The 143,507-nt window shown below is 46.1% G+C and overlaps 2 protein-coding genes across 4 annotated transcripts; both read left to right on the forward strand.

Moving 5' to 3' along the window:
- The first annotated feature begins 11,406 nt into the window (after positions 1–11,406).
- KRT18 (keratin 18) lies at positions 11,407–26,242 on the forward strand. The gene is made up of 7 exons (XM_060253381.1): positions 11,407–12,041; positions 19,185–19,267; positions 20,555–20,711; positions 21,114–21,278; positions 22,451–22,576; positions 24,346–24,569; positions 26,002–26,242. Exons 1-7 carry the CDS (start codon positions 11,604–11,606, stop codon positions 26,117–26,119), a joined length of 1,311 nt encoding a protein of 436 aa, XP_060109364.1. The 5' UTR covers positions 11,407–11,603; the 3' UTR covers positions 26,120–26,242.
- Positions 26,243–46,203: 19,961 nt separating this feature from the next.
- EIF4B (eukaryotic translation initiation factor 4B) lies at positions 46,204–112,048 on the forward strand. 3 transcript variants are annotated; one of them, XM_060253135.1, is made up of 15 exons: positions 46,204–46,315; positions 63,094–63,225; positions 67,700–67,908; positions 81,506–81,622; positions 86,697–86,751; positions 89,406–89,546; positions 90,691–90,807; positions 94,848–95,027; positions 95,976–96,213; positions 101,421–101,530; positions 103,099–103,318; positions 107,359–107,426; positions 109,267–109,381; positions 109,772–109,844; positions 111,864–112,048. In XM_060253135.1, the coding sequence occupies exons 1-15, from the start codon at positions 46,303–46,305 to the stop codon at positions 111,942–111,944; spliced, it is 1,869 nt and encodes a 622-aa protein (XP_060109118.1). In that variant the 5' UTR covers positions 46,204–46,302; the 3' UTR covers positions 111,945–112,048. The 3 variants fall into 3 exon arrangements, with proteins under 3 accessions (XP_060109118.1, XP_060109116.1, XP_060109117.1); XM_060253133.1 differs by having other exon boundaries at positions 46,210–46,315; positions 109,757–109,844; XM_060253134.1 differs by lacking the exon at positions 46,204–46,315 and adding an exon at positions 58,230–58,263.
- Positions 112,049–143,507: the final 31,459 nt, after the last annotated feature.

The following is a 143,507-nucleotide window of genomic DNA, read 5'->3' on the forward strand; positions in this document are numbered from 1 at the left end:
CATCATTGCATCAACTTTATGGTGTCATTCCTGGGGCAAATCCAGAAGTGGCTCTAGGATTCATTAGAAATCATGCCGCTCTAGGATTCATTAGAAATTTATGGTAAAACCACAGAGTTTTCAGCTGACTCCTAGAGTGGTGTGGTGTCACTTCCAAGTTCACCTCAGAAACGATGTCACACTGTTGATGTGACAGCACTTCTCATGTCCCTCCCCTTAGGCTTTCACCAGGTACCAGTTACTAGCTGGCAACGCTAGACTAAAGGATTGCAAACTCTAGCAATGCTATAGGAAAATATAAGACATTTAATAAACAATGTTGTAAGACTGGATTTTAGAGAACAATTCAGTAGAAACAGTATAAGATAAGATGTAAGAAATGCAATAACTGGATTATAGAAAATAACGCAGTAAAATCAAGAAATTAATACAATGAACAGTGCCACGATAAACCAAACATAATAAACAGTGCCACTGAACTTGGGACTTTCTGCATACAAAGAGTGGAAAGCATTGCATTATGCGCATCATACTGCAAAAGTCTACAGGTGCAAATATTTACTTTCCCCCAAATGCCCTGGTACTTTGTGGGTGGCCCTATAAGATAACAGGGTTTTTTCCTGTTGGATTACGGATCAGCAACTGCATGGCCCTGGGCCAAATCTAGCCCAATGATTTGTCATCTGCCCCGCCCAATCACTACCGGTAGGCAAAAGAGGAAATTATACAATGGCAGTCAACCATTTCTGGGATGAAGCTTTGGTTGGGCACACCACAGTACCTTCTCAAACAGCATTGCCAATGGACCGTGCCCTTCACTATGGCTGGATCTGCAGAAATCAGCCAGAAGTTTATTTCACAGCATTCACTGTCATTTATCGCAGATTAAATGGCCATTAAAGGCTCAGAGCTAGGGGTAGGGTAGCCAGGTACCCCCTGGCCGCTGGTGGGGGAAAGGGGGTTATAGGGTTGCCAGATCCAGGTTGAGAAACCCCTGGAGATTTGGGGATGGAGCCTAGGGAGGACAGGGACCTCAATGAGGTACAGGACCACAGAGTCCACCCTCCAAAGCATCCATTTTCTCCAGGGAAACTGATCTCTGTAGTCTGGAGATTAGTTGTAATTCCCAGGGGGATCCCCAGGTCCCACCTGAAGCCTGGCATTCTCCCTAACTTCCAGCAGAATATTTCAAGCAAGTCCAGTTGCAGAAAAAAGAGCACCATGCATGAGCAACTATATACTACTTTGCCATGTCTCCTACCAACACCAATACCCTGTGTCTACCACCATCCCTAAAAATGAAAGGCACATTGTTAAATTGGTGTCTGTCAATGAACACATGAAGGGAGCTTTGAGACTTGAAAGCTGATATCCTGGATATCTTGTGGATCTCAAAGGTGCAAAGGGACTCAGTTCTTGCTCCAGAATATTTAAGGAGTCCACTGTACAGGTGCAAAAGGAGCTACAAGCTGCAATAGGTATGTGACAAACTCAGCACATTTCCCAAGACAGGACTTGGCTGTGGCCTTTCTGAACAAGAAGCTTCTGAGCAGACACAAAGCTGTCCATCACAGCATTCCAGGCAACCATCCAACAATAGAAGTGAGAAGATCTGGTGAGAAGATCTGGTGAGAGGTGCCAGTCATGTTTTTTTAAAGAAGTTTGAGCAAGGGAACTATGTTTTTGCAGAAGCTTGCAGCATACTTATCTGGGGTGGGGATTTCCAATTGGCCTGGAGCAGGAATAGCCAAAGTTCTTAAAGTAAGAGCCACATAGAATAAACATCAGATGTTTGAGAACCACAAGGCAGGGAGAGAGAGAGAGGGAGGGCAGAAGAAAGAAAGGAAGGAAGGTGGAGAGAAATGGAAAGACAGCAACTTTAACTTTAAATGCAATCTCCAAGCCGCCAGCTGACTTGGCTTGGAGAAGTGATTTAAAGAGAGAAATGCCTTCTCCAAGCTGGCCAATGGGGCAGTGGGAGCTTCCAGAGCCACACAATATGTGTGAAAGAGCCACATGTGGCTCCCGAGCCACAGTTTGGCCACACTGCCCCCTTGGCCAAACTGGAGGGAAATGTCGTGTCCCTTTCAGGGAGATTTAAGATGCAGAAATAGAAAGCTGAAGTTTTTTGACACATGGAGGTAAATAATCTCACCTGATAAACAATATCCCAATAAGCCTGGGTGTTGTTGGCAACCTTATCATCAAGCTAACAACTGGCAAATTGTATGCCTGGCCAGATCACTGTGTGCACCAACAGATTAGCATTGCAAGAAGAACTTTGGGGGCAAGGAAGAGTGGTTTAAAATGCATAGCAGTGAAGCTCTCTCTATTCTGGAACACCAAGCATGCAACATTATACATTGGGTGATGTGGCTCAGTGGTAGAGCATCTGCTTTGCATGTGGGCACTCCCAAGTTCACTCTGGCATGTCTAGCTAAAAGGACCAGGGAAAAGGTGACATGAAAGACTTCTGCCTGAGACCCTGGAGAGCTGCTGGCAGTCAGAGTAGGCAACACTGTCATTGATAGGCCAATGACTCAGTCAGTATATAGGAGTTTCATGTATTCATAAGGCTGCCAGAGACCTCCCACCAGTAACTTGCACTTCCTGCCATTGCTCCTTTGGGCTGCAAGAAAAAAGAAGAAGACATTGTTGATGTTCTCAGTGTATCTTTACCATAAAGTTCCCAGCAATTCCTAGAGAAGAAGAAGAGGAGGAGGAGGGGATTGGATTTATACCCCACCCTTCACTAGTCAAAGGAGTCTCAAAGCGGCTTACAATCTCCTTTCCCTTCTGCTCCCCACAACAGACACCCTGTGAGGGAGGTGGGGCTGAGAGAGCTCTCCCAGAACTACTCTTGAGCAGAACAGCCTTGAGAGAACTTGTGGCTGACCCCAAGGTCACATCAGCAGGTGCATGTGAAGGAGTGGGGAATCAAACCTGGTTCTCCCAGATAAGAGTTTGTGCACTTAACCACTACACCAGACTGGCTCTCAACATGTCACTTCTGTTTCCCCCCAGAATGGATATCACATTGTATACAACAATCGCTCCCCCAAATCTCACTGTTGTGTATAACATGGCACTGCTTCTGGAGAAAATCTGGCTCTGGGGAACCCAATGTCACATTACTCTTGGAATGGTTCTACCATGGAGTTTCTGAAAATGTCTAGCATGGTGTGACCTCATTTTTGATTTCCCCCAGAACTGATGCCACATTGTGTGCAATGGTAGGTAGCTCTCTCATGTCCCCCCATCTCCTTCTGGGTGCCAACCATGACCCGACAATCTTGCTTATTCATGGCTGTATCAGGACTATAACATTCCAACAGGTTGTCTGTGCAAGGAAAGATTGGGCTATAGCAGGGTGGCCAACGGTAGCTCTCCAGATGTTTTTTGCCTACAACTCCCATCAGCCCCAGCCAGCATGGCCAATGGCTGGGACTGATGGGAGTTGTAGGCAAAAAACATCTGGAGAGCTACCGTTGGCCACCCCTGGGCTATAGGGTTGCCAGGTCCAATTCAAGAAATATCTGGAGACTTTGGGGGTATAACCAGGAGACATTAGGGATGGAGCCAGGAGCAAGGGTGTGACAAGCATAACAACTTCAAAGGGAGTCCTGCCATCACATTTAAAGGGACCGCACACCTTTTAAATGCCTTCCCTCCACTCGTAATAATGAAGGATAAGGGTACCTTCTTTTGGGGTTCATAGAATTGGCACCCCTGGTCCAATCTTTTTTAAACTTGGAGGGTGTTTTGAGCACTGGATGCTATGCTACAAATTTGGTGCCTCTACTTCAAAAACAACCCCTCCCCCAGAGCCCCAGATAGCCGCAGATCAGTTCTCCATTACACCCTGTCCCTAAGGGAATTGGCCTCCATAAGGAATAATGCTCAGCAGACATTTTCCAATTCCTCCTCCCCATCCTGGTTTTTTATTACCCTGAAGTGAGGCGAGGGCCTCCAAACCGGGGGATCCCTGTCCCCAACTGGGAACTGGCAACCCTACTGGGCTAGTTTGCAAGCAGAGAATCAAGGAAGTATACATAGTTAGCAAAGACAACTACTCTGTTAACGTCGATACCGTCAAATGTGGTATTTGTGGTCCCCCATTTAACTCTTATATGTGGAGCAGGGATGGCCAAACTATGGCTCGGGAGCCACATGTGGCTCTTTCACACATGCTGTGTGGCTCTCGAAGCCCTCACTGCCCTGTCGGCCAGCTTGGAGAAGGCATTTGTCACTTTAAATCACTTCTCTTTAAATCACATATAATACTTGCTTTCTTTGGTTTGGTTCTATGAAAATCATAAAACAGGAATGCATTTAAAGTTGCTTTCCGTCTACCTCTCCCTCCTTCCTTCCTCCCCCATCTATTTGCCTGCCTCCCTCCCTCCCTGTCTTGTGGCTGTCAGTCATCGGACATTTATTCTATGTGGCTCTTACGTTAAGCAAGTTTGGCCAGCCCGGATCTGGAGTGACTCTCAGTCCTCTCCCCGCTGCCTGCAAGCTCCACCCCTTTTTAGAATCTGCAGCCAGCGGGCAGGTGGAGTTTCTACGCAGGGAAGCTGCCTGTTCAGTTTTGAGCTGACGTGTCGCTTTGGAAGAGCCAATGAGTCACTTCCACAAGGACAGAAGGATTCAAAGGATTTTTTTTTAAAGTGAGGCAAAAAAAAAAAAAGCTAAGCCCTGTTTAAAGAGAATGCCAAATTATTGTCCTTTGTAAAGAATTTTTTTTTCAAAAGAAAAGCTTTTTGCTTCTCACCACTCAAAAGGAATGAATAAAAACCCTTGGGGGGCAGGCACTTCAGGAACATTCTTAAAATCTTTACAGTCAATTAGCATTCCCCAGAAGAATAGCTAGAGGTCACAACCATCCTGTCTGTCTCTTTAACCAGTTTTGCAGAAAGGGGACAGACTCGGGAACAGGCCCCAGGGAAAGAAGAATCCATCGCCTTTATTGCTTCGTGTATTTGCTTTTATGGCTGCTGTTTAGGGACTAAACAGAGAGCCAGCATATCTGGATTGGCAACCCTTAACTGTTTGACAATATAGTCACCACTCAGGGTGGTTGAAACATGGAGGACAGGGCTTCCCCCTCCACACGCACGCCTCTTCTTTAAATTGTGCTTGTGGATAAAGAGAGGCTCCTGTTCTATAACAAAGTTTGAAAGTCCAGTGGCACCTTTAAGACCAATGAAGTTTTAGTCTGGGCAGTGCTTTTTTTGGTAGGAAAAGCCCAGCAGGAACTCATTTGCATATTGGGCCACACTCCCTGACATCACCATTGTTTCACACGGGGTTTTTTTGTGGGAAAAGCCCAACAGGAAATCATTTGCATATTAGGCCACATCCCCTGCCACCAAGCCAGCCGGAACTGCGTTCCTGTGTGTTCCTGTTCAAAAAAACACCCTGGGTATAAGCTTTTGTGTGCCCACGAACTTCCATGCACACGAGGAGCTTCCATGCACCCAGCTTGAATCGAAGTCATGAGATCTGCATGAACAGAAATTATGTAGGGCTGCAATCACACATACTCAGAGCTTTTCTTGTAGGAAAAAGCCCAGCAGGAACTCATTTGCATATTAGGCCACACCCCCTGACATCACCATTGTTTCACACAGGGCTTTTGGTAGAAAAAGCCCAGCAATGACTTGTTATATTAGGCCAAACCCCTGACACCAAGACAGCCGGAACTGCGTTCCTGTGCATTCCTGCTCAAAAAAAGCCCTGCACACACTAAATAATGCACTTTCAATGCACTTTCCGTCTGGATTTTGCCAGTTCACACAGTAAAATCCAGTTGGAAAGTGCATTGAAAGTGAATTGAAAGTTGATTCTTTAGTGTGTGTGATCACAGCCATTGTCTAGCAGTGTCCTCAGAGTGGTGCCCAGGCAAGTACTTTTAGAAAGTGGGCAGGGCTACGTAGGACTTTTCATCAGCAGGGCTTCTGATTGGCTGTGCAGATTAGAAAGCTTCCTGTTAAACAGCTTCTGCCTGAAATGCTGAAGAGTTTATATTAAAGTTATCTATAACCTTCCTCCCTGTTTTTTTCTGGTTGGCTGCACCTTCTGCAACTGCAATTGTGTGATTGGCTCCACCTTCTGCAACTGCAATTGTGTGATTGGCTCCACCTTCTGCAGCAGCTATTTTGTGACTGGTTGCACCTTCTACAGCAGCCATTTTATGACTGGTTGCACCTTCTACAGCAGCCATTTTGTGCTTGGGCCCACCACCCTGTGTCAGAATTCCAGAGGTGACCACAGGCTCAAAATATTGGGGGCCCTAGACTCTATGGGCTGCAGTGAGGAGTGGGAGTCTGGTAAAATGGCCTCTCTCCTCCCTGTTCTGCTCAGTGCACTTGGCTAGTAGAAGAAGGGGGGATTTCACACATGGTCATACAGTCCCCCCACCCTCCGAATATTATGACTCCAGTCATTAGCTTTATAGGGGCCCAAACTGACTCTTGTGGGATGAGGAATGCGGGGGAAACACTACATCTACCAAGAGTTTTTGTTGGGCAGTTGGCAGGATGCTATAAACCTATAGTCTTGTTCACACAGTTTCCTGATAGTCTTTTCTTATCTCTGTGGAAACAAGATTGCTTTGCTGTCTGTGTCTCAGCATTGCCCCACCCTGGGCAGAAACCTCCTTTGCAAGGAGGTAGTTAATACCTGACTTTTCTAATCTATGTCTCACCATTGCTGGGAATTCTTGGAAAGCTGAAATGGCAGCAAACCGTGGCCACGTTGTACAATTCCTTATTCCCATTTTTTTAATCCAATGATTTACAGAGAAAGCTTCACAATGGTGCTGCTGTGTAAGCCCAACACATTACAGACCAAGAGGCAAATGTGTGTGTTTGGGGGATGTATCTGCTTTGCAAATTTCCAAAGAGGGGCGGGGTGTCTCATGTTTGCCATGAGCCCTATATGCTATATGACCTCTGTGGTGTTTTATCTCCTGTACTTCACTGAAGGCCATAAAGTAGACTGCGAATGTTACAATATTATGGCTTCCATCCAGGACACATGTGTATATGGGTAGATCCCATTAAGATAAATGCAGGAGCTGTAGACAAAAGAGCAAGCCATCTCACATGCTAAATAAAAGTGTACCATTTTGCTTGGTACATGGGTTTGGATCTCTGTCTGAAGGATCAAAGTGAGCTGAGGTTTCATATGCCCCCAGGGTACCTGGCCAAAAACTCCGTCACTTGCTTTCTAGAATTGCCAACCTCCAGGTGGGATACAGCCAAGAGAGAATTACGGAAAAGGTTGAGACTCCGAAATAAAGCCGTGGGAAATAACTACAGAAGTATAATATTAATCAATCGCAAAAATTTATACTAATCCTAATCCTATGCTGCAATATACAATTCCTATGAATACCTAATAGTCATTCACATTATTCAAAATATGCATTGGGAGCCAAACCAAAATACTACAGCTCTGTTCTCAACTGTGAACTGTACAGATGTTTCTGCGTGGAAGATCTAAAGGTGTGTGTGTGCTGGCTGTGCATCCATATGTGAGCCAAGATCACTCATAAACACGTTTTCTGTGATTACAGCCAAAAGACCTCCTGTTCCCCTCCCCCCAGGTATAGTTCTGGGATTCTGAGTTGTTTGCTGAAGCAGGGTCCTGTCAAGCAGACAGACACATTACAAAGTCCGAAAAGAGCTCTTAGGTTAGAAAACGAAGGCTGACCACTGGTATTGTGGTAACACTAGGAAGGGGACAAGGATTCCCTCCTCCAAGGCTTTTGTTGAGATTGTGGATTAAAAATATCCATGATGGGTTTGCCAACTCCACCGTGGGAAATTCCTGGAGATTCAGGGGAGGAGCCTAGGAGGGCGGAGTTTGGGGAGGGGAGGAAACTCAGATGGACTGTTATGCTATAGAGCACTGTTTCTCATTTGCAGGGTCGAGACCCGGTACCAGGCCACGGAAGCCTCACTACAGGGACACAAGAAAAGCCAAAGCTAGTCCCACCCCCAGCAAAGCATGACCTCTGCTCTGCTTCCTTCCTTCCACCATCTCTCTGTTGTGCAGAGAAAAGCTAGCCTTGAAGAATGACACAGGCTGTAAAGCCTGAGCTCCATTTGGCTTCCTTCCTTCCCCCATCTGTGTTGTGCAGAGAAAAGCTAGCCTTGAAAACTGACACAGGCTACAAAACCTGAGCTCCATTTGGCTTCCTTCCTTCCCCTGTCTCTGTGTTGTGCAGGAGAAAAGCTAGCCTTGAAGACTGACACAGGCTGCAAAGCCTGAGCTCTGTTTGGCTTCCTTCCTTCCCCCATCTCTGTGTTGTGCAGAGAGGAGCTGGGCTGCCTCTCCTTCGTTCTCCCCCTCTCCCAGTGTTTGAGAGAAAAGCTGGCATCGAATGGCACTTTAGATCCATGAAGTGTTCTTCAAGGTATGAGCTTTCATGTGCCTTGCAGTATGTTCTTTTGGGGAGATTTCCCGGGAGGCCTGGGCGGCAAAGAAGGGGTGTGTGGTTTTTTTCAGCTGGCTAGGGCAGGGAGTGGGCATTCCAGTAGCCTTTTTTTTTTTTTTTAACCAAACGACTCCTGGGCAGAATTGTTGCTGGCTGGGGTAATCTGATGGGGAGTAAGGCTTTTTTCCCCTTTGTCCCCCCCTTCTTCTTTTTTCCCATCTACAAGGGATGCTGACTGTATTCTTGGTGCTGGGGGTGGGGGGAAGTAACAGTGGGAGAGCTTCTAGTGCCCTGGCCCCACTGGTGGACATACTGGTGCTTTTTGGGCATTGTATGAGAGAATTTTGGACTGGATGGTCCACTGGTCTGATCAACATGGCTTCTCTTATGTTCTTTCTTTCCATGTCTTTCTTTTCCTTTCCTTCCATTTCATTCTTTCCCTTTCTTTCTTTCCTTCCATTTTTACTGGATGAAACTTTTCTGTTTATCATACTGTTGTTGCAGACATAGGAGCTCTATCAATGAAAAACTGGCACCCCCAGTTGTAGCCAGCTAGCCTTTCTATGAGATTTCTGTGCGTGTGAGTGAGAGTTAGAGGTGTGGGGCAGAAAGAGATTATTGAAGATTACTGCTGTATATCTCAACAGCACTGGAAGTGATGGTACTATGAACTTGGCACCATTTTACTGGTCCTGCTTTTAACAGCTGTCTGACACCAAAATTAAACTCCTCCTGTAGATATTAAAAAGGATGAAAGAAGTTCATTGGCTAAATATCTGCACAACAGGTTGCTTTTAAAGGCATGGGAAACACAGCCAGTGAAAAGCTGCAAGCCCCTCATAAATATCCTTTTTGGGATAACTGCAGAAAAGCTTGTATGAACTTTATATCACTTGACATTAATTCATTAATTGCAGTACAATTCTCTGCTACCTTTCACAGCAATTTTTCAGTGTTTCAGTCAAGGAAAAGAATGAAAAATAGCTGTCAGAAAAGATTATCTTGAAACCAAGCAAGCTTGGTTGTAGCTTGAGCAACAGCACTTCCAACTGCAGTGCTGTTGAGGAAGGGGTGTGTAGGTGGTGCAGGCAATTGAACATGGGCATTAGGAGTGCTTGCAAGCTGGAGAAGAACACACAAACAGATAGGTGTTTGCAGGTGTGAGGGTGGAAACAGAGGACCCTGGGAATGTATGAAAAAGTTGCAAACCAACCACTTTCCACCCCCACTTCGTTCTGAAAACGAAGTTATTTCAGAAGAAGAGACGGGTTTGGGGGAGTGCCCTGGAAGTGACATCACAGGAAAAGATGGAGTTTTGGTTTTGGTGGAGTTTTGGTTCAGTGTGCCCTGAACGTGACATCACTTGGCCCTTGACCTGGAAGTGCCACCACAGGAAATGACATAATTCCTGTCTCCCGGCTCCACCCCCAAAGTCTTCTGACTCCACCCCCGAATTTTAGTGGGCCACGAAGGAGAAGTGTAAAAATAACTGGACCACAGGAAAGAAAAATTTGGGAAACCCTGCTATAGAGCCATCCTCCAAAGCTGCCATTTGCTCCAAGGGAACTGATGCCTAGAGATCAGTTGTAAATCCAGAACTGCAACCCCCTAACTAAGGATGCCAGTCTCCTGCTAGGACCTGGGGACCTCCCAGAATTCCAAGTCATCTCCAGACTACAGAAATCAATTCCCCTGGAGAAAATGAATGCTTTGAAGGGTGATCTCTACGGCATTGCACCCTACTGAGGTCCCTGTCCTCCCCAGGTTCCATCCCTAAATCTCCAGGAATTTCCTAATCTGGAGCTGGCAACCCTGCTAGTGGCTGGGGGAGGGTCTGGCAACCCCTACCCTCACCTAGAGATTGGCAGCCCTATGAAATGAGCATCTGCTACCATGATTCCAACACTTGCACCCAAAAGGCCACCTTGAGTTGTTTGATCTCCCCACCACCACCTTCCCGCCCCCCCCCCATCTTATTGAATTGGGAGGAGACAGGATTTCTGAGTCAGCAGTGGGGGGGGGGGTGTTAAAATTTCATTGCATTCTGAATTTCCCTTCTTTTCCCTTCTTTGCAAAGTGAAACCATCTTGAACAAAGAGGAAAGGGGGAGGGCGGGAAATAAATGTTTGAATGAATAAATAAAGTAATGAGAGCATCAAATCAGGAGCTGGCTTAATGGTGGATGGTGATGCAGTCTGAGAATCCATGAAATGTCATCCAGGAGCTGCAAAACCAAGATGTTCCAATGCTTGTGTTACTTTCTTCCCCCCCGCCCCTCCCCCAAGAAGGAGCAAAGAACACATCATTTAGGACTGCCAACATAACTATCCCCACCATTACCTTTTATTAATATTTTTAGAGCCCAAGGAAAAGTTCTGAAGAACCCCAGATTTGCCCTCTGTTCTGTGTCATTTTGGTTGATCTTAATTTCAAAAGGCATTACAAGTTTTTGGCTTTTGGATTATCCGACGGGTTGCCAGCTGCACGTTGGGAAACCCCTGGAGATTTGGGGCTGGAGGCTGGAGAGGACAGGGACCTCCGTGGGATACAAGGCCACAGAGTTCACCCTCCAAAGCAGCCATTTGCTCCAGGGGATCTGAACTCTGCAGTCTGGAGATGAGTTGTAATTCTAGGAGATCCCCTGGCCCCACCTGGAGACTGACATCCCTAATTTATGTGTCCCTGCCTTCTATGTTTTTGGATAAACCTCCCCCTTTCCACCAGCCACAACAGCTAACTGGAATTTCTACCCTTCAAAGAAGTCCTTCTTCTGAACCTTATGCAAAACCTTCCCGGCTTGCAAACGCTGAAGCGGTTTTCGGTTGGCAAAACAAGCAGGGATTTGGCATCAGACGCTGGCACACCAAGGATCTGGGCTCCTGCCTTTCCTTGCCGGGCCAAGAGGCTCAAGCGACCGGCCTCCAGTCTGTGAAAAACACAAGGAGCCAGCCCAGGATTATCACCAGCCCCACCTTCCCCCGAGCACACAGCGTGGAGGAGGTGGGGCAGGGGAGAAGGCCGGGCTCTTCCCTCCTCCCTACTGCCTCTGCTCTGCTCCTGGCTATAAATTCTACACTCAGCCAGGCTGAGCGGTCCCACACCTTTCAGCTTTAAGCAGACTCCAGCCTTTCTGCTCCTCCGCCCTACCTGTGCTGGCAACATGAGCTACTCCCGCTCCACCATCCACTCCAGCACTTTCAGGCCTGTGAGTACCACCACCCAGAGTGTCATCTCCTCCAAGAGGTATGCCCCTATAGCCAGCGCTGCCAGCGTCTATGCCGGAGCTGGAGGCTCTGGCTCTAGAATCTCTGTCTCCAGGTCTTCCAACCTGGGCTCAAGCTATGGAGGTGGCATGGGAGGCTATGGAGGAGGCTTCAGTAGCAGCTTCTCCTTCTCGGGCTCCGGGGTGGTCCAGAATGAGAAAGAGACCATGCAGGACCTGAACGACCGCCTGGCCAGCTACCTGGAGAAGGTGCGCAGCTTGGAGGCCGGTAACCGGAAACTGGAGATCCAGATCCGAGAGTACATGGAGAAGAAAGGGCCCAGCACCCGGGACTATAGCCGCTACTTTGATATGATCGACGACCTCAAGAATCAGGTGAGAAGGACCCTCAGCTGGCTTCCCTGGTGCTTCCCATCTCTGCCATATGTGCACTGAAAATCTGCGTGGGTGCCAAATTAACTCAGCACATCCCTGTATATTTAAAACACTCTTGCCTGCTAGCCACATTTCTGATTTGTAAACCCTTTTAATCTTAAGTGTTTATGTGCTGCTGGTGGCTATTCACCAGAAGAGGAAAGTCTGTTTGCGCATACTCAATGGCATTTCTCCATGATTGCATTGCATGTTTAACAGCAGAGGTCTGGAGCTGGAAAACTGGGGTTGAAAGAAGAGTTTAACCTATAATGATGTCCCCAGAAAAATCTGATCCCTCTTAGAATTAGCACTCTGCACATACTTGGGAATCTCTGCCTCTCTTTTTTTCTTTGCCACCTAGTTGCAGCAGGTCGACTCATGGCAACCCCTTTGGGTTTTCAAGAGACTTTCAGAGGTGGTTTTCTTTCCATGGTCTGCCTCGACGTGGCAACGCTGGCCTTCTTTGGTGGTTTCCCATCCAAATACTAATCAGGGCTAACCCTGCTTAGCTTCTGAGGTCTGATGAGATCAGGCAAGCCTGGGCTAACTGAGTCATGGTGGGAATCTCTCTAGTGTGTGCAAGCTGGCATTTAAAAAGAATAATTAAGTATGTATTATATACTTTTAAGGGGGTATTCAGCAAACCTCCTTAGTTTAGTTTCAGCCTGCTGTGTGAAGTGCAGGGGTGCTGGTCTGCATTACAGGGCTGTTGTAACAATTACCTAGAATGAATGAGAGGCACTTTGGCTATAGTAATGCTGAGTATTGTACCTCAAGAGAACAAAGGAGGAATGTATGACGTGTGCTTGCAAAAATCTTAGAAGATAACGGCACAATCTTACCAAAGTCCGGCCATGTGGTAGGACTGTAAATGCTGAGCAAAGAAAGGCTGTGTGGCTCAAGGTTAAAACTGCCAGCACTTTGATTTGCAGTGATTAGCAGGGATAATAGTGCAGTCCCAAAAACACTTCACCTAATGGTTTCTGCAAAGCAAATCTCTGTGAAAGCAAGGAGGGAGGGAGGACAACCTAACATACAGGAGTCCAGTAGCACCTCTAAGACCAACAGAGTTTTATTCAGAATGTAAACATTTGCATGTACGCATACTTCATCAGACAATGGAACGGGGTACAGTGAGCAGAGCTATGTATACAGCTGGTGGGCAGTGGTTAAGAATGCAGCTTACATTCTGAATAAAACTTGGTTGGTCTTAAAGGTGCTACTGGACTCCTACTTTGTTCTATTGCTTCAGACCAACACAGCTGCCCACCTAGATCTAAGATACAGAGAAGAGCAAAAGGGCAGTGGAGCAGATAACTTTCTCCTTAAAGGGGGGGGAAGGTTCAGCAATAGAGGAGATTATAAATGGTGCCTTCCCCTCTTGGCAACTACAGAAGTCAGCCCTGGCTAGTATTTGGATGGGAGACCACCGAGGAATATCAGGGTCGTGACATGGAGCCAAGCAATGGCAGACCACACTTCTTGCCTTGAAAATCCATGTCAGCTGTGACTTGAGGGCACTTTTCACCACCACCACCTTTTCTTTAAAGATCCACTCCTGTAGCCAAGTAAGTGGCCTTAGCAGGCCAAGCAGTGGACCGGTTTTTCAGAGTGCCCCTTTCACAGTGGCTTCCAGTGCAGGAATCAGAAAGTGAAACTGTTCTCAGTGGGGTGGGAAGGAACTATATTACTAGACCACCCCCATTTTGCAAACCTCTAAAAGGCACGAGGACAGGGGCTGCTTTAAGCTTGAAAAGACAGCAGCCTGAACTGCTAAGGAATCAGAGGCACAGCTGACTGCAGGGGTGACCAAACTACAGCTCGGGAGCCACATGTGGCTTTTTCACACATATTGTGCAGCTCTCAAAGCCCCCATTGCCCTGTCAGCCAGCTTGGAGAAGGCATGTCTCCCTTTAAATCACCTCAAGCCAAGCCAGCCAGCAACTTGGAGAATGCATTTAAAGTTAAAGTTACTTACTTTCCAGCTCTCCCTCCCTCCCTTCCTGCTCTCAAACATCTGACATCCATGTCTTGTGGCTCTCAAATGTCTGGCATTTATTCTTTGTATCTCTTATGTTTAAGCATGTTTGGCTACCTCTGGCCTCCTGGCACAGAGGCACAGCCTACTGATTCTTCAAGTAGATGTACAGCTTTGCATCACTCCAGCAATCTCAGAAGATGACCCCTTTTTCTTCTTCCATACTAGCCTGATTTGGAGTCTCATGCCACACCTGAGAATTCACTGAAAGATTTCCTCTGTTAATCCAGAGAGGGACTTCTATGCACCCAGCTTGAATCAAACAGCACCACCTTCTTGGTCGTGGGTCAAGCATAGTGGGTGCCCCCCCCCCCGCCCAAAGTAAAGAAAGTAAAATTGTACAGGCTGACAAGGAGGTCTGCAATCTGTGGTCAGTGCCTGAACAACCTTGAAAATTGGTCATAACAGATCAGAAAAGAGAACCTTTGAGAAAATGCAGAGCGTCTTTCTCTCACTGTTGAGAAAGCACAGCTAGGCTTTAGGCTAAGGAAAAACAAAGAGTGTGTTATCTTGGAAGCTCAAGTACCAGTGCTTCACTTCTTAGCAATTCAGACAGTGCTGAATAGGAATCTACTGAGGAAGAATAGCTTAATTGCCCTTTAGAGTTGCCATCCCCTTTCCCCTCTTCCAACTAATGACTTGAATCATAGCCGGACATTCACAGTTCAACAGGTGAAACCAGCTGGAAACCATGGGTAGTGTCTTGCTTAAAAGTCCTTTGGTGGGCTTCTTCCCTCTCAAAATGTGCCCCACAATAAGCAGGAGAAAGAGAGAGTTGTGTGCATGCAGTGGGGTACAGTGGTTAGAGCATCTGAGCAGAACTGGGGAGTCCCAACTTCACAGTTTTATTCTGTGCCATGAATGCTCACTGGGTGATCTTGAGCCAGTCACACTTTCTTGGCCTAACCTACCTCACAGGGTTGTTGTGAAAATTAGAGGCGGGGCAAACCAACTCATCTGTGCTGCTCTTTCTTTGAGGAAAGGTGGGATGAAAATGAAGGAGATACACATCTTCTCTCTCTCTCTCTAGCTGGTTTCTTTGATCCAAGGTTCAACAAACTGTACTTGCAAGTTAATTATCAACCAAGTTGCAATTGTGGGAATGCTCCACTGCTTGGTTTCTAAAACAAGAATTTCCAGAGCTTTATACTACTCTAGAATTTATGTCTGGAAAACTCTAATCCTAGATTCATCAAGCTAGGATCACCAACTTTTCTACCTGGCTGGGCAATACAATACAGCAGGCAGAGATATGGTGACTCAAACATTACCTAAGATGGAAATTCAGTGGTGGGGTGGACTTTCACCTGAAGAAATTTAGCCAGTTGCACAACTGTTAAGCTGCAGGAGCCTTATGGGGGGGAAGTGGGCAGCCTTACTAATACACTCTGGGCACATGCACAGAGACATTTCAGGAACTCCTGAGCCTGCAGGCACATTTGGAATTCTGAAACAGGATGGTGGGCACAGCAATGAAATGGATGGCACAAAATGGCTGCTGCAGGAGGTGGAGCCAGTCACAAAATGTTTGCCACAGCTTGACTTCATTAACACAGTGTGTAGATCTTTGTGTTGTGTGGGCAGCTGCTGCTAAAGCAGATGATTAAAAATATCTGCCCAGCCAATCCAATCTCCAATAGTAAATCAGAAGCCTTGCTGGGTAAAGCCCTACGTGGCCCCACCCACTTCCTAAAAACCCTTGGTGGGTGCCAGAAAAAGTGTTGGTGGGCACCATGGTGCCCTTGATCACCAAGTTGGAGACCCTTGGGTTAGGGGTTATGATCTGACGAACTATGCTTGAAATTAAATCCAAATTAGGAGATTCTCTAACTAACTTGGGTTTGAGAAACCTGCCAAGCAGAAGGGATTTCACCCTCTTAATAGCTCCTGTGCTTTTGACAGTTACTGAGGAGGCAGAAGCTCAACAGGTAAAGCTCTACCTAGCACGCAAATACCACTGCTGAATTTCTACTCAGTCATGCAGTCACTGGAAAAATGGGAAGCCTGCAAGGAAAATTCCCGAACCCTGGCTAGTAAGGGTTCAGAGGACAGCTCTTCCCACAAAGGGGGAGGGGTGCAGGTTTGTTCTGAGTCATATATAATGAATTAGCAAACAGAACAAGAAAAAAAGAATAGGGACACGATTTGCACCTGGCAAGGACAGGTGTCCATGACAAAAGGCAAAGGAACTGAGCTGGAGGGTGTGGTTAGAGCAGCTAAAGAGAAAAGAATGATTAAAGATCTCATGGGAAAAGGAGATGGGGAAAGTGGAATTTTTCCTGAAAATTTAACAGTCCTGTCTACTAAAACAGCATATTCTAATTTTGTGAATGCCAGGCTGGGTACTGGAACATTCCAAGCTCCCTGTGTGTAACCAGGATCAGTAATAAAGCCGGATTTACCTAGGAGGTTGGGCTTTACAGGTTGTCTCATCTGGTATTTTTTGGGAGGAAGAAGCAATATTTCTGTGAGAAATTTGATTTCAGAGAAGGGGCAAATTGCCCTGGAGGCCCTGTAAGGCTAGGAATCCCCAACATACTAGTTCATGTTGCCTAAAGTTAGTGGACAAACAAGGTTTCACCCATCTGACCTTTAACTTTGAGGGCCGTGGCTTCCAGAGTTGAATCAGAAGCTTCTTTTCTTGTCTAGGGATTTGGCATTCCTGGTTCTTAATGAATTTGTCAGCATTAAATATTACGCTGTATAACACATATAGTAATTTATTTATATTCCATACACTTATATGACATGTTTTCTACTGTCTGCGTTGCAAGGGCTGCAACGTGATGAGGGTGTTTTTGTGTTTTTTTTACCTCCGATTATGTCTCGGAGCTCAGATCCATTGGATTTCACAGAACCTGTGTGAGTAAATGTGGGGGATTAGGCCCAAAAACTCCCTAGGAAAATATTTGCAGAAGGATCCCAAAGAAGACAGAGAGAGAACAACATGTGGGTGTTGCAGGAGAGAGTTCCAGGCCTAGTCCTGGGTGATCTCCTGGCCAGCTACGCAGACAACATCCCCCCTTTAAGGACTTGATTCATTGACACTTCATCTTGATATGCTTGCCTGGCACACACCCAATGCTCTAGAGAGCCTCTCACACATTTCCTGTTCTTGTTCCTGTGAGAAACAAAGGGCCTCTTTAGACATTACAAGGTTCCCTGTATTAAAAATGCATCCCCCACCGCACCCTTCACTGGGCCACTGAGCCTTTCAACACTGACATGAGTGACAAATGTTTAAAAGAGGAAGCTTTTCCCAGCACTGAATGCTGAGGAAAGTTGTACATTTTGAATCGAGGGGGGAGCATTGTTCAAGAGCAAAGAACATGCTTTGTATTCAAAGGTTCTGTGGATCTTGTCTTCACGCTCAGCACCTCCGGAGTAGGTTTGCCAGGTTTAAAAGTGGCTCTTCTTACCCCTTTAATAGTGGCTCATCCGTAGCAATCATCAGGTGACGCTCTTCGTGACACTGAGAATCCCTACACTTTCACACACACTAGATAACACACTTTTAATCTACTTTCAATGCACTTTGAAAGTGGACTTTACTGTGTGAAATGGCAAAATCCACTTGCAGTCACTGAAGTGGGTTCAAATTGCATTATTCAGCATGTGGGAAAGCAAGTTAGATTCAGGCAGGTTGCTGTGCTGGTCTGAAACAGCAGAACAAAGTCTGAGCCCAGCGGCACCTTTAAGACGAACACAGTTTAATTCTGGGTATTAAACTTTGTTGGTCTTAACATGGCCACTGGACTCAAACTGAGATCAAGATGATCCTCTGCTACTGTCCACAACTCAAACTGCTGTTCCAGACACAGGCATGCCCCAGTGGAGTGTTTATGGTCAGTTGGCAATCCTATTATCTGTCTTATTCGATAGGCTAAATGAGAGTAGGGAGACCCTACACATGTGTAAGGTTTGACTGCTGAGGTACCCTTGCAAATATTTCATGGGCCAGAATTTTATATAATTCTGGCCCATGGAATAGACGCTACTGTTAGCATGGGTGTTTATTACTACCAACTTATTTTGTAACTTTTATCTCTATAGAAAAATCTATGCCACCTAAGGCAAACTCTCGGTAATAATAATAACATACAATCAAAACCAGCAACTTGAACACCAGATTTAAAAACGCAGCATAAAAATGCAATGCCCTCTTCGTCTTCTTTGTGATCCCACCCTCACCTGGGGCAAAAGCATACACGTATCCCCCCTTGCCCCTGATCCTTGGCATCAGCCCTACGAGGTAAGACAGGCTGAGAAACACGGACTAGCCCGAAGTTACCCATTGATCCCTGAGGTGGAAAGGGACTGAAAATTCAAGCCTCCTGGATCCAAAACTCAGCACTGTCCGAGACACCTGGCACTTTACTTGCCGCATCATATAAATTAAGGGATTAGTGGCAGAGCTGCCAGCGAGCAGAACCTGCAATTTCTGGATCCAGCCCCACCTTGGACAGCCATTGCTGATGCAATACTTTTTGTTAGCAAGCCAAGGGAGGAAGCATGTTTTGGTATTATAGAGGGAAACAGCAGTGGCATCCCCTCTTGACTAAAGAGGAGATGTCTGTGCCTTTAAGAATCTTGGTCTCCCAAGCCACACCGTTGCCTTGGGAACCCGGGAAGGTGAATTGCACCTGTATTGGCATAGACAAACAATGGAGACTGTGTAAGTTGGCAGGGAATCAGAAATTTCAGGTTGCACCACCCTCCACTGAGGAAAAAGAGAAAACTAGGCAGTCTTGGTTGCGGACTTGGAGTTCCTTCTCAAACGTTGTCTTTGAGTTAAGGACTGCTGGCCGAAGCTCAATCTGTGATTGCACACGTTTAGCTTTCTTACAGTCCCCTGCTCTTGTGCCTTTAGCAACAAAAAGGTTTCTGCATGGTCTGAAAATGTCATCTACTGATGCTGGCAGATCAAGCAGATCAAGATTAAAGGCATAGGACCCGGCTAAATCATTCCTGTCAGGTCAGTTGGCAACCTTACTGAGGACTAGTGTACTTTTTTGGTCTTTCATTATGCTCAACCCTATACTTTGCGTTTCTCTCCCTCCCTGCAGATCTTTGACAACACAGTGGAGAACGCTCGCGTCGTCCTGCAGATCGACAACGCTCGCTTGGCTGCCGATGACTTCCGTGTCAAGTGAGTGCGCTTTCCCCAGCCCCACAACCAATATTCCTTCTCATTCTTTCACCTTACTGAGCAGAGCAGGTCACATCCTGAGCAGAATAGAACTGCTGTAATCTTAAAATGGGCAGCGCAAGACCATGCGTGGCTCCAGATTGCTGCTTCCTGTGTTAATGAGTGGCTGCTCACGCCCACAGCTTTGAGGGAATGCTGCCCCCCCCCACACCCCATTTAACTTGGCCAGCTCTGGTCAGGAACCCATCCTCTGAGACTTTAGAGCAGGGGTGGCCGAACTGTGGCTCTTTCACACATATTGTGTGGCTTTCAAAAGCTCCACCAGCCTACTGGCCAGCTTGGAGAAGGCATTTGTCTCTTTAAACCAATTTTATTTATCTTCCTTCCTTCCTTGTTTCTGTCTTGTGGCTCTCAAACATCTGACATTCATGTCTTTGCAGCTCTCGGACATCTGACATTTACTCTATGTGGCTCTTACATTAAGCAAGTTTGGCCACCCCTGCTCTAGAGATAAAGCTGCCAGTGGCTGCAATCTGAGCAAAATGCTCAGTCTCTCTTGGAAGGTTCTCTCACACATATTCTAAGATTTGAGCACATATTGGTAAACAAGGAACCAGACCAGGGGCATCCGCTCTAGAAATGCAAGCACTTCCAGGCACCTCATCTTCCATCTCCATGGATCCCATTTCCAATTATTGGCATTTCCCCTTTCCAGAAGATCAAAAGCCATTTGGATTATAACCAGTGCCAAGCTCTCCCTATACAGATGTAGAAGTGGAGCATATCTGTCTTCCTGCCACCCAAAGGGAAGATGTATAACTCTCTAGTCTTTTCTTGGCTCTGTGTTCAGATCATCCTGGAGCTCTTCTAGGATTACAGTTGATCTCAAGACTACAGAAAACACCCCCCCTGTAGGATATGGCTCCTTCAGAGGGCAGACTCTTATGTTATACAATAGAGTCTAGGTGAAACAGAAGTCCTAGAGTGACATCAAATTTCTACTGAGCTTCCTCCTCAAACTCTGCCCTCCCCAGGCACCACCCCCTAATCCCCAGGAATTTCCCAGGCCAGAGTTCTCAACTCTAGCTAGAAACATGGTGGTGGTGGTAGGGGGGGTTCTTTATTTGAAAAAGTTCAAGAAGCATCAGGTCTTTCTGCACTTCCATAAAAATCATGCCGTACACATAGCCCTAATCACCTATCAATGGCAACACACAGAGAACTGATACATTCCATATTAGAAGCTGGTGTCCGCAAAGGCTTCACCTGTTCTCTCTTCTCACCTAGGTATGAGGCTGAACTGGCTATCCGTCAATCAGTGGAAAATGACATCCATGGCCTCCGTAAGGTCATTGATGATACCAACATGAGCCGTCTGCAGCTGGAGAGTGAGATTGAATCCCTCAAGGAGGAGCTGGTCTTTATGAAGAAGAACCACCAGGATGTGAGTCTTGAGCTATCTGCATGGGGCATTCGGGAGCTGGGAGGTCAGAAATAATTTGTTGGGAAAGAAGCCCTTTTCTCTAGTTGATGTGACACAAGCAATGTCCTCTCTAAGCTGGGGATTCTTGTGGGAAAAAATTCTATTGTGTGGACTACTACCATTAAAGTTTTGAACAAGCCTACATTTGAGTATCATGTAAACCTAGCCTAGAGGAAGCATCTGTGTGTTTAGACTGAAAAGCTGTGAGCAGACCAGTAAAAAAATCTGTATGTATTTGCTCACACTAAAGGAAACCTTGGACACAAGCCACTTATGGACAGTGCTGTGGACTTGGCCAGATAGGGAGTTTGTTTGACCTTCCCAAGCCACCTTGGTTCATTCCTTGCCTTTCTCCTCACCTAGGAGGTCAACAACTTGCAGGCTCAGATCGCCAACTCTGGGCTGACGGTGGAAGTGGACGCTCCCAAATCGCAGGATCTGGCCAAGATAATGGCAGAGATCCGGGCACAGTACGATGTCCTGGCTCAGAAGAACCTGGAGGATCTGGACAAGTACTGGGGCCAGCAGGTAAGAGGAGAAGTTTCTGGAACTCACTAGGGATGAAACTTGTCGACACAAAGCATAGGGTGTGTTCCCACAGGCGTTTTGGCCTGACATAGCCGCCACCCCCCACCTCCAGATTAAAAAAGCGTGATCACACACGCACATCTGGCCCTAATACCTCACTTGTCCTTACCTCGTGCTGTGATGGCTCGGGAGCAAATTAAAGTTGTTGTGGTGCTTCCGTGGTATGTTTCCGGCCATCATGCACAGGAGCGATGTGATCACTCCACTCTGCGTGCATGCACCCCATGACTGTATTGCCAGCGGGGCAGGCACCTTCTGATTGCCACGGAGCATCTCTAACTGTATTGGCTTTTTAAAAGCTGCCGCGGCTAACTCTTTGCGTGATCTCATCCACAGTGTAGCCATTAACTTGGGGGTAGTGGGAAGTGCCATCGAGCCGTGGCTGACTTATCGTGAGCCCATAGGGTTTTTAAGGCAAGAGAAGAGTACAGGTGGCTTGCCATTGCCTGCCTTTGTGTAGTGACCCTGGACTTCTTTGGTGATCTTCCATCCGAATACTAGCTAGGGCTGACCCTGCTTAGTTTCATAGATCTGACAAGATCAGGCTAGCCTGGGCTATTTCGGTCAGGGCGACCATTAATTTACCTGACTTTTAAAAGGAATTAAGCACATTCATGGAGGAGAGTTCCATTGATGACTATTAGCCATGATCCACAAGTGGAATCTCAGGCAATGTGCCTGAGCCCCAGGGCCAATCCTGCCACTAGGCAAACTAGGCGATTGCCTAGGGCGAGTTGGGCACCCCCCTCCCATGTGACTCGGTGATGTCTTCAGTGCGGGGAGTGGGCGCCAGAAATTAGCCTAGCCTTCTTGCCTAGGGTGCCAGAGTCTAGGGCTGGCCCTAGGGTGTGTTGGTGGGAAGGCTTGAACCTCTGGGGCCTGCTTGTAGGTCTACCAAAGACATCTAGCTGGCCACAGAACGTGGGACTTCATGGAATATTGGTCTAATCCAGCAGGGCTCTTGCATTCTTGAGGGTTTGTTTTCCTTGCTGCTGGAATGGAGATTGTCCTCTTTCAACCCAGATATTTCCCAGGGTACTTCACAGTTATCCTGGGGACAGGAAGTCTTGAGATCCCCTGGAAGAGATTCTAACATTGTGACTCTTTCTTAGATCTCCGAGAGCACCGTCATCATCACCCAGAATACCAAAGAAATCGAAAGCGCCCGTAGCACGATCACTGACTTGCGTCGCACTGTCCAGACGTTGGAGATCGAACTGGATTCGCTGCGCAACCTGGTATGGATTCTTAAATACGGGTAGCTTCTTCAGGTTCTAATGGGAACAAATCTTGAAATCCAGTAGCAGTAACAGGGCTTACTCAATAATATTGCTTCACATTCTAGCAGTCATCAGTATTTAAGATCTATAAGGAAAAAGCTCTGTAGCCGGAAGGAAATGCATCCTGAAGATGTTAAAGGCATTCCCTTTAAAAACCCAAGCAAATTATTATGTTACACATCTTAGGCTTTGAAAACGGATTTCAGTGGTGAGTCTTTAAAAAGATAGGTGAACTGCCAGCCATGCGGACCAGAGAACAAGCTCTACCCTCAAAGGAAAGGGAGGTTATGCTGAAGTGGTATTTTGAATGCATGGAAATCTGGGAGGTCCCCAGTTCAAATCCTGACTCTGCTAGGAGCTCCCCGGCTTCCCTTGGACAAAGTGCTCTCTCTCAAGTTCTCATGTGCGAAATGGGAACAATATTACAGACTTATTGAATCAGCAAGGCTGCATCCCTGTGTCATTGTGAGTTGCACAGTCATTGTGCTGTAGCGATCATTGGTAGCTAAATTATCTTGCCTACATGGGGTAATCCAATTGTTAATTATTGCCAGGGCTTTTTTTGTAGGAGGAACTTCTTTGCATATTAGGCCACACCCCTCATGTATAGCCAATCCTCCAAGAGCTTACAGGGCTCTTAGTACAGGGCCTACTGTAAGGTCTTGGAGAATTGGCTGCATCAGGAGAGTGTGGCCTAATATGCAAATGAGTTCCTCCTACAAAAAACGCCCTGTTTACTGCCATAGTGCAATGTCCTACAATGGAGGAGGGGCTATGGCTCAGTGGTAGAAACATCTGCCTTTCATACAGAAGGTCCCAGGTTCGATCCCCGAAATCTCCAATTAAAGGATACGGCAATAGGTTCTCCCTGAGAACCTGGAAAGCAGCTACCAGTCAGAGAATATAATAATAATAATAATAATAATAATAATAATAATAATAATAATAATAATAATAATAATAATAATAAATTTTATTTGTATCCCGCCCTCCCCACCTCGGCAGGCTCAGGGCGGCTAACAACATTTCATAAAAACATACAATAATAGATAAAACCTTTAAATTTAACAATATAAAACATTAAACTTAACAACATTAAATCCAATATATACAATTAAATAACTTCGTCTGACAGTGCTGATGGTGTTTGACGCTAGTTCTGCCAGTATATACACAGCGGTATAGGTCTTTAAACCGCATTGGCTTAAGACTGACTTTGATGGACCTGGGGTCTGTCAGTAGAAGGCAGCTTCATGTGCTCAAGATGTAGGTTGCCCAAGATGACCTTACATAAAGCACTTTGAACACTGAAAACATTATTGAAATGCTAAACACAAGGACATGGGTGGCCAGGTGTCTCTCCTTGAGTCTGCAAAAAGCCTGGGTGATATTTAGATGCAGGATTTATAGCATCTTTCAGAATGGTGTGTGTCTTGCACCAGCTTTTTCTTGCAGCTCTGAGACTCTGTTGTGGGCAGATCACATCTGTGAAATAGGTTTGGTTTTTCCAAAGCAGGGATGCCTCTGCCACTCTGTAGAAACACGTCCAGCTGTTTTCAAGCGAAGTGGCTCAAAGCGGGGTGATATTCAACTGTGAAAGCAAAAGGATGCTATGATCCCAATTGGAGGCAGGAGAAGATACAGGAATGCCACTTGTGAACAATGCAAAGTTTAGATCACCCCCTTGTTATAAAAAATAATAATACCGTGGAATCCCCCTTTGACAGAGAGCTGGCCTGGAGGCTAACCTACACGAAGTGGAAGCCCGCTACGGCATGCAGATGGAGCATCTCAACGGGATGTTGCTGCGGGTCGAAGCAGAGCTGGCGCAGGTGCGGAACGACGTGCAGCGCCAGGCCGAGGAGTATCAGGCTCTGTTGAATATCAAGGACAAACTGGAGGCTGAGATTGCTACCTACAGGCACCTGCTGGAGGGCGGAGAGGAGCTGAGGTGGGCATCTTTTCTTTTTATAGCCACCGTATATCTTTTCCAGAGTGGAGCTGGAGGAATAGTAGAGCATGGTCATGACTCCATACATTTCAGAGCAGTGGTACCCTACCTTTGGAGTCTGCAAGTTCTTTAGCATTTTGACACAGAGTGGTGTGCACAAGAACAAAATGGCTGCTATATGAGGTGGAGCCAGCCACAAAATGGCTACCACTGGAAGCAGAGCCAACCACAAAACTCCAGAAAGCAAGGTCATATATATTCTAATAGTCAGTCATCAACATTTCAGACAGAAGCTCTGTTTAATCTGTAGCCAATCAGATTTCCAGTGGCCAATCAGAAGCCGTGCTCTGCAGAAACTCCACCAGGCTCCACCCATTTTCTAAAAAACACTTGGTGGATGCCAGGAAAGATGTCAGCAGGACTTTTTTTGTAGCAGGAACTCCTTTGCATATTAGGCCTCACCCCTTGATGTAGCCAATCCTTCTGGAGCTTACAGTAGGTCCTGTACTAAGAGCCCTGTAAACTCTTGGAGGATTGGCTACATCAGGGAGGTGTGGCCTAATATGCAAAAGAGTCCTTGCTACAAAAAAAGCTCTGGATGCACAATGGAGCACATGGGCACCACGTTGGGGTCCTCGGGTCTTGAGGACACTTCCACTGTTCTGTTATACGCAGCTTGTTTCCCTTTCTCTGATACCTGACAACTGCTTGATTCTAAATTTAAAAAGAGGGCTGTATCCTATTATGAAATTTTAACCTGCTTCCAGTGTCAGGGTAAGAGCAGCCTGTTTGGTGGAGCCTTCAATGTGTTATCTGTGGAAGTCACTGTTCTGGTGAGCCTCCTCTGAGCACAAGTATTTCTGCTGTGTCTGCGCTGGGAGTAATGAGGATCATTCAGTCACATCCCATGGAGATGCATGGCAGAATTACCCGTCCCAGCAATTATAGAATTACCCCCAATTATAGAACAGGGACTCACACACAGAGACAGAGTGGGCACCCTCCCCTGTGGCATTACTGAAGTGAATTTATTTCTGCCGGATCCTTGAAACTGCTCTAGGGTTAAGTACAATACAAATGGAAGACACTCGGCAGCCTTTGCAGTTTCATACCAACTGGGGATGTTGTTGTGTCTTGTAGTTTTTAGGTGCCTCTTCTTCATAATGGATTTCAGATTCTGGAATTTATAAAGTTGGGCTGGCCCTATAGGACTGAGGGTGCTACTAGAACTGTCCCTGGTGTACAGCCTATAAAATGTGGTTGTTGGCAGACTCTCTGACTGGGGTTGTTGAAATGTATCATGCTATGCGTTTTTGGCCACTGTGTGACACAGAGTGTTGGACGGGATGGGCCATTGGCCTGACCCAACCTGGCTTCTCTTTTGTCTCTTGTTCACTGCCTGTATTTTCCTTCTGCTCTGCCCCACTCCCAGCCTGAAAGATGCCTTGTTGGAAAGCACCATGCAGACCACCCAGAAAATTCGTACCACCACACTCGTCGATGGCAAATTGGTATCCGAAACATCTGAAAGCAAAGTGATGAAGCGCTAACAGCCCTCACTCCCCCACCCCCAGCCGTACATGGCAGGAAAGACTCCCCGTGCAACCTTTGTCATTTCTGGGGCGGCTCTCTGATCTTTATGAATGCCGTTCAATAAAACAAAATTGCTGAAATGAACTGACTCCTTATTTGAGTAACTCATCCACCAGTTTTATCCAGCTCCTCAGGGTTCGCATATCTATGGGAATGGCCTTATTACAACATCAAGTAAGGTAGGGTTGCTGGCTCTGGGCTTTTCTAACTTCTAGCCAGCTGCCATTAGGGCAGTGGTCTTACACCTTCCCAGACACTGATCGTGGGATGCATGGAAATGCAAATGTGACAGGAAGCCACATGATATCACATTACATCTGAGCAGGGGTCCTTTCGTAGAAAAAGAGGTGCCGGAGCGCATTAGCACAACTCATTTACATAACTCATTTGCATATGCTACACACCCCTGACATCACTGGAAGGTGCACTAAATTATATCATCTCAGCATCTACCTTAAAATGCTTCTTGAATTAGACTTGTCATTAAAAAACTTACTCCCATCATACTTTTAAAATTACTTTTTCCTATGTGGCCACAGTGGCATGATGAAGATTTCCATCTTTCTGCTTTCTATATTTTGGTTATTTTTCCCATTTTTTGTAGGGGGAAATATTCGAAAGTTTGTCAAATCTGAGAGTTCAGGAAAATTTTCACAGTGTGTGTGTGGGTTTGAACAACGGAGCCCAGAAGCAAGTATTGCGGGGGAGAGGTAAAGAAAAAAAGAGCACAATAAAATTTAGAGGTTCTGGAGCTCTGCTCCTGTGAGCTCCTGCCCAAAATGAGGCCTGCATTGGGAGTCACATGACAGGAAGAAGGGGGAAAAAAACAGGATTAGCACCTGGTTGCAGCTAATACTATAAGCAAACAGACCAAGAGGCCCAGGTCCAAGAAACACAAGCTAGATATCAGGAGGGATACCGTAATGAGGAAGTTGCCAAGAATTAGAGCCATGAATGAGTCCTATACCAGTGAGTGGCTTTGCCTAGCTGTGAAGCTCACTGGTTGCACTGAAGGGCAGGACACCTGGCACCTTGATGCTCTGTGCATGTGCATTAATAGCCGCTCTTTCCAAAAAGCAGGAAAAATATATAATGGGGCCGGATATAGATTAAAATGGCAGTTCTTGTCATTTCCTCCCTCCCACTGTGTATTGTTCCTCAGGGTCCTCTTATCACCCTGGAGCATCATTTTGTAGGGATCAGGAACATTCTCTTCTGCCTTTGGGAAGTTTATTCTGGATCCAACCCAGTGGTTCTAGAAAGGCTTATGAACCAGCAGGAGCAGGTGGAAGATCTCTGCAGCAGTAGGGTTGCCAACATCCAGGCTGGGGCCTTGAGATCTCCCACAATTAGAACTCCTTTCCAAGTCATAGAGATCATTTCCCTTGGACAGAATAGCTGCTTTGGAGGGTGGACTCTATGGCATTGTATCCAGCTGAGGTTCCTGCCTTTTCTCAAACCTTGTCCTTTCAAGGCTCCACCCCCAAAATACCCAGGTACTTCCCAACCACAAGGTGGCAACTTTATACAGTAGGAAATTTTCCTTTCTGGAGACGTTTAAAACAAACTTGGACAACGGCTGACTATCCATTCAATTGCTCTTGAGACTGTAGAACAGATGGACCCTTCTAAGCCATCCTGGTTCATAAAAAGGGAGGACAGTTTTCTGTTTGCTTGGCCAAAAAAAGGCTTTAATTAGGATTCTTGCTGACGGCAAGAAGTGATGACCCAGGAGAACTTTTGGTTTCTCAAAAGGCCACTCCCCCACCCAATATGAGAAAAGAATGCAGGGAATGGGCCGGAGACTGGAACTCCCCAGGGCCAATTATGCAGTTGAAACCAAGTCTGCTTTAGGAACGTGACTTGGGGGAGAGGCCTGAATAGCGCACAGGGGGCCAAAATAAGTCTCATATCCAGAGCCTTTGTTGCAGAGCTATAGAGAAGGGTTCAGTTGTTCAGGGTCAGATGCTGTTCATTCATCAAAAGAACCAAATATCGAAGTGGATGATGTTGGGTCTGGTTCAGGATGGTTGGACTGGTCAAGCAGCAGTTCTTACCTTCACTTAGCAGAGTTCTCCTTCCGAGCGTCAGAGCAGCAGCGGGGCCTAGTCTGACGGTTACCACGTTATCTCACAAACTGCACAGAGAACCTTGCTTTAAGTTAAGAAACCAATACTGGTGGATTTATTTAATGAAAACATAACAGAACTGTAGTGGAGACAAAGAGTATCTAAACTATTCTAACTAACTGGATGGCTTTGGATTGTAGTAGACCACCTGCATAGGAAGGAGGAGGGATGTTAAGGTTGCCAGGTCCAATTCAAGAAATATCTGGGAATTTTGGGGGTGAAGCCATAAGACTTTGGGGGTGGGGCCAGGAGACACTGGGGTAGAGCCAGGAGCAAGGGTGTGACAAGCATGACTGAACTCCAAAGGAAGTTCTGGCCATCACATTTAAAGGGAGCACACACTTTTTAAATGCCTTCCCTCCATTGGAAATAAAGAAGGATGGGGCACCTTCTTTTGGGGCTCCCTGGTCCAATCTTTTTTAAACTTGGAGGGTGTTTTGAGGAGAGGCATTGGATGCTATGCTGAAAGTTTGGTGCCTCTACCTCAAAAAACAACCCCCCAGACCCTCACAGATCAATTCTCTACTATACCCTATGGGAATCAGTCTCCTCAGGGAGTAATAGAGTGCCCCCTGTGCAAGGAAAGATTGGGCTATAGGGTTGCCAGGTCCAATTCAAGAAATATCTGGGGACTTTGGGGGTGCAGCCATGAGACATTGGAGGTGGAGACAGGAGCGTGACAAGCATCATTGAACTCCAAAGTGAGTTCTGCCATCACATTTAAAGGGACTGCACACCTTTTTAAATGCCTTCCTTCCATAGGAAATAATGAAGGATGGGGTACCTTCTTTTGGGGCTCACAGAAGTGAACTCCCTGGTCCAATCTTTTTGAAACTTGGAGGGTGTTTTGAGGAGAGGTTCTGGATGCTGCACTGAAAATTTGGTGTCCTATCGCAAAAAACAGCCCCTCCAGAACCCCAGATACCCTCGGATCAATTTTCCATTATACCCTATGAGAATCGGTCTCCATAGGGAGTGCCCAGCAGACATTTCCCTCTCTCCCCCCCCCCCCATTTCTGATGATCCTGAAGCAGAGGGAGGCCCCCCAAACCGGGGGATCCCCAGCCCCCACCTGGGGATCGGCAGCCCTAAGTGATGTAGTTTTAGATGCGGTTGAAAGATCCATTTTCCATAAGGCACATTCCTCCAGGAAAGGAGCTTTCAAATAATTCACATCGATACCAGGAATATTACAGCTGCTAACTGTAATACCATACAGTCCACCCTCCATAGTTAAGGTTGCCATCCTCCAGGTAGCACCTTGAGATCCCCTGGCTATTACAATTGATCTCTGAATCACCAGGAACGATTCCCCTGGGGATAATGGCTGCTCTGGAGGGTAGACTCTATATGGCAGGGGTGGCCAATGGTAGCTCTCCAGATGTTTTTTGCCTACAACTCCCATCAGCCCCAGCCATTGGCTATGCTGGCTGGGGCTGATGGGAGTTGTAGGCAAAAAACATCTGGAGAGCTACCGTTGGCCACCCCTGCTATATGCCATTATACCCTGCTCTCCTCCCCAAAGTCCAGAGGGCCCGACTGCTACCACCCAGAGAAAGGGCTGGCTACAATGATACATTATTTTATATAATTATTTACTTTATTTATATCCCACCTTTTACCCTTGATGGGGTTCCAAAGTGGTTTACATCATTCTCTTCTGTTCCTTTTTATCCTCACAAAAACCCTGTGAGGTAAGTTAGGCTGAGAGTTTGTGATTGGCCCAAGGTCACCCAGCGAGCTTCTATGGCATGAACTTGGATTTCTTAGATCCTTGTCCAACATGGCACCATGCTGGCTTTCTTATCTGTCGGCAACTGAAGAATTTTATCCTGGAGTTTACTGTAGACCCTGTACTAAGAGCCCTGTCAGCTTTTGAAGGACTGGCTACATAAGAGGGGTGTGGCCTAATAGGCAAAGGAGTTCCTGCTGCAAAAATGCCCTTCTTACCCATAATCCTCCTTTCTGTTTTGTTGGGAGATTTTTGTAGGGAGATGCTACTAGAAAATAAATGGTTGCCAACATTGTAGTAAGTGATATTCTCAGGAACAATTAGTCAGCATTATCAACGATAGAATCATCTATTAGGGAATAAGGATCAGAGTTTAGTTCTTCAGAAGTCCCCCTTCAGCCTTCCCTGTGTGTTTAGTTCAAGGACAGCCACTACCCCAGTCTGAACCACCTATCTGGAATTTGGTTTTGTTTAACTGGACGGCCTTTGATCAGCTGCCTTTTAGGGCTGAGGTCACAGTCATGCAAGTCATAGGGAGCGGAGGGGCTGTGCCACAAAAATGTTGGCTGAGTGCCCCATTACAGAAGAATTTGCAAAGCTAAGGCAGACTCTTGCCAAACAGGAGGCAAGGTGCCTCATCGTCCATCTGAAAATGTGAAATGAGCCTGCAGCCGGTACAATACCTCACTCTGTATGATGTGGCTGACAACAGGAGTGAATCATTCCGGAGATAACCTTGAGGACAGAAGATCAGTAACTCGGTTACCTTGGCAAACACAAACAAACAAAAGCCCCTTGTTGCGTCCTTATCTTCAGACACAAGCCCAGGCTGTTTGCAGGAGGGTCACCTCATCCAAAGGGAGATAAGGGGAAGCCGGTGTTGAGAAATGGCTTTTGACCCCAGTCGGATGCCCTTTGAGGCACCTTTACAATACCTCCTACTTCAAGCAACAGAAGAATTGCTCACCTTTTATGCGCCTTCTGCACCGCACGTAATCAAATTCCAGAAGAGCGGCTGTGTTGGTCTGCAACCAAAGGGAACTCTTTTGAGATCCCATGCGTGTTTACTCAGAGGAGCCGTGAGGACCTAACTAAGGGCCACATTGGTGACGGTTTCCTTGTGGCTGCCACAAGGACACCACTGCTGTCTTAAAGTCATTTTAAAATGCCACAAGTCACACCTACAGTGCAATGCTTTTGTCCCTCCCCAACTCTTTCTCAAGGGCCAAAATAGCTGGGGAGGGTGGGGGGGGGGGTCAGCACTTGAAAAGTACGGTTGCCAATATCCAGGTAGTTTATACAGAAAACAATATGACTATATAGAAAAGTGGTGTTGCAGCACAAGAAAAAACTTTATAGAGCAGGGGTGGCCAAACTGTGGCTCCAGAGTCACATGTGGCTCTTTCACACACATTGTGTGGCTCTCGAAGCCCCCACCACCCCGTTGGCCAGCTTGGAGAAGGCATTTCTCTCTTTAAATGCATTCTCCAAGCCAAGCCAGCTGGTAGCTTGGAGAACAGATTTAAAGTTAAAGTTGCTTTTTTTTACCTCTCCTTCCCTCATCCATCCCCCATCTATTTCCTTCCTTCCTTCCTTTCTTCCTGCCTGCCTGCTCTCAAACATCTGATGTTCATGTCTCACAACTCTCAAACATCTGGCGTTTATTCTATGTGGCTCTTACATTAAGCAGGATTGGCCACCCCTAGTATAGAGGTAACAGTGGTTAATACAAGTCTCAGCTTGCTAGTCTATGCTTTGCAACAAACAATTTGATCTCAGTATTATCAACAAAAAACACTTGATGCCAGAATTTAACAATTGGCAGAATTACAATGGATGGTTGATATAACAGAACAGCAGCACTGGATTGCCTTGGTGACAATTCATTTAATTTGCCTTCGTCAGGCTGCAGGACACTAGGTAAAGCCTTGAGTTCAATGATTGAATACCCAGTATTTCCTTCAAATTTGCGCTTAGGACACTCTCCAGCTTTTACAATCACTGTGCAGATCGTTGCAGTTGGGGTCTCAGAGATCAACAGTCTTCTATTAGGGGTTACCCTTTGTCAGATTCAAAATGTCTTAATTGATCTCTGAGGCTCCAATTGTAACTACCTGCACAGCACCTTGCCTGGGGAATGGCCTTATAGGTGCCAGGCCAATTTTCATGCAGGCCATTTTTTTTTTTTTTAATTTTTACCCAGGCTTGAAAGAGGTTTGATATTTTAAAACGATTCTTACTGTCTGCTTCTGGCCTGAGACTCATTTTATGACATTCTTTTAAAGCTGCTAGCGGCCCCATGGCGCAGAGTGGTAAAGCAGCAGTACTGCAGTACTGTGGTCTGAACTCTCTGCTCATGACCTGAGTTCGATTCCAGTGGAAGCTGGATTTCAGGTAGCCGGCCAAGGTTGACTCAGCCTTCCACCCTTCCGAGGTCGGTAAAATGAGTACCTAGCTTGCTGGGGTGAAAGTGTAAAAGACTGGGGAAGGCAATGGCAAACCACCCCGTAAAAAGTCTGCCGTGAAAACGCTGTGAAAGCAATGTCACCCCAAAGTCAGAAACGACTGGTGCTTGCACAAGGGACCTTTCCTTTCCTTTAAAGATGCTAATTGTATCGATACTCTGCCTGGGTTTTTTAATGCTAGATTTTTAACCACTGGAAATCTTGAATGGAGCTTTTCGCTGTTGAACATTCTCATGCAGAAGCCGTCTCAAAGAGGTACTCTGGAGAGGCGGCACAGCCATTTCCAAAATGAAGAAATAAAATTAAAATATTTGGACGAGGAGGACTGCTGTGGGAAATTCGAGGTGTGAGTACGTGCCAAGCATCGAGCAAAAGCTTAAACAGAGCTATCTTAGTGGTGATCCACATAATTCCCCTTGGCCAGAGCTTCCCTCCCCCTCACAAGATCTAGGATCACTCAGAGGGTCTGCAGGGACCACCTGGGGCACTGTTGAGAGATTAGAAGCTTCCCTGAGGTCAAAGTCCAAAGTGCAACAAAATAAGAGTGGGGTAGTAGACAACCCAGATTATAGACTGTGGCCTGGGAGATTTATGGCAAGTCCCAATGGGAGAAGGGGAAAACAGCTTTTTCCCAGGAAGGTCTTGGTGGTCCAGTTATTTCTAGGGTTGCCAACTCCGGGTGGGAAAATACCTGGAGATTTTGGGATGGAGCCTTGGGAAGGGGGGCTGAGGAGAGGAGGGACCTCAGCGCAGCACAATACCACAGCAGCCATTTTCTCCAAGGGAACAACCTTCAGGACCACTTTTCCCCATGTGTGCCCCAGAGAGCACTGTGTTCATGGACCCAAAATCTCCTTCAGATTCCTGGACTGAAAGAAGCTCAATTGTCCACCACTAGAGCCAGAGCATTCTCAACAATAGCCCCCGCTCTGTGGAATGCCCTCCCAGAAAACCTCAGGGCCCTGTGGGACCTGCCACAGTTCCGCCGGGCCTGTAAGACCAAACTATTTAAATTTGCCTTCAATAGTTAAGGGGAGGTAGCACTGACAGTCCCACTGGACAAATATAGATATTGAGAAACACCAACGTGCATCTCGGATTTTATGGTTAAAATGTGTAGAATTGATTTTATTGTATATTGTTTTTCGTATTCTATGTAGTTTTTAACGGTTGTCAGCTGCCCTGAGCCCGTTAGGGGAGGGCGGGATATAAATCTGATAAAATAAATAAACAAACTGATCTTGGTTACCTGAAGATTAATTGTAACCAGGGCTTTTTTTGAACATGAACGCAGTTCAGCCTGGCTCGGCAGCAGGGGGTGTGGCCTAACATGTAAATGAGTCCCTGCCGGGCTTTTTCTATAAAAAGCCCTGTGTGAAGCAATGGTGACATCAGGAGGTGTGGCCTAATATACAAATGGGCTCCTGCTGGGCTTTTCCTACAAAAAAACCCCTGACTGTAACAGTGGGAGATCTCCAGGCCCCACCTGGCAGTTGACAACCGTGCCATATCTCCCACTGGCAGATGTCATTCACTGCTGAGTTACGCCTCTGGCAAAATCTCCTGATTTTGAGCATATCCTTTGGAATTGGGTCACCAGCTTTGTCCTATTGCTTTAGACCCACCTGAATCGAATGTCCAATTAGTTTTGGGAGAATAAATAGATTTTTCCTAGGGTTGCCAACCTCTAGGCAGCACCTGGAGATCTCCCACTATTGCAATTGAAGTTCAGCTGATCAAGATCAGTTCCCCTAGAGAAAATGGCTGCTTTGGAGGGTGGGCTTTATGGCACTCTATCTTGCTGAGATCCCTCCCTTCCCCAAACCCCACCCTTCCCAGGCTCCCCCCCCCCAAAAAAAAACAACCCCCCACCCCAAAGTATTTCCCAATCTGGTGCTGGCAGCCCTAGTTTGGAAGTATGTTTCCCCTTGTCCCAGAAACGGAGACTTTATAGCAATGCTGACCCTGTGAACTTAAGGGGAGGTATTTGTGAATTTCCTGCATTGTGCAGGGGTTTGGACTAGATGGCCCTGGGGGTTCCCTTCCAACTCTATGATTCTGTGTGCTCCTTGTATTCTCAAACACTGAGAAATCCCAGGAATGGAGCTTCAGGCTGTAGTTTCCTTTGGATGTGCACTTTAGGGTGTCTTCGTAATAGCTGCATTATTTGCAAAAGTGCAAGTAGTACACAGGTGAAGGCAAAGAAGCACTCCTGCAAGGCAACGGATCTGTTATCCACATCAGATCCCCAAAGAAATAAGACTCCGCACCCCCGATATGCTTTACCTTCAATCAACTCACACTGTGACAAAAAGCATGCTCATTCTTGGGAGTTCCACATTTTGGATTCTCAGAGATGATTTCGCAGTCAGTTTTCTAATGAATGGGGTCACAATTCAGAATGGACCACAGCAAAAAGCACAGAGGAGAGCAACCAAAATAATGAGGGGGTTGGAGCACCTTCCCTTTGAGGAAAAAAGGCTAGAGAGTCCGGGACTTTTCAATTGAGAAAGGAGAAAATTAAGGGGGGATGTGATAGAGCAGGGGTGGCCAAACTGTGGCCCAGGAGCCAGATGTGGCTCTTTCACATATATTGTGTGGCTCTCCCCCGCCCCATCTCTCTTACAAGCCGGCAGCTTGGAAAATGCATTTAAAAGTTGCTTTATTTCCACCTCTCCCTCCCTATTTTCCTTCCTTCCTTCCTGTCTTGTGGCTCTCAAACATCTGATGTTTATTCTGTGTGGCTCTTACATTAAGGAAGTTTGGCCACCCCTGTGATAGAGGTTTACAAAATTATGCAATAATTGAAAAGAGCTGACAAAGAGAACTTTTTCTCCCTCTCCCAAAATATTAGAACTCAGGGAAGCTGATGGACAGAAGATTTCAGAAGGACTACATAGAGAATGATTAAAATGTGGGATTTGCTGCCAGAGGGTGTCCTAATGGCCACAGTCATAAACAGCTTTAAAAGGGGATTAGACAGATTCATGGAGGGTAAGTCTGTCAAAGGCTACTAGCCAGGGTGGGAACCTTCACATTCCGAAGCCCAAAGTCTCTGAAACCAAGAGCCAGGAGGCAACATCAGGGGAAGGCCTCAGCCTCTATGCCCTGTTGTTGGCGGACCAGAGGAACTGGTTGGCCACTGTGCGAGAAAGGTTGCTGGACCACTGATCTGATTCAGCAAGGCTCTTCTTATGTTTTTACAAGACAGTTAGCAATTTCATGGGCAACTGGAGATCAGGAAAATGGCATGGAGGAAAGGTTTATTTTCTTCACATATACTGCTCCTTTCTCCCCAACGGAGATTCAAAACAGCTTACCTCATTTTCCTCTCCTCCATTTTATCCACACAACAACCCTACAGGTAGGCTAGGCTGAGTGTGTATGTGACTGGTCCAAGGTCACCCAGCAAGCTTCCATGGCAGGGTAGGGATTCAAACCTAGATATCTGAGATTGCTCTACCATTATACCACACTGGCTTTTGGATTAGCTGTCCTCCTCTTGCACTGTGGTCAGAACAGGGTTGGCTGAATATCAAGAAATTGGGTTTTAAAAAGTCATGGGGAAGGTAACTCTGAACACAGAACATGCAACAAACACATGTCCAGTTTGGCCTACAGCTGCTTTTTTGGTTTGAATGTAAGAGCGTAAGAGGAGCCATGTTGGTTCAGGCCAATGGCCCATCCAGTCCAACATTCTGTGTCACACAGTGGCTATAAAAACCAGGTCCCATGCTTCCTTCACTTGCAAACTGTAAAACTTCTGCCTTTCCACACATACTCACACATTCTTGTCTTTCACCTAAGCTGCAGAACTGACAATTACCTGTCATAAACATGTATGGCAGTAAGGAAAATTAACTTTCTCTTTTCAAAGGTCCAGATTTCTGACCCCGTGCCATTTTCTGCAACACCTAAGTATCAGACCCATGCACAGTCCTTGGACAGCGGCCTCCTAACAATACAAATTATGCAGCATGGTCACAAAAATGGAAGAAAATTGCAGGGTCATATCATGTGTTTGTAGGGCCAATACAAATATTACAAAATTATTGTGACTGCAATGAGGATTTTGAATCCTGTGTGCACTGGGTACCCTATGCTCCTCAGGCATGTGTGGGTCTAATTTTTATGTATTATGATTTTGCGTATTTAGACATAAAGGTTGATTATGAAGATATGGGGCTGTGGGAAGGAGGGAAGAGGTACAAAGTAGTTTGGCAAACTGGACAAAGATCACATTCAGAAAAGCAGCTTATTGCTGCCCTCTAGTGTCTGGTGAAGAGTACTGATTAGTTCAAAATTTGTCTTTGTGTGTCCTCCGTGGGTCCTAATAAAAGGACAGATCCATGCAAGGCTTTTTTTGAGGAGAAACGCAGTTCCAGCTCCCTTGGCTTCAGGGGGTGTGGCCTAATATGCAAATGAGTTCCTGCTGGGCTTTTTCTACACCTATGGTTTCTGCTCCTGGTTTTGTATTTAAGACTCAGGCATGTTACACTGTTATGCAAGCACTTTTCTTATAATTTAGGGATGTTCAGAGTATGTAATGTATGTGGGGTGGGAGATTTGAGTTTCGTTTAGTAACAACATGCGGGCCCAGATCCAAAACTATCTACCCAGCACACTTTATATTTACAACCCAGTGAGATGGGAGCGACTGGCCAAGGGTCATCCATTGAGCTTCACAGCACAGTGAGAATTTGAATTCAGGTTTCCTAGCTCATAATCTGGTGTCCTAACCCTCCCTTGGGGGAGATGCTGCAGCTCAGTGGCAGAGCATTTGCCTGGCATGCAGAAGGCCTCAGGTGTTCAATCCCCAGCATTTCCAGTCAGAAGGATCAGGTAGCAGATTGTGTGAAAGACTCCTTCCTGAAATCCTGGAGAGTTGCTGCTGGGGCTTTTTTTGTTGCAGGAACTCCTTTGCATATTAGGTCACACCCACCTGATGTAGCCAATCCTCCAAGAGCTTACAGTAGGTCCTGTAAGAAGAACTCTGTAAGCTCTTGAAGGATTGGCTACATCAGGAGGTGTGGCCTAATACACAAAGGAGTTCCTGCTAGGAAAAAAGCCCTGCAGTGCCAGTTACTGAGCTCGACGGACCAATGGTGGCTAACCATCATCATAAAACCAACATCTCAATTTCAGATATAAAACAATAGGAGAGACAATTATAATTTAAAACAAAGTATTGGTGCTATACAGAGTATGTAGAGCCAGTTTGATGTAGTGGTTAAGTGTGCGGACTCTTATCTGGGAGAACCGGGTTTGATCCCCCGCTCCTCCACTTGCAGCTGCTGGAATGGCCTTGGGTCAGTCATAGCTCTCGCAGGCGTTGTCCTTGAAAGGGCAGCTTCTGGGAGAGCTCTCTCAGCCCCATCCACCTCAAAGGGTGTCTGTTATAGGGGGAGAAGAAAAAGAGATTGTAAGTCGCTCTGAGTGTCTGATTCAGAGAGAAGGGCAGGGTATAAATCTGCAGTCTTCTTCTTCTCCTCCTCCCTTGCCAAACTGTAAAGGTCTGGCATAAGTTTCACTGCCAAGCAAAAACCCATAAGCAATGCCAGCATAAGGAACTTGAAACCAGAATGCTGAATCGAAGAGGAAGCTCTGACTTCAGCCGCTCTCCCCATACATTCCTGTTTGCCACCATCAGAAACAAAGCCAAAGATCATCTTTGACTGAGCGACCGAAGTCCTGTCCTCCTAGAACTCACAACATCTGACCACTTTTATGGCTATCCAGACCAAATGGTCTTCTAATTTGTCACACTGTTCCACCATGTGATTCCAGCTTTGTATCAATTTGCCCTCTTAACCCACCAAGTACATCTATTTCAGCCCAATGTACCTTATTCCCTCTTCTGAAGGAGTGTGCTTTTAGCACACGAAAGCTTACATTCTGAATAAAACTCTGTTCGCCTGGAGAAAATGGCTGCTTGGAAGGGTGGACTTGATGCCATTATAAACTACTGAGGCCCTTCCCCTCCCCAAACCCTCCCGGACCCACCCCCAAAGTCTCCAAGTATTTTCCAGCACAGACCTGGCAACCCTAGTGAGGGAAGGCCAGACGGCTGTCTTCTTGGTAAAGCAGAAGATGTCCTGTTGGGAGACATCAAGGTGGAATATCCCTACAGAATACAGTTTTGGGGAAGCCTCTTTGCTTCAGGGAGTATGGCAACAGAGATCAGAAGGGAATGGGAAGCCGTTGAATAATAAGGGGGCCAATGGTGGTAACAGCTGGAAGGCCAGTTGGTGGGAAATGGCCTTGTAAGACAGATTCTATCTCCCACATTTAGTTGCTCTGTCAATGAACCTTTTAGGCTTGGAGTACAGTTGCTTAATAGAAGGGTATCTATCCTCCACTACTTGTTCCTGAATGAGGGCATTGTAGGGTTGCCAACCTCCAGGTGGGGCCTTGAGATCTCCCATAATTACAATGGATCTCCGAACTGCTAAAGAGACCAGTTTCCTTGGAGAAAGCGGTAACCTTGGAGGGTGGACTCTGTGGCATTATACCCAGCAGAAGTTCCATCCCTTCTCAAACCCCGCCATCCCCAGACTCCACCCCCAAATCTCCAGGAATTTCCCAACCCACCGTTGGCAACCCTAGGGTAGACCATCACTTTGCTTTTAGCTTCTTGCTTATTCTGGAGAAGGATGGGCCGTTTCTCAGCAAAGTGGAGCGCTCTGGCACCTGACTTGAAATGGAGAGTGTTCCTATGTTTTGCCCAATCTTGTTCCTCAGTCAAAATGACATTTTGACTGCAGCTTAGAAACATATGTTGGAGCTCCAAGCAGCCTCTGGATCTCCAGGTAGCTGCATTATGGAGCACATGCTTTTGGAACATGTCCAACTTGCACGCAGCCATCTGGCTGGGAAATTTAGTAGGCCGGCTCAAGGAAACACATCTGCAAGGGGAAACTTCTCTTGCCAAGAGGCGCCAAGGACACAGAAAAGGTAGAAGCCGAAACAAAGCATGAGCTTTAAACAATACTTTAAATTGGGGTCACCAAATTTGTGCCCATCAGCACCGTGGTGCTTGCCAACATCTTTCCTGGCAGACGCCAAGTGCTCTTAGAAACTGAGTGGGGCTTTTGCCCAGCAGGTCTTTTGATTGGTCAGTGGAGATTTGATCAGCTGTGCAGATTTATTTTAAATTTTGCTTTGGCAGCAGCTGCAAGCAAACAAAAAAAGGGAGAAAAACACAAGCAACCAAAAAGATTGAGACAAAGAAAAAGAAACTAAAATATAGCTATGCATATAATGCTAATATAAAGCAGTCCCATGACATAGAATGGTAAAGCTGCAGTACTGCAGTCTGAGCTTTCTGCTCATGACCTGAATTCGATTCCAGTGGAAGTTGGGTTCAGGTAGCCGACTCAAGGTTGACTCAGCCTTCCATCCTTCTGAGGTTGGTAAAATGAGTACCCACCCTGTTTTTTGAGGTAGAGGAACCAAATTTTCAGCATAGCATCCGATGCCTTTCTTCAAAAGACCCTCCAAGTTTCAAAAAGATTGGACCAGGGAGTCCAATTCTATGAGCCCCAAAAGAAGGTATCCCCATCCTTCAATATTTCCAATGAAGGGAAGGCATTTAAAAGGTGTGCAGTCCCTATAAATGTGGTGGCCAGAACTCCCTTTGGAGTTCAATTATGCTTGTCATAACCTAGTTTCTGGCTTCACCCCCAATGTCTCCTGGCTCCACCCCCCAAAGTCCCCAGATATTTCTTGATTTGGACTTGGCAACCCTACAGTGTATTCCCTTCAATTCACACAGCTTCCCTTCAGGCACCCAGAGCAGATTCTTGTGCTGTGGCGGAAGCCACTGCCAAAGCAACTTTTAAAAAGATCTGCTCAGCCAATTGGATTTCCAGTGGTCAGTAAGAAGTCCTGGATATGCCAGACTAGCTTGATCTTGTCAGATCCCAGAAACTATGCATGGCCTGCTTGGAGTAGTATTTGCATGGGAGACCTCCAAGGAATACCAGGGTTGTGATGTGGAGGCAGGCAGTGGCAAGCCATCTGTGAACGTCTCTTGCCTTGAAAACTGCATGGGTTTGCCATAAGTCAGCTGCGACTTGATGGCACTTTCCACCACCACCAGGTGCCAATAAAGGTATCAGTGGGCACCACATTGTAGACTCCTGTTCCAGTCCATTTGAGGTGAATGCTGCCCAGCTTGTATGTGGGTACCTCTGTGCAGTTTTGGTTTTTGGTAGAAAAAGCCAGCAGGAACTCATTTACATATTAGGTCACACTCACTGCCACCAATCAAGAGCCCCGTGGCGCAGAGTGTTAAAGCTGCAGTACTGCAGTCCTAAGCTCTGCTCACGACCTGAGTTCAATCCCTGGCAGAAGCTAGGTTTTCAGGTAGCCAGCTCAAAGTTGACTCAGCCTTCCAACGTCTGTAAAATGAGTACCCAGCTTGCTGGGGGGAAAGTGTAGATGACTGGGGAAGGCAATGGCAAACCACCCTGTAAAAAGTTTGCCGTGAAAATGTTGTGAAAGCAACGTCACCCCAGAGTTGGAAACAACTGGTGCTTGCACAGGGGAACTTTCCTTTCCGCTGGCACCAAGCCAGCCAGAACTGCACTACTGTGCGTTCCTGCTCCAAAAAAGGGTGTGAAATACATATAATTTTTACATAGACTCAGATCAATCATGAGTTCAATGTTCTACTCCTAAATAGGTGCAGAGAATTGCAGCCATAATTTAGGCTTATGTCTAGCTTCATTTTTCTTGTACAGACCTGTCAGATTATCTAGATGTCAGAGGCCCCTTCCAACTTCAGAATTCTGAGAGCCCTACTGGGCTGGTTGAATCAGAATCTTTCTCAGTACTGTTCGATGACGTTTACTCCCAGGAAAGTGCTGTTACAATTGCACTAAACAGGGCCTAACTATATTATAAGTTTGTGTAACCTGACACATTTAAGTTCCACACTGGGAACAGTTCCCTAATGCACAGGGCCCAATTCACACTGTACATACCATGCAGGGAGAAAAACTTAAGCCTCACCCCCTCTATAAGGTGGCCACATTGTCCGCTTCGGTAGGCAATCTGTCCGCCATCGATCTTTGTCCCTTGCGACTGCTCAATCGGTTGGCAGGGGACAAGTGGGAAGGACAAAACAGCAGCCTGTGATGTCACTTCTGGCTGAGTGTCCCACAATGCAGTGATGTAATTTCCAGTTAGGCAGCCGTGGTACTGACACAAATACTAAGGCACCATGTATAGCTAATAACACCTTCAAAAATACAAATATTATAAACAATATAGTATGTCAATCTTTCAAATTCCATACATTCAACAACTGACATACTATAAATACTGTTTATAATACATGTGTTTATTTAAAGATATTATTCATTATACATGGTGCTTTAGTATTTGTGTAAGTTTTCTACATTGAGGTCCTGTTGTGATTTTCATATCTAGCAGTTTGTACATGGCACAAGTAAATGATGTTGAGGCAGCAAAGTCTGGGGAAGTCCCACCATTCAATCTCCCAGAGCTTGCCAGCTTCTCCCCTGGCATTATTTTCCAAATTTCAGCACAACCGATCCCCACCCCATGCTATTAGCTTCACTGAGGAAACTGATATGTAGGCATGTAGCTTCTTCCCAGGGTCATTTGAGATCAAGCAAATGGTGCAGGGGGAAAGCTGTTACCGCTGTGCTGGCTCCTATTTTTAAAGGGGGGGGGAATGCCCTCGCCATTGAAAACAACACTTATTCCAAGTTGTGGGAAATTTCCCATCAATCTTCTATGCAGGGCCTTTTTTGTAGCAAGAACTCCTTTGCATATTAGGCCACACACCCCTGATGTAGCCAATCCTCCTGGAGCTTACAGTAGGCTCTGTAAGCTCCTGGAGGATTGGCTACATCAGGGGTGTGTGGCCTAATATGCAAAGGAGCTCCTGCTTCCAAAAAAAGCCTCGCTTCTATGAATACTACCCTATCTGCACTAGTTTTCTTGACCATATTATCGCTACATGCCTAAGAATGTCCCTGTTTTTAACCACTGAACACTGTAGATTTTCTGGGAAATTAAAAATTGGAAAATTTCCAGAAAACCTTTATTTGTTCATTCATTTCACTGATTCACAAAACCTTTCCTGGAAAACAGTCCCATGCTCTGTACAAACTGTGAACTGATTTCATGCGTTTGATTTGATTTATATTCAGTGAATAAATTTTAAAATCACCTCGAGTTCATCTTATATCACAATAGCAAGAAATAACTGAACTGAAATATTTGATGAGGGTGATCAAACATAGTTTAAAATGTTATGATCAAATAAACTTACACCTTTCACAAGAATATAAAAAGCGCTTGAGTTAAGTAGGAAACATAGGGCTTTCCCACATTGTTATCTGGCATGCAAGTTCCTGATTCTTGAGGGGGGCTGTTTTTCACATTCCTCCTCTAGTGGTTCACTTGATATTACACTGGTTTCTGTCCAACATATCTCCCAGCCAGGGCCTTTTTTTTTAAAAAGCAAGAACTCATTTGCATATTAGGCCACACCCCTTGATGTAGCTTATCCTCCAACAGCTTACAGTAGGCCCTGTAAGAAGAGCCTTGTAAGCTCTTAGATTGGCTAAACCAGGGGGGTGTAGCTTAATATGCAAAGGAGTTCCTGCTACAAAAAAAGCCCTGCTCCCAGCAGATTTAAACTGCAAGTTTTATGCCAGATATAAACTAGTGTAATAGTGAATCAACAACAAAACACATATGGAGCAGATAAACTCCCCCAAAGGAATGAAACTTACAAGTGAGGAAACTGCAAATATGAAAAAGCCCATAGCCTGCTCCCTCACTTCCGGCCACTCATCCCAACATATAACTCCCCCACCTGGAAACTCTGGGGAGGAGGACAAAGTCCTGACCCTTCAGTTCAGAGGTAGATATGGAGACCACCTGACAATCCTATGCTTCAAAGCATAAATGTCACTGAACATGCTTGCGTTGCAAAAACCTGGTAAGTACAATCAGTGTACTGGCTTGCAGGCTCCAACTATCAGGTGTACGGTCCTACCTGCAATCTGGTGGTGGGCTCCCGGGTCCTTCCTGGAATCTTCTGCTGCATGCAAGAAGCACGCAAGGTGCGATGATGTCACTCAGAAACGATGTCATCACGTAGTGTGGTAATGCTGTAGGTTTTTTGGCAAAACTACAGTTTTGAGCCCAAATTTACCATTGAGTTTTGCCCCAAGCTTGGAGTGTTGCCGCATGATATCAGCAGTGTGATGATGTCACTTCCAGGTAATGTAATTACACTGCACTTTGGGGCATTTTCAGGCAGGGTTTTCCCCCACTGGCCAGCAGTGGGGAGGAAACCAAAAAAGCAGGGAACCCCCCTGCTTGAATGTGTGTGTGTGGAAGGGGGGGGAATGGGAACCTTAATCAGGTGCCAGGGGTCAGGCAAAGCAGGGGTTGTTCAGTTCAAGATCAGGCTTCAAGAATCAGCCAAGGCAGAACCAGTGGCTTAGAGTCTATTGTACACGTTGCACCCATGTCCAAAAGCCTCTCTTAGCTGGTTTTATAGACACACAGCTAAGGGTCAGGCCCACAAACAGCTGCTGAGAAGCAATCCTGCAACTACTAATTTTCATCAACAGCAAGCAGCTAGCATCAGACCAGGAGATGTACATTTTGTCATCTTATCTGTAGATCTGTTCTCAGCCTTTGGCTGCAGTTGCCATACTCTGGACTCTGTCTATGATGGTCTTCCCTAGCTAAGAACATAAGAAGACCTCTTCTGGATCAGACGACCAATAGCCCATCTAGTCAAGCATCCTGTTTCACACAGCAGCTAAGCAGTTGCCCTGGAAGGTCAAACAAAACATTGAAGCTAAAGCCTTCATTTACTGAGAGCACTTACAAGAGCCAGTATTATGTTGGATTAGTATCTGCAAGACCCGAGTTCAAATCCCCACTCATGCCTCAAGAGCATGCTGGGTGACCTTGAGCCAGACACAGTCTCTCAGCCTAATTTACTTCACAAGGTTGTGGGGAGGATAAAACAGTGAAGAGGAGAAGGATGTAAGCTGCTTTGGGGGCCCATTGGGGAGAAAGGCAGTATATAAAACAAGTAAATAAACTGCTCTCACCCAGCAATGATTTCACAAGTTTGCTCATAAGGATGCTGCTCCCCTGTTGAGGCCAGGGGATCCCCCAGTTTTTGGGGTTTGAGAGCAATTTAACCATACAATTTTCCACCCAAAGCAGAGTGTTGCCATGATGTTACTGCCATGATGATGTCACTTTTGCATGATGTCGACACGTCACAGTGCTGCACCCTGACTCCTGGAAAGTCCCTGTTCCGCCAGCACAATCATTGAACCTACAAACCCTAGTTTGCTGCCTCTGTAGATGGAGGCTCCCTTTAGTTACCATAGCTACTAGCCAGTGATGGACCTCTCCTCCATGAATCTGTCAAACTGGATTCTAAAGTGATCTATGCTTGAGTCCATCACTACTTCCACCGGCAGTGAATTCCACAGTTCAGTTATTGGTACAATAAAGAAATCTTTCTTTTTCACCGTGCTGAGTCTATTGCCCATCGACTTCATCTAACATTGCTGGAAATGGAGAAAAAAGTCCTGTCCCCTTTCACAAGAATGAGGTGGTACAGTCCTACTAGGGTTGCCATTGCCAGCCTCCAGGTGGCAGCTGGATGTCTCTAGCTATTACAACTAGTCTCCAAGTGAAAGAGAGCAATTCACGTGAAAATGGCAACTTTGGAAGTTGGGATTATATAGTATTATGTCCCAAACCCTACCCTCCTGAGGCTCTGCCCCCAAAATCTTCAGGTATTTCCAAAACTGGAGTTGGCAACCTGCATTGCTAGCCTCTGGGGGGGGGGGAGGCTGAAGATTTCCCGGAAATCTACAGACCATATAGATCACTTCCCCTGGAGAACACATTGGCAGTTGTGACTTTATGGTATTCTACCCTGCTGAGGTCCACCCCTTCCCAAACCCCACCCTCCACATGCTCAAATCTCCAGGTATTTCCCAGGCAGGAGTTGTCCTGTACTGGTGGAAAAGTCTACCACTTTTCCAGCCTGGAATAGAGCTGCGCAGCCATTCTGCGCGGGCAAACAAGTTCTGAGCCAGACCATGATGATCCAGCTCAGCGCTGTCTGCTGCTGCTCTCCAGGGTCTCAGACACTGCAGGAGCTTCTCCCAACACACCTGAGATCTGTTTTCATTGGAGATGCCAGGAGATAGATAGATATAGATATAGATATATAAAGAGAGAGATTTTTTGTATCAAGAACTCCTTTGCATATTAAACTACACCCCCCTGATGTAGCCAATCGTCCTGGAGCTTACAGAAGACCATGTAAGAAGAGCCCTGTAAGCTCTTAGAGGATTGGCTACATCAGGGGGTGGGGTGAACCCTAATATGCAAAAGAGTTCCTGCTAAAAAAAAAAAGCATGTACTTTAACAGCGGGGATAAAGTTCTTGGAACAAAACCAGGTCGCCCCAGCTTGTCATCTGCGGATACAAGCGACACTTTTAAAAAGAAACACACACACCCCTTCCTTCTCCACACATTTTCTTCTTCTCCGTCCTGCGCCACGACCTGCCCGCGCGCTCCTATTGCACGGCCTCCCGCGGCCTGTGAAGCGCAGAGCCAATCCCGCCCGCTTGACTCCTCCCTTTCCCTCCCTCTCCTCTTTTTTTTTTGTCTTCTCCCCGCCCTCTTTTTCGGCCTCCTCCCCTCTCCGAGGAGGCGCTACTCTTTCGCTATAATCACGTGACGGCCACATCCGGGCCTTTTGCCTTCTCTCCCTCTTCCCAACATGGCAGCCTCAGGTGAGTGCTGCTTGGCGGGGCATGGGCCTTCAAGCTCCAGGCAGGCCCGGCGTGACCTTTTTTTTCAATGCCGGGATATAGCGAGGCGGACGGACCGACCGACACGGGGAGAAGAGGGTGCTTGAGGGGAAGGCCTCTGTTTCTTCCTTTTAGACTGCCGCCCTCCAGCCTGCCTTTCCCCTTAGGCGGCCCGTCCCCCATCTCGGGCTAGGGCAGGGGCACGCGCGGGCGGGCGCGCGCCGGGGCTTCGAACGCGGCGGCTTTGGCGCGTGCCTGCCCGCCCTGGCCAGCGCCATTGGGGTGGGTGTGGGGGAAGGGAATCTCTCTTATGACTTATGTGTGTGAGATGATTGACCGACCCAGGAGGAGGGGGGGGGGCGGCGGCAGCAGATGGAACCTTCCACTGCGTCCCAGTGCGCAAGCGCGGTGGCGCGCGGGTGAGGTGGCGAAGGGGGAAAAAAACCGAACCTGGGGCGCGGCGCCCACGTGGGTGCAGCCTGGAACGCCGGCCCGCCGCGCGGCAGTCTCCCCACGCTCTGGAGCACAGGAGGAGCGTGGCGAAGTCTGGGGTTGGGTGGGGCACGTCGCGTGAGCTTCCCATGCCCCGCCAGCCTGCCCCCCCTTACCACCCCTCGCCGCTACCAGCTTCTCCTGCATTATGTAGCAATGAGGAAAAAGGAGGGGAATCGGGTTTTGTTGTGTGTCTTTCATGGCTCCCACCCAGAGAAGGGTTTGGTTGCAGTGTGCTTCATCGGCCGAGGAAGGCCCAGAATGAATCTTTCTTAGGCACAAGGAGGCCTTAGGGCTGAGGTTTTGGCTGTCGCTTTCAGCCTGCCTTGCAAGGGCTCTCCTTCCTTGGAGATTTTTAAACAGAGGCTGGTCGTCTGACAGGGATGAAGATCCTGTAAATTTAGGGGGAAGTATTTGTGGGTTTCCTGCATTGTGCAGGGGGTTGGACTAGATGACCCTGGAGGTCCCTTCCAACTCTATGATTCTAAGGATTGCTGAGCCATTCCAGGAGATGTGTTTAGAACATGTCACTGCTTTAAAAATGCCATCTTTCTCTTTTGGGAAATGAAGGAGCAGCCTTTCTCTTGGTGTCCTTTGTGTGTGTGTTTTTTGATTTAGGTATCTGAAACTTGCTTTTCTCCTCGTTGGGGGCCCTGGTTGGGTTATCCCATCATCCCTTCCCTTTCAACTTTATCATTACACTAATAGTACTCTGAGGTAGGTTGGGGGAGGGACAGTCACTTGCTCAAGGTCACCCAGCGAGCTGCTGTGGCAGAGGGGATTGGAACCTCGATGTCCCAGATCCTTGTCTGGGCCTCTGACTATAATACTAAACTGGCTCATGTATCATTCGATAATAACTGGTTCCAATTTGTATAGTCTGTTTCCTGCTCTTGTCTTCCTGACAGTGGCCTTGCTGTGTCACAAGACAGCCTTTACGTTCATATCTGTTTTCCTGGGTAACAGAGATAAGTTAGTCTGGCTGCTCTTTCTTTTTCATGTGTGTATGTATGTGTGGAGATGTCATTTTGCTCTTTGTTTTTCTATTCTTCGAACTCTGTCCATTTCACACACGTGCACACATTCCTAACCATCTCTGACATGGTCTGTTTTCTCCTGTACCATGATTTGTGCCCTGTGCATCAGAGAATGCTCTCTCACATTACATGAAAAGCACTGAAACACATGGTAGACTAACTCTTTATGTAAGTTTAACTTGCTGGAAAGCATGTAGGCCATTGAGCCACAGCTGTCATGAGCTGAGTACATGCAAGGGTTTATTCTGCTTGCTATGTAGCATTGCCAATGTTCCCCCTAAGCTGCATAGTCTTGTGAACAAAAATTCTACTTTGTGAGCTATTGGCATTAAAGTTGTGAGCTGCATATTATTGTGCTCTGGGGCTCTTTTTCCTAAGACAAAAATGTGTGAGCTGGAGGCTAAAAATGTGAGCTAGCTCACAGTAACTCAGCTTAGAGGGAACACTGATCATTGCTGCAGAAAATGAGTATTTTTTTTCTGCTATGTATGCTGACTTCCCCATTTCAATTGGCAAATAGGACAGTGACAGCAGCTGACAAGCTTCCTTGAAAGACAGCTTGCCTGTCACCACCCCTTCTGTGATGTGCACCCTTGGTAATGTTGGATGTATTTCAGAGTGCGTACTCCATTTGTATGACAAAGAGGCTGAACCGATCTAGCCGGAACCTTGTGTACATGGATTGTTTGCTCTAGAATGACCAGCCAGGCTCCATTCTGGACCATTAATAGTCCTACCAAGATTTTATGTATAGTGCACAATTTCATTTGTAGGGCAAAGAAGCAACAAAACTAGGTTCTTTTGGTAAAAAAGTTATCACTCTGGGATGTGTTCTGTTGCATGTGATTTCTGCTGTGTATTTATCTTATACATATTTTGGAAAGGCAAGGGACTACACTAACAGTCTGTCTTTTACTGAGATTGGGTGTGTGCAGGTATCATCAGCTTCTTCTGGCCCCTAAACTAGTGTTGATGTGCAGTGGCCCCTGATAATACAGAAATTGGCATTGATGACCTAAAACAAGGGCGGTTAAACTTGCTTAACATAAGAGCCACATAGAATAAATGTCAGATATTTGAGAGCCGCAAGACATGAATGTTAGATGTTTGAGAATGGCAAGGGAGGAAGACAGGCAGGCAAATAGATGGGTTGGGAGAGATGGAAAGAAAGCCACTTTAAATGTGTTCTCCAAGTCCCCGGCTGGCTTGGCTTGGAGAAGTGATTTAAAGAGACAAATGCCTTCTCCAAGCTGGCTGATGGGGCAGTGGGTCCTTCAAGAGCTACACAATATGTGCGAAAGAGCCATATGTGGCCAGCCCTGGTGTAGAACAAGACCCCAGATCCTGTGCAGCTTGCAAGGGTTTGTCAGTGGACATACTGATGAGGAAAGGGTTCACCAGAGCTAGAAAGTTTGAAAACTGCCCTCTGTTGTCCCCACTCATGTACCGATGATCACCTGAAGCTGTTAGTTTCCTCTTCTTGCAAACATGGGTTTGGCCATTATTCCATTCTGCCTAGTAGCTATTCCGCCCAAGTTGGCCTGCCCTTGTAATGTATTTACCTGGTGCTCTTAAGACATCTTCTGTCCCACTTTGCTTGTAACATAGTTTATTTATATTCTTCTCACATATTTACTTACATTCTTCTCTATGATGCTGAATCAGACTATCGGTCCATTAAGGACATTATTGTCTACTCAGATTGGTAGTGGCTCTCCAGGGTCCCAGGTAGAGAGCCTTTGCACATCATCTGCTGCTGCTCTTTTTAACTGGAGATGCCGGTGACTGAGGCTGAGATCTTCAACGTACAAAAAGTAGACGGTCTTCAACTGAGCCACAGCCCCTTCCCAATGAAGACCCAGAGTGGCTTACAACAGCAGGCTGCCCCACCTCTATTTTATCTTAACGACAGCTGCTGTGGGACAGAGGTTAGGAGAAGGAATGACTGGCTGAAGGCAGACTAGGGGTTCAAACATGGGTGTCCCAGATCCTAGTTCAGGGGTGGCCAAACTTTCTTAATGAAAGAGCCACATAGAATAAATGTCAGATGTTTGAGAGCCATAAGACATGAACATAAGATGCTCAAGAGCAGGCAGGCAAATAGAGGGGACAGGGAGGGAGAGGTGGAAAGAAAGCAACTAACTTTAAATGCATTCTCCAAGTCACTGGCTGGCTTGGCTTTGGGAGGTGATTTAAGAAGAGAAGTGCCTTCTGCATGCCAATTTGTAGGGCAGTGGGGGCTTCAAGAGCTACATAATATGTGTGAAAGAGCCAGTTTGACCACGCCTGTCCTAAGTCCAATATTATGACTGTTTTACCATGCTGGGAAATCACTTAAGTTTCGAAGGCAGTAAAGGTATTCCAGCTTGACACGTGTTGGCCTCCCTGTCTGGGCTCTGTTGCTTGCGGTCCAATTTCTTGACTTTGCCTAGGAGAAAAGCATATAATAGTCCTTGTTCTGTTGTCTTTCATACATACAGCTTTCCTGCTTCTTGGGGTCATCTGCACTTCTGGATGTGGATGCTTGAACAATGCAAAGTGAGAAGTAGTCTAGGTGTGTGTCTTTTTCTTCATTCACTTCCCCTTTCTATAGGCAGAGGAAAGGTTTTGGTAGGCTTCTAATCTGTATTACGGTGACAGACTGAGGAACCCTTAAGAGGTGAAAAGGAAAATACAAAATGACACGAGTGACTTCTGGAAGGATGTATTCTTTGATCCCTGTTTGTGTGGGTTTTGTGAATCATTCTGTGCTGGAAGTCTGATTCTGTGCACATACATGCGCACACACCCTGCCAGTGGCTTCATCTGAAGGGTGACTTTTGTATGCCTTTGAAATGCAGTATACTGCACCAAAACAGCAGTTGCACAAGGAAAGCTAGTGTCCAAAGTGAGGAGTGTAGAGCAGAGTGTCACTTTAGCCTTGCAGTCAATCAGATTTTCTGAGACATCTTCTGCCAGAAAGACTGCATGTAAATGCCTCCATCATAAGGACTAGCCTTGTGCATGGGTCTTTTGGGCAGGGAAGGACATTCCCATTATTCCTTCCCCCTATGTTGGGGCAAGCTATAACAAATGAGAGCCAGTATGGTGTAGGGACTAAGGTACCTGAGTTCGAATGCCTGTTCTGCTTGTTGGGTGACCTTGGGCCAGGTAACGTAACCTTCAACTTTGCAGTGTTGCTTTTGAGGATAAAATGGAGGAGAGAACAGTGTTAGCTACTGTAGGTCCCCACTGGAGAGGAGGACATGATATAAATCAGAGGTAGCGGAACTTGCTTAATGTAAGAGCCACATAGAATAAATGTCAGATGTTTGAGGGCCACAAGACATAATGAACATCAGATGTTTGAGATTTGAGAGCTGGAAGGAAGGAAATAGATGGGAAGGAGAAGTGGAAAGAAAGCAACTTTAACTTCACATGCATCCTCCACGCTGTGGGATGGCTTGGCTTGGAGAAATGATTGAGAGAAATGCCTTATCCAGGCTTGCCAGCAGGGCCGTGGGGGCTTCAAGAGCCACACAATATGTATGAAAGAGCCACACATGGCTCCTGAGCTACAGTTTGACCACCCCTGGTACAAATGAAGTAAATAAAAGAAATAGGAAATAGATACGTGATGTTGCATTTCTCTGTGTTTTATTGTCAACTGCTCCGAGACTATACAGGGTTGGATACGGTATAAAAATGTAATAAATTAGTCTTGAGTTTACTGTGAAACTGACTGGCTTTTCTAGCATCCACAATTCTGAAAGAAAATATTGACGCGTACATGGGTTTCATAGTTAACCAGGCTGATAAATGTACTTATTTATTTTTGGCTTCTGTGACGGAGTTCTGAAACTCCTGTTTACAAAACTGCGCCTCTTGCAAAAGAGTCCTCTAGTGTAAATCAGTGGGTTGTACCTTCTGTGTCTTCTCATAACTGTTACATGATCTAGATTACTTTTCCACACCTCCTTGAATGCTGAAAAGACGGCCTAGGATGAATTCAGTGGAGGAGAAGCAGCAGATCTGAAGTCAGAGGTTGCTTTTATTTAAGTAGCCTTGTCTAGTGGCATGTCCCATTGTACCCATATTTTAGTTCCAGAAGGAGTCTCTGAATTAGGTAGTGATGAGGTGTGTCACTTGTAGTGTCTGGCTATAACCAGGAAGATCTGGGTTCAGATCCCTGCTCTGTTGTGAAGCTCACTCAGTAATCTTGCATCAGTTGTGTTCTCTCAATCTAACCTACCTTGCAGGGTTATTTGCGGTAAAAATTATGGAGTGAAGAGGATTTGTATTACAGGGCTTATTTTGTAGCAGGAACTCCTTTGCATATTAGGCCACAACTCCCCCAATGTAGCCAATCCTCCTGGAGCTTACAGTAGGCCCTGTACAAAGAGCCCTGTAAGGACTTGGAGGATTGGCTACATCAGGGGTGTGTAGCCTAATATGCAAAGGAGTTCCTGCTACAAAAAAAAAACCCCTGCCTGTATATGCCACTTTGAGCTCTTTGGAGGAAGGTCAGAATAATCTGCTAAATCCAGGATGTTACTCACAGCCAAACAGAATTTGGCTTTCCATGCTTCTTAAGTAAAGCGCAGTTTATCTGTTCCCAAGAAAAAGCAAATTGTGGCCTCAGGTGGCAAAACTTGATAAACAGTTCTGCAAAGCTGCGTTACGATAGGGACGTATGTCGTACTGCAGTTGCTATGTGACTGAGGATACTGTCTCAGTTAAGTTACGGGGTGGCGTCTGTTGCTTAAACGTTAGCGTTTATGCTGGATTTCTGATGACCCAGTTCTTGGAAGGGTGGAAAACAACTTTGCTAGCTTGGCTGTGGCAGGCAGAATGAAGTTTGGCAAAAAAAAATCTGATGTGAGCATGAACTGGTCTTGGTGTGGGCATGGGGTATCCCATGCTGCCAAGAGAAGCCACTTTCATTCATGCTTCCCCTCCTGCATTCTTCTAGAGCTTTGACAACGCTGGTGATGTATAAGCTGCGCTGTGTGTGACTGCAGCAGGGACCGGCTTTGTACTGTTTGCCTGTGAGTTGTCAGCCATTTGATGCAAACGGCGCGTGTTGTTTTTAAGTCTCATGCCTGCTAGTTAGTGCTGCATTTTCACCGACACCAGCTATGAAGGCAGTAGGGGGAAAAAGAGAAGCTGAAATGGCCAGATTGGAAACATTTAGTTTATTTCTGTCTTTTTAAATGCAGCAAGGTTCATCTTACACTAACACTGCAGTCAGAGGGTTGCACTGCTGATCAGTAACCTTTTTTTAACCCTCACCTGATGTCGTATTACTGTGCGTCTGTTGGTGTGCTGCGTGCACGCCATTGGCTCGTTGAACTTCAGTCCTTCCTAAAGGTCTCACCTTACTATTTTAATCATCCGCAGTGCTTGCAAGAGGACGGTAGTTCAGGCAGTTAACTGAATAACCCTGGTGGCTTTTGTTTTTTGAATACCATATACAGCTTTCAGCACTAATTGTATTTCTGTAATGCTTGGTGTCTTGAGTTCGAATATCAGTTAATGTTGCCAACTTTGGATCTTCTAAAAGCACCAGCTCCTTGTAGCACAAGTCGCTGATGAGTGCAAACCCAGAGGTCAACCAAACAATCTCACAGAATAGGGTCAGTAGACCCGGGGCAGAGTCCAGCAGGTTCAGGATAGAATGTGGCAAAATACAGAATTTGGGCACTTGTGCTGGGTTTCTCTACAGATTTTTTTTTTCAATTCTCAGCATTAGTTCTGTAAAATATGAAGAGTAATTTAAGTCAGCATGCAACAAATAATGATGTACTGTTAACAAGTCATATCATTAGAGACAAGACTGCAGCTTCAAAGATATGGAATAAACAGCTTTAAAAGGGGATTAGATAGGTTCATGGAGGGTAAGTCTGTCAATGGCTGCTAGCCATGGTGACGGAGGGGAACCTCCACATTCAGAAGCGCTAAGCCTCTGAATTCCAGCACCAGGAGGCAACATCAAGGGAAGGCCTCAGCCTCTCTGCTCTGTTATTGGCCCTCCAGAGGAACTGGTTAGCCACTGTGTGAGACAGGATGCTGGACTAGATGGACCACTGGTCTGATCTAAGATGGCTCTTCTTATGTTCTTATGGTGGAATAGGCAAGGTGATTGATGTGGGTTTTTTTTGAAGTTACCAATACATATGGTATCATGAACTATGGCTGGGACAAGCGTCTTTGTGTTTTGTATCCCAGAGACTGGTATATTTTCTCATTTGTTCTTTGAAGGCAGCTTTGCTCATGGCATTTTCACCTGGAGAGTTGTTTACTTTATTTATATCCCACTTTTCTTTCCAATTTGGACCCAGAATGGTTTGCAGGATTCTCCCTTCCTCTGTATTTTATCTCCACCTGTAAGTAATGTTCCCTCTAAGCTGTGGAGTCTTGTGAGCAAAAAATCTTATTTTGTGAGCAACTGGCATTGCTACTGCATAAATTAGTTTGTTCCAGGGCCATTTTTCCTGAGCTAAGACAAAAATGTGTCAGCTGGAGGCTAAAAAACTGATCTGTCTTACACTAAGCTTAGAAGGAACGCTGCCTGTAAGGTAGATTAAGGCCAGTGTGTGTGACTGACGCAAGGTCACCCAACAGGTTTTCATGGCAGAGTGGGGATCTGAGGCTGGGTCTCTTATTCTTATACTTCAACCACTGTGCCACACTGGCTCTCCCAGCTGAGATCAGTTAAATTGTGAGCTTTCCCAGCCAAGAATTTGTTGAATTAATTTATTTGTTAATTAATTTATTGACTACTTTTGTATTTTGAAATGCTTTCAAAGTGGCTTACAATAAAATTGACCTGATGCAAGACTACAGACCAGGGGTGGCCAAATCTGCTTAATGTAGGAGCCACATAGAATGACTGTCAGATGTTTGAGAGCTGCAAGACATGAACATCAGATGTTTGAGAGCCTCAGGACAGGAAGGAAGGAAGGCAGGCAGGCAAATAGATGTGGGCGTGGGAGGGAGGGAGAGGTGGAAAGGAAGTACTTCATCCAAAAGGTGATAAGCATGTGGAATTCACTGCCACAGGAGGTAATGGTGGCTACAAGCACAGCCAGCTTCAAGAGGGGATTGAATGAACATATGGAGCAGAGGTCCATTTGTGGCTATTGGCCACATCGTATTGTTGGAACTCTCTGTCTGGCGTAGTGATGCTCTGTATTCTTGGTGCTTGGAAGGGGCAACAGGGCGATGGTTTCTGGTGTCCTGGCCCCACTAATGGACCTCCTGATGGCACCTGGCTTTTTTGGCCACTGTGTGACACAGTGTGTTGGACTGGCTGGGCCATTGGCTTCTCTTACGTTCTTAAAGAAAGCAACTTTAAACTTCAGATGCAATCTCCAGGCCAACTGACAGGGCTGTGGGGGCTTTGAGAGCCACACAATAAGTGTGAAAGAGCCACATGTGGCTCCTGAGTCATAGTTTGGCCACCACTGCCACAGACCAATACAAACAAGATATAGAATAGAGCAAACAACATTCAACTTGAAATATGCTAAAGCTGCAGAAATATCAGTCCATTCTTAAAGCACTTAAAGACATAAAGGACTTCACTGATCAGAATATAAGGTCTACTCCTCTCAAATCTAGGAAGCGTGTGCTACCTCAGCAGAGTGTCTGGGTGAGTCTTTTTAAAAAGTTTCTATACACTAGCGAAGGCCTCCCTTTACTGGGATGGCTTTTGGAGGAATGAATTGCGGCTTCTTTATAATAAATACTTTGCTTGCTGGCTTTGCATAGCATGCCTTTGTAATTGCGATTACGCATTAAACTTGGCTTTACTACACCTTTGCGTTGTGACACTTCAGACTGCGGGAACCTCCAGACTTGCTTGCTACAGGGTAGAAGCAAATTAAGTTCCTAATGCTTTGAAGCCTTTAACTGGTTCCCCATTTTAACCGATAAGTTGAGCTTTGAGGTTTCGAAAGTATGCTAGGAGGACTGGCAAGACAGCACAGTAGAAGCCTCTTTTTCTGCATTGTCACGGAAATAGATCCTGTCTAATTGCACCGCTTGATGATCTTGGAAAGGAGGCCCTAGAATTACATGGAATATTTAGCGCATGCCAGAACAACGATGAACTTTTGTTTTCTGTTAAGCTGGTGTATTTATAACAGAAATGTGACAGTACTGTATGTTATGCAGGGGAGTTGAGAGGGGTGGGGTAAAGGTTTTGTGGCTAATGTCAAAATAACGACTTTGAAAGAAAAATCGTGGCTTACAGAGATATTCACTGCTACAGGAGGTGGTGGTGGCTGCAAGCATAGACAACTTCAAGAAGGGATTGGATAAACATATGGAGCAGAGGTCCATCAGCGGCTATTAGCCACAGCGTATTGTTGGAACTCTCTGTCTGGGGCAATGATGCTCTGTATTCTTGGTGCTTGGGGGAGCCACAGTGGGAGGGCTTCTAGTGTCCTGGTTCCACTGATGAACCTCCTGATGGCATCTGGTTTTTTGGCTATTATGTGACACAGAGTGTTGGACTGGATGGGCCATTGGCCTGATCCAACATGGCTTCTCTTATGTTCATGTTCTCTTATGTTCTTATGTGAATGTTGCCACATGGGTATCATGGCTGTAATTCCTTTATATCACCCTCTAGGTTTCAGTTCTAAAATAGTTTCCAGTATACATTCAACTGCAGGGTCACAGGCCTGTAGCCGTGTTTGAGTATTTTTATGCCAGACTTAGGCAGGCATCTTCTGTGAGGAATAATTTGACAAGAAGTCTTGTTTGCATCTAGTGTTAGAAAGATGTACCCTCAGGTATGCGGCTGAAAGGAAAGACACTACAGCAGTGAATGGAAGACAGAGCTGTGAACCAGGAATGCCCCCCAGCTCTGTCGTTGCCTCTTACATGAACTTGCTAAGTACTTTAAGCAAGCTGTTATTTCGTTTGAGCTGCCCTTCCCCCCCCCCCAGCAGAATTGAAGACAAATGATGTAACTTGAAAGGATGCAGTCAGACCAAAGGTGCTACTTACCAAGCTTGTCCTCTGTGCTGTTGGGATGTTAAAGTACCTTGAATGCTGCAAATGCATTTGTATGTATGCATTAAGTATTAATTAAAGGAGTCCAATATTGTATAGAGCAGGGGTGGCCAGACTTGCTCAACATAAGAGCCACATAGGATAAATGCCAGATGTTTGAGAGCCACAAGATGTGAATGTCAGATGTTTGAGAGCTGCAAGGAAGGAAAAATTGAAAGGAAGGTGGAAAGAAAGCAAATAGATGGGGGGGAGAGATGGAGAGAAAGCAACTTTAAGCATTCTCCAAGCCAGCCGATGGGGCGGTGGGGGCTTCAAGAGCCATGCAATATGCATGAAGAGCCACATGTGGCTCCCGAGCTGTAGTCTGGCCACCCCTGGTATAGAGCTTTGGAAAATCAGTCTTCATTGCAGCACTTGTAGTCTTTCTAGCTCATGTGTTTACCCTGACTGACAATGAGTTTCCAGGGCCACAGGCAAATCGATATCTTTCCTTGACCTGTTTGTGATCACTGAAACGTGTTTGAGTAGGTGAGCAGGAGCAGCATATGTTCTACCACAACCTCTTCTCTTGCCAATGGAGACATTTGTAATGTGGATTCCACTTACCAAGTTGCCAGAATCTGGTTCTGGTCTGGCTGCTGGGGGCAGGGGACGTGTTTGTAGAGCTCCAGAACAAGTCCTCGTCTCAAGAAAGCATAAAGACCAGGGGTGAAATTCTAGCAGGAGCTCTTTTGCATATTAAGCCACCCCCCTGATGTAGCCAATCCTCCCAGAGCTTACAAGAAAGAGCCTTGTAAGCTCTTGGAGGATTGGTTACATGGGGGGGGGGTGACTTTATATGCAAAGGAGCTCCTGCTAGAATTCCACTCCTGATAAAGACGACCAAAAACCCCCCACCAAAAACTGATGGTGGAGGAAAGTTCCATCAAGTTGTAGCTGATTTATGGTGATCCCCATCAGGTTTTCAAGGCTAGAGGCGTTCAGAGGTGGTTTGCTGTTGTCTGTCTCTGCATAACACCCCTGGATGTCCTTAGTGGTCTCCCTTCCAAGTATTAACCAGGGATGACCCTGCTTAGCTTCTGAGGTCTGATGGAATCAGGCTAGCCTGGGCCACCCGATGTTGGGACACCTTTTAAATCCATGTTTAATTCCCCCGTCGTACATTTACCTCTGTTTGAAAATAACTTGCAAATCTTCTGACAAGCCTTGCCCGTGAAGTCACAATGGGATGACATAATGGGAATTATCACAATGTGGAGGGAAATAAAATTGACCCTGTAGCTTTGCTGTAGGGTTTAAGGTCTTCATAAGAGAGGGGGGTGAGCCAATGTTTTTAAAAACCATGCCGTTTATCTTTGGTCAGAGGCCGGCCAGTTACTATGCAGGTTGCAGAAGAAAGTAAGTAGATCGAACCTGAGCTGCTGTTTTTCAGGCATCTGGCTTGGCCATCGTGGGCCGGCACCATGTCCTTGTAGGTCTTTTAGGAAGCTGGATGTGGCCTCAGTTGCATCAACAGACATCTTGAAAAAGTACCAAAGGTGCTACTTACCAAAGCTGTCCTTTCTGCTATTGGAATGTTAATGCTTCCGAGTTGCTTCTGTGCTGACCGGGCTTCGTGGCTGCAGCAGGGACTCCACAGCTTGCTGGTCTGCTGGAGCGATGGCAAGGACATTCCAAGGCTGTGTTAGCCCTTCTGAATTAAGCTTTTCTGGTGGGCGAGGGCAGGGGAGAGAGTTCATGAGAGCGTACTGTACTGCTGGGAGGGAATAGCCTGTTTTGAGCTGCCAGGGTGTTCAGAAGACTTTGCTTTGACATGTGTGTGAGGGTACAGAGGAAGTACCAGCCTCCAAGGGGGCCTGGGGATCCTCTAGAATTACAGCTCATCTACAGAGACCAGTCCCCCTGGAGAAGATGGTTGCTTTTGAAGGTGGATTCTATGGCATTTTACCTCTACACTCCACTGAAGTCCCTGTTCTCCCCAGCTCCACACCCAGAGCTTCAGTTTTACAGCCTGGATCTGGCAATCCTATGCCCCCTGTCCCCTCCTGGGGGGGGGGGGGGGAAGAGGAGATTAGATTCATACGCCACCCTTCGCTAACCAAAGCAGCGACTTACAAATCTCCTTTCCCTTCCCCTCCCCACAACAGACACCCTCTGAGGTAGGTGGGGCTGAGAGAGCTCTGACAGAAACTGCTCTTGAGAGAACTTGTGACTGACCTGAGATTACTCCAGCAGCTGCAAGTGGAGGAGTGGGGAATCAAACCTGGTTCTCCCAGATAAGAGTCTGTGCACTTAACCACTACCTGGCAACCCTAAGAGGAGGATAAAAGATAGGGGAACAGTTACATTGAGTCTAGTGCAAAACCATGCTTTGTGAGTAAGATGGAGTGCAGTAGCAAAACCAAATTGCCGTGTAAAGGTTAAATGCTTCTTTCAATCATCTCTTTTTTCCTGTTGCTGATCTGAAAAGTGTTGATGAGGGACATAATCGAACAAAGCTTGCTGGAGCTTCTGTTTGTATTCATCTTTTAGACCTTTTCAAACAGTTCTACCTGTATCTTGGTTTTCAGAGTGATGACAAAGTCGTGTTAACTAACTTGGAAGATCAGGTCATCCAAAACAGAACTAGAGAAGGAAAAAGGTAGACACGCCACTGGAGTTGCTTTCTTTGGTGTTTCTGGGTCAGTATGATCCATCAGTTGGTAGGAAAAGATTAGATCCTTCTGTCGTCTGTGAAACCTCTTTGCGCTTTAGGCTGTTCGGGTGTACACTTAAAATTGTGGGAATGTGATAACTAGGTGTTAAGAAGCACATATATCATACAAGGTTGTTGTGAGAATGAAATGAAGAAATGGAGAATGTTGTGAGCCACTTTGGGTCCTCACTGTGGAGAAAAACAGGGTACAGATGAAGATAAATGCAGGTGTATTGGGCAAGATTGGTTGTGGTTTCTTGCTGTGCTGTGACAAACCTGTATGAAACAGCTAGCTCTGTGATTCTCTGTCTCAGGTTATGAGGGATAAGAGAAGAAGAAAGTCAGCACTTCTGTGTATTGAGCAAGCTTGAACAGATAGGAAAAGTTGTTAGTACAGAAGCTGTCCTTTGTTTAGTCTTCAACTGTAGTCAAGCAATGGTGCTAAAATCTTACTTTGCAGGGCCATAAAGGAATATATATGACTGAAAGATAGAGCTTTTCTTGCTGAGTCAGCTCGGGCAAATCTTGTATCTATTTGCATGCATGAGATTATCTGTGGTTAATGAGTTAATATTCCATTGGCTGGGGAAAACATGGTTACTGGTAAAACAGGTTTCGTTTATCTCAGGTAAATATGGTGCTCTTTAAAGTTCTCTTGTTGTTCAAAGCAGGGCTCTCAAAATGAGCTCACAATTTTTCAGTAATTTTTTTAAAGTCATGTTGAGGGCCGGCACTCTACCCTGTGCTTCTCTTTGACTCTGCGTCAAATTGGAGAAGTTCAGTAAGCAGTATATTATCTTTTTATTCCAGGGCTCACATAAAGTTAGAGCCCTCCGGCCCTACTGAAGCACAGGATGATATTATAGTCAGTTGTCTCCACAAATACTGGCAGGATATCACACCATGCCAAAATTTGTGGACCCCGCCTTCTAAAGGGTAAAAACTGATTTTCCTAATACCTTCCCCCCCCCCCCGAGTTTCTCTTTTTAGTTGCCTGCATAACCCTGCTGCAGCCCATTTGCTTTGCCATTCTAAACAGACTTGCACTCTTCTAAGCTGTTGATTTTCAGTAGACTTAGAAGGGTGTAACTCTGCTAAGGATGGCGCTGTTACTTACTCTTAGGGAGAGTCTGCTTTTAAAGAGCAGAAAGTACATTGCTCTTTTAAAAGCTGTGCTAACAGGAACAAGGTAACACGAAACTCCTCTTACATCTGAAAAAAGTCTTCTACGGCAGTCTTTGTGGTTTTAATATTATGAAGTTATCCAGAGTCTGTTTCTAGACAACTTACCTCTGCTCATAGCTCTGCTTCCTTGCAAGCTTCTAGCAGGGATAGGAAAGTAGTTGCTGTTGAACAGTTGTGCGTTGAAGCCAAAACTCTTCTGCATTTACCTGTAGTAGCTCTTCACAACAGGTAGGCAAGCTCTTTCCAGTGGCCTCCTCTGACAGCCAGCCCTAGCAACTAGAGAAGCTTTCTATCTGCTTTGGTAACTGAACTCAGCTCATGGTATATAATCTTCCAGTCTGTTTATTCAGGGGTGAGATAAAAAGGGCAGGGTTTCAAGAAGTGCACCGCTTGATAAAAGCACACCTTCTGGTGCACAGGGATTGTCTTGTTCCTTTTGTTGGATAGGTGGAGGTTCTTAAATTGGGCTTGCCACAAAAATCCAGCAGAGTTGAATTATCTTATTCTTTTCTCCCCTTTTTTTGACATGCTCAAGCCAAGAAGCTACCTGCCACATTTTAGATTTTGATTTTCCAGGAAATTGTAAAACTGGATCTTGCCATATAGGAGGTGGTGTTCAGAAGAAAGCCTGTCCTCCAAAACTGGTAGTTAAGTAACTGGAGATGACTTCTACTGTGACAAAAATATGTCCAAGACAATAATTGGATTCTGAAATGTCACTTTTTATTCCATTCAGCTATGCGTACACAGTAAAAACTGCTGCATTGTACTTTCTTACCTTAACGGGAAGACTTGTATCGATCTGGCACTAAAGGTCCATTTTACCTGCTTAGGTTGGATAAGTGGAGTTGTTGTCGCTAAAACCCTTAACACCATCTTGAGCATTAATTGTTGAATATTTAGCGTATTAAGATTACAAGTAGCATTCTTTTACACATGCATGTTCTTATTGGGGAGGCTGCCCCTTAAGCCTTTTTACACATCTCGAGTAATTTTTCATTACCAACAAAATGTGACTAAACAGGAAAGGGTATTTTGAGGGCATGCCTGAAGAGTGAACAACTGTGGGAGCATGGTCAAAAATGCTTGTATGTGATGTTTTTGTGTTTACCAGTTTAATCAGGGCTGTTTTTGAGCAGGAACGCACAGAAACACAGTTCCAGCTGCCTTGGCCAGGGGTCCAGCTCAAAAAAAGGTCTCCAGCATAGGGAATGCACTAGGCTGCCATGTGCTCCCAGACCACGTGCTCCATCCTCTCTGCTGCCGCCAAAGAGCAGCCTTGCAAAGAGAGCAAGAGACATGGAGCCACCCATGAGCACCCCCTCCTGGGACAAGCTGGGCCTCCTGCAGTTCCCTGCTCTGCCACATGTGGCTCTCTCACTCCGGTCTTATTTGGAGGGGGGCGAAACAAGGTCTCTCATTGGGCTGTGTGAGAACACACATCATGAAATGCAGCTGATGGCACTGTACTGTTCTGTGTCAATATGCTGAAAGTAATCCACTGAACAGATGATGTCACTTTCGGTGACATCAGAGGGTATGGCCTAATATGCAAATGAGTTCCTGCTAGGCTTCCCCCCCAAAAAGCTCCGAGTTTAATATCTTCTCATTATTAACTGTCCTTGACCATTCTTTGAATTTCTGTAGCATTCTTCAGTTCTAGAAGTCTGTGTGTTTCTCCTTGGGATTGTAAGAACACTGTTGCAACAATGAAATGTGACAGCATACAGAATTATCATTGTCCAAACATTATTTCCTGCTTCTTTTCAAGTTTAATTATGTTGATTGTGCATGAAGGAATGTGCAGAATGATGCTGCAGTGGGAATGTGGAATGGGAACATCCATTGAGTTTTCCTGGCTTGGAAACGATGCTTATTAGACCCAAGCATTTCCAGTAACAAGAGCCAGTGTGGTGTAGTGGTGAAGAGCAGCAAACCCTAATCTGGGTAATCGGGTTTGATTCCCCATTCCTCCATGTGAAGCCATGTAGGGTCAGTTGCAGTTCTCTGAGTGCTCTCAGCCCCACCTACCTCACAGGGTATCTGTTGTGGGGAGAGAAAGGGAAGGCGATTGTATAAGCCACTTTGAGACTCCTTCAGGTAGCGAAAGGCAGGGTTTATAATCCAAGTCGTATTATTGTTATTGGCTTTAAGGGTTAGCTGGCTCTTTCAAGATGTTACCCACACATTTTTGATTGGTATAATTGGGCTTCATAGTTGAGAAATGTTAAACAGGCCAGTACATCAGCAATCCATTGAATGAACGGTCGGTGAGACCAGCATAGCTTCTATCTCCTTCACTCAATTGTAATGTTGAAGTGACTGAACACATCTTTTTCTCCCCACAGCTAAGAAGAAGAACAAGAAGGGGAAGACCCTGACTCTGACGGACTTTCTGGCAGAGGATGGTGGTGGTGGTACCACCTATATTCCAAAACCAGTCAGTTGGGCAGATGAGACAGACGACCTGGAAGGAGATGGTAAGATGGCAACTTCCTTGTCCTCACATTGCAGGGTTTGTCTTCTGATGACTAGATGCTGCATATTAGCAAGAGGGAGGGGAACCCTGCAACATTTAAATAAGAGGAAAATAGCAACTTTGTACTCCACTGGTTTTTCTGAGTAAACATTTTTATAAGGAAAAACTGAGTGGAGGAAATATTAGGGACAGGGCTCTTTTAGTAGCAGGAACTCCTTTGCATATTAGGCTGCACACCTCTGAAGTAGTCAATCCTCCTGGAGTTTACAGTAGGCCCTGCAATAAGAGCCCTGTAAGCTGCTGGAGGATTGGTTACATCAGGGGTTGTGACCTAATATGCAAAGGAATCCCTGCTACAAAAAACCCTGATTAGGAGTACCAAAAACAAGAGAATCTCCAGGTATCCATTGATTGTTCCTAGCCTAGATCATTAGCCAGAATTTGTATACAGTCTTTGAACTGGGTTCAGGATTTATCTATCATCACAGCTTAGTTTTCAGGATCGGATGAATTCAGGCTCGCCTGGGCTATCTATGTCACGTCCAGTGCTCCCTCTAAACTGAATTAGTGTGAGCTAGCTCACAGTTTTTTAGTCTCCAGCTCACAGTTTTTTGTCTTAGCCCTGGAAAAATAGCCCCAGAGCAAACTAATTTATGCAGTAGTTCACAACGTAGAATTTTTGCTCACAAGACTCCACAGCTTAAGAGGGAGTATTGGTCACATCATCTGTAATCATGCTGAATTCAAAGGTGCTCTGAGCACTTCTGTGGCCAGCAGCACTGCAAGGATGAACCCACATCTTCCTCCCCAGCTTCACACACTTCTACAATTAACATTTCAGTAATAGTCTCCCCTCTCCAGCTCTGATCTGGGAAGGGTGGGGTGTGCGTTTCTCCCCTGCATGCCCATCTTGGCATCAGTGAGAGCCCCTAATAAAAGCACAGGAGCTCCTCTTGAACTCTTTGACTTTGGAGATGCTTGAAAGGCAATGAGATTTTCCACTTCTGAGGGACTCCTAAGTCAGCACAAAGTCAGAGAGAGCCTCTGTTTTTTCCTCAAATTCTAGAGAAAGCTTGCCAGATTTTTTTATTCCAGAAATGCACAGGCCAGTGTTGAGCTGACAAGCACAGTTACATGTGCCCCTGGGAATTAATTTCTTTAATAAGCTTTGTGCTCTTAAAAATGCACTGTAGTCCTGATTTCCATCCATTTTTCTGAGAAGGAGATGGAACTATCAGCTCTTACTGTGGAGCAAAAGGCTTGGCACTGGTTCAAACCTGATGGCAGCCCCCAGGGGGGGAATTCTAGCAGGAGCTCCTTTGCACACACACACCCCCCCCCCCCATGATTTAGCCAATCCTCCAAGAACTTACAAAAAAGAGCCTTGTAAGCTCGTGGAAAGAGCCCCATGGCGCAGAGTGGTAAAGCTGCAGTATTACAGTCGGAGCCCTTTGATCACAACCTGAGTTCGATCCCAACGAAAGCTGGTTCAGGTAGCTGGCTTGAGGTTGACTCAGCCTTCCATCCTTCCGAGGTCGGTAAAATGAGTACCCAGTTTGCTGAGGGGAAAGTGTAGATGTCTGGGGAAGGCAATGGCAAACCACCCCGTAAAAAGTCTGCCATGAAAACATTGTGAAAGCAACGTCACCCCAGAGTCGAAAACGACTGGTGCTTGCACAGGGGACTACCTTTTTTTTTAAAGCTCGTGGAGGATTGGCTGCATCAGGAAGGTGTGGCCTAATATGCAAAGGAGCTCCTGCTAGAATTCCACCCCTGGTGGCCCTTATGTGTGGAGGGGGCTGATGTTGACCAAGGCAAGCTTTAATTTTAATTTTTGTAGTGCATTTCTCAAACCACTGTTTTGTATCATCAGCCATGTTGACTAGCAAATAAAGAGAGTCTTTATTCTGCTAAGAAGTAGAATCCAAAGGCCAATCATACCACTCACTCGCAGCACTCAGTTATATAGCTGTTTAGATACGGTGCAAGAACATTGCTGTTCCAACATTATCAACTCTGTACTTTATGAGATCACTGGATGGTACTGTCGATGGTGTCTCATTGATTGTTGTATTTTTAAATGCTTTTATATATTGTATTTTGTGATATTATATATAGAACTGTTATTGTTTTTATGGTTTTATGTTTATGGCTCTAATGGTTTGTTAGCCACCCTGAGCCTGCCTGCGGGAAGGGTGGGATATAAATCCAATAAAATAAAATAAATAAATGAACAAGATCCCTTAGGTGGTTTGTCATAATAAAATGTATGGTTTACTGAGACTTTTACAATTGAGTTGAATAGATTGCTGTTTTGTAGCCGTAGAAAAGCAAGTGGAATCTACATGGTTATGTATTCATTTCTAATCCATTAATGTAGACTTCCTCATGGGTGTACCAAACTCTGATTCATTTTAAAGCAGGCTGTCAAAAATGGCACTTAACTGAAATTATAGCTCAGATTAATGTACAGGGGTGGAATTCCAGCAGGATCTCCTTTGCATATTAGGCCCCATACCCCTGATGTATCCAATCCTCCAAGAACTTACAAGGCCACAGGGGGTGTGGCTTAATATGCAAAGGAGCTCCTGCTAGAATTCCACCCTTGGTAATATATATCCTTTAAAAGATGACTTCTGTGCATCTTGCTCCATGCAGTCCCATTGAGAGTATGAATGGATACTACTTCGTTTCATTTACTGAAACCATTTATATAAATCAAAGATGTGAAGGCATGAGGAAGTAGGAAAAAGGAAAGGAAAATGGAGTCCCCCATACCACCACCAAGGATTGTCTGGAAAAACGGAGAATTTAAGAGAAAATCCTAGCCATTTCTTTCTCTACAGATTTTCATTCCCTTTATTTAAAATGAGAGGGACATTTTGCACTATAATGTTTCACTCACTCAAAATGAATAGTATGAAGGTTTTTATAGTATGAAGATAGTGTACTACAGTAGAGAATAGTTCCTACATATACTGTAGACATATTCAGGGCTTTTTTTTTGTAACAGGAACTCCTTTGCGTATTAAGCCACACATCCCTGATGTAGCCAGTCCTCCAAGAGAACATAAGAGAAGCCATGTTGGATCAGGCCAATAGCCCATCCAATACTCTGTGTCACACAGTGGCCAAAAAACCCAGGTGCCATCAGGAGGTGCATCAGTGGGGCTAGGACACTAGAAGTCCTCACACTGTTGCCCCTCCCAAGCACCAAGAATACAGAGCATCGCTGCCCCAGACAGAGAGTTTCAACAATACGCTGTGGCTAAAGCCACTGATGGACCTCAGCTCCATATTTTTATCCAATCCCCTCTTGAAGCTGGCTATGCTTGTAGCTGCCACCACCTCCTGTGGCAGTGAATTCCATGTGTTAATCACCCTTTGGGTGAAGAGCTTACAGGGCATACTATAAGCTCCAGGAGGACTGGCTACATCAGAGGCGTGTAGCCTAATATGCAAAGGAGTTCTTGCTACAAAAAAGCCATGCATGGTCAGATCCAAGATGCATTTCTGCAACAAAGTGGGCGCTGCTGTCTTCATGAGAGAGGCGTGCAGGACCATTTTTTTTGCAGGTGGAGTGCTGTTTGCTTTCCTCTGGTGACCATTAAAACCAGGAGACATGTTGAGGTAGCATAGGGTGCAACACTTTGCAACCTGGTCTCTTTAGTAGTCTGTATATTCCCAGTATTTCTGGTAGAAAAGTATGGTGTGAACACTTTTCGTTATATATGCCAAGCAGCACAGTTTTATATGCTGTGATAGGTGATGCCTTTTACATTAAAGCAGCAAAATAAGTTTAAGGTTGATGAGACAGTAAGTTTTATTGCACCTACTTTATTTAAATGTTCCATGTTTCTGTTTATCTGGGGGGAGGTGGTCTCCCGGTGGTGGTGGTGGAGTGTCCCCCTTTTGTATATTGGCTGCAGCAGGCCGAGTTAGTAATAAGTCTGCATGTACCTGGGATGGTGCTGATTTGCAGAAATGGAGCCCCACGTGAGCCTGACTTGGCAACCATGCTGCCTGTAGCACTTTCATTTCCAGTATGTATGCTTCTGGGGCATTGTTACAGACCTTTATGTGTATTTCTCAGTAATAATGGCCACGTGTTAATAGGGGGTTGGCTTTGCGATTAGTTGGCTTCCTTTTATCTGTACGGCAACCTCCATTTCTGCTGCTTTCCCATTAAATGGATGGCCCGGAGCCAATCTCTATTGTACTGTTTTTATGATGTGGTCTCCTTTGTAAGGTGAGATTCTTAGAGGGAAGCTGCTTGTAAATTGGCCTAGTAGATCAGTGGGCTGTATAGAGGAGATTGCATGCAAAGACGATCCTGTTTCTCAGACGGCCCTTGAGTTGCCTGTTCCTGCTGCACTGCTTGCAAGTGAAATGTAGGCTGCCTAACAATTTAGAGTGGACTGCAAATGCCCAGTTTAGCTCAGTAGATAATGTGATGCACAAAACTTCCTTCCTAGTTTCCACCACCTGGCATAGCAACGATGACGACGTGTACCGAGCCCCTCCGATTGACCGTTCCATCCTGCCCACTGCACCTCGGTCAGCTCGGGAGCCCAATATCGACAGAAGCCGTCTCCCAAAGTCACCCCCCTACACCGCCTTTCTGGGAAACTTGCCCTATGATGTAACAGAAGAGTCTATCAAGGAGTTTTTCAGAGGACTTAATGTGAGTATTGAAGGGGCAGTTTGAGTTTTCCCTTGGTGATGTATTCATTTTTAGAACCAGGCAGAAAATGTTTGTTTATCAAATTTATATTCCTCCTTTCCCACAAACGGGATTACAGATTATAGGCAAATAGTTAAGCCATTTGGCTTCACAGCAATACACAGATTAATAAATAGTTAAAACACATTAAAGTGCAAAGAAATTTAAAACTAAATTGCACCGGTTGTTATGTGCATGGTCTCCAAAACTGGTGCAGCTGGGCTCTGAAATTTGTTTGATCTGGGCTGCATAAGAGTGGTGTCTTCAGCAGTGGGGGGGCAGCTTTTTTCATGGACACCCGCTGCCTCCCCTAAAGCCTACCAACAACATATACCCAAAGGTTACTGTGACCAGAATTACTAAAATACATACATTGTTTATTACAATAAGGACAGGGAAACCATAGAAATAATATTCACAAAGAAGAATTCTCAGTCCAATTCACAGTACTCCTGTAGAATTCACAATGTTCCTCAAGATATCAATGTATCCCATACATGTAGTAATGTTCCTTCTCTATAAATCCCATGAAAATATGTGTGCAACAGGATAGCCGGTATTTCAATTCCTGTTTCAATAATGCTTTTCCTCAGGCAAGGGATTATAATATTTCCATAACATCCTTGAAGATACAAACTCAGTACATAAGCTTAGTTGGACAGTATGTCTTTTCCTACATACTTCTCAGAGGCAAATGCTCAGTTGACTCAAGGGTTTATGTTGTTGGTTTCCTGTGTGACCTCTCTCATTGTATATTGTCAGCAGAACAGTTCTGCCTGGCAGAACAGCTCCAATGTACAGGGCAGTGGAATGGTAGAAGAATGTGTTGTTGATGGCTCTCTTGAGAAATGACATTGTTTACTTATTATTGTTTACAGATTATTTACTGTCCATTTTACTCTACAAATAACTTCTGAAACGAATGCAAAACAAACAGAGGGTCTGTGCTCTCTTCCTTTCTCACACTTCACCCGCTCACCAGGAAGAGGCAGGTGACTCTTCCGTCTAGTCCTCCCCACACAGCTTTCCTCTAGCTGTGATTTAAAGGCACACGAACACATTCCAGACACACAAGCACATTCCAAACCCTGAGTGTCTCAAGTCCATGTTGCACATTCCTTTGGGGGTTGAATTAGCATTCATCCTCATGAACAGCAGCCGTGTCTTCAGAGGGATGCAGATTTTGTCTTTGGAGGGGGAGAAGAGACAGGTGCTTCTGGGACAAGCCTCTGGAATGGTTTCCAGATGTACCGAGATCAAGATGAGTAGCCATCTTTGTCTGTAGCAGTAGAAAAGAGCAAGAGTCAAGTTGCACCTTAAAGACTAGCACAATTTATGGCAGGGGTTGAGCTTTGGTGAGTCATTGCTCAGCAGTGTATTTGAAGAAGTAAGCAGTGACTCAAGAAAGCTCCTCCCCTGCCACAAATTTTGTTTGCATTTAAGGTGCTCCTGGACTCTGGCTCTTTCCTACTGCTGCAGTTGCATGTAGAGCTTCTAGGTTTTTTCCTGCAAAGTACTTTGCACAGTCATGTACCTTGAGATATTGGTGTGACTCCAAAGAACCCATTAGGAGAGAGGTGACCTCAGACTCTTGACATTGTTTCTTGATTAAAAAACAAAAACCCTCAACCCAGCTCAAAAACCAGAGGGCAAACACACTCTGCAGCGCACTGTTTGCAAATAGTGCTGTGCTAAGTAAAGGGTAACCTGCCTTAGAGGCAAAAGGCTGTAAAACAGGAGGTGCCATTTACAATTATATTTCAGGAAGTTGGCTCTGTCATCTTGGTCATAATTCTTGTTCAGTGTTCCCTGACCTCCTTTTTCTGATTTACAATTGAAGTCGTTCCTCTGTTATAGATGCGAATGCCCAGAAAAACAATTGGGAAAATTCGAAGGAACATTTTTTCTCTGTTTTTCCCAAGGCCTTTTTCTGATGGGAAACATGGAGGGATGCTGAAAAAAAATTCCTCCATTGAAGTTAAAAAGAAAGTGATGCTTTTAAAGGCAAGGTGGACAAGCTGTAGACATATGGCTCTTTTCAGGGCTCTTTTTCTAGCATGAGCTCCTCGGCATAATAGGCCACGCTCCCCTGACATAGCCAATCCTCCAAGAACTTAGAGGGCTCTTAGTACAGGGCCTACTGTAAGCTCCAGGAGGATTGGCTACATCAGGGCGGCGTGGCCTAATATGCAGAGGACTCCTGCTAGAAAAATAAACCTTGGCTCTTTTAAATCCAAGATGTGTTTTAGTTGCGAGAAGGATATCTAATCTTCAAGAAGGAGTACACAGGGCTTTCATTGCTTTTTGTTGTCCTTTTGACCTGATTTCTTCTCTTAAACACTGTGACATTGGTACAAGTAGCTTATTGCCCTACCTAGCTGGAGAGAGGGGAAATCAGACAGGTGGGGCAGCAACTCTTACAATTCCATTGAAAACTAAGGTCTCTAACCAGATGGCAAAAGTTAGAACATGTGCTAAGGTAGCATAGGGAGCATCAGCTTGTGGTTTTCTTTCAGGTATTGGGTATATTTGCGATCTTGCTTGTAGAAAACTAAGATATTTATAACTTTTAAATTCCGTAAATACATCAGATATTTCAGTTTTATATCCCAAGTAAGATAAATTACGCCCTTATGTTACTTGCTAAAGCAGTAAAATTAGTTTAGGGTTTCATAGTAGGAACTATTGCATATATGCCGGTTTCCCCCCCAAATTTCTGGTTGTTACCAACTTGCAGACAACCAACTCTCATGCTCATCAAAAAAAATTTCAAAGGTTAATTCGGAACAGTTTGCCAGTTGATATTATGTAAGTTTTATGGAAATCAAATACATTAAATCAGATACACTAAAAACTTAATGGAGAGGGTTTTGCCAGTTAATCAGATGTGCTGTATTTTCAAGCTTATTACTGTGAGAATACAGCACATCCGAGCCCCATACTCAGCAGAATCCATAATGACTAAACCCTTCCCCATCGAGAGTGCTGTGGGAACAGCCCCTTCACTTGGCAGGACCATTTACCACCAACCCCTAAGCTGTCCTACCAGGCAATAGGTAAAGAATCGGGGCAGCTGCTTGAGAACTGGCAGGCAGTTGGCTCCTGAGGCAGGTCGGGAAGGAGGCGCCTGAAGATGACATCATCCAGCAGTGCTGGCTGTCAGAACTCCAGTGAGGCATCGACTGAGGAGATGGGAATGTGGGCTACATGTGCCCAAAGACAAGTGGTGTGGGCAGTGAGTAGGAGAAGTAGCTTGCCCTCTGAGTGATGTTGGTTAACTGAGTGTCAGTCAATTGCCGTAAAGCTTTTCCTGTATCTGTTTTCTAATCCTTACTGAGGTACAAAGCTCGCTGGATTGACAATTGCTAAGTGCAAGCTAGCTTTAAAAGGTTATTAGATTTAAAAAAAAACACAGGTGAGCTGCTTAAAGGATAGCTTATTTATGTTATAGTTAGATCACACCCATTCTATGCATTCTCAAGGCGGCTAACAACATAAAATACACAATAAACAATAAGCAGTATTAAAACAATAAAAGAAATAACATTGCAATGGCGCTACTTCATCTATTCAGGCAGATCACGTAATATTTTCCTTTCTCAATGCAGTCCTAGGCAGTTAGTACTGAAGCGCGATAGATCCAGATGCTGTGGCAGCCCTCTCCCATTAGATGTTATATGCAATCCGATACAGTTCAGTCTTGCAGGCCCTGTGGAACTGCAATAGGTCCCACAGGGTCCTGATGGCTTCTGGGAGGGTGTTCCAGAGTATTGGAGCTGCAACCAAGAAGGCTCTTACTCTGGTGGAATTAAGCCTAGCCTCTTTTAGCCCAGGGACAGCCAAAAGATTTTGAGAACTTGATCTAAGTGCTCTCTGAGGAACATGTGGGGCAAGGCAGTCCTGCAGATAGGTAGGTTACAACACCCAGTAGCAATTTCCTACTTGGAGAGTTCTTTTCTACCTAGACCTCATCAAGTAGTTAGGAACAGAGGCTTAGATGTAGTTTTAAAATTTACTGCACGCACTGGATTGGATCCAGCAGAAGATGTCCTCTAGCAGAAAGGTTTCCCAACAGCAGGGTATGACTCAGCCCCGTAGCTAAGAGTCACGGGGAGAGGGCCATAGGAGGGGTGGCCATGGGGGTGAGATCAAGAAGCTGGACAGGCTGGGGACCACCCCTTCCCTTCCCCCTCCAGTGTGATTTAAATTGCAAGTAAGCTCTGATTCCCATTCTTCCTTTCCTGGAGCTCAGCCTGCAGTGATCAACTTCCAGTTATGAAGTTCAAAAGAAGGCTAATTTGTATCTCTGAGCTCCCCCCCCTCCCCCTTTTCCCTGTTTTCCTGTGCCCTTCCCCAGCCTGGAACAGCAGGGAACGCATGCAGCTTGTATCTGCTGGCTGCAGCAGACGTGTCCTGGCTGCCCTCCTCCCTCCCCACCCCAAAAGGACTCTAGCTGCCCTTGCAGCCTGTGCAGTCTAGGGACCTCTCCTCCAACCCACCCAAGAACGTACTATTCAGGCTCATGGCGGTGGAAAACAAGGCAGCACATGGAGCGCCCAGCTCTTCATGGCCGGACTAAGGGCTGCCGGGAGCAGGGGATGGGGCTGGCTACCCACCTACCCACCCAGCTTTCAGAATTTGCCCACCCACCCAACTCTGCTTGGAGTGCTTCAGGGGAGAGCTTGCCAGTGCTGCTACCTGCTTCATGAGCTGAGGCGATCAGGGTGAGATGAGGCACTACGGGCCTGTGACTTCAGCTTTCACCCTGCCATAGAAACCCTAAATGTTTCCTGAAATGCTGCTCTTGGCAGGTGGAGATCCCTAAGGATAGAGTGAGGGGTGGGAGCTGGAGATATACAGCATCAGGGACGGATTGGTGAAAATCCCTCCTCACTCCATCCACAGAGACTTCCTGCAGTGTCCAGCCTCCTGTCTTGCTGCTAAAGCATTTGACCGCTTTGCAGTTTAAAATAAAGGCTTGCAGTATAACGTATGATATAAAAGGCACAAGAAGCCTGCTCTTAAAAATGCTGTTGCTGTTCTTGTGATGATGCTTTTGTGTTAAGATGTTCACTAATGAAATATAATAAGCAACCTTGTATACCTCACATTTCTCATAACTGTTTTTTAAAGTAAGAGCTGAAGAAAGTTATGATAGCAGATGTTACGTGTGTATGACTTATAGGGGGTTTGTTAGATTTGTGCAAGCTCTGGGGTGCACCCTGCAAGGCATCACTGCTCCCGAATCAGAAAGGTTTCCTGTTTTAGTAATCAGTACAGCAGACCAGAACCTCTGTTCATTTTAACTTGGCAGCATAAATAGCACTCTCATGCAGAAACTGAGCTTTCTGTAAATTGGAAGTTGGAAGTTGTTGGAAGTAAATTGGAGGTTGGAAGTTGTTGTCCATTATTAAGGCTCTACTTTCATATGGGTACTGCAATGTTTACTGTAGCATGAAAAAGCACCCTGGGAGTAAACGCCCAGTGCTCCTAAGATCCCTTGTAAAGGAGGTCATAGCATCAAGGGCCTTCCTCATTTGATTTAGACCAGGGGCAGACAAACTGTGGCTCAGGAGCCACATGTGGCTCTTCAACACATATTGTGTGGCTCTCAAAGCCCCACCACCCTGTTGGCCACTTTAGAGGAGGCATTTTTCTCTTTAAATCACTTCTCTAATCTGCTTTCCTTCCTTCCAGCTTTCAAACATCTAACATTCATGTCTTGAAGCTCTCAAACATCTGATGCTTATTCTATGTGGATCTTATGTTAAGCAAGTTTGGCCACCCTTGATTTAGACTTTCTGTTTGAATGCAGTTATGGGGCATCTTGTTGGGACAGCCCTCTAGGGTGAGTCACCATTTCTGCTTAGCTCTCCAGGAATGTCTCTTAAGTTCTTTGCAGGGCTTTTTTTGGTAGCAGGAATTCCTTTGCATATTAGGCCACACACCCCTGATGTAGCCAATCCTCCTGGAGCTTACAGTAGGCCCTGTACTAAGAGCCCTATAAGCTCTTGGAGGATTGGCTACATCAGGGGTGTGTGGCCTAATATGCAAAGGAGTTCCTGCTACCAAAAAAAGCCCGGTTCTTTGTATAACTGGTATAGGTCTCTCTTGATCTTCTCAAACGACTGCAAGCAGAAGAAGTGCAGGATTCGAGTCCCAGAGCACCTTACAGACCAATAAGGTTTTCAGGATATAAACTTGGAGAGTCAAACTTTGATTCTCAAAAGCTCATGCCTTGTGGAAGTATTGTTGGTCTTTAAGAAGAAGAAGAAATTGGATTTATATCCCGCCCTCCACTCCAAATCTCAGAGCAGCTCACAATCTCTTTTATCTTCCTCCCCCACAAGAGACACCCTGTGAGGTGGGTGGAGCTGAGAGGGCTCTCACAGCAGCTGCCCTTTCAAGGACAACCACTGCCAGAGCCATGACCCAAGGCCATTCCACCAGGTGCAAGTGGAGGAGTGGGGAATCAAACCCAGTTCTCCCAGATAAAGAGTCCGCACACTTAACCACTACACCAAACTGGCTCTCTAAGGTGCTGCTGGGCTCCAGTCTGGCTCTCCTACCACAGCAACACAGCTACCCTCACCTGAAACTGTGAAAAGAAGAGTATCTATTATGCAGGAACACAGGTTTTCCTCCTGATGGTGCAAGCTGTGAGCTTGAGATGAAGACTCAAACCTCCGGTGATAGAAGCTTCATTTGCCTCTGAGTTGAGTCGGGATTTATGCCATCACAGGTGTGGGAAAACAACAACATGCCTGGAATGTTGAGCACCCCCCCCCAAAAAATCTTTTTTTTTTAGTAAAATGGAAAGTGTTCCACTTTCACAGCAAATGTGCTTCCTTAATCATCCTTAAACTGTCTCACAGTTAATGTTCTTGAACAATGGTCTTGCTCACACTACATGCACCAGCTGAGAACTGGAGAGAGGTTTCTCTAAATGTTGAGTTGGCTACTTTGCAAAGCCCCTCTTCCTTTACTAGGCCTGGTCATACAGGAGGATTAAGAGGAAATCATGCTTGAAGAAGCATGGGTTTAGATTTGAAAAAGGCTGAGTGGAATACAGCTCGTTCTGGCCATCCTGAATAGTATCTGCATGACAGCACGCTCTGCTGATCGCAGCAGATTGCTGCTCTGATTGCGAAGCCGGTGCTTGCCTTTTGTTTTCTGTCGCCCGAGACTGCTGGATTAAAGTGCATAGGCAGGGTTAGGTAGAAGGATATAACACAGGGGTGGCCAAACTGTGGCTCTTTCACACATATTGTGTGGCTCTTGAAGCCCCCATCGGCTGGCTTGGAGAAGGCGTTTCTCTCTCTAAATCACTTCTCCAAGTCAAGCCAGCCAGCGAAGAATGCATTTAAACTTAAAGTTGCTTTCATTCCACCTCTACTTCCTTCCCCCTCCACCATCTATTTTCCCTCCCCTCAAACATGTGACATTCAGATCTTGTTTATTTATTCCATAATTCTGGTGCTGCCACCGAGAAGGCCCTGGATCGTGTCGAACGCAACCTGGCCTCCTTTGGTCCAGGGATGGACAGTAGATTTTTTGTCCCTGAACGCAGTGCTCTCTGGGGAATATATGGGGAAAGGCGGTCCCGCAGATAGACAGGTCTCTGACCATAGAGGGCTTTAAAGGTCAATACCAACACCTTGAAATGGATTCGGAATACAATAGGTAGCCAGTGCAGCTCTTTCAGCACTGGCCAAATGTGCTCCCATGGGGGGAGCCTCATTAACAGCCGTGCCACAGCATTCTGCACTAGCTGTAGTTTCCGAGTCAGCGTCAAGGGTAGCCCCATGTAGAGAGCATTACAGTGATCTATTCTTGAGGTGACCGTAGCATGGATCACCATTGCTAAGTCATTGTGCTCCAGGAAAGGAGCAACTGCCGCACCCGCTGAAGATGAAAAGAGGAGGATCTAATAGTGGCTGCTACCTGGGCCTCCATTGTGAGGAAGGACTCAAGGAGCACGCCCAAGCTTTTGACCTTAGGGGCCGGTATCAATGACACCCCGTCAAGAGCCGGCAGATGGACACCTCCCCTTGGACCACCCCAGCTCAGATAGAGAACCTCCGTCTTCGTTGGATTCAGCTTCAGCCGACTCCGCCTGTGCCAAGATGCTACAGCTTGAAGAGCCAGGTCTAGATTTTCCGGGGTACAGTCGGAGTGGCCGCCCATCAATAGATAGAGCTGGGTGTCGTCTGCGTATTGGTGACAACCCAGTCCATACCTCCTGACAATCTGGGCAAGGGGGCACATATAGATGTTAAATAACATCGGGAACAGAACCGCACCCTGTGGCACACCACATATGAGTGAGCGCCTCTGGGATGATTCCTCCCCTATCACCACCCTTTGTCCCCAATCTTGGAGAAAGGAGGTCAACCACTGTAAGGCGGACCCCTGAATCCCCTCGTCTGCAAGGCGGCTAGTCAGTAGCTGATGATCAACCGTATTAAAAGCAGCTGACAGGTCTAATAATAGCACTGCTGAGCCGCCCCGATCCAGATGTTGCATGAGGTCATCCATGAGAGCGACCAGAACCGTCTCCATCCCGTGACCTGGTTGAAAGCCGGACTGGAATGGATCCAGTGCGGAAGTGTCCTCCAGGAATCCCTGTAGCTGAATTGCCACCACCCGCTCTGTAACCTTACCCAAAAAGGGAAGGTTTGATACCGGCCGATAGTTTGCCAATATGGCCGGATCTGCAGATGGTTTTTTCAAGAGGGGACGGACCACAGCTTCTTTAAGAGGTGTGGGGAAGATCCCTTCTACCCGGGATCTGTTGATAATACCTTGTAGTGGTTCATATAGCAACGCCTGGCTAGCTTTTATAAGCCAGGACGGGCACGGATCCAACCTACAAGTCGTAGGGCGTACAGCTAAAAGGATCCTGTTGACTTCCTCCAGGCTGAGTGGACTGAAGGAATCTAGAACTAGACCAGAAGACGCGCTCGGTGCCCCCAAGTTCTTTCACTGTATCAATTATGGCAGGAAGGTCACGTCGGGGCGACGAGACCTTATCTGCAAAAAAACTCGCAAAAGCCTCACAGCCTATTTCCAATTCTCTAATGTTTTGTTTACCATGTGGTAAAATTGTTAATGACCGAATTATACTAGTGCTGGGTGCGAGGTCGCAGATGCAATCCGGGACGCAAAGTAAGTCTTCTTTGTGGCCTGGACTGCCATCTCATAGGTCGCCATAAATGACCTATAAGATGTTCTCATAGCTTCGTCGCGAGTATACCGCTATTGTCTCTCTAGTCGTCTTAATCGCCGTTTCATTGATCGCAGCTCCAGGATATACCATGGAGCGGATCGTGAACGAGGATGAAGAGGACATTGGGGGGCGATCTCGTCAATGGCCGTGGAGAGTTGGTTGTTCCATTTCTCCACCAGTTCATCCAGCGAGTCGCCAGAGGGCCAGGGATCCCGCATAGCCGTTTGAAGCCACAGAGGGTCCATCTGGCTTCGTGGGCGAGCTAAAACTTGCTCACCGCCTAAATGGGGTAGGGGTGGAATATCCACACGAGCCCTCAGGGCATGGTGGTCAGACCATGGCACCGCCTCGGCAAAAATCTGATCCAACCACAACTCACGCCGCAAAGATCAGGTCTAATGTGTGCCCAGCCTGATGCGTGGGCGCTGTTATATGTTGGGAGAGTCCCAGTGCTAAAGAACAAACAGAAATGGAAAGAGTTCTGCTTGGAGACAATGAGAAATTAATCTCAAAAGTATACAAATTACTTTTACAATGGTCTACAGAAGATGAAGTAGTGAAATCTCAAATGATAAAATGGGCAATTAATGTAAATAAAGAAATAAAGATGGAATCTTGGGAGTATCTGTGGAAGAACTCTATGAAACTCGCAACATGTCATAGTATTAAAGAAAACTGTTTTAAGATGATGTATAGATGGTATATGACTCCAAAAAAAATAGCAAAGATGAATAACAAGATGCCAGATAGGTGTTGGAAATGTAAAAAGCATGAAGGTTCTTTCTACCATATGTGGTGGACTTGTGAAAGGGCTAAAATGTTTTGGCAGATGATTCAGCAAGAGATCTCTAAGATTCTGGGATATGAATTCAACAAAGAGGCAGAGACTTTTCTGCTGGGATTACAAATGGAAAAATTTCCAAAAGAAGATAGAACTTTAATATGGTACTTGCTCTCAGCTGCTAGAACATTGTATGCGCAGTTATGGAAGCAAGAAAAAATACCAGAAAAATGGGACTGGATTACAAAAGTTATGTCATGGAGTGAAATGGACAAATTAACAAGAAAACTAAGAGACTATGATTTAGAACTTTTTAATGCGGAGTGGAAGAAATTCAGAAGATACGTAGAGAAAGAGTGGAAAATAAAAGGACATTGGACAATTTTTGATGATTAAGATTTTTATAGTTTAAAGGTACCTTTAATATTTGTTTTTTTTAAAAAAAAATAACACTGGCGGGGGTCAAGTAACGGAGGGAGGGGTGGGAGGAAAGTAAGATATGGGGTAGAACGATTTTTTTTTATTTTAAGCTCTTTATAAGTTGTAGATATAATTCTGCTACCATACGTTACTAATAAATTTGTTTATACTCGGGAGAGTCCCAGTGCTGCCATGGAAAGCACTAGGTCCGTCGCCCGAGTGGAAGCTGCGTCCTCTGCATGGACATTGAAGTCACCTAGGACTATAAACCGAGGATGCTCCAATGCCCAGCCTGCTACAGCCTTCATCAGGGACGGTAGGGCACTGGCTGGTGCGTTAGGTGGACGGTACAGCAGCCAGATTGCCGAACTCTCCCCTATGTCCCACACCAGGCCAGCACACTCCATGCCTACGATCTTTGGCGGCGGAAGCGCCCTGAAGGAGCAATCCTCCCGTATGAAAAAAGCCACCCCTCCCCCCTGCTCGCTAGTCTGAGCCTGGTGAAGAACGGAGAACCCAGGCGGGGCTACTTGGGAGAGAGCCACTGTCTCCCCGTCCCGCACCCAGGTCTCCGTCACACAAGCCAGGTCCATGTCCTGCCTGATAAAGAAATCCTGCAGGACTGAGGTTTTATTATTTATGGACCTGGCATTGCACAATACCAGGGACGGAGGTAAGTGTTTCCACTTGGCCCATCTACCTGCTATCCTTGGGATGGGATACAGGCTGGAAGGGGAGCAAGCCTTCTTGTGTCTCAGTCTCCTTCCGTTCCAATTTTGCCTGCTCCCACCGCTGTATTTTCCCCTCCTCAGGAGCACTGGAATCCCCTGACCGACATCGCTTACCAAAGATCTATACAGAGTCTCAGGACACCAGTCTCAGATCACACAGTCACATATTCTGCTCCTCCCACCCACTCACTCAACTTAATACTCTACCCACTAATATTCTTAAAGACCTAGCTAAAAACCCATTCTTGTGGCTCTCAAACATTGATTTATTCTACTTGCCACTCTTAACATGTGAAATTTGTATAGCATGCCAGCTGAAGGCTGTCAAGGGACCATCTCAAAGGGCCGGCTGGCAAATGCCAACCTCTGCATCACGTTTCTCTTTGGTTGGGGCTGCCAGGTAGACATGGAGACATGGGGCCAGAGTTCCTGCTTAGTGTCTGGTGGGGCTAGAAGCACATTCTCTGCTGATGTTTTTCTTTCATGGTTCTTGAGACTGTACACAGGCAGTGGGATTAGGGGGGGACTGATATGTGCTGCGGTCCCAGAAAGAGGCTGCTTGGGACTCATCTGGTCGAGCAGAGGCTAGACTTGATGCAGGGCCCCCAGACATCCTTTGTACAGGAGCCCAGCAGAGGGAGGAGAACCCAGCTCTGCAGGGAATTGTGCAGAGATCTTGGACACCCTTGGAATGCCACTCCCACCACCAGCCTTTATATGCAACAGGCACCCTCTCGGCTCCTGAGGAAGCACTAAGCACCACACTTAGACCTCAGAGCAAAACAGAGCACTGGCCAAACGCATGGCGAAGACAGGGCAGAACGGATGAAATAGAAATTATATTTTATGTGTGGATTTTGAGATACAACACAAAACCAGAGCTGCTCCGCCAGGCTTTTGGATAAGGCAGCGGGCGATCAGTTGGCCTCCCCTGCTGTACCATCATGTCGTGCCATCAGTTCCGAAAAAATAATGCTATTAATATAGCATTGCTATTTCATCATTATTCGGACAGTTTGTTATTGACGGGGGCCAGTGGGTTATGTAACATCATAATATATGGTATGTAAAGTGCTGATCAGATTCTGAGCTTAACACTGTAACTGATTTTATTATGATTTTAGCTGTTTTGATTGGTTTTTTATTGTATATTTGATGTACCCTCCTCTGAGTCTCCATGGGGGAATGGGTGGAATATAAATAAACTAATAATAATTAATAATAATAATTAATAAAATGCAGCAGTCCTTGATCACAGCTGTACACTCGAGTTACCTATTTCAGATGAAAATGCAGCGGTGCATTAGGCTTTTGGATTTACAGCATTTTTACAGATGGGACATTTTCTAACTGGAGATTATCAATGATCATCACCAAGTGCACATCGCAGATTGGGGAGGGATGGTGGCTCAGTGGTAGAGCATCTGCTTGGTAAGCAGAAGGTCCCAGGTTCAATCCCTGGCATCTCCAACTAAAAAGGGTCCAGGCAAGTAGGTGTGAAAAACCTCAGCTTGAGACCCTGGAGAGCCGCTGCCAGGCTGAGTAGACAGTACTGACTTCGATGGACTGAGGGTCTGATTCAGCATAAGGCAGCTTCATATGTTCGTGTTCATTTGACAGAAGGGTGCATGGAGCAGAGAATATGTGGCCACACACAGCAAACACAGGGCGGGGGTGGGGGAAGAGAGGCAGGACAGAATCTGCTACTTGTTCATTTCATTCAGCCATGAGATCAGGCTGGCCTGGCCTGTCCAGAACAGGGCAGGTATTAGATTAGCGTTTATTTAATCAGGACAGGTTGGCACCTTGCTTAGCAGCATGGTGTGACTCAGTAATGGGTTTTGCAGAGAGCAGAAGTAGGCCGGTGCCTTTGTACTATTTGGAAGGTAGGATCTTCCTCAGACCAAGATGGGGTAATTAGGAACAGACAAATTGTTAAATTATATTTTAACTAGGTTGAAATCCAGCTAGTTAAAATATGCTTTTCTTTGCTATTTTTATGCTGCTTGATGACTGAAATGGCCAACTTGAATTTGTACGAGTGATGCGGCTATAAGGATGATTAATGTGAAGTGCACGGGTGGGATCCTGTCTGGTTTAATTAAAAAGTTTTAAAAGTAGCACCTGCATTCTTTGCTGCAGTTCTTTCTTAAGGCAGTTTGGAAGTCTCTTGACAGTTATTGCTAGCAGGTCCATGGGCATCATGCCAAATTTCAGTAGCTTGCAAAAAAAATCTCTTGTGATCTGCTACTGTGCAGCTTTCCTTTTCTTACGAAGACCACCTGTCGTGGGTTTCTGTTATCACCTGTATTATGAAGTGTGGCATAGAAAATTACTGAAAATGTTTTCTGAAGTAGAAAGGAACCAAAACTCTTTCCTGTTCCCACTCAACTGCAGATAAGTGCTGTGCGTTTGCCACGAGAGCCTAGTAACCCAGAGAGATTGAAAGGATTTGGATATGCTGAGTTCGAAGACCTGGACTCCTTGCTCCGCGCTTTGAGCCTCAATGAAGAGGTGAGTTGAAACCTGCAGAGAAATATAGCTACAGTCTTTTGTTCTTCCTCTTGTAGCTTGGTTTCCCCCAATCTCTGGAGTTTGAAGTCCATTAAAAGAGGCAAATCTCAGAAAACTTCCATCATGTGGTAGTATACTGTTGCATAAAACATACTTAATTGAGAAATATAGCTGTCTGGATTAGAGAGAAAATAATTGAGGGGTGTCTATGTCCAGTATTATTACCCAGTAGTTTTTAGATAATGTGAAACTTCTAACATGGGTGTCAAACATGTGGCCCGGGGGCCAAATCAGCTCCCCAAACAACTGACTCTTATCTGCTTCCTTCTCCCTCTCTCTTGCTTCTTTCTGAATAACAGCTTGTTTTGCCAGGCTCTCTCAATCGCACACCAGACCTACTGAGCCAAGTCTCTTCCTTCTATTGGCTGAGGCTCCTCCCACTCCTGGGGAATGAAGGAAAGAGCCAGAACTTCCTTTGCCCAATTCCCTGGATCCCATGGGAGAAATACAAAGAAAGCACCTTTAAGACCAAGAGCTAATGTTTTAAGGATGTTTTAAAGTTTTTAGAAAAATCTTTAGTTGTGTTTGTCTGTGTCCTTTATAAAGTTTATATCTCTGCTACCTAATCATAAATAGGTACACACATGGCCCAGCCCAACCCGACACGGCTCAGACCAACAAGGTCTCATTTATGTCAGATTCGGCCCTCATAACAAATGTGTTCGACACCCCTATTCTAGTATATAAAAGAAGAAAAGTTGGCTTTTATAGCCTGCTTTTCTCTACCATAGGGAGTCTCAAAGTGGCTTTCAGCTGCCTTCCCTTCCTGTCCCTGCAACAGGCACCTTGTGAGGCAGGTGGAGCTGAGAGTTTTGAGAAAACAGACTGGCCCAAGGTCACCCAGCAGGCTTCCAGACATTTGTTGTCTAAAGTAACTGGGAAGTGTGTTGTGCAGGCAGGCTAACCATGTTCACTTTCACATCTTGGCTCCAGACATGATTTGAGCAGTTATCCCACCAGCCACGCATGATTAAGTCCTTATTGAGGGAATTCTCTGGCAACTATAACTGAGTGTTATAGTTTTCCATCTGAGTTGCTGTTGCAGTTGAATGTTACAGCTCAGAGTCGTGCTATACTGTATATACACTGTCAGATGAAAACCCAGTGTCCGAGTGAGAATACTATGTGTGAACATTAGTAAATTTTGCACCAACCCTTTATAGATCTCTTCTGCAACAGGAGAATGGGCAGCAATTAGCATCGAGTCCTTCTCTAGGTTATATGATAGGCGTTAAAACTCTCTGCTCCCGAGTCTCCATCTACAGGAGTATTACATTCATTTGTAAGGCATGGTGAGGGGTAGTCATACATCCCAAAGCTGAATGAGGTTCACTTTTCTCTAAGAGAAACCATGAGAAGTCCTATTGAACCTGGCCCTCATATTAGAGGAATAGGTAGCTACTGTAGTGGAGAGTGCTTTTTACCAACCATATTTGACTCTCAATCTTGCTCCCTGCTTGGAGACACTCAGTTTGTCCATGCTGGTCCATGCAGCAGCAATCTTGAAGCTTGGCGGTCACACACTGTTTTGTGCAGGGCTTCCTTTGAAGACATTCAGAAACTGCAGTTGGTGCAAAGTGCAGCTGCATGCTTATTGTCAAGCTGGCAACAGGAGTTGCGCTGTGCTTGATTTATGATCATTATTGCACTGACTGCCTGGTGGTTTTCAAGTCCAGTTCAAGGTAGTGGTGCTTTAAAATCCATCACCCCCGGAGCACACGTACCTCAGGGATCTTCTCTCCACGCTGGAGCTCATGTAGCAGTTCCACTCAGCACAGGTTCCAGAACACCAATAACCTTCTGGTTGTTCCAGAACATTGCCTGTGCATGGACTGTTTCAGTAGTCTCTCCAGTGTTGTGAAACAGTCTTCCAGGGGGAAGCAAGATCCAAATACTTTCTGAAAAGACTCAAGATTGAACAGCTGCATGTTTAGAAGAGTTTTTGGTTTGAAAGGCAGCTGAACTTTTAGCATTGTTACTGCTGGCTATTTTAATGGTGTTTTCTTTATCATGGGTTTTATGATGTATTTTATTGTTCCAGTTGGGCAGCTGTGTTGGTCTGAAACAGTAGAACAAAATTTGAGTCCAGTGGCACCTTTGAGGCCAACCAGGTTTTATTCAACATGTGAGCTTTCATGTGCACGCACACTTCCTCAGATACAATGAAATTGAATTTACCAATCTGTACATATAAGGCAGGGATTGAACAACAAATTAGCATTCAACAGGGGTGGCCAGCGGTAGCTCTCCAGATGCTTTTTTTGCCTACAACTCCCATCAGCCCCAGCCATTGGCCATGCTGGCTGGGGCTGATGGGAGTTCCAGGGGGAAACAGTGAAGCAAATAATATGTCAAAATTGGAGACAGAAGTGTATTCTTCTTAATTGTGGAGTGCTAAGAGTAATAAACTGAGACCTTCTTGGTATGCTGCATCTGTCTTCTCTCAAGTACTGAGATAACTGGTAGCATCTTTTTCTTTGCGGAGGGATGATTTGTAGTGCAATTATGTCTCCTCTGTTACCAGACCAGAGAAATGCATTCCAATATACCACTCTAATATTCATTGTGTTACATTACTCGGGGGCCTGATAAGAGCCCTCCAGGGGCCTGATTCGGTCCCTGGGCCACATGTTTGACACCCCTGGACTAGATGATCCTAGGAGTGCCTTCCAGCTCTATGTAATTTTTTTCCTGACTCTCAAAAGAATAGCCACTTCTGTGATCCACTGCATTGGCATAACTCAGTTGTAGGTCACAGTCTACCACTTGAAGACCAGTAGTTCTACAAGAAGTGCTGTTCTCCCGCCCCCCCCCCCCCACACACACCACTTATTTTGAGATATCTATTGGTCAAAGCCTTGCTTAAGAGTTGTGTTCCATATTTCTTACATTCAGGACAATATGTAGATTAGGTTCGAAATCTCTGAAGACAGAAGTCTCTGTGTCACTTCTTGAGGGGCATTCGAGAAGCATCTTTGGGGAAATTGACTGCAGTTTTCTCAAATTAGAGCAGAGAAGGCAGAGAAACTGTACAGCTTTCTTCCAGCAACTGGGCATGGATAAATAATACTGTCTGTCTCCAGTAACTTATGTAACTACTTCTGGCTTGAACTTAGTTGGGTTTTTTTTTTTTACAAAATAGCCGTGCGGTGCAAGTTTGGACAGTCTGAAAGCTTTTTTCTTTGCTTGACAGAACAGACTGAAGGTAAAACCATTCCTTGCCAGTTACACATGGATGCATTTCAGAGTCTGAAGTGTCCACTGTTGTAATAAATACCAACTGGCCCCATCATGAACTTCTTTGCGTGTGACGTATGAAAGCCCCAAACCTTCAACAAAAGCTAGAACAGGATCTGGGTAGCATTGTAAATTGTTGGCTCTTCTGTTCGAGCTGAAGCCATTCTATCTTAGGTACTCACAGGGCTCACTTTGTAGCAGGAGCTCCTTTGCATATTAGGCCGCACCCCCCTGATGTAGCCAATCCTTCAAGAGCTTACAGAGTTCTTTTTACAGGGCCTACTTTAAGCTCTTGGAGGATTGGCTACATCAGGTGGTGTGGCCTAATAGGCAAAGGAGCTCCTGCTGCCAAGTGAGGCCTGTGTACTTGGGTTCAGAATCTGACATGGGCCTTGCTGAGTGACCTTGAAACAGTAACACAGTCACCCTGTCCTTCCTAACAGGATTGATTTGAGGCTAAGTGAGGAAAAGAGAACCATGTATTGCTCCAAGCTCTTTGCAAGAAGAGTGAGTTAAAAATGTACCAGATCTTCAAATATGGTTAGAAGAAAATGGGGGCCTTCTACTGTCATGTTTGCCTGCTGGTGGTTTGATATTGCGGCTTTACATTAAGCACAACTATGTTTTCCCTCTTTCTGTGTGAATAAGCGAGACAAAGATAAACTGTAGGCATTGTTAGTACTAAGATAAAAATGCAGTTTATTATGCAACAGGGAACTGGGAATACTTAAGTCAGCTTATAGAATTTATGCAGTAGTTTTCACTTAAAATGGTGTCTTGAGCCCAAATTAAGTGTAACACAACTAATCATGTTAATACTTTTATTCTCTCGCATTAGGGAGAACCTACAATTAGATTATCTGCAACAATAGAACCGGATATGACTATTTTAAAACAATTCTTATGTCAGGGTTGTCAAACATGCAGTTCGGGGGCCAAATTAGGCCCCGGAGCAACTGGATGTCATCTACTTCCTTCTCCCTCTCTCTTGCTTCCTTCTACATAACAGTTTGCTTTCCCAGGCTTGCTCAACTACACAGGAGCTACAGAACAAAACCTCTATTTTCTCCATTGGCTGAGGCTCCTCCCTTGGGGAGGAAGGGAGAAGGAATAGCTTGCTTTGCCAGGCTCCCTCAATTGCACAGCAGAGCTACTGAGCCAAGCCTCTCTTCCTTCTATTGGCTGAGGCTCCTTGTCCCCCCCCCCCAGGAAAAGGAAGGAAAGAGCCAGAACTTCCTTTGCCCTGGGAGAATACAAAGAATGCATCTTTAAGACCAATGAGTGCTAACATTTTAAGAATGTTTTAAGGTTTTTTTAAAAAACAAACCAACAAAAACCTTTAAAACCTGTTTGTGTTCTTTATAAAATTTATATCTCTGCTACCTAATCTTAAACAGGTACACACACGGCTCGGCCCGCCATGGTTCGGCCCACCCTGACATAGTCTGGCCCAACAAAGTCTCATTTATGTCATATCTGGCCCTCATCACAAATGAGTTTGACACCCTTGAATTAAGTACATCCCATGTATTTCTGTATGGAAGGTCTGTCAATGGTGAGTGGAACACAAACCCAGCAAGTAGGATTTTTGCAAGTTGTGTACTGTAGTCACACGGGTCTCCCTGCTAGCCTGGCTTCTTCCTTCAGGTCCAAACTGGCTGCCCTGGCATCTGTTTCCTGGGCGCGTTGCCAGGTACATTATTGGAAGATTACTTCAAGCTTACCGGGGCTGCTTGTCTTTGGACATAAATAAGCTAATGTTGCGCTCTGTGTTCAGTCTCTAGGGAACAGGAGAATACGAGTGGATGTTGCTGATCAAGCTCAGGATAAAGGTAAGAACTATATCTAAGTGGGGACAAGTTTCGCTCTAAGCAAAAATCCTGCAGAATGGTTCGTTAGTTTTTAGTTCTGTGTTTGGGCTGTTCAGCTGCACCAAGCAGGGCTTTTTTTGGTAACAGGAACGCCTATGCATATTAAGCCACACACCCCTGTTATAGCCAATCATCTTGGAGCTTACGGTAGGCCCTGTACTAATAGCCCTGTAAGCTCCTGGAGGACTGGCTACATCAGGGGAGTGTGACCTAATATCCAAAGGAGTTCCTGTTACAAAAAAAGCCCTGGCATGAGGGGTGGGTTTTGCAGATTCCTCTGGAGCTCTGCCTGTTTCACAAGAAATCTTCATAATAGTAAGCAGCATGTGGAGCCTCTGTGATCATAAATATCTAGATTAAAGCAGATTCACTGTAATCCATTAGGTCAGTGGTCACCAAACTTTACGGCACCAGGGACCAGTTTTGCTGCCACCACAGCCTTGCCCCTTCCCTTCCCCAGCGCTGTGCCATGCTCTGCCCCTCCACCTGCCCTTTACAGCGCTGCACCATGCTCCATCACCCCCCCCCCCCCCCACACACACACACAAACGACGAGCCTCATCTCCCTGCCACCGCCACGGCCCAAACCTTCCCTTCTCCAGCGCTGCGCTCTGTCCGCCTTCCTGCGCGATCAGAGGAGTCTCAGACTCTGCCCTGCCCACTTCAACAGGGCCCAGCCTGATTCTAAGTTGTTTGAAGAGCAGGCTGGAGGAGGAGTTTCACCTGCTACCTCACTTCCGAAAGTGAAGGAAGGAGAAGCTTCCTTCAGCGCGCCATTCAAATAACTTAGAATCAGCCTGAGCCCTGCCAAAGTGGCATGAGCCTTGTTGCAGTGCCCCTCTGATCGTGCCGGAAGGGGGGGGGGGTGATGGGCTTGGCTCTACCCATTTCAGCAGGGCCCGGGCTGATTCTAAGTTATTTGAATAGTGCGCTGAAGGAGGCTTCTCCCTTCCCTTCCAGAAGTGAGGGAGGGGCGAAACTCCTCCTCTTCCAGCCTGTTCATCAAACAACTTAGAATCAGCCCGGGCCCTGTCAAAGCGGGTAGGGCTGACTCCGAGCGTTGCAGCACTGCAAAGGACGGGGGGGCGGAGGCAGGGAGTGGCGGCCCGGTTGCTAGCAGGTCACAGACTGATACCGGTCCGCAACCTGGGGTTTGGGAACCCCTGCATTAGGTTTTATCTCCAGAGCAGAGACTGTACCTCTGTTGGTGTGAATGAGAATCCTGAGCTTTCCTCTTTAGGACCAGTTCCCTCTAATTTGATTTCTTTTGTGAGGCGGATGAGATTTACTGGTGGCCAGAGGTTTCAGTTCTTGTGCAGGCTGTCCAGAGAAAATTGGGTGCAGTTGGATGGTGCAGTATCTTGCGCAAGCTTGACAACTTGTACAGAAGTTACAAAGCAGTGGTGAAACCGATCGGGATTGGGCATGTCAGTTTCACCACTGCTTCCAGAGACTTTTCATTGGGGTCTGGAAACAGTCTCTTGCTTAAAGGCCGCAGAATGGACAAGCTGCCTTCTGCATCCAGCACGTCTGGAGGAATCCATTGGAATCGGGACGCTGATAAAGCTTTTTAAAGCACCTGATCAGCTTGAACTCTGGGCTTGCTGCCCAAGTAGAGGGAAAGTATGACTGTTTTTTGTACATTCTTGGCACGGGGACTAGATAATGTATAGTTCTTGATAGACCTTCCAGGGCTGGATTGAGGAGATGATAAAACAGTTGGGTGTGTGTGTGTGTGTGTGTGCAGAATGTGGGAATAAAAGGATAAGTTCCATGAATTACTGCCTGGAATTGTTGCCTCCTAAGTGGTTGCCTGAATACAACCTTGCAACCAAACCTTCTGGAGTAACAGGTTAATGCTCACCTGCTTGCCTTAGCTTGAGAGCGCCTCTTTCTACAGCAGGGCTTAGATAAACTGCAGCCCTTCTGTGGGGGGAAGAACTTCTGCCCTCCCACTTTCCAGAAGGAACATTTCACGGAGTGCTGGGACTGCTCAAGAGGGCAAGAAACTTGTTCTCCGCTGGCAGAAAGCCTTTTCCTCCTCGAAGCACTGCATTGGATCCAAGCCCAACACTTGCAGCACTCTTTGCCCTTACCTGGTGCTTCTTACTTGCCTTTATTCACACCTCCTATTAAAACAACAGTCTGCCTCCTATATACACACTATGCTTGTTTGGCCAATTAAATTATTTCCTGTCTGCAACAATGTTCCCTCTAAGCTGGAGAGTCTTGTGAGCAAAAATTCTACTTTGCGAGCTACTGGCATTAAAGCTGTGAGCTGCTGCACAAATTAGTATGCTCCAGGATCATCCTTCCTGAGCTAAGACAAAAATGTGTGAGCTGGCGGCTAAAAATCTGTGAGCTAGCTCATGCTAACTCAGCTTAGAGGGAACGCTGGTCTATAGTAACCTGTCGTCAAGATAACTTTAGGAGGATGCATTTGGTGAGGGGGGGGGACCAACAAGATAGTAGCGAAGCATTTCACTAGACGGCATTTCTTCTTTTTTCTCTTTGAGTGGGACAATTTTAAACCCCCCTTTCCCCCCCAGGTAACTTGTAAATGCATAAAGCCCTGGTGTCTCGTTTAACTCTTGTATTGCCTTTGCTTCCTGCAGACAGGGACGATCGCTCTTTTGGTAGAGATCGTGATCGCAACCGGGATTCGGAGAGATTCGAGACTGACTGGAGGGCTCGCCCTGCCACAGAAAGCTTTGATGACTACCCTCCGCGCCGGGGCGAGGATAGCTTTGGAGATAGTGAGTTTGTGCAGATTTCAATCATTTATAGCCTCAAGCTGGAAAACTGTGTTCTGCTCTTCTTCCTTGGCTCACTCTTTAAGATGCTTTTAAGACTAGAAAGGCACTGCATTCCTAACCTATCAACCAAACACATTACAGGATTTACTGTTTTATTTATTTAAAAACCCTTTAATGGTGCTTTTGGGCAAAAGTGGCTTTAGAGTGACCTCCCCATCCTCCCCCCGTGGATGTCTCTGAGTCGGATACTGGGTTATGGCAGCTGTTTACTATGGGAAACTGTGCTTGCGCTTCCTATAATGGGAATACTGGTGGAGATTCTGGTGCTTGTCGACTCAGCGCCAGGAATATATTGCAGAGTTTGAAGAGTTCATTCAATCTGTATGTGTGGCTTGTGTCAGCTAGCCATCCTGCTGTGGAAATCCTCCCTGTCGTAGCAGTTGGTGTTTTTATTTTGAGTTAAGTCCTCTCCTGTGAGGTTCCTAGCAGTGTCACTAAGATGAAGGCCTGGCCGCACACACATGAAGCTGCCTTATACTAAATCTGACCCATGGTCCATCAAAGTCAATATTGTCTACTCAGACTGTCAGTGGCTCTCCAGAGTCTCAGGCAGAGGTCTTTCACAACACTTACTGCCTGATCCTTTCAAGTGGAGATGCTGGGGATTGAACTTGGGACCTTCTACATGCCAAAGTAGAGGTTCTTCCACTGAGCCACAGCCCTTCCCTTTCTGGTCCTTTCTTATCCTCTCGCATGCCCCAGAGGGACATCTTTAATTGTGTTTAGACTCTACTTAGCTTTGCATGTTTTCTTGTAGTTGTTTTCTGTTGAGGGAGCACATTTCCTGCCTGGGACCTGGGCGGATGAGAGAGTTGGTGCTTTGGAGCAAGGCTGTGCTGCCTTTTTCATTCACCCGATTCCCAGGCAGGCGAAAAGGGTTGCAGGGCTGCTCTGCTTCGCTCTGAAGCTGCCTCCCCTTGCCTCTTTTGTCTGCCTGAGTCCTGGACAGTGCGGTGCCTCCGCCTCGCTCCACAGCTTGGTTGCCAACGGACCACAGACCAGTACTGGTCCACAACCCGGGGGTTGGGGATCCCTGTACTAGAGCGATTTTGTAACTGCTGTAATCTTCTTTTTTCCAACTTAGGATATCGGGACCGTGATCGTTATGATTCGGATCGATATCGTGATGGTCCTCGAAGAGAGATGGACCGCTTTGGGGGCAGAGATCGTTACGATGACCGTAGAGACTATGATAGAGGAGGTACTGTGTCTTTTGTTGTAAGGCTGTTGGGTTGAACAGTCATAAGCATTTTAATCTGAAACAATTATTATCCTAAACTTCCCTCCTCTAGCAGGCTTGAAAATTTCTGTTTTGGTGCCTGGAGGGTGTTTCTACCTTGAAAGTGACTATAATTGAACATGGGATATCGGAAGGAGCATTCAGAGAAACGTTCCTGAGGTTTTACCAGCACATTTTGTGTTAGCATTCCAGGAGCAAACTGATTAATGAAACGTTTCAGAGGCAGAAGGAGAACTTGCTATTCCAATGCTTTCTTGCTTGCAGTACATCAGAGTCCAGATTATGGATATAGACCAGGGCTCCCCAACACTATGCCTGTGGGAGCCATGGCACCCCAAACACTTTAGTCAGTGCCTTCTGAGTGTTTTTAGAAAATAGGTGGGGCCAGGGCTTTTTTGTAGGAAAAAGCCCAGCCGGAACTCATTTGCATATTAGGCCACACCTCCAGTACCATTGTTTTGTGCAGGGCTTTTTGTTGAAAAGGCCCAGGGGGAACTCATTTGCATATTAGGCCGCACCCCACTGCCATTGTTTCGCACAGGGCTTTTTTGTGGAAAATGCCCAGCAGGAACTTATTTGCATATTAGGCAACACCCCCTGACACCAAGCCAATCTGCATTCCTGCTTTTAAAAAGCCCTGGGTGGGACTTCTTATTAGCCACTGGAGATCCTAGTGGTGGGCAGATTGAAATAACATTGTTACAGCAACAGTAAGCCACTACAGTGGTGGCTTTATTCTCTCTCATTCCTCTTTCCCAGTGTACTTTTTAAAAAGTATCTCTCTTTTTCCCTGCACTTGGGCTTCCTCCGTGTGGTTTGCTTCACCTCGTGTAGCAGACATTTTCTGATTGTGCCCACCACTCTGTGTTAGAATTCCAGAGGTGCCTAAGGCTCAAATAGGTTGGGGACCTCTGTTACAGCCTGTGTTCTTTCCAGCCAATGTTTTGGTCATTGGGCCCTTGGTTTCCTTGTTACCTCACCTAGTTTATTGGAGTGATGTTTGCATTCATATGAAGCTGCCTTATACTGACTGAATCAGATCCTGGTCCATCAAAGTCAGTCTTGTCTACTCAGACTGGCAGCCTGCTCTCCAGGGTCTCAAGCTGAGGTTTTTCATGCCTATTTGCCTGGATCCTTTTTAGTTGGAGATGCCGGGGATTGAACCTGGGACCTTCTTCTTACCATGCAGATGCTCTACCACTGAGCCACTATCCCTCCCATTCCATCACAGACAACTTGCATCCTGTGCAGTTATCACATTTGAGCCATTTTTAATTTAAGCTTTTGATGGGTTTTGCTGAGAAGCCTCTTTGGGATCAGATATACTGCCTTGCCAACTGAACATGAAATCCAATCTCCCCCCCCCCAAAAAAAAACAAAAAAAAACCACACAACCTTGATCAGTCACTGCTGTCCAGTTTGGTTTGGTTGTAGCATGGTATTACTATTAGGGATAGGCACGAACTAGGCAAGTGCAGTTTGGCTTGTGGCATGCCCTGTTTGCAAACTATGGATTTTCACAAACTTTTCGGTGTCAACCGAACTGGTTCGATTTGTAAGGTTCATGACCCAGCAGATCCAAATTAAAGGTAAAGCTAACTTTTACCTTTAATTTGGATCCCATAAATCTAGTCCTCACCAAACTTGGATGGCGGGTAGAAGAGACTCAGTCAGAGATCCTCTGTGAATCTGGTATTTCTAGCATGTTGGGGGCTGTTCTGCTGGGTCATGAACCTTACAAATCGAACCAGTTCAGTTGACACCTAAAAGTTTCACAAAAGTTTGTGAAAATCCATAGTTTGCAAACAGGGCATGCCACAAACCAAACTGCACGGCCCCCCAAAAAGGTGCCCCCGGGAAAGTGCTTTCTGGGGAAATGACAGGTGCGGGTTCAAGTCTCGTTCTCCCCCCCCCCCCTTCCAGTCTGAGGTTTCTCTGCTGCTCTTGTCAGGCTTAAGAAGGTTCCGCATCCTTTAGCCAGTCATCCTTTGTGTTAATGCTTTCTTGTACAGAGTTTGCAAAATCCCCACCCCACTTCGATTTCTTGTGACATTGTGTTTTGTGATCAGTCAGTCCTTTTAAGCTTGCATTGGTGTGGAGATACCAGATTCTGTTGGGCATCCTGTACACGGAACTAATTGTACCGAGCTTGAAAGAATGCCTTTCCTTCAGTTTGTACGGCAGGGGTTTTGTGGGTTGACATCAGTCCTCTTTTGCCCGCAATGCTGCAGTTACAGGAGTCTATGGAACAGTTCAGGAACAAGCCAGTGACACCAAATGCACAGAGAATCTTCAGCCCCTCCCCCTTTGCTTTCAAATTTGGTAAACATCTTTTTTTTTAATTGTTTTTATTTTTGTTTTATATTTATAACAATTTTCAAGGCGTTATAAAATATTTTTTTTAAAAAGGTAAAGGTAGTCCCCTGTGCAAGCACCAGTCGTTTTCGACTCTGGGGTGATGTTGCTTTCACAACGTTTTCAGACTTTTTACGGGGTGGTTTGCCATTGCCTTCCCCACTCATCTACGCTTTCCCCCCAGCAAGCTGGGTACTCATTTTACCGACCTCGGAAGGATGGAAGGCTGAGTCAACCTTGAGCCAGCTACCTGAACCAGCTTCCACCGGGATCAAACTCAGGTTGTGAGCAGGGAGCTCAGACTGTAGTACTGCAGCTATACCACCCTGCACCACGGGGCTCTTATTATAAAATATTATATTATAATTTAATATAAAATAATATTATAAAATATTAATCAGTACATATTTCCCTTACCCACCTACCCCAATCAAAGAAATAAGCAACTGGTTCTAACTGTACAGTGAGGCCAATTCCACACTAAAACTTTAATCCTGGTTCAGCCCTGTCCCCAAACTGATTTTTTTACACTAGAATCATAAACCCGTAGAGTTGGTTTCTGTGATTCCATAATTCCAGTGTAGAATGTCATGTTGGGGACAGGGCTGAACCAGGATTAGTGCGGCATTGACCTGAGACTAAATATTCCTATTTAGTCCTGTGGCTCAGAATGGTAAAGCTGCAGTACTGCAGTCTGGGCTCTTTGCTCACGACCTGAATTCAATCCCGGCAGAAGCTGGGTTCAGGTAGCCAGCTCGAGGTTGACTCAGTCTTCCATCCTTCTGAGGTCAGTAAAATGAGTACCAGCTTGCTGGGAGGAAAATGTAGATGACTGGGGAAGGAAATGACAAGGAAAGGAAAGGAAAGGTCCCCTGTGCAAGCACCAGTCGTTTCTGACTCTGGGGTGACGTTGCTTTCACAATGTTTTCACAGCAGATTTCTTACAGGGTGGTTTGCCATTGCCTTCCCCCTGAAAACCCAGCTTCCACCCGGGATCGAACTCAGGTCGTGAGCAGAGCTTAGGACTGCAGTACTGCAGCTTTAACACGCTGCGCCATGGGGCTCTTGGCAAACCACCCTGTAAAAAGTCTGCTGTGAAAACGTCGTGATGCAACACCACCCCAGTCGGAAACGACTGACGTTTGCACAGGAGACTACCTTTACCTTTTTAAAATGTTCCTAACTTGAATTCAGACGTAGGAGATCGTATTATAAGATGTGTAAGCACTTAATGTATGTAATTTAGATTTAGATAATAGATATAAGGTAAGTTCGGTAAAAATCCTAATTGAGCACAGACTGTCTGGAAATGTATCCATTTGCAAACCACAACAACCTCTACCAACATCTTCAGAGCATGGAAAGTTTGTGCTAGTTGGCCTGTCTTGAACTTGATTTTGTGAACCATGAATCAGCCAGAATCTGTGACAAACTTTAGTTTGTGAACCGGATCATGCCCATCCCTAATTACTATGTTGCATTTGTATGTACATGGCCATAGGGAATCCTATTTCCTCCCGGACGTCTGTTTCCTGTTTTGAGTTGGGATTCTTGCCTTGCTCCTAGAGCTCCTCTTACTGCTCTTGTCTGCAGGCAAAACAGTCCTGTCGTGCCAGGGAATCACCATAAACTTCCTTGCCTTGCAGGTTTCGACTCAAGGTCAGGCAGCGGCAGGAGAGCCTTTGGCAGCGGATACCGTCGAGATGATGATTTCAGGGGTGGCGGTGACCGCTACGAGGACCGTTACGAAAGGAGAGATGACCGGATGGATAGGTGGAGCTCACGGGATGATTATTACAGGGAGGACAGTCGGCGAGATGATAGAGGTAAGTCCAGTTTGTGCTCGGCTGCAAGTTGAGGAGGATTTTGTTGGTTTTGCCCCCATCAGGGATAGCCATGCTTCTATTCGAAGATTACTCCAGTTGCTGGTTTTCTGAAGGTAAAGTAAAGAGTATTGAGTTTGGCCCAAAGTGACACTTTTTTCCCCCCCTTCTTGCTCTAAAATAGTATTCTGCCAATACAAGCCGACTGCCATTGTCGAAGCTGTTAGATCTGAACGGATGTTTTTATAACACAGAACGCCGCCTATGTATTTATTTAATATTGTTCACAGAATTGAAAATTAGCACCCGATTGATATTTTAACGTAATGTTTTTATATTGTTGCTTATTATGTATTGTGAGCCACCCTGAGCCTGTTTTGGCAGAGAGGGCAGGTTATAAATCGAATAAACATAACATAATCCTAGGAGAATGTGTGAAGAAATCGGGTTCATTACCCAGTGAATAAAAAACACACAGTTGCAGAATTTGTTGTCTTTTATAGATTTATTAGCACTCACTGGTTCCTTAGGGTTTTGGGGTTTTTTTAGTGTTTCTCCATTATGACTTAAGTGCCATGGTACCATTAAATCCTTACTCCCTCCCTGATAAGTTTACCATTTAAGTTTAGGGGAGGGACAGTGGCTCAGTGGTAGAGCATCTGCTTGGTAAGCAGAAAGTCCCAGGTTCAATCCCCAGCATCTCCCAACTAAAAAAGGGTCCAGGCAAGTAGGCGTGAAAAACCTCAGCTTGAGACCCTGGAGAGCCGCTGCCAGTCTGAGTAGACAGTATTTACTTTGATAGACAAAGGGTCTGATTCAGTATGAGGCAGCTTCATATGTTCATATATGTACCATACAAAGCTTAAGTTTCTTGCTGTCAGTTTTCCCTGATTTTAAAATCACTTCTTTTTTTAAATTGTTGGTATTGGTTTGGGTGTTTTCCCCTTTTAGGTTCCACTCAGAGGCCTAAATTGAACCTGAAGCCCAGGAGCACCCCCAAGGATGAAGATACATCCGTAGCTCCTGCTACCCAGTCTAGCCGTGCCGCCTCCATCTTTGGGGGGGCCAAGCCTGTGGACACAGCAGCGAGAGAGCGCGAAGTGGAAGAAAGGCTACAGAAGGAGCAGGAGAAACTGCAGCGTCAGCTGGAGGACGATAAGCCCAGGCTAGAGCGACGGCCTCGAGAGCGGTGAGTGTCAGATTAGGATTTGGTGGGGGGGGTATGCAGTGCTCCAGCAGAAAAGTAGTTCTTACAGTGGTGGTATTGCAAGAAAAAACAGTAGAGATCCTTGCAACACCCCCCCTCCCCCCGAATATTGCCAACTGTCTGCTGAGCATGTCCATCCTGAAGGAAGCAAAAGATAAACCCTCCCATTAGGTTTCCTTGGAAATTCAGCTGCTGTCTTTAGGAAGTGGTAGACCTTAAAGCAGGGGTGTCAAATGTGTGGCCCAGGAGCCAAATCAGACCCCTGGGGGGCTCCTATCAGGCCCACAAGCAAGTCTGCTTTCTTCTTCCTCTCTCTTGCTTCCTTCAGTTATCAGAGGCTGATAAATATCACAAGAGTGCTAATCTTTTAAGCATGTTTTATTTAAAGTTTTTTAAAAAGAAAAATCTTTAATTGTATTTGTGTCCTTTATAAAGTTTATATCTCTGCTACCTGGCATTACATTGTATGACATACATGGCCCAGCCAGACAAGGTCTCATTTATGTCAGATCCCACCCTCATAACAAATGATTTTGACACCCCTGCCTTAAAGCCTCATGGCTTTAAGAAGCATCAGGGCTTTTTTTGTAGCAGGAATCTCCGTAGCATATTAGGCCACACGCCCCTGATGTAGCCAATCCTCCAAGAGCTTACAGTAGGCCCTATAAGAAGAGCCATGGAAGCTTTTGGAGGATTGACTACATCAGGGGTGTGTGGCCTAATATGCAAAGGAATTCTTGCTACAAAAAAAGCCGTGAGGAGTATATTTTAGAACCAGTTCTATAAGCCAGACCTGGCATCAGGTGTAGACACACTCATGTTTGACGTAAAGCAGTAACACAGTTTGAAATAAAACAAACCTAAGGTTTGAGAGCTGTGTGAAGACTGTAATTTGACATTGAAGTCCCCTGCACCTTATGTAGGGTTGCAAGCTCCTGGTTAGAAAATTTTAGGGGTGGAGCCTGGGGAGTGCAAGGTTTGGGGAGGGGAAGGACCTCAGCAGGGAACAATGCTGTACAATCCACCCTCCAATGGAGCCATTTTTTCAGGTGAACTGATTTTCTGTTGACTAGAGTTCAGTTGTAATACCATGGAGTTCTAACCCCATGAAGACCATGGTAAATCCATTCAGAATAGATGATTCACCAGCTGTTATCCCTTCTGAATGGTTTTTCAAATTGGACATATAAAGTTCCTTTATATTGATCGATCTGTTCTTCTTGTTGTTTCTGTGATCTTTTTAGGCCTTTTTCTAAAAACTGGAGATCCCAGAGATTGAAACAAAGCTTGTGCTATAGTGGAGGGATTGTACTTCAGTAGTCAGGTTGTCTTTAGGGTAAGAGCAGCCAAACTTGCTTAATGTAAGAGCCACAGAGAATAAATCTCAGATGTCTGAGAGCCACAAGACATGAACATCAGATGTTTGAGAGCTGCAAGACAGACAGACAGGAAGGAAGGGAAATGGGGGATGGAGGGAGAGGTGGAAAGAAAGCAGCTTTAGCCTTAAATGCATTCTCCAAGCCACCATCAGGCTTGGCTTGGAGGAGTGATTTAAAGACAGAAATGCCTTCTCCAAGGCAGCTGACGGGGTTGGTGGTGGCTTCAAGAGCAGCACAATGTGTGTGAAAGAGCCACATGTAGCTCCCGAGCCATAGTTTGGCCCCTCCTGTTTTAGGGTCTGTGGTTTCCACAATGGTCCTTGAGGGCCCACCATGATGTAGTTATTAGAGTGTCAGACTAGGATCTGGGAAGCCCCAGTTGCCATCTCCACTCTGCCACGGAAGTGCACTGGGTGGCCTTGGGCCAGTCTCATACGCTCTCAGCCTAACCTACCTCACAGGGATAAGAGGATAAAATAGGAGGAGAGAGGAGAAAGAGGTAGGTTGGTTTGGATCTCCACATTGGGGAGAAAGGTGGGGTCATAAATGAAGAAAATAATATCTCTCCCCCCCAAAAGGGAGATTTGTTTAGAAGTCTTTCTCTTGAAAGGGTTTTTCCTGGAACCGTGTAGCACTTCAGATGTTTTAAAGATCTACTTATGCTTAGCTTGTGTTGGTTCACCAGTGAATCATATCCTGGGGAAGGTTATAATGACCAGTTACACAGTACCCTAGCTTATGTTACATTACTCTTCACATTATTCATACTCCCATCTTTCTCACTTGGACTCGAGGCAGATTACAGAGGATTACAGATCCTCATACTGTACTCCGAACTCTTTAAAGAGTGTTCAGAAATGTCAATAGCTTTAATCACCAGGTTTAAGGCAAATTAATATTACTCAAACAAAAATGTACAAGATTTGGCCATGGAACATCCTCAGCCTAAATAACGAAATTAAGAAAAAACGCATCACAAACCTTAAAAAACAAGCCAGATCTCGTCTTTCTACAAGAGACACATGTCAAAAACACTGCTCAACCTCTAATTAATTTAAAATGGTATACTTCTCAGTATGCTTCCCCTGGCTCATCAAAAGCCCCGGGGAACAGCAGTAATCATAGCAAAAACAGTAAGATTCCACCTGTTGGCAGAGCTTAGTGACCCAGCTGGCCGCTATAATTTTGTTAGAGGAACATTGGGTGGGAAATTAATAACCCTAGCAGCAATGTATGCCCCCAACCAAAATCAAATTGAATTTATAAAAAACACTTTAGAAACACTAAGACAATTTCAAGTCCTAATAGGTGGCAATTTCAATCATGTTCTTAACTACCAACTAGATAAATCAAAACAACGGAAACATAACGTAAAAAAAAGAAAAGAAATTTCAATAGCTATAGAATGCCATGGTGAAGAGTCTAAGGCAAAGAAATATGGGGATCCCTAGCGTACGTAAATAAAATACTTGCAAGCACTGCTGAGGGAAAAACCATCAAATATTGAAAAATACTAATTATAATTTTGTTATGCTATTTAAATAATAATTACTCTAGACTATAACAAAATTGAGTGGGTCATACAAATTCTCCATATACAGTTTCCAAGCTGAGATTGTAACAAAGTATCACTAACAGTTTATAATTTACAGAAGTGTTGCTGTGTACTTTAAAATAATGACAATACAATTAGCACCGCTTACAGGTAACCAAATAGGTACTGCTGTGCACAGGAAATCAACGCCTCCCCTTGGTAATTTATTAGATGTTTCAAATACTGTCTTCTTCCAAAAAGCAGCTGAATAATGTAACTGTGAAACATATAATGACAAATTGCAGTAAATTAACCCCAGCTAGTCCCATCCTGCACAATAAAGTCTAGCAAACAATTTACCCTGATTTTCAACATATTCATTTGGCAACAGCTCAGAACTTTAAACCAGAATCACAGGGTTCTCAGATTGCAACACAACCACAGTTCAATTCTATCCTCGATCTCTGTTGAACCACTTAAAGTGAATACGTCCTAAAACAGGGGTGTCAAACTCATTTATTACGAGGGCTGGATCAAACATAAATGAGACCTTGGTGGGCCGGGCCATGTGTGTACCTATTTAAGATCAGGTAGCTGAGATATTAACTTTATAAGGACATGGACAAGCACAATTAAAGATTTTTTTTTAAAACACCTTAGAATAAACCATGTTTAAAACATTAGCACTTGTTGGTCTTAAAGGTGTTTTCTTTGTATTTCTCCCATGGGATCCAGGGAACTGGGCAAGGAAGACCCCCAGCTCTTTCCTTCCTTCCGCAGGAGAGGGAGGAGCCTCAGTCAGTAGAAGAAAGAGAGGCTTGGCTCAGTAGCTCTGCAGTGCGATTGAGAGAGCCTGGCAAAGCAAGCTCTCCTTCCCCCCCCACCCTTCCTCCCCAAGGAAGGACATTCAGCCAATGGAGAAAATAGCAGATTTGCTCTGTAGCTCCTGTTCATTTGAGCAAGTCTGGCAAAGCAAGCTGTGATGCAGAAGGAAGCAAGAGAGAGGGAGAAGTAGATGATTCGACTCCCAGTCACATGCTTAACAGCCCTGTCCTAAAAGATGATTAAATCTGGATTCTGATTCATACCATACGGAGCTGCTGATCTTACTTGTTAAATAAACCATGTTTCTTTCAATAGGAGAATCTGGCTTGCATTCTGTGTGCTGTAAGGGTTGTTTTGGGGGTGGGGGGATGGTATACAAACAATACATAAACTTTCATGTTTTCAACACTATTTGCTCTGCCTATATGTAATGTTCTGCCATGGGTGCTTGGACAATGTTGTTGGTAATTTATGTTCCATATTGCATGTGTGGACATCCCTACATACATTGTGTGGTTGGATCTGCCTCCTGTGGCAGCCATTTTGCGGTTGCGCCCATCCCCCTCTATCCAAGATCTGATGAGATCAGGGTTGCCTGGGCTATCCAGGTCAGAGTGAATACTGCAGCTTTCAGGCCCTAGAACGGAGTTCTCCAACCTTTACAGGCTTGCAGGCACTTTTGGAATTCTGACATGGGGAAGCCACCAGGTAGGTGGCTACCTAGGGTGCAACCCCCTCCCCACCCTTGCTTGTGCCGTCCCCACTCGTCTCGGAGGTGTTATGAGCAGCTCCAAATGCCTCTGAGATGAGCAAACGTGCCCTGCCCAGCCCCCTTTGGGTCCAGAGGGGGTGAGTGGGGAGCACAGTGTGTGCCCCTTGCCTGGGGTGCTGGAAGCCCCAAAGTTGGAGGAAGCTCCAACCCTAGTTCTAGAATTTGGTCATTCAAGACATGTCCTGGCTCCCCTTCTCACTTTTTAGTAACTTAAAAGAAAAAGCTGCTTTTACCCAGAGGCAATTTGGAAAGTAGGTGAAGCTTATATGGGAGTGTGTGGGAGCTACTGCTATCAGACATACATTGGCTCTTCTACATCTCATGAATGTGCTGATTGATTTATCTGGGTTAACTTGGCTACCATTGAGTGTTTTACAGTAGAAAGGCAGATTTTTTTTTTAATCTAACATAAATAAACCACTGAGCTGTAAAAGGAGTTTGGCATCAGTACATTCAAACCCCAAACAGACTTAACTCATTTCCTTGTGAGTGATGACCTGCCCATCTCAACTCCTTTAAGTAACAAGAACCCCCATTGGAAGCAGGACTGTCAGATGAGAAGTGCTGAGCTGTAGTTCCATTTGGGCTTAACCCTCGACCCTTTGCGGAGATGTGCATGGCTGATTTCACCAGTTACAATGCAGTAAGGCACACTTTGCATCCTTCCTGTATCCTCCAGGCACCCTAGCTGGCGTAGTGAAGAGAACCAAGAGCGATCGCGGACAGGGAGCGAGTCGTCGCAGACTGGCAGCACAACCCCATCTGTGGGAACAGGCCCAACAGGAAGAAGTAAGCTGTCCACAGAAGGGCCATTTACCTACTTGACTGGGGGGCGGGAAGACCTGCTGGTTTCCAAGTCTGCTTCATGCCACAATGGGCAAGTTTTGAATGGCAAAGGTGCTGTTCCAGGTACAATACAGATTGGGGCATATGAATCCTTATAGATAATTTTAAATATGCAGCATATATAACCTGCTTGCTGGTTTGTGTTGGTAGCTGCTGATTGGATGATGATGATGATATTGGATTTATACCCCACCTTTCATTCTGAATCTCAGAGTAGTCACAATCTCCTTTACCTCCCCCCCACCCCCGCTCCCCACAGACATCCTGTGAGGTGTGTGGGGCTGAGAAAGCTCTCACAGAAACTGCCCTTTCAAGGACAGCTCTGCAAGAGCTATGACTGACTCAAGGCCATTCCAGCAGCTGCAAGTGGAAGAGTGGGGAATCAAACTCTGTTCTCCCAGGTAAGAGTCTGCACACTTAACCACTACACCAAACTGGGATTTGAACCAAACAAGCCACTGAGTGAGAACCAATCTAGCATAGTGGTTAAGAGTGGTGGACTAGTATTCAGGAGACCCGGGTTCAAATCCCCAGTGAAAGCTCACTGGGCGACGTTGGGCCAGTCACACTCTCAGCCTAACCTGCTTCACAGGGGGTTGTCAAGAGGATAAAAGGGAGGAGAGAAGAATGATGTAAGCCTCTTTTTCTCCATTGAAGAAAAAGGTGGGATATAAATAAATTAATGAACGAGTGCCAGTCATCATTTAATGCAACCACCTTGCAAGAAACCAAATTTCTCCATGTGGAGGAAAAAGCCAAAAGACTGTCTTGCAAGCTGAACTTCTGCACTATTTGTTGTATTCTGTTTCGCATCGTAGACTGGGCACAATTTCAATTTTGTTCCATGGTCTGGGTCAGCTCGCCCACTAGGCATACTAGGTGCTTGCCTAGGGCACCAGGAGGGAGGGTGCCAAATTGGGGCCCCCCCCTCCCGGTGCCCATGACAAATGCCTAGTTTGCTTGCCTGCCTCCCCCCGCCGCCCCCCCTCTTCAACATGGCCGGCTTCTGTTCTGTCTTTGAAGAGCGCACTTCGCTCCCCCTCCCTTCCAGTTCCGGCAGCGCGCTCTGATCAGGGGTGCAGTGGCGACAGAGCGCAGTGCTGTGTTGCAGAGCTACAGAGGAAGGGCAGCGAGCAGGGAGCCAGTCTGGGGCGCTATGCACCCTAGGGCTGGCGCTGCCTGTGGTTGTGGGCTATAATTCATGAATTCACAGGTTGATTGAGCAGTCAGTATATGTTGGGAGGGGCAACAGTGGGAGGGTTCTAGTGTCCTGGTCCCACTGATGGACCTCCTGATGGCACCTGGTTTTTTTGGCCACTGTGTGACATAGAGTGTTGGAGTAGATGGGCCATTGGCCTGATCCAGCTTGGCTTCTCTTATGTTCTTATGGTGCCGCTACATAATGTTTGTGAATTGTCTCACTGGGCCCCAAACGATTGGAAGAAAAATGTGGTTTTTACAGCTATATTGCCACACTTAGGAGTGTTCACCTCCACATTTCACCCTTCTAGCCTCACGAAGGAGGGAGAGCGAGAAATCCTTGGAGAATGAAGGTGTCAGCAAAGAGGAGGAAGGCCTGTCTCCCACCTCCAAGACTTCCCGGGAAGAGAAGCTTCCCCTGAAGGTGATGCCAGCTCCCCCGCCAAAAGAGAATGCTTGGGTGAAACGCAGCAGCAACTCACATCCGGCACGCTCCCAAAGCTCAGATTCGGACCAGCATTCCCCTACAAGGTGACTATCTCATGGGGGGCTGGGATGGAATGGTGCGCTCTAAAGCTTGTATCCTGCTCTATGGTTGCAACATGTAACACTTGAAAGAAAAGGGTGTCAAACATGCAGTTTAAGGGCCGAATCAGGCCCCTGAAGGGCTCCTATCTGGCCCCCAAGCAACTGGCTGTCATCTGCCTCCTTCTCCCTGTCTCCTACTTCCTTCTGCTTTGCAAGGCTTGCTCAATGGCACAGGAGCTACAGAGCAAAACCTCTGTTTTCTCCATTGGCTGAGGCTCCTCCCTTGGGGAGGAGGGATAGCTTGCTGTCTTCATCGTGGTCTCTGTGCAGTCCCACACATGGGTCTTGCCGCAGGCAACGGATCCATACCTCGGAGTCTCCAATAGCTCACCTACAGCGGTTTTTGGTGCGCTTTCCGCTCGCCCTGGGGAGCAGGCATCGACTGCCAGGCTCTCTCAGTTGCACAGCAGAGCTACTGAGCCAAACCTCTCTTCCTTCTGTTGGCTGGGGAAGGAAGGAAGGAAAGAGCCAGAGCTTCCTTTGCCCAGTTCCCTGGATCCCATGGGAGAAATACAAAGAATGCATCTTTAACACGAATGAGTACTAGCATTTTAAGCATGTTTCAAGTTGTGCAAAAAAAAAAATCAGTATTCCAGAATCCCAATATCAGTATTGTATTGATATTTGAGTAAATAGTTGGGAAACCTGAATTTATTTGGCGCTGTTATACCCTATGGGGACCATTTTTGGGGGGGAAAAGATGAATTCAGGGAGTTGTGTATATGTCTGAATGTTCAGAAGGATCATTCAAGCATCTAATGGAGTTCAGAAGGCACCTGAATAAAAGCCAAATAATATCAGCTTTTATTCAGGCACAGCTATTTTGGTAGCTGAATCAGATTCTCTAATCTGACCCGGCTGAATAAATACCAAAAAATACCATAAGGTATTTTTGTTGGTATTTGGCTTGGTATATACCAAGTGCACACCCATAGGCAAGACCAAAGATTTCCTGGCTGGTGTTTCCTAATCACATCAAGATTTTGAAGTCTCCTTATCAGATCTTTTTTGGATCTGGCTTGTGAGAGTTTCTTCTACATCTCATTGGGCACTGTAACCTTGGGCGTTCAGCCTAGCCTACCTCAGAGAATAGTTGGGAGGATAAAATGGAGGAAAGGAGAATGAGGTAAGCTGCTTTGAAGTAGAAAATAAAAATAAAATGCCTGAGTTGGCTGTAATTAAAGCAGTATTTGCTCTTTGCATCTAGAATGAAGCCTTCCACTGGCCGCTCTAGATCTACTGAGAAGGAAAGGGTAGAATTCCATTTCTGAACTGAGTTGCTGATAGGATTGCCAGCTCTGGGTTAGAAAATACCTGAAGAAATTGGGGGCGGAGCCTGGGAGAGGGTAAGCCTTGGGGAGGGAGAGGACCTTCACGGGTTATAGTGCCATAGAGTCCACCCTCCAAAGCAGCCATTTTCTTCAGGGGAGTGGATCTTGATCTTCTGGAGATCAGCTGTGATAGCAAGAGATCTTTAGGTGCCACCTGGAGGATGGCAACCCAGGTTGCTAGTGAGACAGCACTGTGAGCAAGAGGCAGAGGATGTGTGACAGCTGAAAAGTAAAACGCAAGGATTTGTTTTGAAGGGTCAGAAGAATCATTCAAGCATCTAACCAGTTCACAATTGTACTGTAACCCAACAGGGGCTATATATTGTGTTGCTTTCTGTATTGTGTTACCCTCTGGTCTTTATGTCCTAAAAAACTGAAACTTGCACATTGGGTTCCTCAGTAATCTCAACAGTGTACCAAGGAAAATTCAGTTCTGTCACTTCTAAACATTATGCAAATTAGCATTTTTTGCACAGTTTTGTAATTAATGCTGTTCTCTGTAGTTTAGGATTTACTAGCCCTAGTAGGGTCTTCTGTGAAAGTCTGTTGCTGTTTAAGTAGAAAAGAGTAAGAGTCCTGTAATGCCAACAAAATTTGTGACAGGGTAAGAGCTTTCATGAGAGCCCCATGGCACAGAGTGGTAAAGCTGCAGTACTGCAATCCAAGCTCTCTGCTCATGAGCTGAGTTTGAGGTCGGTAAAAGGAGTTCCCAGTTTGCTGGAGGGGGGAAGTGTAGACGACTGGGGAAGACAATGGCAAACCACCGTGTAAAAAGTCTGCCCTGTGAACTTTGTGGTGTGACGTCACCCCAGAGTCAGAAATGACTGGTGCTTGCCCAGAGGACTACCTTTTTAAAGAGCTTTCATGTGTCACGGTTCACTTTTTCAGATGCCTTCAGAAGAAGTGAGCAGTGACGCATGAAAGCTCATACCCTACCACCAATTTTGTTACTCTTTACGGTGAATACTGGCCATTTTTCTCCTGTGGCAGATAGACATAACACGGCTACCCATCTGATCTTGCTGCTGTTTAAGATATTGCAGTGCCCTGTATAAGATCTATGGTGTGTTCTCAGTTGGAACACTGTGTAGAGTTTTGGTCAGCATATCTCCAAAAGGACATTACAGAACCGGAAAAAATATGGTGGAGGGCAACTAAGATTATTGGGGGATTTGAAGCACTTTCCCTATGAGGAAAGGCTGAAGAGTCTGGGACTTTTCCCTTTGGAAAAGAGACAATTAAGGGGGGAGCATGATAGAGGTTTACAGAATTATGCATGGGATGGAGAGAGTTGACAAAGAGAACTTTTTCTACCTTTCCCAAAATGCTAGAACTTGAGGGCATCTAATGAAGTTGATGGGTTCTGGACAGACAAAAGGAAAAAATACTTTACACAGAGAGCAATTAAAATGTGAGATTTGCTGCCAGAAGATGTAGTGATGGCCACAAGGAGTAAACAGCTTTAAACGGGGACTAGGTAGATTCATGGAGGAGAAGTCAATCAATAGCTGTTAGTCATGGTGGCTGAGGGAAGCCTCCACAGCCAGAGGCACTAAAGCTGTGAATCCCAGAGCCAGGAGGCAACATCAGAAGGTGACCTCGGTCTATGTGCCCTGTTGTTGGCCCTCCAGAAGAACTGGTTGGCCGCTGTGTGAGACAGGATGCTGGATGAGATGGACCACTGGTCTGATCCGGCAGGGCTTTTAAAAATTTTTTTTTTTTTTTAAAGATGCACCTTTTAAATGCTTTCCCAAGGGAGGGACCAGGTCTGGGGTCAGTCAGTCTTCCCTCCCCATCTCAGTACTCGGGAGTGACAGGCCCCTGGACCAATGAATGCTTACCTTGGATAAGTGACCCCCCCCCTGTCCCATCCCCCTGAACTTCTTTAAAGAGCTGGCTGCCCACCAGACCTCTTGTAAGAAGCTGAGTGCTTCCTGCTGTCCCTGCCCTCCATCAGAGCTCCCCTGGGCCTCAGTGCCGGGGTCTTCTCTGGTAGAAACTCAGCTGGGTTGGCTTCAAATATATGAACATATGAAGCTGCCTTCTACTGAATCAGACCCTGGGTCCATCAAAGTCAGTATTGTCTACTCAGACTGGCAGCAGCTCTCCAGGGTCTCAAGCTGAGGTTTTTCATGCCTGCTTGCCTGGACCCTTTTTAGTTGGAGATGCTGGGGGTTGAACTTGGGGCCTTCTGCTTACCAAGCAGATGCTCTGCCACTGTCCCTCCCCTTCTGTTGAGCATGCCAGCGAGAGCCAGTCAGGCTCCTTTAAGCTGGCTGACACCCTGTGAAGGCCACACCTTGCTGCAGCCTTCAGGTCATGCTGGTGCAGTGTTCCTTCGGTGGGACTTGCAGTCCCCTGTGGCAGTGGAGGAACCAAACTCTGTCTCTGGGCTTCGCACAGGCATTGCATTTGGGCTTCTGGCTACAAGCTGGAAGGGTGTTTTCCTACAGGTCAAAGTTGGAGTCCAGTAGCACCTTTAAGACCAATGAAGTTTTATTCCTAAGGTCAGTTTGCTGTTAACATAGTGCAGAAGTGGACAGCAACCTCCTCATGATATATAGTGTGCCTAGTTCTTTTGGAAGTCCTTTTTCTTCCAAAGTCAGTACCTGGAGCATCAACTCCACTCTTATTGCGTGTTCTCTTTTGCAGTGGAAGCCAGACTGTGCCATCCCTACAGTCAGAAGATGGAGTACCCCCCAAGAACACCCCCAGGAAAGGTAAGGCCACGGAGGGAAATGTTTGCGTGCAGCAATCCAGGAGAGGAGACTGGCCTAGTGACCCAGGGTTTCTACAGGTGGTGGAATAGATCTGTGCACTTTGGCATATAGATAAGTGTGCATAGCATTTGAAGCGGTCCTCAAATGCACAGCATTTAAGTGCTCTTCTTGGCAATTAAAAGGCCCGTGCCTGCTCATACAGACACAGTAAGGCTATGGGAAACAACCAAGGGATCCAGGACTCTGTCAGTACAGATGTGAAGATATGCTGCCCTACTCTGGATAGCTCAGGCTAGCCCGATATTGTCAGGTCTTGGCAGCTGAGCAGGGATGGCCCCAGTTAGTACTTCGATGGGAGACCACTTCTGCTGGCATGCAGAGGAAGACAGTGGCAAATCCAGGACTTCTTTTGTAGCAGGAACTCCTTTGCATATTAGGCCACACACCCCTGATGTAGCCAATCCTCCTGGAGCTTATAGGGCTCTTTAGTACAGGTCCTGTTGAAGCTCTTGGAGGATTGGCTACATCAGGAGGGTGTGACCTAATATGCAAAGGAGTTCCTTCTACAAAAAAAAAAAAGCCCTGGGCAAACCACCTTGTTTTGTGCCTTGAAAGCCCGCCTATGGGGTTACCGTGAGTCAGCTGTGACTTGACCACCCTTTTCTGTTGCCAGAGATAATCCTCTTAGTTTTTCTTGTTTGCCAGAAGAGGGCAGCAAAGCTCTGGGGATTCAAGGAACAGGAAATCCTAAAGTTTGTTCTGGTGCTTGATTCCAAGAATCTGTTGCGTGTTCCATCTAGTTCACAACCTTGTACCTGGATTCTGGTGTCACCTGTCTCCAACCTTGACTAGCAAGAGAGTTCTTTCTTCGTATCTAGCAAGAGAGGTCTTTCTTTGAGCCTGCTTCGGCAGGGAGGGCGGGATACAAATCAAATAAATAAATAAATCTGATGTAAAGGTTTTGGCAAGTGGTAAAGAACAGCCTTGGCTTTCCTGCTTTGGAAGATGGAAACCTAGCCTTCCCTCCCTTGAAAAAAAGGTCAGAATGTGATGATCCTGCGAACGTGATGATCTTTGCAGCTTGAGGAACTGAAAGTCAATGGCCTAGCACAGCTGAAAGCCTTAATTTCATGAAGGAGCTTGGCAGAGAACCTGCTATTAAGACCTGTTACTTCAGGGAAGGGGATCTATGCTTAGGGAGAGGGTTTTTTTGTTTTGTTTTATAGTGCTCCAATTTTAAAATGAGGAAACCTACAGAATCACATTGGGATTTTTTCTGTAAAGGTAGAATCTGATTAAAGCATTCCAAAGTGGAGGGAAGTTTCACTGAAGTAGAGCTTGTTTTTACTAGTCAACTCACTTTGGCAACTTATAAATAGCTAGCACTAAGCTAGTTTTGGGGGGGCAACGGTGGGAGGACTTCTGGAGTTCTGGCCCAGCTGGTGGACCTTGTGAGCACTGGGGATTTTGGCCACTGTGTGACCCAGAGTGTTGGACTGGATGGGCCATTGGCCTGATCCAGCAGGGCTTCTCTTATGCTCTAATGAATGAGCCAGTGATGCTCTGTATTCTTGGTGCTTTAGAGGCAACATTGGAAGGGCTTCTAGTGTTCTGGCCCCGCTGGTGGACCTCGTGCACCGGGGATTTTGGCCACTGTGTGACACAGAGTGTTGGCTTGGATGAGCCATTGGGCTGATCCAACAGGGCTTCTCTTACGTTCTGCAGCTTAAAGAGAAACTGTGGCTACCTTGGAAAGGTTTGAAGTGAAGGTTCTTTCCCTTGTCCTTCAGCCAGTTTGGGCATTACAGTTAGTGTAATGAAAGCCTTGTCACCTTTTCAGGAGATGAAAACAGGCCCGACGGGGGGAAAGAGAGTGGTCTGAAAAGCCGAAGTGGAAGCACTGGCCGAGGTCCTGGAGATGGAGGCAGCCGAGACCATTGGCAAGATTCGGATAGGTCTGTGCGTGCATCTCATCATCTTGTGGAATGTTTCTAGGGCACCCATTTCCCCGCATGTGTGTTAGTGCTGGTAATCAGCCACTCCGTCCTCCTAAGGAAGGTTATTTTGGTGTGGGAAGGGGGAGGACAGGACAGCTAAAAGGAACAGAGGGCGGGACAAAATAAATCAACATGGAACAGCAGGAAACGTCACACACCTGACTTTTAGCATTATCAAGCAATACACTGTGTACTTGTCTGTGACATCTCGGGTTCTGGGTTGTGCAGACTGATGTGTATTCAGCTGGTGTGTGGTTTGCCCTGCTCTAACCTCCCGTACTTGACTGTTTTCTGTGTGAATCTCATGCCCTGCGCGCTTCTTTAACTGGGTAGCACTGACTTTTCCAGGAATGAAGGCAAGAAAGATCATGACTCCAGATCTCCATCTGAGCCAAAGAAGTTTGAAGAGAACCCTGCCCCTGTAAGTGCTGGATTTGCTTCTTCCAAGGCATTGCTGCCAAACGGTGTATATGTGCTGAATTTGGGGTACAATATATCTAAACCCGATAAATATCTAGACAGATATAGATATATTTTGCACACTCCTATTGCCCACTTTGCCTCTCTTCCTCTCCAAAGCAAAGAGCCAATCCTGGCTTTTCTGCACCTCGTTTGAGAAGGTGAACCCAGAAACAGCTGATTTCATAGCAGGAGGAGTCTTAGCTCCTCCCAGTCCTGATTAACCTGATTAACCAAAATAAGTAGGTGCTTTAGGGCACCAAGGGAAGGGGGCACCACAGAGTTTCTTCCCCACCCCCAGTTGTCATGCCGTTAACTCTTCCACTGCCACATTCGACTTCAGTCAACTTTTTGGTAATTGTCCTTATCTGCTGTGTTCAGCTTTAAAGATGTCATCAGATATCACATTTGTTTCCATCTTGTGGTGTGAGAGTTTGGCTTTTGTTTTGTCAGATAAGCAGTGGAAGGTCCCAGGGGCCTTGTTGGGTTGAGTTTACGGCATCACTGGCCTTAATCCGGCCCTGACTCCTCCCCAGTTTGTAATTAGGTCCAGTAACCTGTGGCAGCCATTTTGTGCTTGGCCCCAGTCCTCCATCGCAGCCATTTTGTTGTGGCGCCCATTCCCTGTTCTCAGAATTCTAAAGCACTTTAGCTCAGCAGGATTAGGGGCCCCTGCAGTAGGGATCCAGGTATGCATTTTCCAAACCATGAGCTGCATATGGAAGAGCCTTTTCCTGCTACATAATGTCCGTGTTCTATGGCAACGTGCATACTTGACAATAATGTTGAAATTCTCAAGTTTGCTCTCCCCAGCAGCTTCCCTTAAGAGGGTTTATGGGTTTGCAGTTGCCACCCAGAATCCACAGTGTAGGACTTGAAGGACCAATTGTGTGAATATAAGGCAGCTTCGCATATTCAGGCTGCTCATACTTAAGTAGAGAATATAAAAAAATCTGTGTAAATAACTAATAACCCATGAACATCAAAATGTATTAGTATAAATCAGTAATCTATAAATACAATATAGTGTATAAATCAATAACCCGTGGATTCAACATAATACATATGTTCTTAATATCCCGTACAAAGTTTCTGAATCTCATAGAAGGTTCTTACAAAACTATTTATATGAAAATATATTTTTATGAAAGGCACAATCTCTGGACTATTAGTCTCTAGACATTAGTCTCTAGTCCTTGCCAGATTTTCACAGCTCGCAATGTAATATAGTTATGTTTAGCCTGACAGAACCGCCAGCCTAAAGCTTCTGTTGCCAAGATTGTCTCGTGGCTAGTGGCTCACCATCATGCTCATAACAGATCAAAAATCCCGATACTAATGTATGGAATCAGATGTGTCCTGCGTCTTCTGGGAGTGAAAGGCAAAGGATTGCTTAAAGGAGCATGCATTATTTGGAATCTTAACAGGTTGAGCACAGCTATATTAAATTGCAAGTTGTAAAATTTGGCAAGGATTTGCTTAAAGGAGTCATGTGTGTTATCTGGAATCCACATATGTTATTTTTTTTTTACAGCAAGCATAAAAATTTTAGTCCAGGGACAGTGGGAATCAAACCTGAACATTTTTTGTATGCAAAGCTGATGCCCTACTTCTGAGCCACAGCACATTTCTGTGCTTGGTGTGAATCGGGGCCATAGCCAGAATTTTAAGATTGATGGGACCCACATACATGATTTTTGTTTGGGGGGGGGGCCAGGGGGCCACTTGAGGTACATAAAGACGGAGGCAAATTTGGATACTGTCTCTGCTGTTGGGAAGAGGTTGCATTGTGGCACCCTGGTCAGGCAGAATAAGGAGGCAGGAGAGCGGGGAAGTCAGCACAAGAGCAGCAAGTGACAGTGGAGGGGCCAGAATGGTGAAACGGGATGGTTTGTGGGGTCCGCCCCCCCCAGGCCTCCGTAGCTACGGGTCTGGTGTGAATGCTGTTTAACATCCCCCTTCCCCATGTTTTCTCTTGCAGAAATTTAGCTATGCTAGCAAGTATGCTGCTTTGTCAGTGGATGGTGACGACGAAGCGGAGGGGGACGAATACGCCGACTAAATTCTCCAGCCCCTCTATGCTGTCTCCTAACCGGTTGCCACCCAGGAACATTCGGAGAGCAAAACCAAACCTTTATGCAGACAAGACAGAAAAAAAAAATAAAAGCCTACAAGTCAACATCTCCTTGGAGAGACTTTTCTTAAAAACCTTTCTTTTAAAAAACGAAAAGAAATCAAAAAATTGATAAGTTTCTCTTGCATGCTGCTGCAGCCTTTAAAGTATTGAACTAACTGGAGAGAAATCCCTGCAAACAAAAACGAAAACAAAAGGAAGTGTAGCAAGAGAGAAAAACAGCAGGCGTCTTTTTAACAAAAAGGAATAGGCCCAATGTGTGTGAGTGTGTGTCTCTCGGGTGTGACTTCACGCAGCTTCTGATCACGTCTAAGAGCCCCCGGTTCCTTCCAGTTCAGAGCGAAGGGTTAGTTTTTCTTTTTTTCCGCAGGCCCAGTAAATGGATTGGGGAATCAGGCAGCTAAGAAATGTCTCTTTTTCTCCTTCTTTTGCAGCTTGGCTGACTTCTGCAATGTTAATCTGAAACAATCACATTGAAAGCGTTTTGTGCACTAGGGAAGGGGGGAAGAGAGTAATTTTGTCTTAATGATGGGGAGGGAGGGAGACGGCTCTCAACATAGAGAGGCTGCATCTCCGCTTGAGTAATCACTGAGTTTAGATGGCCAGACTTTATCCTCTTACCAGGAGGGGGAAGATTCCTCACGTCCATATTTGTGTCCAAGGCTTTTTTTGTAGCCGGAATCCTTTGCATATTAGACCACACACCCTGATGTAGCCAATTCTCCAAGAGCTTACAGGGCTCTTAGTACAGGGCCTACTGTAACTCCAAGAGGATTGGCTACATTGGGGGGTGCGGCCTAATATGCAAAGGAGTGCCTGCTACAAAAAGAGCCCTGTTCATGTCCAAATTCCAGCAGCGGAGTAGGAAGCACTATACCACTTTTTGATACCGAACATTGCCCTCTTCTCTTTGGAGGCTTGTTTCAAGTCTTCTGCGGCTCTGGAATAGAGACTAACCATTTTGAACCTAAGAGCTGCTTTCCGCATGGTTCAGCCCAACTGACGTGAAAACTTCCCAGGTGAGTTGACACCGAATTTGCAGTTGGCCAGACCTATACTGAAAGCTGCTTTCCTGTGCTACGGGCTCTCTATTCAGAGTCGTTTTTGAGCAGCTTTCCCACCAGGTATCTGTTGTGTAGGGAAACACCCCACTGAGCTTAAGGGAAACTAGGGCCGATTCCCCACTATCTTGCTGCAGCTTCACACTCCTTTTTCCCCGTGGTGCTTCTGCCCAGTTTTGCACACACTGCTGCGAAACCGCGACTTGCCCCGCCTCTTTCCCAAGCTCTCTCTGTGGCTTCAGAGAACCCTACAGCTGCGGAGAGAACTTGGAAAAGAGGCGGGGCAATTCACAGCTTCACATCAGCATGTGCAAAATCGGGCAGAAGCACTGCAGGAAAAAGGATTGTAAGACTGCAGCAAGGCTAGTGGGGAATCGGCCTAGAAGTTTCAAAGAGCAGGTTTCTGATAGTTAGCAATTGTTTTGGTTGTCGATGTCTTTTTCTCTCCCTCCCTCCCTCTGTATCACTGAGGTGTACCACCACCATAAATTTTAAAATAGCACCTTTTTATCCTTGGGCACTGTTAAAGCGAGCAGAAGTCCGGCTGGGGCATCTTTCATGACGGCTTCACGGGAGCTGTTCCATTTTTAGCTGCAGTTTGGGCGAACAGATGTACAACATGGCTGACAAATCCCTTTTGGCCCTTAAGTAAAGCAGAGTGACTTTTGAAGCCCCTTCCTCCTGAGCGTATTTGGAGGACCGCAGCCATCACCAGGGCTTTCTTTGTAGCAAGAATTCCTTTGCATATTAGGCCACACACCCCAGATGTAGCCATTCCTCCAAGAGCTTCCAGGGCTTTTTGTACAGGGCCAACTGTAAGCTCCAGGAGGATTGGCTACAACGGGGAGGGGGGGGGGGGCCTACATGCAAAGGAGTTCCTGCTACTAAAAAAGCCCTGGTTATCAACAGTCGCCGACTTTCTAGGGACAGAATTTAGTTCCTTTTTCTGTTCTTGCAGGTCTTGTTTTTTTCCGCCCCCCATCTTGAGGGCTGGGTAAGGCTGTGAGGATTCTCACACTAACACACAAAGTTTTTAAGTAGCCGGCTCTCAAATCCAGGGGAAAGATGCAGAGTTAACTGGCTAGAATGGATGAACTCTCTTCATTGCGGGTATGGATACCTATACTTGCCCTGAAGCTCTTTCATATAGCTGGGGGAGGATGGCAGAGTCCCCATCTGTTTTTGGAACAAGCTCAGCTGCATCAGATACTGGATTTGGCAGGTTTAGGGAGCTGCAACAGCTGATGACTTCATAGCAGTAATTTTTAGCTACAGCTTAAATTGGTCCCTCAAAAGCATATTAGTATTGGTGTGTCCGGGGGCGCAGGACATAGGAGCTGTGTTGGAGAGTTCGGGGGTGGGGGGAGACTTTGCTGCCAACAGAGAGGGATCTGAAACACAAGACTGCTGTGACATGCTGGGGGGGACGGCTGTATTTGAGGTAGTGGATTGCTGATTTTGCATACCCCTAAAGAACATTATCTTCTTTCCCCCCCCATTCCCCTCTTGCGTGCACGCTCTCTCTTGCTCTCTCTCTCTGCGCTATAACAGGTTCACGAACGGATTTGAGTTGCATTTTACACATTCTGAAGACATGTAAAATTTGTACAAAATATCTTCTATGAAAAATGATTTGTAATCTGTGTGGACTTCCTGGGAGATGTCTTTTATTATGTAAAATTCCCTCCCCTCCCCTCTTGGTTTCCCCCCCTCCAAATAAAACTAATCTTTAAAATAGTTCTCCCATGCCAGTGTCCTTTAGAGAGGGGATCGTAGCTGTTAACAGTTGACTGAGAAACCAGTGGATTCCTTTGCTTTTTGCAATAAAGTTCTGCAAATGCTCATTCCTTTCAAGATGTGTTCTGGGGAACCCTGGGCTTCCTCAGTAAGATGAGAAGTGGTGGTCAAAGTTCCCTGATTTTTTTTTTAAATCTCCCAAGTGTAGCCTGCCCCAGCAACCTTCTCTTGCTAAAGTGTGAGGTAAAAAGGTAAAGGTAGTTAACTCCCTGGACAAGCACCAGTCCTTTCCGACTCTAGGGTGATGTCACATCACAATGTTTTCACAGCAGACTTTTTTACAGGGTGTTTTGCCATTGCCTTCCCCAGTCATCGACCCTTTACCCCCAGCAAGCTGGGGGCTCATTTTACCGACCTTGGAAGGATGGAAGGCTTCTGCCGGGATCAAACTCAGGTCATGAGCAGAGAGTTTGGACTGCAGTATTGCAGCTTTACCACTCTGCACTACGGGACTCTCAATTCTTATGATAGCTCACTATTAGCCATACATCAAAGATCTGGGCAGGGGTGGGGTTGTGGATGAAAGAAAAGGTGCTTTAGCCTAAGGCCAGGTGGTGTTTGTGGCCCAGGTGAAATGAACTCAGTCACTGTGCAACCTTGCACTGACAAGCTGCAGTGATTCCTACAGCAGAGCTGGAACCACCAGCATCTGTATGAGCTCCATATTTCATTCCAGCCTCTTCTATCCCACCTAACTATTTAGACATCATTCTGGCTGCAGGTCTTCAATGAGTTGCCATGAATCTGTGCAAGGAAACTTTTTAAAAAAATGCAACCTTACAGAATCAAAACCTTCATGAGGCTTAACTCTGCTTTACATGGGTGCACAGGAAAGCTGTTTGGTATAGTGGTTAAGTGTGCAGACTTATCTGGGAGAATTAGGTTTGATTCCCCACTCCTTCACTTGGCAGCTGCTGGAATGGCCTTGAAAAGGGCAGCTTCTGTCAGAGCTCTCTCAGCCCCACCTACCTCACAGAGTGTCTGTTGGAGGTGGGGAAGTAAAGGAGATTGTGATTCACTCTGAGACTTTGAGATCCTTCTGTAATCAAGTTTGAGGAGTTCTGAATCCTGGAATTGCAGGAGTTTTTAAACCAAAACAGCCGTATAGATACTTTCCATGACTAAATTTGCATGCATGCACATGTTTTATACAGTAGCAAAGCACGCTTGGGCCTATAATGAAAATCTGCCCCTTGCACACCTGGACTACTTTGTCCAGAGATGTACTTCAGTTTGAGAGTTTTTTTGGTGTACAGAACTATGGTGTTGAATCTGAATAAACTGGTCCTCAACATAGGCGCAACTCTCCATTCATCCTGTACAAGAGATCTTGGTAGAGTGGGCCCAGTAAGCCTGCTCTAGATATCTCTCACATCTTCACAGCACACAATATATGGCTTATATTGACATCCTGTTGTGAAGCTCTGACTGGAGTTGGATGGCCCAGGCTAGCCAGCTCTTATCACAGAAGCGAAACAGTCTTGGCCCTGGCTAATATTTGGAGAAGAATCTTGAGAGTCCCTTGGACTGCAAGAAGATCCAATCAGTCAGTCCTAAGGGAAATCAACCCTGACTGTTCCCTGGAAGGTCAGATGCTGAAGCTGAAGCTCAAATACTTTGGCCACCAAATGAGAAGGGAGCACTCCCTGGAGAAGACCCCGATGCTGGGAAAGACAGAAGGCAAAAGAAGAAGGGGACAGCAAAAGATGAGATGGCTGGACAGCGTTACTGATGTAACAAATACGAATTTGAGCAGACTTTGGAGGATGGTGGGAGACAGGAGGGCCTAGCATGATACTGTCCATGGGGTCGCAAAGAATCAAAATTTGGATGGGAGACCACCAAAGAATTCCAAAGTTGCTCTGGTGTAGTGGTTAAGTGCAGCAGACTTTAATCTGGAGCACTGGGTTCTATTCCCCACTCCTCCACATGCAGCTGCTGGCTGATCTTCAGTCAGTCACAATTCTCTCAGAGCTGTTCTCTTGAGAGCAGTTCTTGAAAACTCTCTCATCCCTATCTACCTCACAGGGTGTTTGTTGTGGGTAGAGGAAGGGAAGGAGATTGTAAGCAGCTCTTGAGTGAAGGGTGGGTGTAAATCCAATTTCTTCTAAGCAGAGGAAAGCAATGGCAGGCCTCTGAATATCTTTTGAGTTGAAACCCCTAAGCAGGGGTGTCAAACATGTGGCCCCCAGAATCAGGCCCCCAGAGAGCTCCTATTGGACCCACAAGCAGCTCACTGTCATCTACTTCCTTCTCGGTCTCTTGCTTCTTTCTGCATCACAACTTGCTTTGCCAAGCTTGCTCAATCGCACAGGAGCAACTGAGCAAAGCTCCTCCCTTGGGAAGGAAGTGGGGGAAGGAGAGCTAGCTTTGCCAGGCTCTCTCAATTGCATAGCAGAACTACTGAGCCAAGCCTCTTCTATTGACTGAGGCTCATCAAGCCAATGAGGTGGATTAGGCTGTGTGTGTGTGTGTGTGTCCTTTATAAAGTTTATATCTTCCCTGACCTGGCATTACATTTTATGACACACACGGCCTGGCCGGCAAGGTCAAGATCCGGCCTTCATAGCAAATGAGTTCGACACCCCTGCCCTACAGGGCTGCCATTCGTCAGATGTGGCTTGAGGGCTCCTCATACCCATGAAGTGGTACCGCTTGCTTGAAGACACCCTAGCAGCTTAACTCTTCAGTAGTAATGCTAGTTAACCTGCCACTGATCTCTCTTCAAACTCACTTGCAAAAGCATGACTGGCTTTACCATTATCTGTTTTGTTACCCAAAGTGTGTCCTGCCAACTGCTTCGGGGGGTTTTCCCCATCCCAAACCTTGGCAAGGAAAAAGATGCGTGAAGAATCAGTTCTGATGCCTACACATGTCTAAAAAGGCAGGGTTGCCCAATGACCCCGGTTTCTAATTGTTTTGCTTTCCTCCTACTCGGAAGCGAGTGACTTTTGAGCCTTGCTGCCAGCTTTGCTTGGTTACCCTCAGGGATTTGGATTGATACATGTTGGATGAGTTGGACCTTCAACTCGGTAGCCCTTAAATGTCCAGCACTAAAAGGCCGGGTGAACCATCTCGTTTAGAACTTCCATAGCATGCCACGGGACTTTTCAAAATACTTCATATATAGCCCTGACCTGGATAGCCCAGGCAAGCCCGATCTCAGACGCTAAGCAGGGTCAACTCTGGCAAGTACTTGGATGGGAGACCTCCCTGGAATACCCAAGGTGAGAGGTGGGAGCAGGCTTTATTCAGCCACCTCCCTGAATATCCTCCATGCCTCCAGTAGGGGTCAGTCATCAGAGGTCACTATGACTTCCACGTGTACACTTGTACATACACGCATAAAAATACAAACTCCCCCCCAAAATATATATGGCCTAAATGACGTTCACAACAACCTTGGCAGGTAGGCCAGTGCCTTCCTATAGCGGAAATGGGAGGGATTGCTAGTGTGAAGTGTGCCCCTGATCACTTAGCAAGCACTTGACAAAACTTGATTCCCCACTCCTCCACCTGCAGCTGCTGGGTGACCTTGGGTCAGTCACAAGTTCTCTGAGCTGCTCTCTCGAGCAGTTCTTGAAAGAGCTCTCTTAGCTTGGGACTAGGCCTTATGTGTTTGTTGTGCTCTGGGAAAAACCTTCCTTTGATAGAAGGGCTTTTCACATTAGTGAGGAGAACCACTGTGGTGTAGTGGTTAGTGTCAGACATCGGAGACATAGGTGTTAGAGTTCCATCCAAACATTGAGCCAATTGCTTTCAGCCTAACCTTCCTCGCAGGGCTATTGTGGTTATGGAAAGGAGATCAATGTAAGCTGCTTTTGAGTCCCCTGTGTGGGCGAAAGGCAGAGTATAAATGAAGGGGGTGGGGAGAAAATAGACATCTCCCATAGTTCATTTGGAGGTGGTTAGCTGAGATGTTTCTGGTTTCCCCCCTGATTTCTAGCCATGATCTCAATCGGTAGTTCTTTCAGCCTCAATACATTCCCACCAGCTACAAGTGTGGGCATAACAGAAGGATTACAGAGAGCCAGTTTGATGTAGTGGTTAAGAGCGGTAGACTCGTTCTGACCTGGATAACCCAGGCAAGCCCAATCTTGGAAGCTAACTGGACAGAAAAACAACTGTGCAATATCAATCCACTGATAAAGCAATGCATACCAAAAACTCTTCTATTGTCTCAACAAAAACGTCATGAACAACTTAGCAAAAGGTCCAATGATCAGGTCTTTTGAAGAAGATGATGATATTGGATATTGTTGTAGCAGGAACTTCTTTGCATATTAGGCCACACATCCCTGATGTAGTCAGTCCTGGAGCTTACAATAGGCCCTGTAATAAGAGCCTTGTAAGCTCTTGGAGGATTGGCTACGTGAGAGGGGTGTGACCTAATATGCAAAGGAGTTCCTGCTACAAAAAAAAAGCCCTGCCAATAGTTCATATAAGTGTCTGGACCAGGTGGGCCAGTTCTATGAGCCCCAAAGAAGGTGCCCCATCCTTCATTATTTCCAATGGAGGGAAGGCATTTAAAAGGTGTGTGGTCCCTTTGAATGTGATGGCTAGAACTTCCTTTGGAGTTCAATTATGCTTGTCACCAGTGTTCCCTCTAGGCTGAGTGAGTGTGAGCTAGCTCACAGTTGTTTAGCTTCTGGCTCACACATTTGTGTCTTAGCTCAGGAAGGATGACCCCAGAGCAAACTAATTTATGCAGCAGCCAAATTACTTGCTCACAACTTTAATGCCAATCGCTCACAAAGTAGAATTTTTGCTCACAAGACTCCACAGCTTAGAGGGAACATTGCTCCTGGCGCCACCTCCAAAGTCCCTAAATATTTCTTGAATTGGACCTGGCAACCCTAGCTGGATCAGGTGGGCATTGAGCATTTTCTTCCTAAGCGAGTTTGGTAGCTTGTTTGTTGAAAAAAGGGGTGGGGAGGAAGGAACTGAGTCTGGCTTATTTTCCATATATTTTTGAAGAATTCCAAATTATCTCTGTCTCCTCTTGCACAATCAGGGCTCTGTTCTTGCCTCCCTGGGCTTGGATTAGCAGTGCTCTGCATTAGCCAGTTCTAGTCCCCTCCTGTAGACACGCACGCCGGAGTTGGTTCCTAAGCAGGAGGGAAACACAGGGCCCTTTTCATTGTGTACCTTCCTCCGCCTACAAGAAAGGTATTGATGCAACCTCTGGCATGCTGGCATCCCCTTCCTTCCGTGATAAATGGCGGTGTTCCTTGCGAAAGGCTGACATCTCACCACTGAGCTTACCTTACTTAAACTTCCTTAAACCACGAGGGCTTGGATTTGCCTACATGTCTTTAAACCAGCAGTTCTCCATCCCTGTGCTGCAAGGAAGACTGTGCCAGGAACATTAGACCTCTGGACTGGAAAACCATCTGCTGCATTCATCAGAACGAGGACACCTCCCCCCACCCCCATACAGCTCTGATCTCTCTGCCAGTACAGAGATCAGCTCCCCTGGAGAAAATGGCTGCTTTGGAAGGTGGACTCTATTTCATTGTACCCTGCTGAGGACCCTCCCCTCCCCCTCCCCTGGCTTCATCTTTCACATCTCCAGGTATTTCCCAATCTAGAGGTGGCAACCATAGGAAGGGACCATCCCAGAGGAAAGGGAGTAAGGAGGCAGCATCAGTTTCCCTGGATGTAGGCCACAATAGAGCTGACAAGGTGTGGAGAGTCCCTGAAACATCTCTAAAGTCTAGAAAAGCTATATTGCCAAACCTACTGGTGTCAGGGCTGACCCTAGACTGGCTGGCACCCTAGGCAAGGCTAACTTGTGGTGCCCCTCCCTGCACTGACAACATCACCAAGTCACAAGCGGGGCATCCCCAGAAGACCAGCGCCCTAGACGATCGCCTAGTTTGCCTAGTGGCAAGGCCGGCCCTGACTGGTGTGCTCACATGGGTCAGCAGGAAAGGTCCTAGCTTTGGTGGACTGGTAGGGTTCCTTGATAACTTTCTCTTCTAAAATACATTGTCAACCTCTTCCCTTTAGAGCAGGGGTGGTCAAACTTGCTTAATGTAAGAACCACATAGAATAAACGTCAGATGTTCGAGAGCTGCCAGACATGAATGTCAGATGTTTGAGAGCTGCAAGATAGAAGGAGGCAAGCAAATAGAAGGGGGGAGGGAAAGGTGGAGAAAAAGCAACTTTAACTGCATTCTTTAGGTTGCCAGCTGTCTTGGCTTGGAGCGGTGATTTAAAGAGGAAAATGCCTTCTCCAGGCCAGCCAACATGGTGGTGGGGGTCTCAAGAGCCACAGTATGTGTGAAAGAGTCACATGTGGCTCCTGAGCCGCAGTTTGGCCACCCCTGCTTTAGAGCTACAAAAGGCTCTAAAGGGAGGGATGGTGGCTCAGTGGTAGAGCATCTGCTTGGTAAGCAGAAGGTCCCAGGTTCAATCCCCGGCATCTCCAACTAAGAAGGGTCCAGGCCAATAGGCGTGAAAAACCTCAGTTCGAGACCCCAGAGAGTTGCTGCCAGTCTGAGTAGACAATACTGACTTTGATGGACCGAGGATATAAGGCAGCTTCATATGTTCATTAGGTTTGTAAAACCCAGTGTGTAGGCCAAGTTGGTTTTATTCTGCTTGTGTTGATTTTATCTTATTGACACTGGATTCTGGCTATGCTGTTTAATGGGGGCAGTAGCTTGCTATTGTTTTATTGCACACTGCCTTCGTAGCTATTGCTGAAAGGCAGGGGAGAATTCATTGTCATAAATAGCTATCCCCAAGCCCTGACTAGGCAGAGGGGAGAGCCAGATGGCAAGCTGCTGTATTAACTGGGCAGCTGCCAGGAAGCTGCCTACCCTTTGTTCAAGGTGCTGATGGAGAAAAATCTGCATCCTTATATTTATTTTCATTTCAAAGCAAGGCAGGGATTTTTGTTCAACATCAGCCTTTTTAGAAGAGTTTGTAAGTAGCACTATTCGTTGAACAACTGTAACTTGCCGACCATCAACGCAGTGTTCGGCGTATTTAAAGGCATTAAAAAGTGTGCGCAGAACACTCAGAAGTTATATATAAATATACACAGTGTTTGATACTGGAATTTATTTGATACACTGGGTTGGATCCCATGGCAAATTCCTATGGATATAAGAGGGGTAGTTTTGGGCAATTTCCCCCTCCCGCTGCAAACTTGGGAGTCCTCCTCCAAGTTGTTTCTGGGGTGGTCTCCTTCCCTCCGAGAGCAGGGAGGCAGAAGACTACTTTCTGGACAGAAAGCCCTTCCATCTGCAGCAATCCCTGGTAGACCCAGGTCTACAGATCTTACCAAAAACTAAACATGGGTCAAATTTCTCAGGTCTAGCCTTTTTCTGTGAAACCAGTGGACGCTCTGTTAGATATGTAGGTTCTGAAGAGCTTTAAATATCACTGCCAGCAACTTGAGCTGAGCCCAGAAACAATTTTAGACTCAATCAGGTTGTTTCAAGATGGGCATGATATGTGCTCTGTGACCCACAACCATCAGAGTTTTGTACCAGGGGATGTTTCCCAAGCAGTCTTCATGGGCAGCCGGCTTTATGAGTGCATTAAGGTAATCTAGCCTTGAGGTTACAAAAGCATGAATCAGTGTGTCTAGGTCAGCCAGAGACAGAAAGGAGGATAATTTATAAAGCAAGTGCAGATACTTGGGGGGGGGGGAACCCCGTTTTAGTCTTGGTTTTAGAACAGGAATGTCAAATGTTGGCCCGAGGGTATATCAGGCCTCTGGAGGGCTCCTATCAGGCCCACGAACGACTCACTGTCATCTGCTTCCTTCTCTCTCTCTCTTGCTTCCTTCTGCATCACAGCTTGCTTTGCCAGGCCTGCTCAATTGCACAGGAACTACAGAGCAAAGCCTCTGTTTTCTCCATTGGCTGACCAGCACATGAAGCAGCTTATGCGTAAAAATTCACAATACCCAGCCATTTCATGTTTTCCCCTGGGTCTTAGGCTCAAAGGATTGAACATGGGAATTTATTTATTTATTTATTCTGGGATTTATATCCCGCCCTTCCCACGAGTGGCTCAGGGCGGCTTACAACAAACAATAAAACAATAAAATCGGAACAACGTAATTACATTTAAAATCAAGCATTTAAAAACCTAAAAACCTTAAAAATTTTTAGCATTAAAACTAAACAGTAATCACAGAGATCTAGAAAGCTACATTTATCCAGTCAGGCGTAGGCTAACCGGAAGAGGGTCGTCTTACAGGCCCTGCGGAACTGAGTAAGATCCCGCAAGGCCCTCACCTCTTCCGGTAGCTGGTTCCACCACATAGGGGCCATTGTAGAAAAGGCCCTGTCTCTAGTTGTCTTGAGACGCACTTCTTTGGGCCCGGGGATGTTGAGAAGATTTTGAGTCCCAGACCTCAGTACTCTCTGGGGAACGTGTGGGGAGAGACGGTCCCTCAGGTAGGCAGGTCCCAGGCCATATAGGGCTTTAAAGGTAATGACCAGCACCTTGTACCGGACCCGGTATGTTATTGGGAGCCAGTGCAGAGCCCGAAGACCCGGCCGAATGTGCCCCCATCTTGGGAGGCCCAGTAACAGCCGGGCCGCGGCATTCTGCACCAGCTGCAATTTCCGGGTCCGGCACAGGGGCAGCCCCATGTAGAGGGCATTGCAGTAATCCAACCTCGAGGTGACCGTAGCATGGATCACTGTTGCTAGGTCGTCAGGGTCCAGGAAGGGGGCCAACTGCCTTGCCCGTCTAAGATGAAAAAACGCGGACTTGGCAGTGGTCGCTATCTGAGCCTCCATCTTCAGGGACGGCTCCAGTAGCACCCCCAGGCTTCTGACCTTGTCCGATTTTAAATGTAATTACATTGTTACGACATTCTGTAATGAATGTCAATAAATCAAAAGTAGGTTTGCAACTTACAGACACACACCTGAACAGCATACTCAGGTTGCTACAGCACAGATATTGACTCCAGATTTTGATGGAATAATTCAGAGCAAGAGGTGTCACTTATCAGAAACTAAAAATAATAATAATATTTAATTTATATCCTGCCCTCCCCGCCAAAGCAGCCTCAGGGCAACTCACAACATAAAAACACTTCAACAATCAAAACAGTACATATTATAAATCATACATTAAAATCATCTAAGTTGGTTTGGTGCTAAAATCTTGATGTTATGCATCTTACAGTTTTTCCGTGGCGACGGTATTCCTTCTCCAGTAGATTCCATATTAAGTAAAAGCCAGCTGGAAGAGAGTAGTCTTGCAGGCCCTGCAGAACTGGGCAAGGCTCCACAAGGCCCACACCTCCTCTGGCAATTGGTTCCACCAGTGGGGGGCTACAATCGAGAAGGCCCTTTCTCTGGTGACTTTCAGTTTGGCCTCCTTTGGCACGGGGATTACCAATAGATTTTGAGAACCAGATTGCAGTACTCTCTGGGGAATATATGGGGAGAGATGGTCCCTAAGGTAGGCAGGTCCTTGGCCATGTAGGGCTTTAAAAGTAATAACCAGCACTTTGTAATGAATCCAGTACACTATTGGCGGCCAGTGCAGTTCCCGCAGCCCTGGCTGTATGTGCTCCCACCTAGGGAGCCCCAATAACAGCCTGGCCATTACGTTCTGCACTAGCTGTAGTTTCTGGGTTCAGCATAGGGGCAGCCCCACGTAGAGGGCATTACAGTAGTCCAGCCTCAAGGTGACCATTGCGTGGATCACTTTTGCCAGGTCGCCGAGCTCCAAGAATGGGGCCAACTTCCACGCTTGCCTAAGATGAAAAAAAAGCAGATTTAGCAGTGGCTGTTAACTGGGCCGTCATTGACAGGGCAGGCTCCAGCAGCACCCCCAAGCTCTTGACCTTGCGCGCCATTTTCAATGGCACACCGTCAAATGCTGGTATGGGGATTTCCCTGCCCAGACCCCCGTGACTCAGGCAAAGAACCTCTGTCTTTGCTGGATTCAACTTCAACCTACTCAGCCTGAGCCATCCTACCACAGCTTGCAACGCCAGGTCCAGATCTTCTGGGACACAGTCAGGCTGGCCGTCCATCAGTAGACAGAGTTGGGTGTCATCTGCATATTGGTGACAACCCAACCCATACCTCCAGGCAATCTGGGCAAGGGGGCACATGTAGATGTTAAATAACATCGGGGAGAGCACTGCCCCCTGTGGCACCCCAGAATTAAGCTGGGGGGAAAGTGTAGATGACAGGGGAAGGCAATGGCAAACCACCCCGTAAAAACGGCGCTTCTGGTGCGAAATCCCTGCAGATCCGCCGGCGTGAGGAGGGTGGTCACGCCAGTAAAAGGTCAGTGCGAAAACGCCCAGAGTGAAAGCAACGTCACCCCAGAGTCGGAAATTACTGGTGCTTGCACAGGGGACCTTTCCTTTTTTTTCTGGGACAGTTCACCCTCAATCACCACCCTTTGTCCCTGACCATCAAGGAAAGAGGAAAGTCATTGCAAGGCCAACCCCTGAATCCCCACGTCAGCAAGACAGCGGGTCAGTAACTGATAGTCGACCATATCTAATGCAGCCGATAGATCTAACAGCATCAGCACTGCCGAGCTGCCTCGATCCAGATGCCGCTGGAGGACATCCACCAGGGCGACCAGCACTGTCTCCATCCCATGACCTGGGCAAAAGCCAGACTGGTGGGGATCTAAAACAGAAGTGTCATCCAGAAAACTCTGTAACTGTAACGCTACTGCCCTCTCAATAATTTTACCCAAAAAGGGTAAATTCGAGACCGGCCGATAATAAACAAATATTAAAAAGGTAATGGTAGTCCCCTGTGCAAGCACAGGTTGTTTCCAACTCTGGGGTGACGTCGCATCATGTTTTCACAGCAGACTTTTTTAATGGTTTGCTATTGCCTTCCCCAGTCCATCTATACTTTACCCCCAGCAAGCTGGGTACTCATTTTACCAACCTGGGAAGGGTGGAAGGCTGAGTCAACCTTGAGCTGGCTACCTGAACCAACTTCCGCTGGGATCTAACTCAGGTCGTGAGCAGAGCTTGCAGTACTGCAGTTTTCCACTCTGCGCCATGGGGCTCTTCAATAAACAAAATATTGCAAGTGCTAATCTTTTAAGCATATTTTATTTTAAATATTTTTTTAAAAAATCTTGTGTTTGTGTCCTTTATAAAGTTTATATCTCCACTACTTGGCATTACATGATTTTAGACACACATGGCCTGGCCAGGTCTCATTTATGTCAGATCTGGCCCTTATAACAAATTAGTTCGACACCCCTGGTTTTAGAAGATCCCTTGTTAATTCCCCAAATTCCTAAACGGTTGACTGAGTGATAATAAACTCACACCAGCTTGATCTGAGAACCTCTACTGAGAAAATCAGCTTTCCCAAACAATCTAACTTCCGTCTGATCAGGATTCAGTTTATTTACCATAATAATAATAATAAATTTTTATTTATACCACGCCCTCCCCACCGAGGCAGGCTCAGGGCAGCTCTTATCCATTCAACTCTCTTATCCATTCAACCATCTCTTAACCATTCAACCAAGGCATGCAACCAAGTTGCTGGCCCAGAATCAAGGCAGAGGCAGCTGTGTGTGTGTGGTGAGATTTGGAAGAGAAATATTTAATTTGCACTCTGCTAATGCTCATGAATTAACCTGATCCAGCCTTCCCAGGTTCGCTGCGGACCAAGCTGCTTTAGCTAGCTGTCTTTGTCCCTAAATGGGTATCAGTTGGTATGTTAGGGATGAGTGGCTGAGGGGACAAAATATCTTCCAACACCCCCACCTCTTGTAGCATCAGGATCTTCAAGTAATCAGAAGCAAAGGGCAAGAGTCCAGTAGCACTTTGAAGACTAACAAAATTTGTGGCAGGGGATGAGCTTTCGTGAGTCACTGCTCACTTCTTCAGATAAGGTGCTCTTTTCTGCTGCTATAGGCAAACACAGCTACCCATCTTGATCTAGTTTAAAATAATCCATGAATAATTGGAATCTTCTGGCTCCAAGAGAGTGAGATTTCCCAATGGAAAGAAAGAGAAGGCTCCAATGTGAATAGAAAAGAGGAAGGCATTTTTCGTTAAGTGGTCTTGCTGAGACCCTAAAAACCATGTTCTTTTTTTCCTTTGAGTCCTCGTCCTCTTATTTTTCCCCTTAGGGGGTTCCATGTGTGCTGATGAGGTATTCCTATTTCACTTCATTTCATTTACAGTCTGACTTCTTCAAAGAGACACAAGACATGTTACACTGTGCAAGTCAATGCATTCAACAGGATGGAACAGCTGCTAAATAAGATAAAGATAAGGAGAAATTGGAAACAGAGCTGAAGCGGAGTTGAACAAAAGCATAGGCATTAATGTAACATGTTAAACATGCCAACCCTCCAGGTGGTGACTGGAGACCTCCCGCTATTACAATTGATCTCCAGGTGAGAGATCAGTTCTCCTGGAGAAAATGGCTGCTTTGGGAGGTGGGTTCTATGGCATTGTATCTCGCTGAAGTCCCTCCCTTCCCCAAACCCTCCCCTCTTCAGGCTCCACCCCCAAACTCCAGGCATTTCCCAACCTGGAGCTAGTAACCCTATAAACAATGCAAAAATTACATAGTAGGAGCACACATAGCATCAGGACAAATACCTACCACACACTGTGCTGTCCCTTTACCAAAGTAACTTTTGGAACAATTCTGTTACAGTACATCCTTAGTACATATGTAAAAAATGCCTTCTTGGATAATTCCATTATGCATAGTTTGCAGAAAGTCAGAATGGAAGCCTTCCTAACTTTCAACAGGCAGTCTGTTCGATAAAGTGGGAGCCACGGACTTCCCCAGAGGGGCAAATAGTGCCCCTGGGGCAGAGATGGCCAAACTGTGGCTCAAGAGCCACATGTGGCACTTTCACACATATTGTATGGCTCTTGAAGCCCCCACCACGTTGGCCAGCTTGGAGAAAGCATTTGTCTCTGTGGTATAGTATCCCACTGAAGTTCCTGTCCTCCCTAGGCACAAACCCCAAATCTCCAGGGGTTTCTCAACCTGCAGCTGGCAACCCTACCCCCTACCCCTTGCCGGTGGCTGGGGAAACCTGTCAATTCCAGTCACAGAAAAGTCTTGGCCTTATCATTTGCCTGTGGAAAGGATCCAACCCAATTACCAGATACGTTACATTTTTTCCTTTTTATGGAAATAAGTGGTTTTACTGTAGCCCATCATCATCATCATCAATCATTATCATCATCATCATTGTCTAATTTGGGCCACCCAAGGGACAAAGATGGGTGGCTGGGAAACGCAGTTCTGAATTTGAAGAAACATCTTCAAAGAAACAATAAGAGAAAGTTCTCTTTCCAAAAGAGCTGAACAAGCTTATTGTGATAAAAAACTGAAAAGATTCTTACTATAGTGGGTATTGGAACAAGACTGGAGAAGAGAACTACTTCTTATGATCTAGGGCAGGGGTCCCTAATAGGGTTGCCAACCTCGACCTGGGACTCCCCCCAGAATTATACCTGATCTCCTGCAGACAGAGATCAGTTCCGCTGAAGAAAATGGAAGCTTTGGAAGGTGGACTTTATGGAATTATACCCCACGGAAGCCTCTCCCCAAGCTCTATCCCAAAATCTCCAAGCATTTGTCAGCCCTGAGCTGGCAACCCTCGACTCTCTAACCTTTATGAGCCTACGGACACCTTTGGAATTCTGACACAGTGTGGTGAGTGCAGCCACAAAATGGCTGCTGTTGGAGGTGAAGCCAGCCACAAAATGGCTGCCACAGCTTACTTTGTCACACAGTACAGATTCTTATGTTATGGTGGCAGCTGCTGCCAAAAAATCTGCACACAGCCAATCAGATCTTCAGTGGCCAGTCAGAAGACTTGCTGGGCAAAAGCCCCACCTGGTCACCTAGGGTTACCAGGTCCCCTTGTTGCTCTAGCTGGGGGATTTCAGAGGCTTTCCGGGGTGGGCAGGGATGTCACACGACATGCTGACATCACCCGGAAGTGATGTCATTGTGTCAGGGATGCTGGGAGCAATACACTGGGATTGGACCTGGAACCTTCTACATGGCAAGCAGATGTTCTGTCACTGAGCCACAGCCTCTCTCAAAAGACTTAATTCTTTAGCATTTCACAATGGGTTTTATACTGATCCTCAAAGCAAAGAAGGTTCACCGGCACTCTTAATTGGCAGGTCGAGAATGGAGTGGGGTGTGTATGATTCCACCAGGGCCACTCAGCCCTTTTCTCCAGGAGAACTGATCTCTGTCACCCAGAGGTCAGCTGTAATCTCAGGAGATCTCCAGGCCCCACCCGGAGGCTGGCAACCCAACTTCTTAGGGATGTCATGGGAAACAAGGGCAGGGAGGAACAACCACTCTTGTAAAGCTGAAAGTTTTCCTCTGGGATCAGACTGATCTTAGAGCTGGACTTCATTTTGGGTTTTTTGTTTGTTTTCCCCAGTGACCAAGTCACATGTGATTCTTTCATCCTGGCACAGCAGTAATCAGTACTATATCCATCTCCTTGAAGAAGCTTTCAAAGGCAGAAAAAGCCCTTTCCCCAGGCCCAAATCGGAGGAGGGGGAATTCCAGCCACCGCAGCTGTTATTTACCACAGCCAGAGGCTTCCAAACTCTGTCGCTGTGAAGCTTGCACTGTGTCTGACCGTCTGCTGTGTGGTGAAAATGACGCAAGGGAGGGATAGCATCTTAATCGCACAAGAGCCCTGCCAGGTCAAATCAAGGCCTCTCTAAACCAGTGTTCTGTTTCCAGCAGTGGCCTGGCGAGCCAGATGCCTTCCGGGGGCACACGTCCGGGGCAGCAAGCCAACAGTCCTTATATGTCCAACGTCTGGAGGCATATTGCCTCTGGACATGGAGGCTCCATTTAAATCACCATAGCTGATCTCCATCGATAGAGTAGAATTGTCTTCCCTAAATGTATCTGGAGTATGACATCAAGTTGCAGCCAATTTATAGGCACCCTGTAGGGTTTTAAGGCAAGAGGTGAACAAGGGTGGTTTGAACCCTGGACTTAGAATCATAGAATTGGAAGGGTCATCTAGTCCAACCTCCTGTACAATGCAGGAAATTCACAAATATCTCCACCACACACCCACACAGTGACCCTCCATGCCCAGAAGATGGGAGGAAAAAAAACCCTCCAGGATCCCTGGCAAAACCAGCCTGGAGAAAAATTGCTCCTTGACTCTGAAGTGGCAATCAGCATCTCCCTGGACATGTAAGAAGATGACTGCAGATTTATACCCCGCCCTTCTCTCTGAATCAGAGACTCAGAGCAGCTTACAATCTCCTATATCTTCTCCCCCCACAATAGACACTCTGTGAGGTGGATGGAGCTTAGAGGGCTCTCACAGCAGCTGCCCTTTCAAGGACAACTTCTGCGATAGCTATGGCTAACCCAAGGCCATTCCAGCAGCTGTAAGTGGGGAATCAAACCCGGTTTCTCCCAGATAAGAGTCCATACACTTAACCACTACACCAAACTGGCTCTCCAGTTTGATGTGGAGAGAAAGGGCCTTTGTGGTCTCCCATCTCCCTAACCTAGGAAAAACCCTGCTTAGTGCCTGAGATCTGATGAGAATAGCCTGGGCCATCCAGGTCAGGGTGAACGTATAGTGCCCTATGCGAGCGGTTGTCACTGTATCTTGTGGCAGTGAGTTCCATAAGATAACACAGCTGAAGGTTTCTGTCTGTTTAGTTTGTTTTGCTGCTATATCTATTGTCACTGTATTTGATTTAAGCATTATGAGAAAAAGGAGGGGGGAAATGTCCTTGGTGTCTACAGCATTTCCCAGTTTTATATAGTTTTATCATATCCTCACTTGTTCCCTTTTTTTTTTCATAAACTGGCCCCTTCAAAAACTTAATTCTCTCTTTGTACTCTAGCCTCTCCCCTCATCATTTTGGCTGTCCTCTGTACCGTTTTAAGCTCTCAGGTTGGGATGCCAGCCTCCAGGTGGGACCTGGGGATCCCCCAGAATTTAGGGTAGCCAGATCCAAGTTGGGAAACTCCTGGAGATGTGGGAGTGGAGCCTGGGGAGGTCAGGGGCCTCGGTAGGGGGCAACGCCAGTGTCCACCCTCCAAAGCATCCAGTTATCTCCAGGGGAACTGACCTCTGTAGTCTGAAGATGAGCTGTAATTCCAGGGGATCCCCTGGTCCCACCTGGAGGGTGGCATCCCTAACTACCACTTATCTACAGATGTTTTTCCAAGGGGACAACTTACTTTTAGCCATCACTACATGTACATTGCAAATTGCTGTTCCCAGGGGCTTTTTCAGGTTGGGGACATGGTGTGAGGAAGGGGAAGGCTGTTTCAGACTGGGGAGGAGGAGGGAGGAGGAGGTGGTTGGATTTATACCCAGCCCTTCACTCAGACTCCAAGCAGTATAAAATCTCCTTTCCCTTCCCCACACAGCCACCCTGTGTGGTAAGTGGGTCTAAGATAGCTCTTTGGAGAACTACTCTTGAGAGAACAGCTCTGAGAGAACTTGTGACTGACCCAAGGCCACACCAACAGCTGTATGTGGAGGAGTGGGGAAAAACCCAATTCTCCCAGATTAGAGTCTTAACCACTATACCAAACTGGATCTCTGTTGCTGGGAAGGGGAAGGCTGTTTCTGTTGGGAAATGGCAGGGGGAGCAAGAATGCTGTTTCAAGTTGGGAAAATGCCAGGAGGGGGAAGGCTTAAGAACCTTCTTCTCATGACAGCCATGGTTGGAATCCAAACTGGGTTTTTGTGCATCAGGGAATTGCTTTCCCAGTGGGGGACTCCAGTTACGCATCCGATTCAAAATCCTGACCTGATCTTGCAACCTGGTTCTCCCAAAGCCCAGCCAGGAAATGTACAAGTGGAACAGGTGAGCCACATCCCTTCGCTGCTGTTGCATGCAAATAGACTGCCTATAAGCATAGAAGTTTTCCTTTTAGCCATCATGGCTAACAGCCATTGGTAGAACAAAGTAGGAGTCAAGTTGCACCTTTTAGACCAACAAAGTTTTATTCAGAATGTAAGCTTTCATGTGCTCTAAGCACGCTTCTTCAGACGAGGAATCAGGTACAGTGAGCGAGCTACACATAGCTGGTAGGCAGTGGTTTAGAATGCAAAATGGTACAAATTTTAAATCCAATTACAGAATAGTAAAATAAACAAATTGAGCAAACCTTTGCTCTGGGTAGCATTAGCGTGAGAAACCAATAAAACAGTAACGTCAAAATGTGAGAATGTCTGCTAATCACTTTATTCGGGGCTTTTATAAAAGGAACGCACAGGAACGCAGTTCCAGCTGGCTTGGTGGCAGGGGGGTGGCCCAATATGCAAATGAGTTCCTGCTGTTCTTTCCCTACAAAAAGCCCTGTGTGAAACACTGGTGACATCAGAGGGTGTGGCCTAATATGCAAATGAGTTCCTGCTGGGCTTTTTCTACCAAAAAAGCCCTGACCCTATTGTTATAAAAAAGCCCTGACTTTACTGTTATAAAATGAGGGCATTTCTTTTTCAGAAATGTTTCCCATCCAACTAATTTACCTTTTAACACGTAACATACACATTGCCATTAAAGGAAAAATACATTAAAATATAGTGGAAGATGGATTTAGTATATGTAATGAAATAAACAGCCAATATCCTTTATTTGAGTATGTCAATACAGCTAAAAGAAAAATACATTGGATAGTGATGTTCTTGTCTACCTAATTTACTTTTTAACATGTAAACATCATTCTAGTTTGTCATTAGAAAAAAAGAATACAATAAAATATAGTGAAGATGGGTTAAGTCATTTTGACTGGTTCCCTTTCCCAGTTATTTAAGCCATCCTCTCTCGTGATGATGAATCGCATAAATTGCTAGAATGAAACCCTCTTATTTATGTTGGCTTTTGAAAACCAGGGTCAGGCCAGCAGGAGTAAAAGGTCTGGGTGTATTATCGTGAGTCACGCTGCTGGGTTATGCAATTAGAGGAACGGCTCTCCCCCTACACTTGGCAAAGTTTGCTCACTGATGGGAGACAAGAGCCTTTTAGTGTGGACTTGGACATTCCCTGGGAGGGATACAAGTCTCTCTCTCTCTTTCAAACACACATCGAGTGGAGGATCGAGGTGGTTTATCTGGACAGGGCATATAGACTGGCTGGCCCAACTTGCCCGTGTGATAAGTTTCCTGATATCCCCATCCTTCAAGCATGCACTGAGGAAACACACCTGAAGAAAATGCAAACATCCAAGCTCTCGTTTCATCAGGGGTTGAGTTGTAGAACTTTATGCGCAGACTCAGAAACTCAAACTTCCCCTCTTTCATTTTATTATTTCTATATCTGCCTCCCACTTTCTGGCTGTTCAGTCCCTAAGGCTGTAATCCTTGCTTATAGACTTGTTCATAAGCATGCTCTCTCAAGCAGCTTGCATTGATTCGAACACAACAAAGTGACAATCACGCAAGAAAACATATTAAAAACCAACAGATTACTGAAAAGCAGAGACCAAAACAATGCAAAAGTCTGGTCAAGGATGTCAGTTTCACAGGGTTTTTTGGGGAGTACATTCCACAACCTAGGGGGGGCCACCACTAAGGAGTCCACAAATAAGCTTTTCTCCAGCTTTCTGTAGTCACTTTAACTAAAGTAGAAGTAGCTAGTTAAGCATATGCACTAATGTTATATTTGGTCGCATCATGAGAAGATAAGACTCACTGGAAAAGACAGTAATGCTAGGAAAAGTTAGGGTTGCCAAGTCCCCATCAGCTGCCAATGGGGGGACTTTTTTGTGTTTGTGGTGTGATGTCACCTGGAACTGATGTATCGCACTAGGCATGTCGCATGGGGACACTCTAGGAAATTGTGGAAACTCTATGGTTTTGCATGGGAGTGCTCTAGCAATTTGGGAGGGGATTCTATGGTACCATAGAGTTTACTCCCAAATTGCTAGAGTGTCCCTGTGTGAAACAATAGCGTTTCCCGTGATTTCCTAGATAACTTCTCCCCTCACAACAGACACCCTGTGAGGTGGGTGGGGCTGAGAGGGCTCTCACAGCAACTGCCCTTTCAAGGACAACTCCTATGATAGCTATGGCTAACCCAAGGCCATTACAGCAACTGCAAGTGGAGGAGTGGGGAATTAAACCCGGTTCTCCCAGATAAAAGTCCGCACACTTAACCACTACACCAAACTTTTTTTTGGGGGGGGGGGGGGAATATACACTGGGAAAGAAGGGTGAGAGAGAATAAAATCAACAGTGTGGTGGCAGAGTTGCCAACTGAAACATTTTAAATCTGCCCAGTCAATTGGTTCTCCAGTGGCCACTCAGAAACCCTGCTGAGCTACAGCCCACACCCCAGCCCTGTTCTCTTTCTACAGACACTTGGTGGGCTCCAGGAAAAAGTTGGAGATCCCTGAAAGATGACTACTCTGTTCCTTCCTTGTAGTTTCCCTGACATTGCTACAGGGCTGGCCCTGCCACTAGGCAATTGCCTAGGGCGCAGTCCTTTTGGGGGTGCCAAATTGGGCTTTTCATTTTCCCCACAATTCATCTGTTCTTGAAAATTGGTTATCAGTGGTGGGGGGGGGTGTACCAGAAATTAGCCTTGCCTAGGGTGCCAGACAGCCTAAGGCTGGCCCTACACAGCTGCCTCCTGCATCCCTCGTCTGTGTTTTGCTCAACAGCAATCTGCGCTGTTCTTTTCCCCCTCCCTTTTGCTCCCAAAGTCTCCCTTCTGCCCATGCTTGGCAGCCAAACATGCTCCTAATCTCTGCATGCTTCCCTCCCATGATCCCTCCCACCTCTGCCAACAGTTATGGGCTGGAGGCCTGGATTCCTACGTACTTAGCGCCGTATGTTACCTGCCAAACCCTCCAGCCCTGGGGAGCTGGCACAGTGGCATCGGAGAGGTTGTTCGGCTAATAAAAAGGAAAGAAGAAAGCAAGCATCATCCTGGAAATTAATCAAGCCAAATGAATTTTCCATTGACGTTGCAAATCCACAGTCATGGCAAAATGCTAACGGAAAAGGAGAGCCCAGGCGTTGCTCTCTGTCCTGGCAAAGGGCTTTGGAAAGGGCAAAGTCTCAAACTGTTTAGCCTTTTTAGCATTCCTTCACAGGAAAGGTGCTTCAACCTCTTAATCATCTTGGTTGCCCCTTCTGTATTTGTTCCAGCCCTACAAATCCTTTCTGAGACATGGCAAGTGGAAACTTCCTTCTGCCCGTTTCTCCTCTCCTGATCTCAGCCTTCTGCCAAGCGGCGGTTCCCTTAGAAGAGCAAAAGCGAATCAGAGAGACGGCACCTGTGGGCCCTGAAAACGTGGATTCCTTTCCTCTAAAGCTGCAGAGGGAGGCCTCAGAGCCGACTGGACGGCTCCTTCTCGGCGTGGGTCCTAGCAGGGAAACAAGCCGGCCCCTCTAAGTTTCCTGCCCAAGCGGTGCTTGCCTCCTTATCACAGGCCCCAGAGAACAGCCAAGAGCAGCAACTGGAACCCATGTGCCTGTTGAGAGAGCTTCCTGTGGGGAAGGAAGGAAAGATTAGTCTGTGTTGTGGTGCTGAGGAATGGCGCTTTGAAAGCTGGCCGGCCTCTGATTCTGATTCTGCAAGCAGGGAGCCGTAGATGTGGGCTCCTTCATCCCAGGGTCACCAGCCTGAGGTCGTAGCTGGAGATCTTTTGGAATTATAACTGGTCTCCAGACAACAGAGATCAATTTCCCTGGAGAAAATGGTCACTTTGGAAGGTGGAGTCTATGGCATTGTGCCCTGCTGAGATCCCTCTAGGATTGCCAAGTCCAATTCAAGAAATATCTGGGGACTTTGAGGGTGGAGCCAGGAGACATTGGGGGCGGAGCCAGGGGCAAGGGGGTGACAAGCAGGATTGAATTCCAAAGGGAGTTCTGGCTATCACATTTAAAGGAACTGCACGCCTTTTAAATGCCTTCCCTCCATTGGAATAATGAAGGATTGGGGCACCTTCTTTGGGGGTTCATAGAAGGGGACTCCCCAGTCCAGTCTTTTTGAAACTTGAATTGGACCCCCTGGCTGGACTGGTATTCAGTAGTGTCAGTGTGCTTACATCACTGAATACCAGTTGTGCCAAATGCCCACCCCCTCCAGAAGTTTCCTCTCACTCCCCCCCATATGCTCTGACGGTAGTGTTGCCAAGTCCAATTCAAGTACTATCCAAGGACTTGGGGGTGGAGCCAGGAGACATTGGGGTGGAGTCAGGAGCAAGGGTGTGACAAGCATAATTGAACACCAAAGGGAGTTCAGGCCATCACATTTAACGGGACTGCACATCTTTTAAATGCCATTTCTCCACTGAAAATAATGAAGGATAGGGGCACCTTCTTTTGGCGCTTATAGAAGTGGACCCCCCAGTCCAAGTTTTTCGAAACTTGGAGGGTATTTTGGGGAGAGGCAATGGATGCTATGCTGAAAACCTGGTGCCTCTACCTCAAAAACTGCCCCCCACAGAGTCCTACAGATAAATTCTCCATTATCCCCTATGGGAATCATCCTCTATATAGGGAATAATGGAGTGCCCAGCAGACATCCTCCGCCTTTCTGATGACCCTGAAGTGGGGGAAAGACCTCCAAACCAGGGGATCCCCTGCTCCCACCTGGGGATTGGCAGCCCTATCTGAGAATGAACACCACTAGCAGGATGCCATCAGATTTTGGAACTTTTTTATTGTTTTAAAACCGACTATTGTCTGTATGTATTATTTTATCTGATGTACATTGCTCTGAGCCCAGCCTTGGCCAGCATGGGGTTAATCATCATCATCATCACCATCACCACCATCATCTGACTTGTATGGATCAGGACAGCCTGATCTCATCAGAAGCTAAGCAGGGTTGGCCCAGGTTATTACTTGGATGAGAGACAACGAAGACAGTCCAGGGTTGCTATGCAGAGGCAGGCAATGGCAAACCACCTCCGTTTGTCTCTTGCCTTGAAAACCCCAAGGGGTTGTCAGAAGTAGCTGTGACTTAATGGCACTTTCCACCACCAAGTGTGTTTCCTCAAAGGTTCCCCAGAATCCTTTGCAACAGACATGAGTTCCCTGGTAGTCTTCCTATAGGATCAAAGCATAATCTAAAGTTTGGCCTAAAGAAGAAGTTTCAAATTGGTTTAGAATAAGTTCCCAGAATGCTGAGCTGGGTCCAGGGTGGTTTTCAAAAGCTACCAACTCATCACCGTCAAGTTGAGCCAACGGAGGACCTGTAAATTTGGCCGAGCTCTCCTGTTGCGATTTGATATTCCAGCTGGGTGAAATCACATGACTCCAGATGTGACTTTGTTAATGGAGAGGATGGGGCAAGGAGCCACCGGTCTCATGGGCAGCTGGAGAAATATGCATGGACAACTATGTAACCAGAATGTTCTACAATGTCCTCTATAAACAGTACACCAGAAACGGGCTATTTTAAAGGATGAACTCTGGACGATCTCGAACTTGTGACTCTCATCCCCTCCCTTCCTCTCTCACCATGGTGTAAGATACTGACTGCAGTATCTCTGGGACTGCTTCAGGCGTTCTGAATCTTGCCTGTTGCCCTGCTTTCTCTTTTCTGTGGCTCAGCCAACACTGCAAAGGCCAGTGACCCCTCCTTTCTCCGTCTGCAGTGACAATAAGCAGACGGAAGCCTGGAAGTTGATTTCTGCCCCTATTAACCAGCCCTTTGCAGACAGCTAATTCTAATAATCAGATTGGGAAGCCATCCCGCCTGCTCTCTACATCTGTATCATCCAAGCAATTTCCCGCATTAGCTCAGAGCTCTTGGTCGACACCTGACCTCCAAAGCAGAGGGTTCATTTAGGCATCAGAACAAAGGGCAATGTATCCAGCTTCTTGCTTCACAAAGTAGCCAATGAAACCAACCAAAAGAGGCAACCGCGTCATTCAAAAGCCAAAACAGAAAAAAAATACGGCCCCACCGGCTATAAGTTAAGTATTCTATTAACAAGTTATCAAAAACATTAAAAAATGATATGACAATACTTATAGTGGAAAACATTCGCATATGCTTTTACATATAGTTATTTAGAGACTCGACTAGAAAGCGAACAGTCCAATACAGAAAGTCCAAAAGCCAACTTGTCCAGTTCTGGGAACTCCGTTCCTTTTCTTCGCTGGAGCAAGCTTTGTTGTAATTATTGCAGTGATCCCCGCACAAAAAATTCACACAACGGAGTACCTAGCAAAACTGTGCCGTTTCCCAAAGCTTCTGCAGGCATACATGCTTACGGGGCACATTTTTCAAAGAGCAAGTCATGCAAAATGCTGGCGTTCGCTGAGCACGGAGGCCAGGACACTCTTGCCCACATTGCTTCTCCCCAGAAAATGGTATCCAAATGATCATCGTTACAATTAGGAACCTGGGATGGGGGAGGCAGCTCTTGGAAGCTAGGCAGGATAATAAATGGTTAGGGTTGTCAACTTGTAGATGATGATTGGAGATCTTGGATACTGGTGGACTGCAGGTTAAATATGAGCAGCCAGTGTGGTGCGGTGACAAAAAAGGCTAATACCATCTTGGGGTTTATCAACAAAGGCATAACGTCCAAATCACAAGATGTCATAGTCCCACTGTACATTGCATTGGTCAGGGTGCACCTGGAGTATTGTGTGCAGTTCTGGAAGCCTCACTTCCAAACAGACGTGGACAGAATGGAGCGGGTGCGGAGGAGAGTGATGAAGATGATCTGGGGCCTGGAGATCAAGTTCTATGAGGAAAGGCTGACTGACTCGGGAATGTTCCATCTGGAGAAGAGGAGGCTGAGGGGGGGCATGACTGCTCTCTTGAAGTATTTGAAGGACTGCCACTTAGACATGGGCAAAGAGCTGTTCCTGTTAGCAGCAGAGGAGTCACAGGAATGGGTTTAAATTAAGGGCAAGAAGGTACCGGTTGGATATTGGGGGGGTGGGGTGGCATTACAGCAAGAGTTGTTCAAAAGTGGAATCAGCTCCATAGGGACGTGGTGAGCTCCCCCTCACTGGCAGTCTTTAAGCAGCGGCTGGACAAAACATTTGCCAGGGATGCTCTAGGGCTGATCCTGCATTGAGCAGGCAGCTGGACTAAATGGCTTTTATGGCTCCTTCCGGGGTGGAATTCTAGTAGGAGCTCCTTTGAATATTAGGCCACACCCCCAGATGTAGCCAATCCTCCAAGAGCTTACAAAAAAAAGCCTTGTGAGTTCTTGGAGGACTGGCTACGTCAGGGGTGTGTGGCCTAATATGCAAAGGATCTCCTGCTAGAATTTCACCCCTGGCTCCTTCCAACTCTGTGATTCTGTGATTCTATCTCCAGGAATTACAACTGGACTCCAGACAACAGAGATAATTTCCCCTGGAGAATATGGCTGCTTCAGAAGGTGGACTGAGAGCTGGCAACCGTGGAAGAGTGGGGATTCAAAGCTGGTTCTTCCAGATCCTAGTCTGACGCTGACCACTGTTAGAAGAACATGCTGGCAATGTCTCTTGTTCAGTCCTCCAGGACTACAAACACCATAGAGCTAAGCTAGCTAGATTGGTTCACATAAGTCTCTTTCCTGTTCGCTCTGCTTTCACTCACCCTCTCTAACCAGTAGAATGTAATCTCAGGGAACTTCCTTCTTACTTCTCCTCCTCCTCTTCCTTCTTCCCTGCATGCATCAGGAGGAACACCTTGGTGTCTCTCTTGATCTGAACTAAGCAGATGGCCTACTACATGGCGGGGTATAAATTAAAATTTATACAATCCAAACCCAACCAGTTAGAATAGTTTAGAGCAGGGGTGGCCAAACTTGCTCAACGTAAGAGCCACGTAGAATAAATGTCAGGTGTTTGAGAGCCGCAAGACAGGAAGGAAGGAGGGGAAAAAGCAAATAGATGGGGGCAGGGGAGGGAGGAAGAGCTGGAAAGAAAGCAACTTTAACTTTGCATGCCTTCCCCAAGCCACCAGCTGACTTGATTTGGAGAAGTGATTTAAAGAGACAGCTGCCTTCTCCAAGCTGGCCAACAAGGCAGTGGGGCTTTGAGAGCCACACAATATGTGTGCAAGAGCCTCATGTGGCTCCCAGCCAGTTTGGCCACCCTTGGTTTAGACATTCTTTCTCTCCGCTACGGATATATGCTATGTTTCTGTGAATAAATCCACCAATATTGGTTTCTTAACTCAAAGCAAAAGGCTCTCTGTGCAGTTTGTGAGATAGTGTGGTAACTATTAGACTAGGCCGTGTTGCTGCGCTGAAGCTCAGAAGGAGCACTCTGCTAAGCGAAGGTAAGGACAGCTGCCTGACCAGCCCAGCCATCCTAAACCAGACCCAACAACCACTACGCCACGCTGGCTCTCATACAGTTCCATAAGGTACAGTTCCAGCTGGAGATCACAAGAGCTGCTGCCAGTGAGACGAAACACCACCGTGCTGAATCACGGCCTGTTGTTCTGAGTCAGTGTCATGAAGCTTCATGGGAACAGTGGAATTCCCTCAGCCAGCCCACAAACTATTTGGAGACTGTTGTTATTATTCTATGCATATAGGTCATCCTTTCCAGAGTAAAGCAAAAGATCCTCTTTCCCCTTCTCTGAGAAGAAACCAGAAGATAATAGAAGAGAAACAGTGTGATGTAATGGGCAGGTCATGGCACCAGCACATGGAAATGGTTTTGAATCTCTTATTGGAGCCATGAAGTTCCTGAGGTGACTTTGCATCATTAACTCTTTCTGAGCCCAACCTTCCTCACAGGCAGTGTGCCCTCTAAGCTGTTAGCGTGAGCTAGCTCACAGATTTTTAGCCTCCAGCTCACACATTTTTGTCTTAGCTCAGGAAGGATGACCCCAGAACACAATAATTTAAGCAGTAGCTCACAACTTTAATGCCAGTAGCTCACAACTTTAATACCCGTGGCTCGCAAAGTAGAATTTTTGCTCACAAGAATCTGCAGCGTAGAGGAAACATTGCTCACAGGTTGGATTAAGTGAATAGGGTAAAATCCACGTATACTCCCCTGTCTTCCTTGGAAGAATGTAGAGTTGCCACCTCCAGGCGGGAAATTCCTGGAGATTTGGGGTGAAGTCTGGGGAGGGCAGGGTTTTGGAAGGACAGGGACCTCAGCAGGATATAATGCCCTAGGACCCACCCTCCAAAGCCACCATTTTCTCTAAGGGAACTTATCTCTGTCATCTAAAGGTCACTTTTAATCAGGACTATTTTGGTAGAAAAAGCCCAGCAGGAACACATGTGCATATAGGCCACACCAAGGAATTCTACCAGGAGCTCCTTTGCATATTAGGCCACACACCCTGATGTAGCCAATCCTCCAAGAATTTACAAAAAAGAGCCTTGTAAGCTCTTGGAGGATTGGCTACATCAGAGGGATGTGGCTTAATATGTAATGTAATGTAATGTAAAATTTTATTTATATCCCGCCCTCCCCCGCCAGAGCAGGCTCAGGGCGGCTTACAACATTTAAAATGAACAATACAATAATAAAACATTAAGAACACATTAAAACCAATCAGTGATTAAAACATTCCTAGACTAACAGTGGCGGTAAGCATTATTAATTTAGCAGTAAACATTGGCAGTAATATGCAAAGGAGCTCCCGCTAGATTTCTACCCCTGGGCTACACCCTTATGCAAAGCCAGCCAGAATTGTGTTCCTGTGTGTTCCTGCTCAAAGAAAGCCCTGGGATTTTTTTTAAATTCAGGGAGATTTCTGGGAGCCACCTGGATGCTGGCAAACCTAAGAAGAAGGTGAGGAGGAAAATGCCAGTTCAAAAACAGATGGAGGAAAAACATAAGCAAATACAGTTTTAAGTGTACTTAGGGTTGATTTCAGTACACTATGAGAACCAACAGGCTGATCAAATGATTCAGGACAGATGCGGAATTCAAAGATGGAAGAAAGAAGAGAATGCTGGTATCAGATTACCTCAGATGGAGTTCCTATGGAATGAGAAGCAGCATGGAAGATCAGGGAGGAGACATTTAAGGGAGAAGAAGACTGCCTGGAGTCCAGCTACAGAGAACTGGATTCAGGTGTGGCTTCAGATATATTGATGGGGCCATCATATAGGCCAGGGGTGGCCAATGGTAACTCTACAGATGTTTTTTGCCTACAACGCCCATCAGCCCCAGCCATTGGCCATGCTGGCTGGGGCTGATGGGAGTTGTAGGCAAAAAACATCTGGAGGGCTACTGTTGGCCATCCCTGATATAGGCCACACACAATGTATTGTGACTTGACAGAAGTTTGACAAGGGTAAAGGGGGGAGGGGCTAGAAGCCCATGCCTAAGCCCCAAAGCAGGCCTCAAATTTAGACACTTTGGGGTCAACTTGTTCTTATCCGCATTCCTAAGCCTACCAAAATACAACTCTCTCAAAGAGTTGCAAACTGAAGCAAACAAGAGATGTTATCTTGCCAAAGACATGATTTGTTAACTGATATAGATTTCGTCACTCATGTTTGTTTCAACGTGTTGTTTTTAAAAATTCTTCTTACAGCTAGTTGCCTCAAGAGCTGGAAGGGGCCCAGAGCTGTCTGGACCTCTGAGAGGGCCTGTCAGTTGTAAATCAATAAAAATGGAGGTGTCCATTGATATCCTAATAATCGATTTGCCATTCCCCAGGTGGGGTCAGGGGATCCCCCAGTTTGGAGGGCCCCACCTCCCGCTTCAGGGTAATCAGAAAGTGGGGGGAGGGAGGGAAATGTCTGCTGGGCACACCATTATTCCCTATGGAGACTGATTCCCATAGGGTATAATGGAGAGTTGATCCATCATAATAATAATATTTAATTTATATCCCACCCTCCCTGCCATAGCAGGCTCACGGTGGCTCACAGCATAAAAACTTCAACAATCACAATACATATAATAGATCATTAATACATATTATAAATCATACGTTAAAATCATATATTACAAATCAAACATTAAAACCATTTAAATTGGTTTGGAGCTAAAATCTTGTTACACATTTTACAGTTTTTCTGTGGCGATGGTATTCTTCTACAGTATCTGGGGCACTGGGAGGGGCTCTTTTTTTAGGTAGAGGCACCAAATTTGCAGCATAGTATCCAGTGCCTCTCCTCAAAACACCCTCCAAATTTCAAAAAGATTGAATGAGGGGGTCCAATTCTATGAGCCCCCAAAAAGGTGCCCCTATCCTTCATTATTTCCAGTGGAGGGAAGGCATTTAAAAGGTCTGATGACCAGAAATCCCTTTGGAGTTCAATTATGCTTTCCCACAACCTTGTTCCTGGCTCAGCCCCCAATGTCTCCTGACTCCACCCCCAAAGTCCCCAGTTATTTCTTGGACCTGGCAACCCTACCTGATAATCTACGGCAGGGGTGGCCAAACTGTGGCTCTCGAAGCCTCCACCACCCTGTTTAAATCAGTTCTTTAAGTCAAGCCAAATGTATTTAAAGTTGTAGTTGCTTTCTTTCCACCTCTCCCTCCCTCCCTCCCTCCCTCCCTCCCTCCCTCCCTTCCTTCCTTCCTTCCTTCCTTCCTTCCTTCCTTCCTTCCTTCCTTCTCTCAAACATCTGACATTTATTCTATGTGGCTCTTATGTTAAGCAAGTTTGGCCACCCTTGATCTAGGGGCTGGACTAATCCTGTTAATGTAAGGATTGGACAATGATTTAGGAGGAAAGGAAGGAAAGGTCCCCCGTGCAAGCACCAGTTG

Source organism: Heteronotia binoei, chromosome 13, assembly GCF_032191835.1.
Source record: "Heteronotia binoei isolate CCM8104 ecotype False Entrance Well chromosome 13, APGP_CSIRO_Hbin_v1, whole genome shotgun sequence".
Taxonomy (NCBI): domain Eukaryota; kingdom Metazoa; phylum Chordata; class Lepidosauria; order Squamata; family Gekkonidae; genus Heteronotia; species Heteronotia binoei.

Excerpts from the sequence above, each read along its gene's own strand:
- KRT18 (XM_060253381.1), top strand. The coding sequence starts at position 11,604 with ATGAGCTACTCCCGCTCCACCATCCACTCCAGCACTTTCAGGCCTGTG. Across the intron at positions 21,279-22,450 it reads ACAAGTACTGGGGCCAGCAG|ATCTCCGAGAGCACCGTCAT; the intron begins GTAAGAGGAGAA and ends ACTCTTTCTTAG. Across the intron at positions 22,577-24,345 it reads TGGATTCGCTGCGCAACCTG|AGAGCTGGCCTGGAGGCTAA; the intron begins GTATGGATTCTT and ends CCCCTTTGACAG.
- EIF4B (XM_060253133.1), top strand. Across the intron at positions 86,752-89,405 it reads TGATCAAGCTCAGGATAAAG|ACAGGGACGATCGCTCTTTT; the intron begins GTAAGAACTATA and ends TGCTTCCTGCAG. Across the intron at positions 107,427-109,266 it reads CAAGAACACCCCCAGGAAAG|GAGATGAAAACAGGCCCGAC; the intron begins GTAAGGCCACGG and ends TCACCTTTTCAG.